At 40.8% G+C, this 123,865-nt stretch overlaps 2 protein-coding genes and 1 long non-coding RNA gene across 7 annotated transcripts; 1 reads left to right on the forward strand and 2 right to left on the reverse strand.

Annotated features, from left to right (window-relative positions):
- Positions 1-7,377: 7,377 nt before the first annotated feature.
- On the reverse strand, positions 7,378-44,957 carry SLC30A10 (solute carrier family 30 member 10). 4 transcript variants are annotated; one of them, XM_042257085.2, is made up of 4 exons: positions 43,670-44,957; positions 24,024-24,101; positions 15,576-15,815; positions 7,378-13,181 (listed from the first exon to the last, which is right to left on the reverse strand). In XM_042257085.2, exons 1-4 carry the CDS (start codon positions 44,118-44,120, stop codon positions 12,682-12,684), a joined length of 1,269 nt encoding a protein of 422 aa, XP_042113019.1. In that variant the 5' UTR covers positions 44,121-44,957; the 3' UTR covers positions 7,378-12,681. The 4 variants fall into 4 exon arrangements, with proteins under 4 accessions (XP_042113019.1, XP_014954649.2, XP_060252305.1 ...); XM_015099163.4 differs by lacking the exon at positions 43,670-44,957 and adding an exon at positions 24,731-25,482; XM_060396322.1 differs by lacking the exon at positions 43,670-44,957 and adding an exon at positions 24,731-24,890 and having other exon boundaries at positions 24,024-24,139.
- A 10,448-nt stretch (positions 44,958-55,405) lies between these two features.
- Positions 55,406-120,009, reverse strand: EPRS1 (glutamyl-prolyl-tRNA synthetase 1). 2 transcript variants are annotated; one of them, XM_042257086.1, is made up of 33 exons: positions 119,844-120,009; positions 115,788-115,872; positions 112,510-112,609; positions 111,504-111,660; positions 110,031-110,170; positions 108,688-108,782; positions 104,937-105,063; positions 103,990-104,182; positions 102,371-102,542; positions 100,476-100,709; positions 99,514-99,598; positions 99,037-99,096; positions 98,715-98,735; positions 94,261-94,371; positions 90,831-90,967; positions 89,618-89,825; positions 89,060-89,172; positions 87,597-87,714; positions 86,228-86,584; positions 78,041-78,274; positions 73,385-73,647; positions 71,035-71,086; positions 70,350-70,559; positions 69,843-69,915; positions 68,523-68,602; positions 68,189-68,290; positions 66,989-67,144; positions 66,293-66,490; positions 65,660-65,833; positions 61,866-62,026; positions 59,173-59,251; positions 55,867-55,931; positions 55,406-55,769 (listed from the first exon to the last, which is right to left on the reverse strand). In XM_042257086.1, exons 1-33 carry the CDS (start codon positions 119,887-119,889, stop codon positions 55,619-55,621), a joined length of 4,557 nt encoding a protein of 1,518 aa, XP_042113020.1. In that variant the 5' UTR covers positions 119,890-120,009; the 3' UTR covers positions 55,406-55,618. The 2 variants fall into 2 exon arrangements, with proteins under 2 accessions (XP_042113020.1, XP_004013652.2); XM_004013603.5 differs by lacking the exon at positions 98,715-98,735.
- Positions 120,010-120,062: 53 nt separating this feature from the next.
- LOC105610782 (uncharacterized) lies at positions 120,063-120,939 on the forward strand. Its single transcript, XR_001043884.3, has 2 exons — positions 120,063-120,426; positions 120,700-120,939. It is a non-coding gene; the product is annotated as an uncharacterized LOC105610782 (long non-coding RNA).
- The last annotated feature ends 2,926 nt before the right edge of the window (positions 120,940-123,865 follow it).

Below are 123,865 nucleotides of genomic sequence, written 5' to 3' on the forward strand. Positions count from 1 at the left end.
CAACTTTTTTAATGAATAACAAGCAGGTTAAAGGAAAAAAAATAGTTTGGAATGGCTATTTTATTAGGCATGCTTTCCTCTTAAATTTGGGATTATTTCAAACACTTTATACATATTTTCACTATTTTGTTTTATGGCAATTTAGTAATTTAAACAATAACTCTAAGAAAGACAAAAAGACCATATAAAGGGAGATGAGGAAGCAGAAGACACAAAGATATCAAGAACCCCCAAATAACATGGAAGCAACCTAAATGTCTCTCAACGGAGGAATGGATAAAGTGGATGTGGTTTATAAACACAATGGAGTATTACTCAGCCATGAGAAAAAAATGAAACAAGGCCATTGGCAGCAACATTGATAGACCTAGAGGTTGTCATATTGAGTGAAGTGGCTAGATAGGGACCAGTATCATGTAATATCACTTATATGTGGAGTCTAAAAAAAATAATACAAATGAACTTACAAAACAGAAATAGAGTCATAGATGTAGAAAACAAATGTACAGTTACCAGGGGATGAGAGAGGAGGAGTAAATTGGGAGACTGGGATTGACATGTACACACTAGGCTTCTCTGGTGGCTCAGCTGGTAAAGAACTCGCCTGCCAATGCAGGAGACGCAAGAGACATAGATTCAATCCTTGGCCCAGGGAGATTCCTTGGAGGAAAAAACGGCAACCTGCTCCAGTATTCTTGCCTGAGAATTTTCACGGACAGAGGAGCCAGGCGGGTTACAGTCCATGGGGATGCAAAGAGTCAGACACGACTGAGCACAGACACACACACACATATACACAAAATAGATAACTAATAAGGACCTGCTGTACTGCACAAGGAACTCTACTCAATACTCTGTAATAACCTATATGGGAAAAGAATCTAAAAGAGAGAGGATATATGTCTACGTATAACTGATTCACTTTGCTGTACGGCAGAAACTAATACAACACTGTAAATCAACTATGGGACAATAAATTTTAAAAAAAAGAACCCCCAAATAACAAAGGACACTATCTTAGGGTGTGAGCATTGAGGCTCAAAACATCTGTTTCAAACTTGATGGCCTCAAACACGTGGGTGTGAAAGTGCAAGTTCAGGACACTGTAAGGAGGAGATAGGAGGCCAACACCATTGACTCTTAGAAACCACAGATATCTCACCCAGCCCATTCTTTGCCTTGAAGCACTGAGCACTGAAGTAACTTGTAAACTGTATATCAGAACCTCACTTGAATGCTGGTGTCAAAGGATAAAGAAAATATCTGCTTGATGGGGTGAAAGGTGAACCACACTTCATCATTCACATCCTTTCATTCATTCACGGATTGAGGATTGACAGAGAGATACCTGGGTATTTTGATAATAGTCTGGCCGCTCACAAGCCACGGGACCGCCCATGCTAGGACACACACGTGAGCCAGACTCTCTGTAGGCCCGATTATTTGATACCCTGGGCTTGTTAACTGTGGGAGTGATGGTGGCAGTGACATGAGAGTATTTCCTAAGAGTAAACACGCAGGAAGAAATACCCTTAAGCATCATGCAAGTCTCCTAATCACGATTTTTAAAGAATCTTTTTTACAGTAGGTCCCTGTTGATTAACTATTTTAAATATAACAGTGTGTACATGTCAATCCCAACCTCCCAATTTATCCCTTCCCCTCACCATTTGCCAGTAGTAATCAGATGTTCATTCCTAAGTCTGAGAGTCTGTTTTTTGCAAATAAGTTCATTTGTATCATTTTTTTAGACTGCATATAAGCAATATCATATGATATTTGTCTTTGGTTTACTTCACTTATTATGATAATCTCACATTGCCACATTCACATTGCCACAAATAGCATTATCTCATTCTTTTCAATGAGTGTGTAATATTCCAATGTGTGTGTGTGTGTGTGTATATATATATACATATATATACAACATCTTCTTTATCCATTTTTCTGTTGATGGACATTTAGGTTGCTTCCATATCCTGGCTATTGTAAATAGTGCTGAAATGAGCATTAATGTATCCTTTTGAACCATGTTTTCTCTGGATATATGCCCAAGAGTGGAATTGCTGGATCATATGGTAGCTCTATTTTTAGTTTTCTGAGAAACCTCTGTACTATTCTCCTTAGTGGCTGTACCAGTTTACATTCCCACCAACAGTGTAGGAGGATTTTTTAATAGTCCCATGATGCAAGTAAATAAAATGGTTCAAAAGGAAAAAGTGCATTTGACTCATATCCTAAAATGAGGAGGTCATGGAGGCAGACATATACATAGAGGGGCTCAATAAAAACAACTAACATTTTAAAATGTTAGCCCAGTTCTTTGCTGGGCTTCCCAGGTGGCGCAGGTGGTAAAGTATTCACCCCACAACACAATTCACCAGGGTTCGATCCCTGGGTTGGGAAGGAAATGGCAACCCACTCCAGTATTCTTGCCTGGAGAATCCCACAGACAGAGCCTGGCAGGCTACAGTCCATGGGATCACAAAGGGATCACTTTTTGCCAGCAACACTCAGGATCTCATTTAAGTTTCACAACTCCCATAGGAGTAGGTATCACAACTCACATCAAAAAGTATGGAGGATACTGATGCTCCAAGAGGTGAAGTAACTTGCCCAGGGTCATACAGCATCTCAGGGACCTGCTAACAAGGACTTAGAGGCTCTTAACCTGCTTCATTAAAATGCACCAACAAATATACCAAGTGCTGAAAACACAAAAGAGAGACAAGCAGATCCCCTGACCTCTAGAACTGACACAACTCAGCCCTGGTGTTGCTAGGACTGGCCGGGCCCTCACAGCTAAGAGGGAGTGTCCTGCTGAACATCATCTCTCAGGATAGCAGCACCAGACAAGAGGCCGCCTGCACTCCTGTCTGGGTGCGTGCTCAGATGCTGTCGTGTCTGACTCTTTGCAACCCCATGGACTGTAGCCCACCAGGCTCCTCTGTCCATGGAATTCTCCAGGCAAGAACACTGGAGTGGATTGCCATTCCCTGCTCCAGGAGATCTTTCAGACCCTGGATCAAACCTGAGTCTCCTGCATTGGCAGGCGGATTCTTTGCATTCTTGTTGAAGCTCGGCTAAAAACAAGAACACTCTGCTAGCCATAGAAATACCATTCTTCCCCCTGCCCAGGATTATGAGTGGCTGCTGTTCTTTACCAATGAAACCTGAAGCCTGACTTCATTCCTCCCATTTAACAGACAGAATATATTGACACCCAGTGATAGAATGATCCCCCTTGCTGGCAGCAAAGCCCCAATTCCTTGAATCCTTCCCCAGATCACCTAACAACCGAGGTGCTGGAACAAATCCTTGTGAACACTCTTGCTAAGAAGCCTCATGGTTTCCATGGTGGAAGTTCTCCCTGCACTGAGCATTAAAACCCATTTGTTTTATAATTTATCCCCAGGTGTGTCTATGGCTGAAAGGCAGTGACAGACCTGGAGTGGGAGTCCTCATTGCCTTTGAGTGGAACCTGGACTCAGGACCCTCCATAGTGTTCCTGCTGAAGATGCTGCCTTGTCTGGGAGGTGAGGTCCTGTGGAATTGGGCCCCGGTATTCCACTGAAGCCCTTCAGCACTGGGTCAGTTTCGCTTTCTTAGGAATAACGTGCCTTGGGATTTTTCAGTCATATAATCAAGTCTATATGGTTCTCTGGTGAAATAGTGGAATCTGGCCTCTGCCCTCAAGACATTTAAAATCTAACTGGGTGCAGACACCCAAGGTCAGTCTACACTATACATTTTGACATTTCCACTATGAACAGTGAGTTAAAATAGAGCTAAATCTTGAAACCTTACTTATTAAAGTTGGTAGTTTAAAGAAGGCCTAGCATTCCTAAGAGCATTTACAGATCCGGGCCCTGTGCCAGGCACTCCACAGGGACCACCATCTCCTTTAATCCTCCCAGCAATCTCATGAGGCAGGAATTATGACTTTCTCCACTTTGACAGTGCATGCGTGTGCACGTTCAGTCATGTCCGACTCTTTGCAACCGCATGGACTGTAGACTGCCAGGCTTCTCTTTCCGTGGGATTTCCCAGGTAAGAATACTGGAGTAGGTTGCCATGCTGCCCTCCTCCTGGGGATCTTCCTGAGCCAGGAATCAAACCTGAGTCTCCTGCATCTCCTGCTTTGGCAGTCAGATTCTTTACCAATGCACCACCTGGGAAGCCCCAAAGAGAAGGGGGCGACTGAGGATGAGATGGTTAGAGAGCATCATTGACTCAATGGACATGAATTTGAGCAAACTTTGGAAGATAGTGGAGGACAGAGGAGCCTGTCTTGCTGCAGTCCATCGGGTCACAAAGAGTCGGATATGACAGCAACTGAACAGCAATAACCGCTTTTACAGATGGTAAAAATGAGGCTCAGGGCACTTTTTAAACTCACAGACAATGTGCTTTCTGAGGTTAAACACCTGGTGGAAAAGGGTTTGGTAGCAGGCAGACCTCAGAGTCAGAATGCTCAAACTCCAAGATATACTTCATAGTATACATCAATTTCTATAATAAAACCTCTCTGTAAAGCCCTTTTCTATAACCTAGATTGGGTCAGGCCATAGGCCAGATCATGTTTCCACAGTTAGGGCTCTGTAGTGCAAGTTTTGAAGATAGAAAGCAAAAGCTATAAAGCAAAGCTTCGTGCATCACTCCTTCTAAAAGCATCATATTTGTTTTTTCTGAATACCTTTGACCACCAGATTGCAGTCATGCACTCATAGCCCAGCATGGGTCCCAGTTTTCTGAGGCAGATAGGAGACCTGGTTATTATCATCATGGCTGCAAGCCCCTATCACCACTGGCCACTCTGAGAATTTACTCCTCCCTCCCTTGAGAAAACACAGGCAAAAACTACCCAGCCCTGTGGTTATAAATCCCATGAAAAGTGACACTTGCACCCCCAAGCCTAAAAGAATGGGTATAATGTGCCAGATATTTCGGCTCTAAATTGGAGCTTATTTTTATGGCCTCTGTGACCATGCGGCTCAAGTATGAGACAAAGGAAAGGCCATCACCTTGTGTCACCAAAAAAAATAAAAATAAAAATAAACAAGTGAGATTATGGCTGTACTTCCTCTACACAGGATATATTCATCTCTGAGTGTGCTCCTGAATCAGGACACTAGAAATGGAAAGGTGGCCGTCTGTCATCCACAGAGAATCACCCTTTGAGGTAAAGTGATACAGTAACATAGCAAAGGGAGGCATCGGAAGAGAGAGAAAGCAAGGAGATAGCTTGGCAAGCCTAATTCAAAATTCAAAAAGAGTGAAAATGTCTTTTTAGGATAAACAGAGCAGGCTATTGTGTGATATTCACTCCTCAACTCATACAGACCTTCACTTACTAGTCCACGAGGAACCACCCCTCACCCTCTCTCATGCTCTAACTTCCTTAGTTTATCTTGGTGCTCTTCTGGTCTGCTGAAGAAGATAAAGCCTGCCAGGGGCCCAGGGGATAGAGGGGCTTCAGTGACAAGCTGAGGAGCTGGTCTGCCTCCTGTGCAGATAGAAGGCGAGAGGGTCAGTTCAGGGTGCCAGGAGGCTGGTCAAGCAAGCGCCTTTTCCAACAGCACAGGTGTGAAGGAATAAAGTCACACCCAAGAAACAGGACAGGAATACAAAAGGAGGGGCTGTGGCAAGTCCTTTGAAGGGAAAATAAACTAAATGTATAGACTGGTCAGACACAGGATGAAAGGGAAGGCAGCGTCAAATGCACCAGCAAGGTTCCAGCTGGTTTAGGGGAAGGAGCCTGGGGCGGGGGCAGGGATTGTGGGCAGAATGCTCCCACTGAAACCAACAGAAGAGCTGACTGCAGAACTGGGATAAACTCGTGGATAAAGAAGATGTGGTGAACTACTAGTCAGTCATGAAAAAGAATGAGATAATGCCATTTGCAGCAACATGGAGGCAACTAGAGATTATTTCACTAAGTGAAGTACGTCAGACAGAGACAAATATCACATGATATCACTTATATCTGGAACCTCAGATATGACACAGTTGAACCTATCTATGACACAGAAGCAGATTCACAAACATAGAGGTTGCCAGGGGGAGGGGCTTAGGGGAGGGATGGAGTGGGAGGTTGGGGTCAGCAGATGCTAACTATCATATATAGAATGGATAAACAAGGCCCTACTGTCTAGCACAGGGAACTATATTTAGTATTCCATGATAAACCATAATGGAAAAGAATATTTTGAAAAAGAGTGTATATGGATGTATAAGTGAATCACTCTGCTGTACTGCAGAAATTAACACAACATTGTAAATCAACTGTACTTCATTAAAGAAAACAGAACCGAAACAAACTCCCAGTGAATGCGAAGTGTCTGCAGATTCCCGGAGAACGTGCCCAGGGAGTCCTTAGCAACAGCTCCCATGGCCTAAGATCCTGGGAGGGGTAAGAGACAGAGGGAGAGGCGGGGTCCTCTTTTAAATGGAGTGGTCAGAGGGACTTCCCTGGTGGTCCAGTAGTTAAGAATCCACATTCCAATGCAAGGGGGCACAGGTTGGATCCCTGGCTGGGGAACTAAGATCCCACATGCTATGCTGCCAAAACATTAATTTAAAAAAAAAAATCTTTAATGAAGTAGTCAGAGATTCTATGGCCTGAGCCCTGGAGTACTAAGTACTCTCACTTGTTGCTGAAGGAAGCTGATGGTCATGTAATGTTCTATAAGCCTCTCCTTTTGCAAATGTTGCCCAGGGCTTAGCATATGCACATTTGAGTACTAGAACCCCTTCAGCACAAGATCCCCCCACCCCACAGACATCCAGGCTATAAGGCAGCTCTCTTTAAAAGCCAGCACAGTCGGACTGCCTTTTCTGGCTTTACATATAGACTATAACCTCCTTAGAAGCAAGAAGAACTTGCACATGGTTTATAATAAGTATATGCTGATTAATCAGTTGATTGATTGATAACAAAAAGGAAATTGAAAGAAGTGGAAGACTGCTCCCCTTATTCAACAGTCATATAATTGCCAGTCAATTCACTGGAGGGATTTTCAGATCAATAAAGGTCTATCCCCAGAAAGCCTAACCTCTCACCATTCCCTAAATCACAGGAGCTCCCCTCCAACACGAACCCATTGGGTGACCAGGGTCAAACACTAAAAAACTGGATCAGTCCAGGTTACCAAAGTAAGGTAGCTGGGTCAATTGGTGACATTTCTGCCAAGAGTGGAGGATAGCAGATGGGTGTGAAGAAGAGAACAGAGAAATGGAGAAAAAGAATTAGTCCCAAATTATTGAAATCAATCCACCAAGCTACTGTGTGGGAAATGGACTTGGGTAAGTGACAAAGACAAAATGATTCAGATACTTTGAGCTGTCTAATTTTCACAAACATATCTCAGTCCTGTGTTTATTTTAAAACCTTTTTATTGACAGCACCATTGAACATCTTTCACTTTTAAAGGTATGCACCTGTGCATACATCCCTGGGGGACTTCACATGCAATTAGCAATTAGTTATTGAAACTTTATATCTTAGAGTTTTAATAATTCCCCCAAATGTGACAATTATACTTCAGCAAAATCGCCTGTGAGGACAGAAGGAAGGCTTCAAGCAACAAAACTCCACAATACTGTAACATAATTTCAGACCTCTAGGAAGGAGTCATTCTCCCCTGAAAATCAACGTTCTTTCCGGATTATTCCCATCAGAATTCAGAGCAGGTTCAGTGTCTTGGCTTTGTACCAAAAGGAGACCACTGATCCATCTAGCAATATGCAAGAAAGTTCCATGTAAACAAAAAAAGTCCAGAAAGAAATACCTGAAAAATTCCATTAAAAAATGGCACATCTTCATTAGCTAAATTCCAGATTCTTAAGAACATCCAGACGACAGTGAAGACTAGAGGCTGATGCAAGTTTCATTTGAGCAGCCAGTTTCCAGATTCAACAACTTCATTTCTATTTATTCCTGTGGCTAATCACATGCAAATACACTCAGAAGCACAAATGGGTGACAATTTATCAAGTGAGCAGGGCTATACAATAGGCATGCTTACTCCGTCTTAAATAAAAACCCAAACTAGGTCATGTTTCATCATTGCTTTTAAACCAGTCTTTTTTCACAATCTTTAAATTGCAAGAGTGTGAAGATACATTAAATCTGGGATAATTTAAGTCAGGAGGTGTATTTTGTCCTCTTGGGAAAAAAAATGGATATGATTTGGCAAAGGAGTAAATGAGTCATGAACAACAAAACAAATTTTTTTAAAGCCTGAATTTGTCATTAGCCCTAAGATGAGCTGTTTGTCAGGGACCAGTAACAAAAAATCAGGTTTAAAATCAGTGGAAAATTAAGCACGTTAACTCCAAGAGTCAATCATGCTGATGTGCCCGTCTCATCAAATTGAAGATAGTCAAAAGTTGAAGAGATCATCACAGAATAGTGAAAGCCTTTTATTCACTGTTATATGGTCTGAACTGTATAATCAGATTGGTAAAGGCTTTATTTCTTCCAAGTTGTATTTTTCTTTAAATATCCAAATTCGTATGTAAAGATGACTATATTTTTACAGTTTGGTCTCATCTTTAAAAATTATTTTTTTAAAGAGTAAATTCTGCAGAGTGATTATAAAAGGATTGTTGGACCCTGGAAGGTCTTTCATCCACCATATCCCTCAAGAACGCTTAGGTTAAGTCAAAGACTCAGAACTAGGGGCTATTCTGCTTCCTGGGGGACCTATGACAATGTCTGGGAACACTGTTGGTTGTCACAACTCGGGGTGGGGGGATGGGGGGAGTTACTGACATCTAGTGGGTAGAGGTCAAGGGATGCTGCTAAAAATCCTACAAGGCACCAGACAGCCCCACATAACACAGAGTTATCCAGTTCAGAAGGTCAAGACTGGCACAGCTTAATAGGGACTTCCCTGGGAGGTCCAGTGGTTAAGACTCTGCATTCCCAGTGCATGGAGCATGGTTGGATCCCTGGTCTGAAAACTAAGATCCAGCATTAAAAAAAAAAAAAAAAAAAAACTCTTACTACCTCAAAAGGCAGCTGCCTTATTATAATCCAAATCTACCTCAGTGATCTCTTTGACATTCAAAGTACCCCTTCCAACTGAACTTTTCAGTTCCTGACTTACCTCCACTAGAGACTGGCCACTCAGTGGCCAAAAAGAGAAGAAAAAAAGAAACACAAAAAGTACCTATGTATGGAGAACATTCTAAATTCTTCCTCAACATCTCCTTATTTTATTGAACAAAAAATTAAAGGGATAATATTTTTTTCCTGTCAACAATGGAGCCTGATAGCCCAATGACGATTCATAGTGGCCAAATACAAGGAAAAAATCAACCTCTATTTTCAAAAACAGAGTTGAAATTTGGGAAATAAAAGCAGACATGGTATTTCCTACAACTGGTGCTAAAATAATGTGGAAAGGACTCTCCATAGAAATAGGAGGCAATGGTTAAGTGTTGCCTCGTGTACCCAGGTTAGTGGGCCTGATGGCTGGTTCTAATCTGACACCCAAAGGATTCCTTAGATGCTTAAAAAGTTATTTTCAGTTCCTAGGGACAAAGAGGGAATTTTTCTGGAACTAACCTAAACCCACAGCAATGCTAAACTGGGTAGCAGGATTTTTCTAATCTCAGAAAAAAAACAGTGTTGTTTAAATCCACTGTTCATCGGGCACCACGGCCAATATGCAAAGGAAAAAAGAAAACTCTTGCATTGTCTTGGGAAAATTTAAATGTAGGCTAAAAGGGAGAGTAAAACCCAGGTAAAAATACCATAGAGCAAGCATCAGATGCCTGAGGTGGCAAATGCTAACACTTAACCCAATACAAAAATATTGCACTTAATTAGCTTGATTGGACATTATTAAACACACCAAGCCAAACTATATTCCATAACTTGGTATGTTCATAAGCGTCCATCAAGATAATTTCCTGAGGTTAGATTTAATTATGTTGGAATTAAGAGCCTTTTCCTTTGCAGACAAATACTTTAGAGATTAATTAAAGAAAATTATTTGGATGTAAACGAATATGCATTCCTTTATCCAGCTGCACAAAAAACTATAAAATGATATTTTCCTCTTTTTCATGAAAGCAGAATGATACGGAATCAAATTAGACCTTCACATCTGGAACTGAAAGACAGATTTCTTCTTTGACTCCAATCAATGTATTTCGACCAAAATTTACACAAGAGAATTTGATCTACGTATTACTGTGGTGAGTTTCACAGACAGAGAATTCCTCGTTTTGTGTGAGGACATGCCATACTTTTAACATTAAAAATAAAAATGTCTTATATTTACTCTCATTTTCGCTATTAAGTCTATACACGCTATAGTATATACTGTGTGCATGTGTACGGGCTGTGTCACTTCAATCGTGTCCAACTCATTGCAACCCTATAAACTGTAGCCTGCCAGGCTACTCTGTATAATACCATAAAGTATATATGCTTAATAAACTTCTATGGATAAAAACATATTTAGGCATTTTTATATTTATGTAATTCATGACCAATTTAAACTCAGATAGTGAATTTAACAGGAATAAAAAACTTCCTGTTCTACTGACCACAGTTGCTTCTTTACTTCAGCTTTAGAATTTAAAACTAAGACACAGCTTTTTAATGGTGTTTGGGCTGAAAAATGTGGGGGCCTTTTCTGGTCCCAACCCATAACTTCTTACGAGAACTGTGCAGATTCCAGACCATACAGGCTCAATGCTTACAGTCTAAAGGATGATCTTTCTCAGTCAATTTTGCAACTCATCAAAGATTCTAGTTCTCTAGTAAGACACCTCCCATTTGCTTATACCTATTTTGAGACTGTTCTGGTTAAGACATTGCTGCCTAAACAATTTGTTAAACACGTGACAGATGTTTCTCCAGTACTAATATAGGTTCATTTTAGAAGCAAATCAGATTGTAATAAATGTATTTGAAGCTTGGTAATATGGCTCAGAGAAAGAAAGATGTAACCTCCTTAAAACACATTAAAGGCAGCAATTTAATAAATGCTTGTTTCTCCATTGGACATACATTTCTTAATAAAATTATTAGTTGAAAACTATAATAAATATCTTAAATATACCTAATTAAAGGAAGGTCAGTCTAGCTTATTTGGGGGGCAAGAATGCATACTCAGTGTCATATATTCTTCTATCCCGAGAAAGCTCATTTTCTCCTGGTAAATGCTACATAGATCAATGTGATCATATAAAAGAAAACACAAAGGAAATTTGGGTAAATAAGCAAATCATTAACAAGCAATAAATGATATCAGTCCCAGCTGGACTGACTCCAAAAGACAGTATTTAAGTACTGTGTCGTACTTAAAGTAGAGATAGTCCCATACTTCCAAGTGAAAAACACAAGCATCTTATATACTTAAACATTTGAAGCAACCTATAGTTGTAGTTTACTTTCTTGGGCTCCAAAATCACTGCAGATGGTGGATGAAATTAAAAGACACTTGATCCTTGGAAGAAAAGCTATGACACACCTAGACAGCATATTAAAAGACAGACCTTACTTTGCTGACAAAGGTCTGTCTAGTCAAAGCTATGTTTTTTCCAGTAGTCATGTATGGATGTGAGAGTTGGACCATGAAGAAAGCTGAGTGCCGAAGAACTGATGCTTTTGAACTGTGGTGTTGGAGAAGACTCTTGAGAATCCCTTGGACTGCAAGGAGATCAAACCAGTCAATCCTAAAAGAAATCAGTCCTGAATATTCATCGGAAGGACTGATGTGAAGCTGAAGCTCCAATACTTTGGCCACTTGATGTGAAGAACTGATTCATTGGAAAAGACCCTGATGTTAGGGAAAGACTGAAAGCAGGAAGAATAGGGGACGACAGAGGATGAGATGGTTGGATGGCATCACCAACTCGATGGACTTGAGTTTGAGCAGGCTCCGGGAGTTGGTGATGGATAGGGAGGCCTAGCGTGCTGTAGTCCATAGAGTCGCAAAGAGTCAGACACAACTGAGAGACTGAACTAAATTGAACTGAATAGTTGTAGCTCACAGCAGAAGGTCTTTTTTTCACCACTTCCTGAAATGAAAAAATCATCAAAATGCATTTTCTTCCTGCCTTTCCACATCCTCAGTAAACTCAACATCCTCTAATGTTCTGAGAATATTTTCTACCTTACCAGGTATTCATCTTACATTCATTAAAAAATGAGTCAAAGAAAAAAAAAAACTTCTGCTATGATAGGATTACCTAACTTTTCTCTTTTATGGTCACCCAGTGGAATGGAAAAGAATATAGCTGTTATGGTTCTTGAGTTTTTTTGACGTACTTGGCTATGAGCTCACCTGAGAGTCAGCTAGAAGTTCTAGTCAATTTAAAACAAAAAGCTACTTTGAATCCTGCGTCCACTATCGCTGAGTCCCAGCTTTCAACGTCCCTGATGTGTGCACTAGCGCCTTTGCTTCAGAAAATAAATGTTCAACCAAAACTGTTGAAGAGCAGCATGAAACACCCAGGATAATGTAAAGAAGTTCTCAGTCACAGAACAATTAACAGACCAGTTCAATTATCATCCCAAACTACCAGCCGCTTACGGAACACAGAGCGTGCTCACTTTGAGTCTGGTCAGTGCCTACAGCCCACAAAGTTCTTCCCACAAGCCAAGCGAGTGGTTCCAAAGTGCCTCGTCTATATAGTCTTACTGATGTGGGCACCAGATTAAAACTGTGTGCTGTTGACATAACGTGAGTCCTCCTGAGGCTTGCCAAGAGCTTGTCCATGGTCACTCAGGCAACCTTCCAAAGATACGTCAACAGCCACTTCGGTGGTCTGTCGTCTACCGAGGCCATCACTCTGGGACATGTCCAGAGGGGGACAGCCATTGTGCTCCGCACAGCCATTGACGTGGGCCAGTGGCAGGGCCCCAGGGGGACAGCACAGCTGCTTGGCACAGCTCTTGGCGATGCAAGGCGAGCTGCAAAGCAACTGCAAGTCCTTCTGCCCCAGGGGCCCCTTCAGGTCTGCCTTCTCAAACTGGATGGTCACATTGTGAATTCCGGCGTTGTGGAAGATTTCTCGAACTTTCCTGTTGGCATCCTGATCTCCCCCATCCTGCTGATACTTGATGTGCAGAGTGGCAATGATCTTCCCACTTATAAGCTCCCAGATGTGGACTTCATGGACACTGCTAATTCCGGGCACAGCAGAGAGCTTACTCACTAGAATAAGGAAGAGAAAACAATAGCCAAGGTGAGGGCTGTAATTGGAACATGGAACCACCGTGGGACAGGTAGGGTCCCTTTACGCCTTCTCACCAGAATGATGTCATTATTAAGAATAAAGAAAGGAAAACAGCTGTACCTATATGAGCACATTTTCCCATAATCTTCTTCTTCCTCTCTAAGTTCCTCTAACATACAGGGTAAGCCCATAAAAGGCAACTGAAGAAAATAAGATTCACAACAAGCCTCCCAAAATACGCAGGTTGTTGAGTGTACAAGGCATTAAGTGTTCTGATGGACTGGCATGGGAATATAAAATAGGATGTCTTTTTTAAAGGAGATTTGGCAATATAGATCAAAAACTTTTAGCAGTAATTCTAATACTAGGAATTTAACTGAAAGGAAACAACCAAATATTTACATATGAGAATGGTTTGGGCAATACTTTTAGTGTTAATGAAAAAAAATGGAAACGGCAAGGAAATAGTTAGTCAATTATATGACAGACGGTGACATAGCTGTGAAAAAGCAAACTGCATATTTAAGGCTATGAGGAAAGGTATATAAGGTATTTTTAGATGAAAAAGCCAATAGCTGGACTGTATATGTGGCATGATCTTTTCCCCTTTTTTTAGTGAAACCGTGTATATACACATACAAAAATTTTCAGCCAGATAAAGTCTTGTTTCAGTGAATGACTGACACAAAAATATTGAGTGTTAATTTCCGGGTGGTAGGATTATGAGAGATTTCTATTTCCTTATTTAGGCTCTTCTGTAGTGTTGACACTTTCTAGCATTTAGAAACATGGTATTGAACAGTGACTCCAAGCAGCCTAGAGCCAGCTGGTCTGAATTCAAGTTTAGTCACTGACTGCCTGCAGGAGCTGCATGACCTTACTCAGTCCCTCTGCGCCTCAGTTTCCTTACCTGGAAATTAAGATAATCACGGTACCTCATAGGATTATTTTAAAATTACAATGAGTTAATATAAGCAAAGCATCTGGACAATATTACCTAGCACGTAATCAGTGCCATTCAAGTGTTGCTATTGTTATTACAGTCTAATTTTAATATTAATATCTGCTTTATATATATATATATATATATATATACACATATATACGTGTATGTGTGTGAAAGTCACTCAGTCATGTCCAACTCTTTGCGACCCCATAGACTACACGGTGCATGGAATTCTGCAGGCCAGAATACTGGAGTGGATAGCCTTTCCCTTCTCCAGGGATATATACATATACATATATATATAACTCTGTTAAAAGGCAATAAAAAAATATATATCACAAATTGCCATTGAGTTGGCCAAAAGTTCATTCAGGTTTTTCCAAGATGTTATGGAAGAACCCCAGAGAACTTTTTGGTCAACCCAATATGTGTTTAATTTGCTTTCTCCACGAGGAAACAAGCGCCTGGAAAGAGCCTCCTTCACCTCAGTCCTCCCCAGCCTGCAACACTGCACGAAGATTAGGCACGCAGAACAGTCACACTGTAAAGCATGCCTCTGGAGGGAAAGCCTAGCCATGGCAACACAGTGTATTAAGATCCATCAAATCTAATTTCAGCTAGTTGTCATGAAATAAGGTCTTCCAGTTTTCAGCCACATAGTGGGCCTGGGCTTTATTTCATGTTCACTGTCTCACCGATGAAGTGATGATAGAAAAATAGCAAAGATTCATGGGAAAAAAAAAAGTGTTTTCCTATAAAAAACATTCTTTCCATTTAGAAACACTAGAACTAAAGCTGTACATTCAGTTTCTCACCAACATCTGGAAAGCTCCCATTTAGACATTCTAGAAGGTCTCAAAAAACATTCTCAGATGCACATAAGCTGAAGTGAGAGCTTGACCTTCTGTTTGAACAAAGCAAAGAAACAGATTTCACTACTGAATGAGTGGATTGAAACATGGCCCATTTTCCTGTGTTTTAAGACACACAGTGACCTGCATGCCCACAAAAATCAATTAACTAGAAAGCAGGATCTAGAATATGAAGGAATGACTCATATTTTCAGAATAGGGGGAATAAAAATCAAGTCCTGAGCAGAGTGGCCTTATCTGAGTTAGAATAAATCCCTGACACGAAGGTCAATAAATAGCCTAGGAATATTAATAGGGACTGCATAAGAAACACATTCTCAAAAACTCGCGGTAAAGTTAGAGAATGCTGGGCTAAAAAGGACCTCTGGTTCTTGGAGCTGCGAGTCATCTTAGTAGCTGTAGTCATCTACGAAACATAGAAGGATGTTTCAACTGCTTGGTGATTTAAAATGTTTCAAGAGACATAAATCAAACACTGCTCTGAAATGATGCGGCGCTTTGGCCTGAAGAACATTCAGTGGGCAGCGGTTTGAGATCAGAATGGCATGACTTACTCAGCTCTTCCATGTTGACGCCTTTGGGGACCATCTGCAGCAGAATGGCGGCAGTCTCCTTGATGAGCGGGAAGGCAGATGATAAAATGATGATGACCATGATGACCGTCAGGCTGGGGTCAATGTAGCACTGCCAGTTACACGGGTCCTCGCGTTTCAGGGGAAGCACATAGAATATGATGGCTGTGATCACCACCACCACTGACCCCAGGGCATCCCCCATCACATGCAAAAGTACCCCTGCAGGGGAGAAAGAAAGACCAATCAAGCCCAGATCCACGTGTGGGAGCCGCGTGACACTCAGTGACTTGGCTTCCCAGCTCTGTGAATACTTGTTGCTACTTTTTTTCTGTTCTGTTAGAACAGCAGGTTGGATTAGAAAGCAAAAACAACGACCATTGCATCACAGAAAAACAAAAGCCCAGACCACCATCCCATGACCCAGAGAACCCGGAATAGCCTAGGAAGATTGTGAGCTGCAAACACCTGCGGGAAGACGGACTGGGCTAAAGTGCCACATTCCCTTCCCTAAATGCCTTTGCCTACTTTTCGCTTCCACCCTGTGGTCACTTAAACTGCATTTGGTTTAAGAGATCCTCCGGAATGTCCCCACTAAAGAACTCTTTGTCTCAATAAAATAACATTTAAATTCTACAGATAATAACAAAAATTGGGGTTGCCTTTACTTAAGGGAACCACTTTGAAAAGCTTTAATTATGATATAGGAAACATGTCATCCCAGCAAAGAAGATCTAAATGTTCAATCATTTGTTGGACATAGACTAAATAAACTGTGCTTAGTCATTCAGTCAGTCCTATCTGACTCTTTGAGATCCCATGGACTATAGCCTGCCAGGCACCTCTGTCCATGGGGATTCTCCAGGCAAGAATACCAGAGTAGGTTGCCATACTCTCCTCCAGAGGATCTTCCCAACCCAGGGATCGAGCCCAGGTCTCCCATATTGCAGGTGGATTCTTTACTGTCTGAGCCACCAGGGAAGTCCAGACTAAATTGGGATTTAGTGAATTAGGTGAAGATTTGTCAGAAGGATTATACAGTATAAACATAATGTTTTTGGGGTTTGGTTTTGTTTTGTTTTTTACTTTGTGTACATCAGACTCTCTCTCTTCAAAGTATGGTTGGCAGCTTCAGCATCACCTAGAAGCTCATGAGACATACAGAATCTCAGGCCCCACTTCCAATCTTTTGAGTCCAATTCTGCATTTTAATAAGATCCCCAGGTGATTCAAATGATGATAAAAATTTTCAAAGCACTTCTCTAAAAGAAAGCATACAAACTAAGAAAGATCTGCTCTGTCTCTCCAGGTATCCCAGATTCACTCAATAGAATTAATAATGATCTAAAATACTAACAAACTCACTCATGGCTGCGCCTGAATCGTTCCACTTAGAAGAGGCTAACTTCTTCTTGGCAGCTTCTGAGTAGCATCATGGTGTCAAATGGCATTTTGAAAACATACCAAATGTAAATTGTGGCAACTTCCCCCCACCAAAGAAGCACAAGAATAAAAAGGAATCCCCACATCTCCTTCAGGCTGTTTACTAATGGCAATAGGATCCTGATTCAATAAATACATTGAAAAGTCCGATTTTTAAAGTCTGTGCCCACTCTGTCCACCCCACCCCCACAGGAGTGTCTTACTTCCCAGTCCTTGTCCTCAGCCACCAAGAAAAACTCAAAATGTTCCCAAGAACTGGTCTCAAGAAGAAACCGAAGATCAAAGCTTTAACCTTCCCCAGGGCAATACAAAACACTACCATAAAAATATGAAGACCAATTATTGCCTTTATGCACTCAACACCATTTTTACTGCCTGAGAGTGTCATTCTCTTTTTCACTCATTTAGACTATAAGTAACATAAGGGTGAGGGTTGTACCCTAAATTTCCTTTATTTATGTTTTAGCACTGGAGGTATACCATCTAGACACTTAAAAAGTATTTTCTGGTTGATTAGTCAGAACTCTCACAATACAAAGTAACTTCTGCCTCTTAGTAAGAATAACTAATGACAGCCAAGATATGTGCACCAGACATTGTTGTATGCTGCATGTATGGAAATTCATGCATTAAGTGCTTTTGAGGACTCTCTGAAGTGGTTAGTCTCTCCGTTTTACAAATGAGGAAACTGAAGCACAGAGTAGCTAAGTGACTTATCCAAGATCACACAGCTAAAACGTGTTTGAATGGGGATATAAATCTGCATAGTCTGACTAGAGAACCATTACATACCCTGCCCCATCTAAGTCCCAAATTCAAGTTTCAGGTTCTTCTGAGAAGTCCCACTACTGGCTCCTAAGAAAAAAATGTTCAAACTTATTTTTCACATAATCCACAGTAAGAACCCTATTTTGCATCCTAGCCCAGGCATAAATGTACAGTGAAACAAATATTTCTGGAAAAAACAAAAACCTGTCCTTACACAGGATTCATTACTATTTTTCTATTTCGTTCAATTCTAGTTCATTTTCTAAATGATGATCATACTCTACTAAATTGATTTTATTACCCAAACTATCGTGACCCTCTGAAAAACTGCTTACAGCATCACATCACTAAATTCCTGAGACTGGCCACTGCAGTGTGTTTTCTGGCCTCCCATGGAAAAATGGTCTTTATCTTCTGGGTAGCACAGTCCACTGGCAGGATTCTGAGATAAGTAGGTCAGTAACTTCTAGAGGGAAGACTATTCCCTGTGATGGGAAATCTCAGGAAAGGCTTCTCAAGAGACGGGCAAGCCTCCAAAGAGGAGGCAGACTTCAAAAGGCAATGATGTCCCAGGCAGGGAAACTCAGCCGGAATGTGTTCCAAGCACAGAACTGGAACGAGGCTGCAGACGAAGACTTGTGAGGCAACGTGAGAGACAGACCTGATGGTCTCTCTCTGTGACTCACGGACCTTGTGAACATCAACCTCTTACAGCAGCAAGATTCTCACTGGTGAACTGAGGAGGGTAATAACGTCAGCCTCACTTCCCAAAGCAGCTAGCTCTGAAGAGGCCGTGAAACAACATCTGGAAACCCACTGAGAAGTAATCACACTGAACTGATGGGGAGGCTACTTGTTAAGGGAATCCTCCACGCTGTTCCGACCAGCATGTATTTCTCACAATAGCACAGCGATGTCCACACTGCTATCATCTCCCTTACATAGATAAGGAAACTGAAACTCAAAGAGGATACTTTGCTTGCCCAAGGTCACCCAGCTAGTGAAAGGCAGAGACAGAACTCAAACCAGACCTCCCTGCCTAAGCACCTTCCTCACCCGCTCTACAAGTGACCTGGGCCCTGAAACCTGGGACCCTTTGTTGCAGTGCTTGCAGCTGGACAAAGGCCTCCTCCAGCAACAGAATACAAAGAAACGATAAGGGACTGAACATAGCTGGGTGTATGAGCAGCTGGGACATATTATGAACAGTAAGGATTCCCTGGTGGCTCAGACGGTAAAGCATCTGCCTGCAATGCAGGAGACGGGGGTTCGATCCCCGGGTTGGGAAGATCCCCTGGAGAAGGAAATGGCAACCCACTCCAGTACTGTTGCCTAGAAAATTCCATGGATGGAGGACCCTGGTGGGCTACAGTCTATGGGGTGGCAAAGAGTCGGACACAACTGAGCAACATCACTTATTCAAGATACAAAAAGACCAAAAAGCCCAACTTCCACTTCTGAAGAGCCTGGAGCAAAAGCAGGAGACTGAGGATGCTCTCCACGCACACATCACTACCAAAGGGGTGGGCGAACCACCTCAGTAAGCCAACTCTCCAACCCAATCCCTGGCCTGGCCCCCACCTTCAGCCCATATAGGGAAACAGCTGAACTGTTACTTGTTCTCACTCACCCCCACCCCCCAAAATGCAGGAGAGGTGGGTTCGATTCCTGGGTCCAGAGGATCCCCTGGAGGAGGAAATGGCAACCCACTCCAGTATTGTTGCCTGGAAAATTCCATGGACAGAGGGGCCTGGCAGACTATAGCTGTGGGGTCGCAAGAGTCGGACATGACTGAGCAGGTAAACAACAGCAGATTATCAGAGTGCCTGCAGTTTGCTGAGCACCCTTCACTTTCTTGTCTGGCCTCTAATCAATTTTTATTGATTAAGAAGGCCAAGAACCCCAGTCGGTAACAGCGGGGAAGTAGAGGAGACTGTTAAAGGGTAAGGGTGAGGCAGTAAATGAGTGAACAGAAGGCCAGAAACGTCTAGAAAGGAGCATTGGCACGAGAACAGCAAGTCCTTGAATGTCTGCAGTGTTAGGGCCTCATTCCTGATGCAATAAAGGTTTCAGGGCAGATTCTGCTGAGACCTCATCTGTGATTCGGAAAGGTAGATCAGGCAGTAAGTACTGTCTGAGAGGCAAAGATTGCCACCTGGTAGATGACCCAGTCACCTGATTAGTCACGGTGCTCACAGGTAGTTTTGCAAAACCAGGACCCTTAGCCCTCGCTTGCTGTCTTTAGAGAAAAACAAAACTAAAACACTGGCATATAGCCTGGAAACTTGATATAAGTTAATGTGTGTCCCAGCATGTATCAGTGGTACTGAATTTATTGAATAACTGGAAACATAGTACCTTAGCACTGGGCATTAGCAAGTGGCTGAGGAAAGATGGGAGATCTTTCTTAATGGGAAAAAAAAAAAAACCTCAAGAATTAAAAAGAAACACTTCCTCAAGAGGGAGGGGATATATGTATACGTAACAGCTGTTTCACCTTGTACAGCAGAAGTCAACACAACATTGTAAAGCAATTATACTCCAATTAAAAAGAAAATAAAAGAAATACTTCATCCCAGGAGATTTCTTTTCAAAAGAGGCCAAGATTGTTATTCATCCATTTATATTTATACTGAAATAAAAAGGGTTAATTGTCTTTCTGATACTCTGTTGCAGTTTTTCTTAATGGATCATGTTTGAGCCTAATAAATAAAATCAACCAGAACAAAGGGCACTTGTTTCTCTGATGAAAAGTTTAAAGAAATGTGCTTTTGCTGTGCTTTGCAGCAGAAGATGGGATATGTTTTTTAGAAGGCATTTTTTATTCCATTGAAATAAGAAAATCAAGAAATGGCTTTTGCCATAGTATTCTTAGAAATCAAAACCAGAAAGTTACCTAAATGTCCATTAACCAAGAATGGATACCTACAGGGTGGAATACTCACACAACGGAACATTGTAATGAAAATGAATGCTCTAGGACAACATTCAACAATATGGATGAATCTCCTCAATGTAATGTTGAGTAGAAGAAGCTGGGCAAAAACTGTACCGACTGTAAGATTCCATTCATATAAAGTACAAATGCAAGTACAATGAATCCATGCTGTTACAAGTCAGAATAGTGGTGACCTGGGAGGGTGCCTAGTGACTAGACAGGAGCATGCGGGGCGGGGAGGGGGGGGGGGGGCGTGCCCTGGGGTGATGGTATCTTCTGTTTCTTGATCTGGGTATTGTACATGGAAGTGTTCAGTTCACTAAAATCCACTGATTGCATATTTATGATATGTGTACTTCTGAGTATGTATATTATACTTGAGTAAAATTTTTATGTTAAAAAAAAAGAAATGGTTTTTGTTCACAAGACTTCCCATCAGCTGTTTGTTCTTGAGTGTCTGGGAAGGACTGTCTTGCTTTCTAAAGCAGTGACTAAAATGTCAGAAATGTAATCATTCAGTGGACTGTGGACACTGGAGAAGCCAGCCACCCTGGTGGAGTCCAGAGGCAGTGCGAGATGACAGAAAGAGCCAGAAACAGAAGCCCAGGATCCCAGCCCTGCCTCCACTGTTAGCCGGGGTGACTTGGGAAGTCACCAGAATCTCTGGTCCCTTTTGCTCATCTGTAAAGTGAAGGCCCTGGAGTCTAAGTTCCCCAAGGCCTTTCCAGCTATAACACGCTGTGGTCTTTCCCTGAATGAGGACACAGGATTCAAGGTAAGGCCAGCTTGTCCCTCGGCCTGAAATACAAACAGGCTCCTGTTAACCACAACCAGGCACTGAGCTCACCTGTCCCTGAAGCAGCTTAGGTTGGAGCCCAGCAATTCCACTCACCACCTGAAGCACAATAGAATCCCACTCTTCAGGTTGTTCTGAATGCTAAGTGACCCATTCATGAATGGTGCCTAAGAGCAAGTGTGCCCTCCATAAAAATGTTAGCTCCCAGATAGCTCAGACCTCCCAAATGTCTGACCCCTTACACAACAACCCCATGAAATGGGTACTACTGCTATCCTCATTTTAAAGATGATGGATTGGGAGGCTGAGACAGGTTCAAAAGTTGCCTGAGGTCACCTGGTTCTTAAGCAGCAGAGCCCAGACCCAAACCCAGGCAGCTTGAGCCCAATCCCAATCTTTTTGCCTCTGAGTTCTTTACCTCTATGGGAGCTACCGGTGCATTTTGTCAGCCCCTGTGGACCACAGGGCTCAGGTAGGTATGGCAAGGCACTTCACCACTGATGTTTTTCTACCCAGGAGTTCCAATAGCTGTGGAGTGAAAATTAGCAGGATCATCCAATTTTCCCTTACATATGTTTCCCAAACAAGGTCACAATATCTACTGGGACCTACTCTTCATTCTTTGCTACTTTCCACCTACCTGTTCTCTTTCTCAGAAAAATAAGATGAGGATGAATAACCAACAAGCTCACATACGTGGCATCTTTAAAAAGTTAAAAAACAAGCTCACAGATACAGAGAACAGTTTGGTGGTTGACAGAGGTGGTGGCAGGGAGCGGGGGTGGGGGGCACAAAATGGGTAGATGGAGTTAAAAGGTACAAGCTTATTATAAGATAAATAAGTCCTAGAGATGCAATGTACATCATGGTGATTATAATTCATAATAATGTATCCCATATTTGAAAGTTGCTAACAGAGTATATCTTAAAATTTCTCATCAAGAGAAAATTAAAACTTACTATGTATGATGATGGACATTAACCATGCACTGCAATTAATCTGTTAATATTTATACTATGGTGATCACTTCACATATTATACAAAGATCAAATCATTATATTATATATCTGAAACTAATGTTATATGCCAACTAATCTCAATTAAAAAAGAATAAAAACAGAATGTGCTTTGAAAAGGTAAAGTGCTATGATGGTGAACTCCATTTTTAAAATTCACTAAATTATATATATATATTTATCAAACCTTTAAAAAAGGATAAATTAAAGGATTATGAGTTTTCATCATAGATTCTCTTTCCAAAAAGAGTCACCACCACACTTTTTAGAAATTCCCCTATTGCAGTTAACTTTTTAAAAAACTAATTCATTCAGAAATGTTTAGGAGCTCATGTGTTGCTGTTGTTCTTTTCTGCTTTTCTCTCTGGATTCATTCTGGATATCACTTTATAAAACAGATGTGAAAAAAAAAAAAAACAGATGTGAGATTCTCAGAACTGAAGGTATCTTTTGTATACTTGTTTTTCTTTGTAATATTTACCTCTAAGCCCCACTTCCAGCTTCCTCAAACCAACTAAAGATAAAGGGCTGCATAATCTTTGTTCTGGCTTTCCTGGTAACTCACTATAAGGAAACCGCCTGCAAAACAGGAGACTCGGGTTTGATCCCTGGGTTGGGAAGATCTTCTGGAGAAAGGAATGGCAACCCACTCCAGTGTTCTTGCCTGGAGAATCCTATGGACAGAGGAGCCTGGTGGGCTATAATCCATGGAGTTGCCAAGAGTCAACACAATTGATCGACTAACACTTTTGTTTTCACTCTTTGTTGAAATTATCCGTCAGTTTGGGGATTGACCCTTCTTGAATCTCTCTGAAGAAAAACCTGTGCTCAAGAAGTTGGAGAGGGGAGATGTAGTATACCATGTTAGTGTCCGGTGAGAAAACTTTTGAAATCTCAGTGCTGACCTTCACCCTGGGTCTGTGACCTTGAGCTCATGGTAGGAGAGATGCTAGTGATGTGCCTTCCTTCTCTCTCCTGGAACCCTCACTTTGGACATGGAGGTGGAGATTCAAGTGAACCAACAGACAGACCCATCAGGAGCATATTTCTGGCCAAAATAAGTGAAGCAATGAGGGTCACTGAGCAAGTTCACTTGGGGCATGACCTTGGATAGATCCCACCCACTCTCTTCCAACCTTTATCAAAATGATACTCAATTCAAACAGGCTGCGCTTTATGTTCACAATATCTATGGGTGGGCAAAATGGAGCAGTAGCAAGCTAGAGATCTGGGGGGCCCTGGAGCAGCAGCATGAGCATGGGTCTAAGTAGAGCAAGGATAAATCATTAGCAACTCTGTCTCCCGAGAATCGATGCCACCATTAGGCAAGAGACTAAGGTCATAGTCTCTACATGTAGCCCGCCAACTTTCTAACACACCTATGAAAAGGCAAACAGAAATGAAGAGTTCAGCGCAGTCCATATGTAACACTTAAAAGGATTTCAACTTAAACCCAAGTCAACCCTACCTCTGATATTCAGGGCTTCAGACTTTTTCTCCTTTTTCATCGTCTCTTCTGGCTCATTCTGGGTGTTCAGGGAATCACCTGCATTCAAAGAAGAAACCTCGTGTTGTGTATAAGTTCTACAAGCAAAAAGAACCAATGGACTCAAAATACAGTTTTGTTATTTTCAGATCCTACTACCTTCCCAGATTCCCGCCTCTCCAAACACGCAGCCCAGGGGAGCAATTTTGGCCTTGAAATTAGCCTTGTGACTGGCCGCTGGACTTCATTCACACTCCCATGCGAGTTAAAGATAAAAAAAAAAAAAAAAAGAGGCATGGGAACCCACCCTCATCCCCCCCAAACCTTTAACTCGCAAGGGGACTGAAGGATGGCAAAGGGGGAGGAAGGCAAACAGGGTGCAGATAGCGTACAATGGAGGGGGAGGGGTGCTATCTGTTGCCCAATAATAATAGCTGATCTCCAAGGAAATCAATACTCCTATATAAGGAGACTCCTATGCAAGAGGGAGGGGGAAAGAGGGGCCCAAGGACCCAGGAGGAAAAAGAGAAATTGTAGGAATATGTTCAGTCAGCGGCAGAGACCTAAAGCCGGCCTGCAGGGGAAACCGATCACTTTTAAGCAGGCAGGTATAAAAGAGGGCGAGGAGGAAGGGACCGCGCGGGAGGAGGGAAGGGCAACGCGGGCCAGAGGATGCAACCGAAAGGCACCTGCTACGTTTGAGAACACGGTGGCCCCCTTCTCATCCTTCCTGTCCACCGAGGCCGCGCGGAGGGTCACGGCAGAGTCGCGGCCGGTAACGGGCAGGGCGCCGGCGTGCCAGCCACACTCGGCGCTTTGGGGATCCCCGAAAGCGCCGCGGGTGCCCACCCCTGCCGCGGGCTGCGGATGCTGCTGCTGCTGCTGCTGCTGTCGGCGGCGGCGGCCACAGCAGGCGAACCAGGCGGCGCAGTCCTGGAAGATGAGCAGCCCCACCACGTTGACCGCCAGCCCCAGGGCGCCCACGATGAGCACCAGCTCGGGGTCATCAATGCGCTCGGGCCGGGCCAAGCGCAGCACGGCCTCCACGAAGATGGTGAAGCAAAGCGCGGTGAGGAAGACGGCGTTGCTGAGCGCGCCCACCACCTCGGCGCGGGCGTAGCCGTAGGTGGCGCCCAGCCCCCCGCGGGGGCGCCGGGCGATGTAGCCCGCGCTCAGCCCCACGCACAGCGAGATCAGGTCCGAGAGCATGTTGAAGGAGTCGGACAGAAGCGCGATGGAGTTGCCCAGGTAGCCCGACACCAGCTCCGCCACGAAGAAGGCGACGGTGAGCACGAGCATGAAGAGCAGGCGGCACGTCTTGCCGGAGTAGCGGCCCATCCCGGCCCGGCCGGACGCCCCGCGCCGCCGCCGCCGCCGCCACAGGTGGGGCGCGACGGCCTGGACTCCGCGGTGCCCCGGTCCCCGCCTCCCGGGCCGCCCTGCCAGCCGGCGCCCGGGGCTTCTTATAAGGCGGAGGCGGAGGCCGGCGGCCCCAGTCCCCGCACGGCCAGAGTCTAAAGGAGGGGCCAGGCGGGACCTTCCGCCGCCTCCCCGGCCCCCGCCCCTCCCGCGCGGCTCGGCCTCACTTGGCACGTGGCCACCGGCCAGTGTCTGTGCTCCTAAGAACGGAAGTGGGCAGAGAGGGGAGCTGCCCGAAAGAGAGGGCGTGCCTGCATGGCACTCGTTACAGACACCCCCTAAGCAGCTGCGGGGTTCACCCGACGACCCGCTTCTGAAGTCCCTCGGATCACCCGGGCCATGACGGTTGACTCAGGGATAAGGACCTTGACTGCTGCGGGGTGTGTGCTCAGTGGTGGACGTGAGCACCTTCGCGTACGTGCCCAGACACAGATTCATTCCCCACTAACCTGGGAGCACCGACCTGTCCCCCACTGCCCTTCCAGTGCTTCCTGCCTTGCACTGCTAAAGTCTGCGCTGACTCGGAGCTCCCACTCCACTGCCACCGTAGTAGAGCTATTTTATTCCTCTCTTCTTGTTCACAGCCTTCTTAAAGGGCATGCTGTCGCTTCTGTCACCCCTTCATGGCCCAGCATCTTCCCTGTCACCCTTGAGGATCTTGGCTCACAAGGCGGCCTTCCAGAGAAGAGCCGCAGGCAGCCCTGGGGGAGAGCACAGATTGGACTTCTGTGCATCCTGTCCTCCCACCCAGAGCTCAGCAAGGCAGTTTCTTTGCAGTAGGTGCAGGTCCCTGGACCACCAAAGAAGCCAAGGTCGGCCCCCTCTGTACTTGTCCCGTTCTTCGTTGGAGAGAGTATCTCCTCACCCCAGGGGGTCCCTCCCAACATGACCTGATGTTTAAGAGTTCAGTGACTGACCTACATGAAGACTTATTCCAAATAGAGCCTTTCTGTTGACAACAGGCTGTAGTCCAAGTGAACAAGCCCAGAAGAGGGCTGTCTTCTGGACTCCAGGAGAAACCAGGGATAGGTGTCCTGGAAAAAGGGTGTTTGCTCCTGGTCGGTTCAGGGAGTGGGGTAAGGGGAACCCTTGTAGGTTTCCTTTATTGGTTTGTTTCAGTGTTATACCTTTGTCTCATTCTGAAAAAGATCTGAGGGTGAAGTCTGATGATCGCTCTTCTCCCTCCCCCATTCCCCAACTCCTGAACTTTAACCATTGATAAACACACACACACACACACACACACGTACGTCTGGTTTTGGCTTGCTGCTGCTGCTGCTAAGTTACTTGGAAATGAATAAAAATGTCTCACTCCACAAAAGCCACAGAATCCATTCACGGAACATTCTAATCCTAGTTCCATCCATTGCCTTAGCCTTGTAAATCATGATCCTGTCTGTTAATGGGCTCAGACGGTAAAGCATCTGTCTATGATGCGGGAGACCCAGGTTCGATCCCTGGGTTGGGAAGATCCCTTGGAGAAGGAATGGCAATCCACTCCAGTACTATTGCCTGGAAAATCCCATGGACAGAGAAACCTGGTAGGCTATAGTCCATGGGGTCGCAAAGAGTCAGACACGACTGAACGACTTCACGTTCACGAGGGGCCTTAAAAAGCATGCAAAAACCTCCTGAATCTGAGCATTCCACCTAATATCAGGTGAGCCTTGAAATTCTAAATTTGGGGAGACTATTATGCATTCCTTTCCCACCTCCAGGAAAATATCACTACATTGAGAACTGATGAAATTGTTCTTTCAAAGTTTTCTCTAAAAATTAATATTAAAATGATCAAGAACTTAAAAGCAGTAAGGAGATACAGGCCAATGAAAGTTCTGAAGCTGAGTAGCCTCACACAAGTTCTTTAATTGTCCGGGTCAGTTTTAACTACTGTAAAGAGGGAATAATAACAGTGTATTCTCATCAGGTTATGAGGATTGAATGGGTTAATAGGTATAAAGTGACTATAACAGTGATATTGTAACAAATTATAACAGCAAGCAGTCAATAAATGTTAGCTGCTGATTTTTTAAAAAAAAAAAAAAGCAGACAGAGAGAGAAAGAAGGTACGGAGTGAGGAAGAAGAAACTGGACAAGAGGAGTGAAGAGTGAAGTGATCCAGAGGGCCACACTCAGCTCAGTTTAGTTTGGTTGCTCAGTCCTCTCTGACTCTTTGTGACCCGATGGATTGCAGTACACCAGGCTTCCCTGTCCATCACCAATTCCCAGAGCTTGCTCAAACGCATGTCCATCAAGTTGCTGATGCCATCCAACCATCTTATCCTATGCTGTCCCCTTTTCCTCCTGCCTTCAATCTTGCCAGCATCAGGGTCTTTTCCAATGAGTCAGTTCTTCACATCAGGTGGCCAAAGTATTGGCATTTCAGCTTCACCGTCAGTCCTTCCAATGAATGCTCAGGACTGATTTCCTTTAAGATTGACTGGTTTGATCTCCCTGCTGTCCAAGGGACTCTCAAGAGTCTTGTCCAACCCCACAGTTTAAAAGCATCAATTCTTCGGCGCTCAGCTTTCTTTACAGTCCAACTCTCACATCCATACATGACTACTGGAAAAATCATAGCTTTGACTAGACGGACCTTTCTCAGCCAAGTAATGTCTCTGCTTTTTAATATGCTGTCTGGGTGTGTCATAGCTTTTCTTCCAAGCAAGCAAGTTTTTCTTCTGTCTTTTCATTTCATGGCTGCAGTCACCATTTGCAGTGATTTTGGAGCCCCCAAAAATAGTCTGTCACTGTTTCCATTGTATCCCCATATTTGCCATGAAGTGATGGAACCTGATACCATGATCTTAGTTTTTTGAATGTTGACTTTTAAGCCAACTTTTTCACTCTCCTCTTTCACTTTCATCAAGAGGCTTTTAAGTTCTTCTTTGCTTTCTGCCATAAGGATCATGTCATTTGCACATCTGAGGTTATTGATATTTCTCCCAACAATCTTGATTCCAGCTTGTGTTTCATCCAGGCCAGCATTTTCCATGATTTACTCTGCATATAAGTTAAATAAGCAGGGTGACAATATACAGCCTTGATGTACTGCTTTCCCAATTTGGAACCAGCCTGTTGTTCCATGTCTGGTTCTAACTGCTGCTTCTTGACCTGCATACAGATTTCTCAGGAGGCAGGTAAGGTGGTCTGGTATTCCCATCTCTTTAAGAACTTTCCACAGTTTGTTGTGATCCACATAGTCAAAGGCTTTGGCATAGTCAATAAAGCAGAAATAGATGTTTTTCTGGAACTCTCTTGCTTTTTAAACGATCCAGTGGATGTCGGCAATTTGATCTCTTGTTCCTCTGCCTTTCCTAAATCTAGCTTGAACATCTGGAAGTTCACGGTTCACGTACAATTCCTGGCTTGGAGAATTTTGAGCATATTCTCATATGAGAATGTGAGCCTATGAGAATTGAGAGTATACTGGCATAGGTATTAGTAACACAGCACATGTAACAGAATCACTAACTGAGGCATACTCTAATTTGAGAAGAGTGATGCCCAAGTAGTGCAGACTGTGAGCCCCCTGAGACATGTAATCTATGAGAGCAAGTCAAGGAGTCAACACAAAAGAAAGAGGCCTTTTGGAGATAACTTGACAGCACTAACACAGACCCTGCTGACTGCACTTCTCTGCCATTCACAACTACAAGAAAAGCGTTAGAGCAGCAGGACTATCTCACTTGTGCCTGCTGCCCAGCCATTCCCCTAACCAAAGGAAGATAAGAAGAATTATGTCATTGCCCCAGAGGGCAATCAATGGAACCTGAAAGCCAGCGACTAAGTAAGCATAGGCGGGAGCTGTAGTGCCCTGCCCAGGGCCTAGTTCCTGACTTGAAGAAAGGCTAAAGGCTAAGGGTACCAACCAAAAGCACTTAGGAAAATGTTTTGACTAAATAACCATAACTACATTATATATGTATGTATTTGTATATATACACATATAGTTGTATGTACACATATATAGTTGTGTTGTTGTTTAGTCGCTAACTAAACAACTCCTTGCAACCCCATGGACTGCAGCACTCCAGGCTTCCCTGTCCTTCACTAACTCCTGGAGTTTGCTCAAACTCACTTCCATTGAGTCAGTGACGCTATTCAACCATTTCATAGTTGTGTGCATGTATACATATATAAGAGGCTTCCCAAGTGAAGCTAGTGGTAAAGAACCTGCCTGCCAATGCAGGAGATGCCAGAGATGTAGGTTCACTCCCTGGATCAGGAAGGTCCCCTGGGAGGGCACCAATTCACTCCAGTATTCTTGCCTGGAGAATTCCATGGACAGAGGAGCTTGGATGCCAGAGATGTAGGTTCACTCCCTGGATCAGGAAGGTCCCCTGGGAGGGCACCAATTCACTCCAGTATTCTTGCCTGGAGAATTCCATGGACAGAGGAGCTTGGCGGGCTACAGTCCATGGGTCACATACAGTCAGACATGACTGAAGCGACTTAGCATGCCTGCACGCACGCATACATATATATAGTTGGTGTCTGGGTATATATACAAAAACATCTATATGTATGTAGGTTATATATAATCTAAGTTAATCGCCAAAAATTTAGACTGTATCTTACAGTTATTATAAATTATGAGGTTTCAGTAGTTTTGTTCATTGAGTTCTGATTCTCTGCCGGACCCTGTGCTGAGCACTTTATAGTCATTATCTCACTTCATCTTTGGAGAAGGAAATGGCAACCCACTCCGGTACTCTTGCCTGGAAAATCCCATGGATGATGGAGAAGCCTGTAGGCTACAGTCTATGGAGTCGCAAAGTGTCGGACACGACTGCGCGACTTCACTTTCACTTTTTCACCTCATCGTCATAAGAGCCCCATATAATAAGTACAGGCAGACTTCAGAGATACTGCAGATTTGGTTCCAGCCCATCTCAATAAAGTGAATATCACATAAAGCGAATCACAGGAGCTTCGGGTTTCCCAGTGCATTTGAAAGTTATGTTTAAACTGTACTGTAGTCTGTAAAGTTTGCAATAGCATTATGTCTAAAAAAAAGTACATACTTTGATTAAAAATACTTATTGCTAAAAAATTATAATCATCACCTGAGCCTTTACTGAGTCATGGTAGTAACGTAAAGATCATTAATCACAGATCACGAAAACAAATACAATAGTTACGAAAAAACTTGAAACACCTTGAGACTTTCCATAATGTAACACAAAGACAAAAAGTGAGCAAATGCCCTTGGAAAAATGGCCCCAATAGACTTCCTTCAATGCAGGATTGCCACAAACCTTTGATTTGTAAAATACACAGTATCTGTCTTCCAAGCGCAGTTAATCGAAGAACAATAAAATAAGCAATATTTTATGCAAATACATGTCTGCATTTACTTTGTAAGTCAGGAACCTAAAGCTCTAAAGATTTTAAGATTTTAGTAACATCTTATGGTAAAACACAATAATTTGTTAGCCAATCCAATAAAGTGCCTAAGATCGCACAATCTGTAAATGATAGAATAGAAATACTGTCTAGGCATCAAACTCTTCAGTGTACTTTGCCCCTACATTATACTAATTTCATTATTCTTAACATTTCTTTTGTTCTAAACAAATGAAAGAACTTTTTTTTTAAGTTCATCATCTACTGGTACAGAACTCGATGTGCTACACACAATTCATAAAGTCTGATTATGACACCCTAAATTCGTCTACATTGGTGCTTATCTCAGAAACTAAAAAGACTAATTTTTTAGAAATTGAAAAGCAGCTGTTGTTGTTCTCATTTTTCAGTTCTCTTTGACAAGAGAAGATGCTTCCTTCAGAGAAAAGAGCAGACATCTTGTCCAAGGCACCAAATTCTTACTCAAAAGAAGAGGTGGCTCTTTTTCTGCACTGCCCCTGTCTTCAGACTGCAAATACATCATCAAAGGATGGCCCTTTCTCATCATCAGCCCAGCTCCAAACATGCTGAGCACATTACAAACATGATGACTTTTCAGAAGGAAATTGCTTCTCCAGGTAGCTGAGGAATCTTATGTACAAATCAGTTCTTCATTGATAAATTTATATAATATGTATATTTGTAACACTTCATATCTCAAAGGTATTTTTTGTACCCAAAAGTATGTATTTCTCTTTCGTGAAGATTTTTAGAATACATTAAAACTTAAAAGATGCTTTAATTGAGGTGACTTTTTTTAAATAATAAAGGCATGAGACAAAAAAAGATAAAAATTAGGTAGTGGTCCACAGGACTTTGGGCTGTTAATAGAGAGAAACTGTCAACATTTGCATTATAGCCCATGAGAAGGAGGCAGCTCTGATATGAACTTAGAGCTGTGCCATTAGCCTGTCGTGCAGAAGGAAATGGCAACCCACTCCAGTATTCTTGCCTGGAGAATGGACAGAGGTGTCTGGTGGGCTACAGTCCATGGGTTGTAGTTGGAAACGACTACACAATTGGACACGCAAAAAGTTGGACATGACTCAGCGACTTAACACACACAAACACACACTGGCTCAAGAGTGAGCTAGGCAAGGATTTTGACCTTGCAAATCAAAGCTGCTTATCACCTATGACTGTTATTATAGATACAGGGATATTCTAATGGGCCTCCACAACCATTAGTTTTTAAGACTGTTTTTACTTATGCTTCAGTCTTATTGTGGAAAGAAAGTGGGAGAGAGAGTAGTTTGCTCTCAGAAACCACAGGGAAATTGCACCAGAGGAAGAGAGCTTTTTTCAGGCTAGAAAAATGCAAAGAAGAGGAGATGCATATCTATCTAAATATACTTAGAGGGGATTAGATTAGATCAGACTGGGAACTGGGAACCAAAGATATCTTTCAGAGACAGGAAGGCAAGACACCAGATGGCTGATTGGCATCGAGGAATGCACCTCACCAGCCCCAGAGGGAACCAGAGGCAGGGAGCTATTCAAAGTCATCCTTAGAATGGACTTATGGTTGCCAAGGCTGAGGAGTGGGATAGATTGGAAGTTTGGGTTAGCAGACACAAACTATTACATATGAGAAGGATAAACGACAAGGTCTTACTGGGTAGCAAAGGGAAATATATCTGATATCCTGTGACAAGCCATCATGGAAAAGAATATGAAAAAAGAATGTATGTATATGTATAACTAATCACTTTGCTGTGCGGTAGAAATTAACACAATATTGTAAATCAATTGTACTTCAATAAAATAAAATTTTTTTAAATTAAAAAATAGAAGTCTAGTTAAAAAAAAAAAGTCATCCTCTTAAAGCTGCTGTACCATCTGAAATAAAAGCAACTGGGAAATCCAGGAGTTATCCTATGTCCGTCCCATTGTCATGTGCTGGGGATGTGGAGGGCAAGCCCTTTCTTTGTTTCTTTAGTTCGTAGATCTTCAGATGGAGGAGAGGATACCTAAAAAGCACCTGAGGAGCCTCACTTGCCCTCACCTTGAGTAAGAGCCTGAACATGAAGTGGTTGTTCCATGGGATAAGACGGTAAGGCTCTGGGGAGCAGTGAGTGATTTTGCGTATAGAACTGATATGAACTGTAGTTGGAGGGCAGACTCTACAGAGCATTTTTTCCAAAGATGGCCACAACATTGTCTCCCATTCAACATGTTTCCTCATAGGCAGACCTTGACGCTCCTTCCATTCAGAAACAGGTCTGAGGGCTTGACACTCCTTCCATCTTCTCACTTGCTTGTATCTCATACCATCTGAGTTTGGGCCAGAAAAGGCAGTGAGGTGTCTACCTCGTTTGATAGGACACTCATGTTTGAAACCTGAGCCACCACAGACGATGTCTTGAGGCAATGCTCTGTGAGGAAACCAAGCCACACAGCGAGGGCTTCTGTCGGTGGTCCAGGAAGCAGTCGCTTCAGCCCAAGAGCCAGACATAGGGTGATGCAGTCTCCGTCCATCACCTTGCTACCCCTCAGCCTTAGCGTCTTCCCAGCTGAGGCCTCAGACAAGCTGTTCCCACTGTGTCTTCTCCCAGGACCTGCCCAGAGAATCCTGAGTATAGTATCATCGGATGACTGTTGTTTTACACCACTATTTGTGATGGTTTGTTACACAGTTAAGTAGAACAAGGAACCACCATATAAAGATTGGCTATACAAAATTTCTGGACATGAGTCTGAGTGAACTCCGGGAGTTGGTGATGGACAGGGAGGCCTGGCGTGCTGCGATTCATGGGGTCGCAAAGAGTCGGACACGACTGAGCAACTGAACTGAACTGAACTGAACTGAAACAAAATTTCTATATACTCTGGAGCTATTTGAAAGGAGAAAGGAGGAAGTTAGCATAGAATATTTAAGGTATTATTGGGCCTCCCTGGTGGCTCAGATGGTCCAGAATCTGCCTACAGTGCAGGAGACCCAGGTTCGATCCCTGGTTTGGGAAGATCCCTGAGAGAAGGGAATGGCTCCCGACTCCAGTATTCCTGCCTGGAGAACTCCGTGGCCAGAGGAGCCTGACGGGCTACACTCCATGGGGTCTATTATTAGACATGATTCAAAGCAAAACAGTTATTATGGATGTGGGGGCTTGCCCTCGTCCTGCAGGACTGGTCGGGGACAGACAGACAACTAGGACACGTAGGACAGGAGAAAGGAGGATGAGACCCACTGAAAAGGGGATCTAGGCAAGAACACAATAGTGCGAGGCCACGCCCAACTTAGACTTTGGGCTCACTTGGAAAATGCTTTTCCAGTGAGATGATCCAACTCAGAGAGGTGAGAGTTGAAGAGATTTGTTTGGAAAACAGCTGCTTTTGGCAGGCCCCTGAACACTGACTTCATTTCTCTCACTGTGATAAGGGGAAAAAAAACTACGTTAGAAAAATAAATGCCTGACCCAGAAAACAAGGACCAAATAAAAGGGGGAAAGTCCAGCAAAAACAGCAGCCTTATGTGGAGTAGAGAAAGAAAAGGAGCAACTTTAAGAATTTGATTAAACCATGAAACCATGAACAATTCAACTGAGCCTTCTGAGAGAAGAGCAGGAAGAGAGGCAGGAAAACCCTGGAGGCCCCTGCCATACTTCAGAACAGAAGACAGATCAGTCAAGGGCTATGGGAGGATGGACAGTCGCTGGAGGGTCAGAAAACAGGAGCAGGGGCAACAGGAAGAGCTTCCAACATCCAGACAGCTTCAGCTAAGAAATCTATGGAGACCCTCAGGCTGAAGCCAACATGGGATCAAGGGAGAAGCTTCCTTAGGAAGCAAGAGTCACAGGCCTCAGCAGCTCTGGAGACAGAGATGGTGGCAGCAACCCCTGAGACACAGGACTGAGAGCGCAGACAGGGCAGAAATAGGAGCTCGAGATGGAAACGGAATCCAGGGGGTTGCTTGGTTCCATTCCCCATTCCTTCCTTCCCCCTCTTTCTCCTTCCCTCTCTTTTTTTCTCTCTCTCTCACACACAACCTGGAGCCTCAGAAGTCTTTAAAGCCTACTCTACAAGTAGGCAGGAATATTTGAAACACTGCTTCCTAGAAAAGGATGCAATGTGTTTTTCAGATACAAAAATCTTGGTAGCATAATTAACCTCCTGTTGTGAGGTCTGCTGGCAGAGCCAAGTCCGCTGGCACATGCTGACCCACCTCTGAGAGAAGCAGAAACCAAGAAGACTCCAGCTGGCAGTCACCCTTTCTCCTGACACTGTTGGGTCTTTGCTCTGATCCTTGTAAGTGGTAATGAGGGCCTGGCTTATACTAAGTGCTGAGTTCTGGGAACTGAAATTTACCTATATTAAGTGCTCTAGCTCTGGGTTAATACTATGTGCTTCTGTCAAGCTTTCTGAACTCTTTAAAAAGTGTGGCAGGACATTATTGACTTTGAGGTCAAACAATGAAGTGAAAGCCAAATCCAGAAAGGTGAGTTGAAGCCAGAACCTGACTTAAGGATGTCTGCCCACCAAAGACAAAGGATCTCACCTTGGATTTTAACAGCCATGTGACCGGGTATGATGTAAGAGACAAAACTGAGATCCAGGCACCGTGAGATCAGAGATCCCCTCATAAAGCTCAATCCTCTGGTAAAAGGTTGAATCAAAACAAAACAATGAAGTAAACACACAAAAACTCACTGCCTTAAAGGAGACAGCATGAAAACTTGCATGTTTCACCCTTGGTTTTGGGTAGAGAGAAAAACATCCCCTGTGGAAAGTTGGAACTATCCTGTGGCCTTCATGTGGGAATACAGTCTAAATTCTCACTATAATTATCATCCTCAAGCAAAGCTCACCAGTTTCTAATGGCTTCAGGAACCCAAAGAAAAGAAAAGAAAAGTAAATCTTCTGTGGGAAAATGTATTTGCAATCTTCCTCAAAAAATTCCCTCAAAGACAGTTCCATTGATCATGAGTTCACAATAAAACATCATGAAACTCACAAAACATGAAGAAGCAAACCGTTTCGAGAGAGGCAGCAAAAATAATGAACAGCAGAATTGAGCATTCAAAAGTTGCAGGTTTTAAGAATATAAGATACAGAAAATAAACTGAGCATATTTAATATATGGGAATAAGGGAAGGTACGAAAAGTAAAAATAAAGATCAAGGCACTGTAAATGAAAAATAGATTACTTGAGATTAAAAGCTCAATAGAAGGCACCCCTATTCCTCCTAGCCAGAGAGTTATCTTGACGCCATCATTTGACATCACTCTGTAGTCTCTAATGAGCAATTCTTAAGATTTGTGGGGCCTCGGTTTTCATTTAACTAATATACTTACTGAACTAATATACTTACTGTTCTAATCCATTTTAGTCATTGAGGAGATGGGTTTCAAAATTTCCAAACACTGGACTCAAGGATTATACCCAAAGGAAAAAGTGGTTATTGTAGGAGGTGCAGGCCTTGAAAATACCAACATCAGTACTCTCCTGATAACTGTCTAGCCCATCCAGGGAAGCCCCCAGTGAAGGGCACGTAAAGTTGGGGAGTACTGGGGGGAGATGACTCCTCTGGTCTATGTTTCCTTGAGGAGACCGCCATATTGGCTCTGACGGACGCCTTCATCCCCTCTCCATGGGAGAAGTCACTCCTAGGGTAAGAAGCTCTCTTTTTATTGGTGGGTTTAGTGAAAGTCACTCAGTCGTGTCCAATTCTTTGCGACCCCATGAACTATACAGTCCATGGAATACTCCAGGTCAGAATACTGGAGACGGTAGCCTTTCCCTTCTCCAGGGGATCTTCCCAACCCAGGGATCGAACCCAGGTCTCCCACACTGCAGGTGGATTCTTTACCAGCTGAGCCACCAGGGAAGCATTGGTGGGTTTAGTGGAAGGAACAGAAGCCTGGCTCAGCCTCTCCCAGGTTTTATCCTTTGAACAATCTGCCCCTCAGAGTGTCCATCCTCTCTGCTCCTGGGCCCACCTCTATGCCTCCCATTGTTGAGCTGGGCCCTGAAGAAAATGATGGGTTTACTGCTGAGATAAGTATTAGGAAGCTATTGGGACATCAAAGGTCTACCTTCCAATTCAGCCTTTATCAAAAAGAGAGCTACAATTTTTATTGCCATCTGACTATCTTTGCTCCCTTAGCTCTCAGTTAGTTCTAGGCTCACGACTGGGCATTATTTATTGGTCCCATAAAATCCCAACAATGTCATCAATCAACTGGTCAGGAGCTGTAGAGCTGGTTGCCAGCTCCCCTCTTTTCTCTCCTGTAAAATCTCAAGGTGGTTTCTTCAGGTTAAGAATTAGACAGAAAACAGGTGGTCTGTCCAGATAGTTCCTTCTTCAACCTGATTTCTTGGCTGCTCTTCTATCCAAGGAGTCAACCACTAGTTCTCATTGGCCTGAGTCAAGGACTATCATTTTTTTTCTATTGTCTTTTGGGCTGATACATTTTTAGAGTTGTCACAGCAGACAAAGAACAAGAGCCCAGATATACTTCATCAAAAGTTACTTCATTCAAAATTCTCTGGAGATAACTTCTCAGATGTAGACAATAAATACCAGGACACAGACTGTGGAAGACATTCTTCTAAGAAAAAGGAGTCTCTAGATACCATTGCCTCGGAAACAAATGATGATAAGACCAGTGTTTGTCATAATCATCAGAGGCAGCTATACACAATGTGATTTATATAAATCACAGTGACTATTGTCTCCACAAAAGAGCAAGAAGAAGGTAAAAGGTAATAAATATATTCTTTATATCCTGCAAGCATCTGACCAAAAGAAAAAAAATAAATAATAAGCTTACATTCACTCCACTTTGTTGGAAAAGTAAACCTCTCAGTAAGGAAAATGGGACCATCTAGACAGAACTGCAGGAAAATGGTTAAAAGGCAAATCATCCTGAGTTGTATATATATATATATATATAGAGAGAGAGAGAGAGAGAGATACATATATTCATGTAGATGGGCTTCCCAGGTGGCGCTAGTGATAAAGAACCTGCCTGCCAATGCAGGAGATGTAAGAGATGCTGGTTCAATCCCTGGGTTGGGAATATTCCCTGGAGAAAGGCATGGCAACCCACTCCAGTATTCTTGCCTGGAGAATCCCGTGGACAAAGGAGCCTAGTGAGCTAGAGTCCATGGGGTTTCAAAGAGTCAGACACAGCTGAGCACACAGCACGTGGCATGGCCAGAAACAGCGATGGATCTGTATGGATCATAAGTGTGGATAACAGCAATCCATTGTGGGTGAAGGCCCAGGATGAGTCTGGCTGCCAGTCTATGGATGGGGAGCAGGCAAGGACTTGTCCACTGAGGGACTAACTAATACGACCTTTATTCTTGTCTCTTCAGCCCTTGGACAATCACTATCAACCACCGCCACCAAGTGCCATGTTGAGGAATTTACACACAGAATATATTTTCTTCCCAAAGTCCTGACGAGATAGATGATTACCCACTTTACAGATGAAGAAACTGAGGTTTAGTGAATTGCAGTAACTTTCTGGAGGTCATTCAGCTACTGGAATTAGGATTCTACCTATGGAGTATTGATTTATACTTTTGTTTTGGCACCTAGTCCTAACCAATGGACCACCAGGGCATGCCCTGATTTGCACTTTTTGACATGCCTTTTGTGATTATTTCCAAATAACTTTTCACTGTTCGTTTTTTTTTTTCTTTCTTTCTTTGGTCAAGCAGAGTAGGTTTGTAATCAGAGCCCTAGATTTAGCCTTGTAATTCTCTGTCCCCGACCACTCACTCGCTGCAAGGCTGTGGTCCTGACTCTCAGCTTTTGTTTCCTTATCTGAAAAAAACAAATACCAAGTATTCCTTCTTGCTAATTATTTTACAAAACATATAATTCTCCAAAGGTATGTGATACACGGCTGGGGTTATTCTCCCACACTTTCACAGCGCCTGACGACTCACAGATGTCAAGAAAGACTTTGGTTTTCATTAAGATTTACCTCAGGAGTCAGTCAGAGTGGCCTCTGCATATTGAAAGAACATGGCTGAGAACAAGGACCAGGTCTCTATCTCCTGCTTTTTTTTTTTTCTTCAGTTGAATTTGATTTCGCGAACGTGAAACAGCACATAGTTTTCAGTCTTCCTTTAATCTTTCTTACTCATCCCCTGTAACTGACCCAGAACCCCGTCCCTGGGCAGCAAGAGAGGTGAGAGGCTAAGCAAGCTGGCTTGCGTGTACAGAGAGAGACCTAAGGTCTCTGTGAAGCGCTAGGGGAGATGCTGTGATCTGCGACAGGTGTGTGTACACTGAGTGCTCATTGTTCAAAAAGCCTGGAAAACAATTATGTCAGATATAGACAAACGGCAAAGTTAAAGCTTCTGTGAATCAAGCATCACGGTTCCTAAAATCACTTAATAATTATTGTTCATTCCAATCCTGCCTCCAAAGTAGAAAGAGAACCCAGGGAACCAATACCTGGAAAATCTTCTTTCCCTTTCCAGGCTGAAAAGCCACCTTCCCTTGTGCAGTTTCTGATCTCTGACTTATTCTGTGATACTTGCTGCTGGGAGGGAGGCAGCCAGTTCCTCCCTGCCCCTCCTAAACCCTCAGAGCCCTGCCTACTTTGCTTGTCTCTGGATAAAACGAACCCTTAAAGGAAAACAAACCCTATTTGCTTTCAGTGTCTACAGGACTGTCTGTGTGAAATGTTCCCATTAGGCTGTAGCCCTCAGACTTAATGAGAAGCTTGGGAAAGCAGCCAATCAGCCACCTGTTAAAAGCCTCCCTGGCAACGAACTTTGCTGATTACTAGGTTGTCACTGCCCCTAGCAGGTTGGTTGGGGAAATATAAGGCCAGAAAGGTGATGAGAGAGAGTGGCAAAGAGAGGAAGAGAGAGAGAAAGAACACAGTTTAGAAATCAAAACAAAATTTAAGTAAATAAGTTCACAGGGAAGGCATTTAGTTAAAAAATATTTAATAATAAATACATATTTCAGACCTAAATGTGCCATTCATAAATAGTGTAAATGGCAAGCCTATCCTAGATAGAGCTGCACAAAATTACTTTTGGTTTAAAATAAAAGCCAGTGTAAAGCAAGTGTTAGCCATTCAGTCGTGCCCAGCTCTTCGCAACCCCATGGACTGTAGCCCGCCAGGCTCCTCTGTCCATGGAATTCTCTAGGCAAGAATACTGGACTGGGTAGACCTTCCCTTCTCCAGGGGATTGTCCCAACCCAGGGATCTAACCCTCATCTCCTGTACTGTAGGCAGATTCTTTACCCTCTGAGGCACCAATGTAAGGCAAAGTATTGTTCAAACACAAGTCAAGGAAAAGAGAGTTCTGTCTGTTAAATTTTAAAGAAAACTCAAACATGAAAAATAATCGAAAAAAATGCACTCATAAAAGATAAGGTGAAAGTCAAGGAAAATCTAATAAAGTAAACAAGGAGCAGGAAAACCTGCAAACAAAGCAAATTTCATTCTGATCTCTGAGTTATCTCTGATCTCTAAGTCTAGAGAAAGAAGGTAGTGGGTGCCCTGTATTTCGTAGGATCTGAACTAACTTGTTTTCACTCCTCTTCCCTTTCTTCAAACACATTTAGAACTCTCTTCCTCCTAATAATCTCACTAATATAGCCATCCAAATTTGAACCTTAAACCTGTTTGTTTGTTTTTTTTCTTTTGTGCTTGCAATTTTTCCTTTTTTCATTTTCCTTTTTCTTTAGCTAAAAATATCTGTTCCACCATCATTTTTTCCTGTTGGGGATGGACTCCCACTGACCAGATACTGGTATAAGGCTTCCACAATCCCAGTCTCAGCTTAGTCTTCCGGACATTCTTTACTCCCAGGTGACTTTTAAAATTTCTGACTCCCTCTGTCCAGTTCTTCAATGTATCTTACTCCATGAATCCCAGAGAGGTTTTCAAGTCTTAACAGTACATACATTCTGTTTTGTTCACATTTAGAATAGATTAGTGGTCTTCTTTTTACCTTTCTATGATCTCAGACATAAAATATAACTGGTATCAATTCCTACACCAGACAGATAAAACAAGTAAAAGATCCACAGAACTGGAAGAGACTAAAGGCTTGCTAAGTACAAAATTATCTTTGGTCACACATTCCACCAAATAAAAAGTGATGGATTATTTGATTCTGATCACTCAACCAGGAGATACAATCGTTCTTTAGTTTATAGGACTTTAAAACCCTTCAAGTTAAAATTTAGTATATAGAAAATCTTATTCCTAAATTTGGGTTGAATCTTTTGAAATCAACAATCATTTTTCCTTCATATTTTATACCAGGAGGTCCTGGTATATACCAATATGTATGGATTAATCACATTTTTTCTTAGACTAGGGGACAATTGGGTTAATGTCAGTTTATGAGATTTATCTAAGCCAAATATTGACTCTTTAAGTTTATTTAGCTAATTTGAAAGATATTAAAATATATGTTTTAGGGAAAGTGATAAATATGTAACTCAAAACGTAAATGCTAAGACACTAAGTAGCTATCCTAAAATCACTAGGAGGATTTAAACACTCTAAAATCTCTAACAGAAGAATTCAGCAATACCAAAAGCTACCAAAGTAATAGTTCTAACATAGAACATGGACCTTAAAGCATTACTACATGTGTGCATAGTACCCAAAATAATAATTTAAATATAGAATATGAATTTGAAAGCATCATCTATATGTATGTATAGTACCTATCATTATAATTATTTAAAGAAGACTACCATACAGCATCGAATATTTCAAAAGGAGATAGATACTCTAGAATTAAGACAGTAGAAATCCATATGGTCAGGGTAAAATATTTGTCTTTAAGCCTCTTCTTATCTGAATATGAACATAAGCATTAGAAATCACCACTTCCCAAACAAGAGCTGAACTAAGATCTACCTGATAATAATTCAGCTTATAAAAATAGAACAATAGTTATCTACCAATTTTCATGTTGGTCAAGGAGTCAAACTCTTTGCCTACATTGCTTTTACTGCTGCTGCTGCTGCTGCTAAGTCGCTTCAGTCGTGTGCAACTCTGTGTGACCCCATAGACAGCAGCCCACCAGGCTTCCCCGTCCCTGGGATTCTCCAGGCAAGAACACTAGAGTGGGTTGCCATTTCCTTCTCCAATGCATGAAAGTGAAAAGTGAAAGTGAAGTCACTCAGTCATGACCGACTCTTCGCGACCCCATGGACTGTAGCCTACCAGGCTCCTCTGTCCATATATGCAGGTAAATATCATATGTCAAAGCAAAGAAAAAATTAGAATTAAAAGCACAAGGTAAGTTTAGCAATTCCAATACTAACCACTGATTTGATCAGCTTCCTTGCCTTATACTTAGCAATAAATATTGTTTTCTAATATCAAATATGTGAATTTTATGATCTTGAACCTCCAGTACATGATGACTGACATAAACAAGGCATATGATCTCAAGTTAACTATTATATTTTACAAAAGACGAGGCCCTAACTAGATTCATTAACTCTAGTTTCTTGTCTCTTCCCTTTTATACTTAACACATACTATAGGTGTTTTCAAGATGCATCTTCTACTAATAGGAAAATCTGGGCAGAGGTAGAATATAGGACTGCTCCCAGCTGGGAAAATTTACAATGGCAGGAAAGACAGGAGGAATACAATAAAAATGCAAAGTCTTACTCTGAGGTCCCCTACTGAGTTACAGGACCCTCTGACTAGTGAGAGAAAACTTTTCAGCACCAAATAAGAAAAATCTTGAAATTTCTTAAAATCCAGATAAGCAATTAGAATTCAATGATCCTGGATGATCACATAATTCAGACTTGCACTTGATTTCTTTAAAAGAACAATAACTAGTCTATACCTAGAACCTATTAAGTGCTAAACACTTAGAATCCCATTGAGTCCTTATTCCCTCCAGATTACAGGTGGGCCCACAGCCAGGGGAAGTAATTTGCCCGCTGCCCTGTAGAAGAACCCTGATTTGGACCTGGTCTGTTCATGCTATAGGACTTCTTAAAAGGCCCTGAAAATTGCTCTTCTGCAAAAAGCTTTTAACATATATTTTAAAAATTTATTTTGTGGCACTAAAGAAACATGGTTCCATCTAATAACTTATCTTTTGGATTCCACATTTTTCAATGTATTGTTCTCTTCTGAGATTTAATTTGATCTTTTGACAGATAATCCAATGAGTTTGGTACCCATTCCTAAGTTCCTCCTAAAGATTTACATGTAAATAGCTTTCCTTTTCCTCAAACAAGACAGATGCCTATAATAAATAGATACAAATATTTCAGTTTAGAAATAGAGCTAAGTTGACTAGATCATCTTTATTTTTTCTTTCTGCATTTTACATCACATTCCTTGAATATATTCTTAACAGACCATCCACATAACCAATGGTTTTTGAGCCTTTGTTCCAAGTGAGCTGGTTTATGGAGCCTAGTAGTTTTTGAAGACTTGGGAGGGGGCGGGAAGAAAATTAAAATACTATTTTAAAATTCAAACACAGCCGTGTCACATCTGGATAGACAAAAGGGAGTCACTAAGTAAAGGAGACAGCTTTGCGTGGCACATCCACATTCTGGCGGAGGACTCGCTCTATGGCCACGGTTTATCACTCTACCTGTCTGCACATTTTGCATCCCGTCACTAAAAAAGACCCCTACGTGGTCGGCTGCCATCCAGCTCATAAGGAACTTTGGACTGGAAGTGACGCTTTGGAGAAAGACCTTAGAGTTCGGGGAACGAAAGACTGATGGAATGAATGGAACCTCACTCCACAACACCCCCAGGGGCCCCCAAGATAGCACCTGGCAGGACTCTGACCAAACTACAACATCTGAGGAGGCGTTTACCTGTTTCCGCGTCTTCCTGGGGCCCTGGCGCCGCACAGTAACAGCAGTCCAAGAAGATGGCATAGTTGAGAATATTGAAGAGTAGCCCGATGACTCCCGCACTGAGAACCAGCAGCGGCCTCTCTGTCTTCTGCGGATCAATATACCTTTTGACAGCTTCCACCAGGATGCTGAACATCAGAGCCACAGCGAAAACGGAATTGCCAAATGCGCCCACAACGTCTGCCCGGAGAAAGCCAAATGTGCTCTTCCGGTGCTGCTGTATACTGCTGGCCCTGACGCCAAAAAGACCAACGACCATGGAGACTAAGTGGGACAGGACCGCAAAAGCATCGGAGGTCAGCGAGAGGGAGTTGCCTATGTGGGAGATCACTAGCTCCATCACGAAAAGGAGCATGCTCACAATGCACATGAGGACTAAACGGAAACTTCTCCCTGAGTATCGCCCCATGGCGCTCTGCTGTCCCTCTCTTCCCGGGAAGGCTGAGCTCTTAGGGGAGCAGAGGTAGAGATCACAGCTCCTGGAGAGCTCTCCCCTACAGCCTTTCAGCGCCTGTCATATTTGAAAATCACTTTTTACAGGCTGCTATAAAGCCATAAAACGGTTTAAAGGGCAATTAAGCAAGAGATGTCACGTGAGCGGGGACTTATGGAAATAGAAGACACCGACTTCCAGATATGAACTGGAGGGGCTTCTTTTGCTCCTTTGTGTGTATCATTACCAAAGTCAAGAGCCTCTGTGTCTGAATTATGCACAAACTCGTGGCCTTTCTAGATTCCACACTCTGTGTTTGCAACAATCACTGTGGCATTTTACATAAACAATCATATCTTGTCAACCTGGTGTGTGAGTGGCTTTTAATTCTGTATACTGCATGGAACAGGGAATATTCTAGGGGTCAGTAATCCAGAGATTAGAGCTACAGTAAGTGAAAGCCAAAAAAACACCTAGGGTGATTTTTTTCTTTTGCCTTGTGCACTCATCTGGAATAAACAAGCACCCCACTTCCAAACCCTTTCCATAAATAAGACAAGAAAAACATTCTTCATCTTTAGGAAAGATATAATACCTTTAAAGGAGCTAAAGACATAATCCCAGTCAGTTTTAGGAAGAAAGTCAAATGATAATGTCTTGATTTAACTGATGAGGTAAGAAGACATTTTTGCTTTTAATCTTATCTTCTGTCATATATAAGCCTTAAAGGTTTACCAGTTCCCAAATATCTAAAAAATGGTAGCTGCTATTGTTCTGAGTAGACTGCCTACAGTCAGTCCTTTAAGGAAATACAGATTGAAATGACTATACCCGATCCTAACTGAATTTGAAGTCCCACTGTGATAGCTAGTTTTATGCGTCAATTAGACTGGGTTTGCAGGTGCCCAGACATTTGGTCAGACATTATTGTGAGTGTTTCCATGAAGGTGTTTTTGGGTGGGACTAACAGCTGAATCAGTAGACTAAGTGAAACCGATTGTCATCCTTAATGAGGGTGGGCCTCATCCAATCAGTTGAAGGCCTGAACAGAACAAATTGGCTGACTCTCCTGCAAGCAAGGGAAGATTCCTCCAACTGACTGCCTTCAAACTGGAACATTGGCTTTTTTCCAGCTTTCAGGCTCAGACTGAAAGTTTGGCTCTTCCTGGGTCTAGAGCCTGCGGGCCTTTAGACTAAAACTACACCATAGGATCTCCTGGATCTCTGCTTGCTGTGTTGACATTGGGACTTTCTCAGCCTTCATAATGGCAGGAACCAATTCCTTTTAATAAGTCTCTATTTATATGCATATCCTACTGGTTCTATTTATCTGAAGAACTTAAGATCAATACACTGATTTTGACTAAAACATGACTACTTAGATGTAGCCCTAATAATTTCCTCATAAATCATTGCCAATTCAGTTGCTATTCTAACAGTGAGACTTCTAGACAACCAGACTGTGATAATTACTGCAGTCAAGGTGACATTAAGGTTTTTGGCCCGAAAGAATGATGCTGCAAAGTGAGATGAAGGTAAAACACAGATGACAGCTCTAGGAATAGCGTGGGAGCAAGAGGTGGAAATGCTGTCATTTGGTGTATTTATTAGACATCCAAGGTGAAACGCTAAACAGAGAGTTGAATAAGGGAGTCTGGAGTTCAGAGCAGATGGGGACAGGCTGGGAATACGTGAATCTGAGAGTTGACAATACACGGATTTAGAAGTCAAAAGATGCCCAGAGATAACCAAGGAAATGAGAGCAAATACAAACTGAAGATACCAGTAGATAAGAGAGAAGGACCAGAAAGATTAAAGGGAAGCCAGGACAGCACAGTGTTCAGGACTACTGTACTCAGGAAAGAATGTGTATCAAAGAGGAGAGAACTAGCTGGGTCAAATGCTGAGAGGGCAGGAAGCACTGAGGACTGGAAATGATAACTGTATTTAACCTTATAGAGGCCTCTGGTGACCTTAGCTAGAGGGCAAACTGAAGTGAAACAGTGACAGATTTTATTTTCCTGGGCTCCAAAATCGCTGCAGATGGTGACTGCAGCCATGGAATTAAAAGATGCTCCTTGAAAGAAAAGCTATGCCAAACCTAGACAGTGCATTAAAATGCAGAGACATCACTTTGCCAACAAAACTCTGTCTAGTCAAAGCCATGGTTTTTCCAGTAGTCATGTACGGATATGAGAGTTGGACCATAAAGAAGGCTGAACACCAAAGAAATGATGCTTTTGAACTGTGGTGCTGGAGAAGACTCTTGAGACTCCCTTGGACTATAAGATCAAACCAGTCAATCCTAATGGAAATCAACCCAGAATTAGAAGGACTGATGCTGAAGCTGAAGCTCCAATACTTTGGCCACCTGATACAAAAAGCAGGCTCATTGGAAAAGACCCTGATGTTGGGAAAGATTGAAAAGAAGAGGGGCAGCAGAGGCTGAGATGGTTAGGCAGCATCATTGAACTCAATGCACATGAATCTGAGCGATGAAGAAGGATAGGGGAACCTGGCACGCTGCAGTCCATGGGGTCGCAAAGAGGTGGACACGACTTGGTGACTGAACGACAACGTGAACTGAGTTCAAGAGAACAGAGAGAAGAAATTGGAGATGGCAAGTACAGATAATCCTTTCAAGGAGTCTTACTGCAAAGCAAAAGGAATATGGAGACAAGAAAGGGTATTTTTAGGTTGGGGAAGGTAACAGCACATTTTTAAGCTGATGGAAAGATCCAGTAGAGAAAGAAGATGTGATGATACACGGAGAGAGCTGCTGAAGTGCCACCATCAAGGCGGCCAGAGCTGAGGAGTTTGAGTGCACATGTGGAGGAGATGCCCTCTGCTATGAGAAGAATGTTCATCTGCCTAAATAGACATTTCTCCAAAGACATACAGTTGGCCAACAGGCACATGACAAGATGCTCAATATTGCTAATGATTACATAAATGCAAATCAAAACTACAATGAGATACCACCTCATACTAGTTTAGAATGGCCATCATTTTAAAATCTACAAACAATAAATGCTAAAGCGGGTGTGACTATTGGTGGGAATATAAACTGCTGCAACCACTATGGAACAGAGTGTGGAGGTTCCTCAAAAAGCTAAAAATAGAATTGCCATATGATCAAGCAACCCCATTCCTAGGCATATATCTGGACAAAACTGTAATTCAAAAAGATACATACACCCCCATGTTCACAGCAGCATTATTTACTATAGCCAAGACACAGACACATCCTAAATGCCCACTGACACATGAGTGGATAAGGAAGATGTGGTATATATTATATATACCATTGAATATTAGCCATAAAAAGGATGAAATGCCATTTGTACCAACATAGATGGATATAGAGATTATCATATTAAGTGAAGTAAATCAGAAAGAGAAAACCAGATACCATGTATCACTTATATGTAAATATAAGAAAATGATACAAATGAACTTATTTACAAAACAGAAACAGACTCATAGACACAGAGAACAGACATTACTTTGCCGACTAAGGTCCATCTAGTCAAGGCTATGGTTTTTCCTGTGGTCATGTATGGATGTGAGAATTGGACTGTGAAGAAGGCTGAGCACCGAAGAATTGATGCTTTCGGACTGTGGTGTTGGAGAAGACTCTTGAGAGTCCCTTGGACTGCAAGGAGATCCAACCAGTCCATTCTGAAGGAGATCAACCCTGGGATTTCTTTGGAAGGACTGATGCTAAAGCTGAAGCTCCAGGACTTTGGCCACCTCATGTGAAGAGTTGACTCATTGGAAAAGACTCTGATGTTGGGAGGGATTGGGGGCAGGAGGAGAAGGGGACGACAGAGGATGAGATGGCTGGATGGCATCATGGACTCGATGGACGTGAGTCTGAGTGAACTCCGGGAGATGGTGATGGACAGGGAGGCCTGGCGTGCTGCAATTCATGGGGTCGCAAAGAGTCGGACACAACTGAGTGACTGAACTGAACTGAACTGAACTGAAGGGGGAGAGAGAGTAGGGGAAGGAAGGATTGGGAGTTTGGGATTAGCAGATGTAAACACATATGCTGCTGCTGCTAAGTCGCTTCAGTCGTGTCCAACTCTGTGTGACCCCGTAGACAGCAGCCCACCAGGCTCCTCTGTCCCTGGGATTCTCCAGGCAAGAATACTGGAGTGGGTTGCCATTTCCTTCTCCAATGCATGAAAGTGAAAAGTGAAAGTAAAGTCACTCAGTCGTGCCCGACTCTTAGCGACCCCAGGGACTGCAGCCTACCAGGATTGTCCGTCCATGGGATTTTCCAGGCAAGAGTACTGGAGTGGGGTGCCATTGCCTTCTAAAAACAAAGTCCTACTGGATAGAACGGTATGGGCTACCCTGGTAACTCAGTTGGTAAAGAATCCGCCTGCAGTGCAGGAGACCCTGGTTCAGTTCCTGGGTTGGGAAGATCCCCTGGAGAAGGGATAGGCTACCCACTCCAGTATTCTTGGGCTTCCTTGGTGGCTCACAGTAAAGAATCTGCCCGCCATGTGGGAGACCTAGGTTTGATCCCTGGGTTGGGAAGATCCCCTGGAGGAGGGTATGACAACCCACTCCAGTATCCCTGCCATGGAGAATCCCCATTGACTGAGGAGCCTGGCAGGCTACAGTCCATGGGGTCACAAAGAGTCAGCCATAACTGAGTGACTAAGCACAGCGCTGTAGAGCACAGGGAACTATATTCCATATCCTGTGATCAACCATAATGGAAAAGAATATGAAGAAATACATATAACTGTCACTTTGCTATTAACATATAGCAGAAATTAATGCAACGTGTGTGTGTTAGCCACTCAGTCATGTCCAACTTTTGGTGATCCTGCAAGGCTCCTCTGTCCATAGAACTCTCCAGGAAGAATACTGAAGTGGGTTGCCATTTCATTCTCCAACATATTATAAATCAACTATATTTCAATAAAACAAGTGATAAAATAAATTTTTTAGAAAGACAATAGTTCATCTGAAATAGCAGAGAAGGTGGGAATGTGGACACTTGAGTGGGGAAGATATGGTGGGGTTCTTGCGGGTCTCTTCGTATTGTCTCTATCGTCTTAGTGAAACAGACATCAGCATGATGAACCAAAAGGCAGAAAGGGGAAGTGCCAAAAATCCGAAGGGAGAAAAGCTCTGAAATAATTATTCAGAAGAGTGAGAAAATGAATGATGGAAGGAAACATAGTACAATTACGTATTTGTGTGCATGCAAGGGCATGCTCAGGTGCATCCAACTCTTTGCGACCCAAGGGACTATAGCTCGCCAGGCTCCTCTGTCCATGAAAATTTCCAGGCAAGAATACTGGAGTGCATTGCCATTTCCTGCTCCAGGGGATCTTCTGACCCAGGAATCGAAACTGCCTCTCCCCTGTCTCCTGAATTGGCAGGTGGATTCCTTACCACTGTGCCACCTGAGAAGCCAATTACATATTTAGTACACATAAAGTAATGTCAGTGTTAACATTGTCACCAGTCTGTTGAACCCCAAGCTCCTCACTCATTCAACAGGTGTTTCTTAATCACAAAGTTTAGTTTTGGTGACCCTATTACGTGAGATTTTGTTGTTGTTGTTGTTCAGTTGCTAAGTCGTGCCCAACTCTTTGCAACCCCGTAGGCTGCAGCACGCCAGATTTCCCGGTCCTTCACTATATCCTGGAGTTTGCTCAAACCCATGTCCATTGAGTCGGTGATGCCATCTAACCATCTCATTCTCTGTCATCCTCTCCTCCTGCCCTCAATCTCTCCCAGCATCAGGGTCTTTTCCAATGAGTTGGCTCTTCACATCAGGTGGCCAAAGTATTAGAGCTTCAGCTTCAGCATCAGTCCTTCCAATGAATATTCAGGGTTGATTTCCTTTACGATTGACTGGTTTGATCTCCTTGCTGACCAAAGGATCTCAAAGAGTCTTCTTCAGCACCACAATTCGAAAGCATCCATTCTTTGGTGCTCAGCCTTCTTTGTGGTCCAACTCTCCTATCTGTACATGACTACTGGAAAAACCATAGCTTTAGCTATACAGACCTTTGTCAGCAAAGTGATGTCTCTGCATTTTAATACACTGTCTAGGTTTGTCATGGCTTCTCTTTCAAGGAGCATCTTTTAATTCCATGGCTGTAGTCACCACCTGCAGCGATTTTGGAGCCCAAGCAAATAAAATCTGTCACTGTTTCCACTTGTTCCCCATCTATTTCCCATGAAGTGATGGGACCAGATGCCATGATCTCAGGTTTTTGAATGTTGAGTTTTAAGTCGGTTTTCTCAGTCTCTTTTTTCACCCTCATTAAGAGGCTGTTCAGTTCCTCTTTACTTTCTGCCAATAGAGCTGTATCATCTGAGACTTATTTAACAGACTCTTTTTATATCATTTCAGTACGATTGATGTTCCAAGCTCTTCAATTTTTCAACCACTGGTTTCACATCACCTCCTGAGCCCCAGACATGTGTTTGTGCCTGTTGTTCTAAGCCTGATGGTTTGGCAGAATGCGATGGGTCGCATTCTCCAGCTGCTGTCATCTCAAGGGCAGGGTTGTTCTCAGGGTTACTATTGGCAGGGACCCCCTCTTGATGATCAGTGTCACCGTCACTGGGCAGTGGCCTCCCACGCTCAGTCCCTCTCCTTGTCCTCTTGATGGCCTGATTTTCCATCTAAGCTAGAACTGTTTTGAGGAGAGGAAGCCAAGAAGAGGAAAAAAAAAAAAAAAAAACATGTTTAACTCTCTACTGCTCTAACACTTTGTACATTGCAGGCACTCAATTCATTAAAGAAATAAATGACAAGCACTTTGCAGATGCAGTAAAAGTGACAAAGGGCCAAAGACACGTTTGAAAATAACAGGGCGGGGGCAGCTGCCTCCACAGATCCCTGATGCTCCCGGCAGCCGCTGAGCACCACAGTTATGTTTCAGTTGTTTAGTGGCTACGTCGAGTCTGACTCTTTGGCAACCCCATGGACTACAGACCTCCAGGCTCCTCTGTCCACAGAATTTCCCAGGCAAGAATACTGGACTGAGTTGCCATTTCCTTCTTCAGGGGATCTTCCCGACACAGGGATCAAACCCACATCTCCTGCATTGACAACCAGATTCTTTACCACTGAGCCACCAGAGAAGCCCTTCAGTGTGGGGAAACGAAGATTTTTCCTTTTATTTTCAGGGCAACAACGGAGAAACAGACACAGAGAAGAGACTTATGGACATGGGGAGAGGGGAGAAGGGTGAGATGTATGGAAAGAGTAACATGGAAACTTATATTACCATATGTAAAACAGATAGCCAACGGGAATTTGCTGTATGGTTCAGGAAACCCAAATAGGGGCTCTGTTATCAACCTAGAGGGGTTGCATGGGGAGAGAGATGGGAGGGAGGTTCAAAAGGGAGGGGATATGTGTATACCTATGGCTGACTCATGTTGAGGTTTGACAGAAAACAGCAAAATTCTCTAAAGCAATTATCTTTCAATAAAAAATAAATGTTTTTGCTTTCCGCACACTAAAAGACAATGACTGCAACTTAAATACAAAAGAACTCGACAGTTAAATCCACAGCTTTATACTTTTATCTCACTCATGTATCAGTGAAAAATCACCAACTATCAAAAAAAAAAAAACAGGAAAAGTTATATAGTTATTTAACAGATGACTAATATTTGTAATGAAAACCAGATATAAGTAGGGTGGTATATCCAGGCTCTCAAATCATAATGCCTCTTTGCTTGTCTTATGGAATGTTCCACTGCTGCTGACCTCGCCACTAGCAGCCAAATGAGTTGCTGTTATTGTCCAATTTTCATGAAGGCTTCATGGGATTTACTGACATAATTAGGAACTATTCTAAACACACCATCATGGATGGACTAGAGTTTCCTAATACAGGATCTACACCAGAAATCGCAGCGAGCAGTGCCTGCAGTAAACACACCTTGACCTCTTTGCTTTCTCTTTGAAAACCACGAATATGAGGCACACAGTCGCTTTCCTGTCAGTCATGTATCTAGCTAGTGACTGCAGTCTGCAAGTAGAAAATAGTGATCGTTTCTAAAAGGATATTGTTTGCAGTCAGGTTGACATACCTTCTTGAAAAGCACCACTGTGCTTAAGATATTTGGAAGAGTTTTGATATTTTAGCTGAACCTCAATTTAAGAAAACAGCCAACTTATCACACATAGATTTGGGGTTAAGGATTCCTTTCCTAACATAACTGCTTTCTGGAGAGTTCCTTTAAGTCGTGAGCATTTCTTTAAAACAGCAAAGGTCGAGCTTTTCTGTGACTGGTTTTGCGGATCTGAAGCTTCAAACAATAAATAGCATGGGATCTGTCTGTCTTGTGTCAGAGATGGCCACTGCCTCCAAAACAGCCAGGGGCCACAGAACAAAATGTGGTTACAGTCTTTCATCTACTTTTCAGGCTTTTGTCAGGGACTGGCAAAAACGTAACAATCACTTTGTCCTTCAAAGCAAGGGTCCCCAACCTCCCAGATTTAATGCTTGATGATTGGAGGTGGAGCTGATGTAATAACAAAAAGTGCACAATAAATATAATGCATTTGAATCATCCTGAAACCATCCCCCTTTCCCCGGTCCATGGAAGAAATTGTCTTCCACCAGTCCCTGGTGCCAAAAAGGTTGAGGACTGCTGCTTTAAAGAATTTATTAACTTGCAGACAAAAAACAAACTCCTAGGCACCAAGGTAATTACTGTTAACTAGAGCTATATATCCCAGGAGCAACTTCCAAGTGACCTTGCATCACTGTCTGTAACTAACACTACCTATTATTATGTGCTCAGTGTTCTGAGTACTTTATGAGGTAGAGTAACTATGATATATATATATATATACATATATATATATATATAAAACTTCTCTCCTTCAGCTGAAGGAATCGAAAGTTTACACAGCTACTAAGAGTAGAAAAGCAAGATAAAACATCCTGAGCTGCCATATATCAATAATAATCCTGAGTACAAAAGTATGGCTCAGACACCTATCTCATTAAGCTAGGCATCTGAAAGCATGTTCTATATAATCTGCTTTCCTATGATAATTTACCACTTAAGGATAGTTTTGCTGTGTTCTTATGCACAGCAGGTACTTTGAAAGGCTTTGCATATGTTTTTCCTTCTGCCAGATTCCTCTTCTGTTTATTAAAATTCTACTCACCCTCCAAAGCACAGCTCAAATTTCAAGTCCTTTTTTGGAAACTTTTCCCTTTATATTTATTATCACCAAGTGGGATAACATATTAAATGGAGCAGGGCTCTGAAATAAGGAGATAAACCAAGTAGACAAGAAATGGGGAATGAAAGGCATTGCAGGCAAAGGGCCCAAAGTGAGAAATAGCGTGTGGTTTATAGGGAATCCCAAATGGTTAGGCTGCAAAGGACTCTACTAGATTGGTTGAAAAGGAGACTACATAGGTAGGCTGAACTGAAAGAGACTACATTATCCTGTTAGCGATGGTGAGCTACGAAAGGACTTTAAGGGGAAAAAAATGTCTCAACATACTGTACTTTAGGAAAAAAGAAAAAAACACCAGTGGGAATGTGGAATCGTCTGGCCTGGAGATGAAACTGGAGGCAGCAGAGTGATCAGTGTAAGAGGTAACAGGTGAAAAGGTGACCTTGATCTGTGAAACGAGGGACCCAAGAGACATCAGAGGTAACAGGAATAGGTTTCACAGCCAACTAAGTGTGGCTGAATGGGTGCTGGAGAAGCCAGCCAGGAGGACTCTCGGGGTTCTAGTTTAAATGACGAGGTCCATTTTCATAATGCTGATCTTTCGGGCAGGAAATACTGTATGTAGGAGGAACAGGTCTGGAAGTAGAGTGAAATGAGGTTTTTGAGACAGGTTGATCTGACATGTTGATCCAACACTCAAGAAAGCCCAACATGCAGTTGGGATGGAGGGCTAAAGCTCAGTCTGGGAGAGAAAGCTGTTGGGAGACATCATCCTATTAATGCTACTTGAAACCACAGGATGAGATGAGGCTGATTAAGGAATAGGAGAGTAACCAGGGACTTCCCTGGCAAGCCAGTGGTTAAGACTCCGCCTTCCAAAGCAGGGGATACAGGACAGATCCCTGGTAGGGGAGCGAAGATCCCACATGCCTCTCAGCCAAAATACCAAAACAAAAAAAAAGAAACAATATTTTAACAAGTTCAGTAAAGACTAAAAATAGTCCACTTTAAAAAAAAAATTCTTAAAAGAGGGCCAAGTATGGACACAGCACACCGATGTCTTAACAAGCAGGCCAAGGAAAGGAAGCCAGTGGAAGACACATGACTAAGAAAAAGATGGACTGTCCTGGTGGCACAGTGGATAGGAATCCGCCTGCCCGTGCGGGGGACACAGATGGGCTCTACCCCTGGTCCAGGAAGGTCGCATGTGCTGCAGGGCAACTAAGCCAGTGCACCCCAACTTCCGAGCCAGTGCTCTACAGCCCACGAGACACAATTGCTGAGCCTGCGTGCGGCAGCTACTGCAACCTGCGCACCATGGAGCCACACACCACAACTCCTAAAGCCCACGCTCCACAACAGGAATAGCCCCCGCCACGAGGAGCCTGAGCAATGCAACAAAGAACAGCCTCCGCTCACTGCAACGAGAGAAAGCCAGAGTGCAGCGACGAAGACCCAGCACAACCAGAGAGTAAGAAAATACATTTTAGAAGAAAAGAAAGAGAGAAGAGCCAAAAGCAAGAGGGCAAATCGTGAGAGTGATTTTAGTGGGGGGGCGGTGGGAAGAGCAATGTTTTCTAGCAGCATAGCTAAAGCAGTGAGATGTGGTAAGACAAGGACTAAGCAGTCAGCTTCGGGCAGAAGTGGCAGTGTGACCTCTGTGAGAACAGAAGTGTGGAGGGCGGGGAGAGGGGTGGGCAGGGGCAGAAGCAGGGTGAGTGAGTAAAAGCACAGAGTTGGAAGTAGAGGTGGGGAGGGCTTATCACTCTAGTAAATCATGAGTGGTGTTTTAAAGACCCCCACAGTAACCAGGAAGAACAAGAGGGACAGAGACATTCAAGAGAAATCTCTTTGGGGACATCTGTGGTTGTATTTTACTTTTTAAACAGAAAGATTAAGGGCAATTTTAAATTCCAAGGAGTTACCAAAAGGAAGCACTCCAACACGAAGAAATGGGAAATTGGTGGTGCAAGGTCTGAAACAAGAGGGCTACATGGAGCGGAACGGTTAGAATAACTGTGGCACAGAATTAAGGTATTTCAGAAACAAATGAATACATGAAACAGTATTAGCTCATGATATTTATTATCGGGGCTGGTTACAGAAAAGTCTTTTTTCCACTGTTGATTTAGGCATAAGAATAGGTATTTGTCTCATGTGACTTCCTTTTAGAACTTCTATTTTTTAAAAAAATCATAAAACTGTCTCTATCTGGGAAGATAAGTATCAATTCTTTTTTTAAAAAGTGAGGAGGGGTGGAGCTGGGGTTTTGTTCTCTGCCTCAGTAACTACGACCGAACAAGGTGTAGTACTTGGCAGGGTTCTTTCCACACACACACTTGGCTCCTGGCGGCAGCTCGCAGAGTGGCTTGAAGGGAATGCACAGGCTTTTAGCTCCCATCGACGGAGCACCGGGCTCAAGATCTTGATCCCTGAATTGAAAAGAAATAAAAAATCCATTTGTTTATGCCATGCATTTGTATTCTTCAATACCTCATAGGTTTTATCTGTTAAACATAATTATCTTACCTGGCAGTAGTCTTTTTGATCCAATCTTCACAGTCAATTTCCCCACAGAATGGAATCTGAGCAATCTAATAAGAAAAAAATGTTCAGCATTTACAACTCCTTCTATTCTATACAAGGAACACTTGAGTTTTGCATTAAACCTGCAAGCAAGGAGGACAGGCTTCCCAGCCCTTTTCAGGCCACGACACCTTGCAAACCTGCTAGAACTTTGCTCAGAGATGCCCAAGATAGGAAAGAAATGTTTTCCACTATCCCAAACCCACACTTCATGTAACATCTGCACATAACAAAGACATCTTTGTAATACACTTAAATGACCAAATAAACTGGCTGCAACACAGTGCTGAAGAGAAGGAACAAAAAGTGAATTTCAAATCATCCTCATTTCAAATCTGCACTGCCGCCTGCTCTACCTGGCTCCATGGTTATCAGGAGGATGGAGAAGACAAACAGTAAACTGATTTTCAGTGAAAGAAAGTGTGAGTTGCTCAGTCCTGTCCAACTCTTTGTGACCCCATGGACTGTAGCCCACCAGGCTCCTCTGTCTGTGGGATTCTCCAGGCAAGAATACTGGAGTGGGTCGCCATTTTCTCCAGGGGATCTTCCTGACCCAGGGATGGAAGCCAGGTCTTCTGCATTCCAGGCAGATTCTTTACTGTCTGAGCCACCACGGAAGTTCATATAATTAAATATATTTTATATACAAACAATATAAAGTTAATTATTGGATATATAAATTTATAATGTAAAATCTAAATGTAGAAACTCTGCAATGAAAACAGAAGAAAAACCAAACCTACAGACATAAGAGCTGAACTAACAAAGTTAATTCCCTGTATTGAAACTTACTAAATCATTAGCATTTACACAAACAAAAAGAATGAAAAAACTGAACATTCTTGAAAGTATTATTTAAAATTTATTCTAAAAAACAGAATGGGGGGAAATCCTTAATCAGTCTCTAATTATGCAATGATATAAATACTAACCCAATTACAAAAATTGTAATAATAAATTTAAATTTAATTTCTTAGAAATTTTATTTTTGTTAATGTACAACACAAAGCTATATTTTTTATAATATTAACAAATTTTACAGTAGTCTTTATTTCTTTGCACTAAGGAAAAAAAAATCACTAAGACTTGAAAAGGTATTTCTAAAAAACATTTTTTTAATTTAAAATGGTTAAGTATGTAAACAAATTCAACCAAAGTTGTTATTAGATGTATTTGGACTCATAAATGATAATTTTGTGAAGAACAAAAACCAAAAGATTCAATTCTTTTTAGCCTCAAAGCTTTTTATAAGATCTGAAATTTATGCACATAATTCATTAATGTGAAAGGAGAATACACATTTTTAGGTGATTTACTCAGCCATAGAAAGGTTTTTACCTTTTTATCTCATGACAAAATCTTTCGCAATATATAGTTTCTTGAACTCTTCAACAGAAATGTTACTGATGAGAAATAGTAATGTAGTAATAGAAATAATGATCAACAGATTAATGATATATTTATGTCAACAGTAACAAGTATATGTTACATATAAATGACATCTATTTTTCATTCAATTAAGACCACCTCCTTGGAAAAATTTACTAAAATCAAGTCCTATAAATCAGATATATTAAAAAAATTTTTTTCATTTATACCAACAAGGAAGGGTAGAAAATCAAACTCTCACTTACATTCAAGTTCCAAAGAGCCCTTCCTCCTCCCCTCCCAGTAAATCCAATGTTATTTACCACAGCTTCAAAGCTTGCTTGACAGTCAGTCAACATAGCTAAGCTGACCAACAAGAGGTGAGATGGGAGCTGAAACTGACTACTGAATACAAGAAACAACAGTCGTTTTGGTCTCTATGTGATCTTTGGACACACAACCAAAATACTGTATTCTGGCTCAGGACAGATGTTGAAATCTCTCCAACAGCTTATCTAATATTAGAATATGATTCCACTAATATCTGCTGAGATTCATTTCTTTGAAAGCAATGGATTAACTGATAAGTTACTCTATTGATTTATTAACTCTTATGCAATGTCTTTAATAGACTTTACTGTAAGAATGACTACCATATTTCTATAATAAAGGAAATCATAAAATTCAATACTTTATGGAACAAAAAAATTAGAAAAAGTAAATAAGTCACAGTGGAAGAAAAAACATACACAGTGTCCATTCTCAGGCAAAAAGGCTAGAAGAAACAGAAATATGAAATATGTAGTTTGAAGTCAAGTGGCAGATGATGGAAATCAGACAGGCGGAAGATTACCAAGGCAACCAAGAATAATAGAAGGCTAAATACTATACAATTATAGATCAGAAGGGGATTTTGATACTATTTTGTACTTATTTTTCATTGACAGACATATTAAGAGGTGAATGATCATCAACTAAAATCAACTAAAATCAACCAACTAACCAACTAAAATCTTGTCTTACACCCTAAGGATGAATGTTTTAAAAAGATACAGAGAAAAAGTACATTAGGCTGAATCAGAAGAGAGACCCAAATTCTAATAATAGGCCTGCTGTTGTATGGCTTGGGGTAATTCATTTAGACTCTGGCCCGTGGCTTTCTCATTTATAATCTGGGGACACAGAACAGGCTGTATAAGTAAACATGTATACCAGAATACTAAAGTTCATAAGTGATTCATTCCAGTAATTAATAATTTTACAAACTGAAACCTCTTCTTTATGAAAATTAAGTTTTCGCTGGGAACATCTGCATATACGGAGCACACAAAACTGATAAAATCTTAAACAGCCATTAGGAAAACCGTGCAGTTTTATGGAATCCAGTAGTACCCACTCATTCTCAAAAACAAGCTTAGAAATGAGTAATATTTTTCACTTATTATTCAGAAAGATCAATCAATTAAGATCTGGGTAAGTATATACACTGAGAGATCAGAAACAGGCATTCCTTATTTTAGGAATTTTCCCATTATGTTTCTAAAACTAAAACAATGTTTACTTTAGGAACTTAAGCTGAGAACACAAAATGAAATTTTTCAATAATGAAAATATTAGGGGTTATACAGAATGAAACTCATTCAATGAGCCTAATGAACACAAGAGAAAGCTTTTATAAAATCAGTTCACAGTGTTATCCAAAAATGACAGAGTATTTTATTGCTGCAGGAAAGTCAATGGAAAACAGAGGCTGAATAATATATAAACCTTTTACATGACAGGCTTTGAAAAAGGGATTAACATGATATATAAATTCAATGAGTCTTAAAATACCACTCACTGAAATATGTTCATATTAAAAAATTTTCAGAATTCTCTTACCTTCCCAGAATCGAGCTCCTTCTGGAAGTCCTCCATTGTATTAGCCACAACCATATGAGTCTTAAGGTCTTCAGAAGCCCTATCAAGTAATTAGAAAACATGTTTTTTCTTACTAATAAACTAAAGCACACGTTAGGTCAGTTGTGTCCCACTCTCTGCAACCCCATGGATGGTAGCCCGCCAGGCTCCTCTGACCATGGGAAGAATACTGGAGTGGGTTGCCATTTCCTCCTCCAGGGGATCTTCCCGACCCAGGGATCAAACCTGCATCTCCTGCGTCTCCTGCACTGTCAGGCAGATCCTTTACCACTGAGCCACAGGCTACCCAGAATTAGAAGTGAATACATATCTTTTCTTACTAATATGACAAAGTTTTTTTTAATGGCATAATTTAATGAAAGAGTAACAACTTGGAATTGAGAAGAATTCAACATGAACTTCAATTTGTCTCCAGCAGTGACATTCAGTGAACTTCATCACTAGTTATTAGTTAGCTCATCATTCCATTATTGGAAATGTTAAAAAATTTGCCAAGCACACGCAGGTAACAATTATTTTTGTCATAGTCATTAAATATCTGCTGATCAATATTCTAACTCCTGGCTTTACCACTTATTACCTACCAGAGTCTAGGTTATTATTTAAACTTCTCTGGTCTTAGTTTTCCCTTCTATAAAATTGGAAAAATACTCATCTAACCACCAGATCAAATTGTTGTGAGAATCAAACACAAAGGCATGAAAATGTTTTAAAAAGGAAAAAACCCACATAAATATACATTATTCAAGCTATCTTCACATACTCTGTAAGTCTTCTGTAAGAACCTCAGGTTCCAGAAATGAAATAAGTATTATTCTCTTCCACACTGACAGTCACACATCACACAGGAGCACTCACGGGTGGGACCAGTGAAGAGAAGGCATATGTTTCCTTTCTGAACCTCAGGGCTAGACTGTGGGAACCCTGACCATGACTATTCGCTGTCCACCAAACCTGTTTCCCTTTCTTCTGACTTTTTTGCAGTGAGGTGGGTGGGCCCAAGTGGCTAAGTTACAGCCAATGAGATACAGAAAGGAATATGCCACTTCCAGGGCTGAAGCCTTAAGGAGGGGAAAAAATGTACTATTAATGTAAGCAACTTACATTAATAAATTTACTGAATTAAAATGTCAATACACAGATGTAAAGAACAGAGTTTTGGACTCTGGGAGAAGGTGAGGGTGGGATGACTTGAGAGAACAGCATTGAAACATGTATATTATCATACGTGAAACAGATCGCCAGTCCAGGTTTGATGCATGAGACAGGGTGGCTCAGGGCTGGTGCACTGGGATGACCCTGAGGGATGGCATGGGGAGGGAGATGGGAGGGGGGTTCAGGATGGGGGACACATGTATATCCGTGGCAGATTCATGTCAATGTATGGCAAACCCACCACAATATTATAAAGTAATTAGCCTCCTATTAAAAATTTCTTTTTAAATGTCCATTAAAAAAAGTCCTGTTTTTTTTAGCCATTAAAGCAGTGTTTTTTCCAACCAGGGGTGTACATCTGGATCACACAGAGCATTTTAACAATACAGATGACCAGACTCTATCTTAAAACTAATCAATCAGAGTCTCCAAGTGTAAGGCCCAGGTATTTTTCTGTCCCCAAAGCTCCTAGGAGACTCTGAAGAGAGTCTCTGGAGAAGGATCACTGCACTGAGAGCACTATTCAGGCGACAGCAACGAGGACAGGCAGCTTTCTAATCTTGCGTCTCGGACAGTATCTCCTGCTTGGAGTTCAGATGAACTTCACATGGATTATGCATTTGTTGGCCAAATAAATCCATGAAAGTCATCCTCAAGAGACCTATTATCATTCGCCTTTTCAGGCAAACCAGCCAACAAAAGCAAGTTCACTTGCCTACCATCACATAAAAGCACCAAAGCCAAGGATAAAATTGATTCACTCCTTATGTGCAAGATTTACTGAAGATGAACATGAATGAGACACAGGTATTAGAGGATAAACGAGGAAGGTGCAGGCAAGGGCCCCCACCCCAAACTGAGCCTCTATCCCCAGTGGCCACAGGTCTTCCTCTCTGCTTCAGGTGGACAGGAAAGAAAATAAGGTGCCACCCATAGGCCACCCATCTTCTAGTGCCTCTGCCTTGAGATCTGTGATTCTAAAAGTCCCCTCTCCAGAGGTCAGGGCAGCCTCAAGCGTTCCCATCACCCAACCCCCTTCAGGAGGTTCTTAGCCTTGGTGACATATTATCACCACCAGAGGGCGTTTACTACTTAAGGTGCCAGGCCCTCTAGGCCAGTTAAATTAACCTCTTGGGGAGGGTCCCAGGCACAGGTAGTTTGAAAAGCTCCCCAGGTGCTGCTAATGTGTACCCAACAAGTGAGAATCAGTGCTTCTGCCCCTCAAATCTGATGTATCGTAAAAGCCTGGATCTAAAATGAACCCAAATCAGTCGAAGGGACAAATAGTCCATCACTCCAAACCCAATAGGGAGCAGAAAGCATATAGAAAATAACCACAATACAAGTCAAAAAACCAAACAGAAAGGCCAATTAAGAACCATGGGAGTTCGGAGGGAAAGATGACTTCCCGTGGGGGCAATCACGGATTCCTTGGTAGAGATCTCAAAGGCTGAGCACAATGAGAAGACGGGAGACACAAGCAACTCTAAGGAACTGACCGGGTAAAGAGGTTAACATGGATGTCTTCCAAAATAGCACGAAGCTTCGTCTCAGCCTCATTTTCAGCAATTGTCAGCTTTTCCCCAGTGTCTCGTCTGACAGCTACAAACTGGCAGTTCTTCATATCACGTGGCCCGACTTCAAGTCTAATCGGGACTCCCTAGAAAGCAAAAAAGCAGTGAAAAATGGCACATGCCCATCTCCAACTGAATAAACAGACTGATGTCATGGCTTTACCTGCTATAAATCACAAGCATCCGAAACACAAAGACAGATGCAAACCATTTTAAAGAGAAGGGAATGTTCCTGATACACTTCAGAAACGTACGCCAATGAGAAGGCATAAACCTAAGGAAAGAAGGTACTGCCCGAGTGGCTCTGAGCTGGGAAAGAGTTTAATGGGGAAACATGAGGGCAGCTGTCCAGCTTGCTGTTCCTAACTTCTCTCACATAACAGCACACATGGAAAATCACACTTGCACGGCACACGGGGGTAAACAGAGTGGGCTCCTTGGCACATTCTGGGCCCCTTCATGGCACATCCTGGGCCCCTTCATGGCACATGGTGTGCTTTGGTGAGAAGGCCCTGGCTCTGGCTGCTCCCTTGAGCATCAGAATTACTGAAGGACTTGTCAAAGCACACACTGCTGGGCTCCGCCATCTGAGTTTCTGATCACCGTAGGGCCAGTGACGCGGCCCGAGAATTTGTAATCCTATCAAGTTCCAAGATGGTAAAGAATCCATCTGCAGTACAGGAGACGTGGGTTCTATCCCTGGGTTGGGAAGATCCCCTGGAGAAGGGAACTGGCTACCCACTCCAGTATTCTTGCCTGGAGAATCCCATGGACAGAGGAGCCTGGCGGGCTACAGTCCCTGGGAGCACAAAGAGTTGGACACGCCTGAGTGCCTTCTCCCTTCCCTTTCACCAAGTTCTCCCGTGATGCTGAGCTGCTGGTCCTGAGACTGCACTCTGAGAACCACTCCCCAGGAGCCCAGGGTTCTTACAAAGGAGCTTAAGGAGCATATGCAAGTTTAAGCCTTGTGGATGTTCCATCCTTGTGAATCCACATAATGAGTTTTCTCTGAGTGGATTAAGGCTTAAGAGAGAACCTACTTTAAGGGGCTAGAAACTTCCTGACAAATAAAACTTTAACACGTTTTTCTTTTTTGAGTGAATGATCCTCTATAACTGTTTTGAATTTAAATTAGGAGCCTGTCTACACAGTTCAGCTGATCAGTCGTCCCCCAAACCGAAGCCAAAGAAAAAAATGTAAATGTTACTCTAGAAAAAAAAAGATTTACCCCCTAGAGAAGACTTACTTTATAAAATAACAACACTCTGGAACAAAACACTGTATACTTTCACATTATTTTATTGTTTCCCTTTACTCATCCAATGTATATATGCATTCATGGACCACATCCTTGTCTAACTCAGTGATACTAGGCCATGCCGTGTGGGGCCACCCAAGATGGACGGGTCATGGTGAAGAGGTCTGACAGAATGCGGTCCACTGGAGAAGGGAATGGCAAACCACTTCAGTATTCTTGCCTTGAGAACCCCATGAACAGTTGGCTTAAAGCTCAACATTCAGAAAGTGAAGATCATGGCATCCGGTGCCATCACTTCATGGCAAATAGATGGGGAAACAGTGGAAACAGTGAGAGACTTTATTTTTTGGGGTTCCAAAATCACTGCAGGTGGTGACTGCAGCCATGAAATTAAAAGACATTTACTCCTTGGAAGGAAGATTATGACCAAGCTAGACAGCATATTACAAAGCAGAGACATTACTTTGCTGACAAAGGTCCATCTAATTAAGGCTATGGTTTTTCCAGTGGTCATGTATGGATGTGAGAGTTGGACTATAAAGAAAGCTGAGTGCTGAAGAATTGATGCTTTTGAACTGTGGTGTTGGAGAATACTCTTGAGAGTCCCTTGGACTGCAAGGAGATCCAACCAGTCCATCCTAAAGGAGATCAGTCCTGGGTGTTCATTGGAGGGTCTGATGTTGAAGCTGAAACTCCAATACTTTGGCCACCTGATGCGAAGAGCTGACTCATTTGAAAAGACCCTGATGCTGGGAAAGATTGAGGGCAGGAGGAGAAAGGGATGACAGAGGATGAGATGGTTGGATGGCATCACCAACTCAATGGACATGAGTTTGGGTGGACTCAGGGAGTTGATGTTGGACAGGGAGGTTTGGCCTGCTGCAGCTCATGGGGTCTCAAGAGTCGGACACGACTGAGAGACTGAACTGATACATGCATTAAGAAATAGTGTTAAGTGCAGTGAGATTTAAAAAGATGAATAAGAAAGAGATCCTGTCCTCAAAGCTTCATGTTTTGCAGGGTAATTAAGGCATGCATGCTGCTAAGTCACTTCAGTTGTGTCCAACTGTGTGCGACCCCATAGACGGCAGCCCACCAGGCTCCCCTGTCCCTGGGATTCTCCAGGCAAGAACACTGGAGTGGGCCGCCATTTCCTTCTCCAATGTATGAAAGTGAAAAGTGAAAGTGAAGTCGCTCAGTCGTTTCCGACTCTTGGTGACCCCATGGACTGCAGCCTACCAGGCTCCTCCGTCCATGGGATTTTCCAGGCAAGAAATAAAAATCAGTGCAGAAAATCAGAAAATCAAAAGTGGGAGACTACCCTCAGCAGGAAGAGAGAAGAAAAGTTACTGGAGAAGGCAAAAGTTAATGAGTAATCATCAAAACAGAAGAACGTTCTATAAAATAACTGACCCATATCTACAAAAATGTAAATGCCACGGATGACAATGAAAGGCTGAGGAACTACTCCTGATTAAAAGAAACTAAAGAGACATGACAAGAAAAATGCACTAAGACTACATCCTCTCCTGGGCAAGGGAGAGCGGGGACAGATCAGAGGAAGCCAAAGGAGAGGCCCACAAGCGTGGATGACTATTTTTTACCTTTCAGTCCAGTTAGTAGCAAGAGAGAAGTTTCTTTTTGGTACCTTGGGCAAGTACAAATGGGTTTAAACAAGGTATTACTGAAATCACACACTTGCTATTTCCAAGTAAGTAAAAAAGACTGCAATTAAAGGGAAATTTACACAACTTTAAAGTCTTTATTGAAGGCAGGAGAGTAGGTAAAGGAAAAAATATATCACAAAAGGAAAGCAGCATCAATATAACTACTATCCTTCAGCAGAGATTTATCTGAGGGGCCATTTAAAACAAATAAAGAGATAGAGATGAGCAACTTTGGGAACCCAACATGCATTAATACTGAATAATCCCAGTATGGCTAAGATTGCTTAGCTTGAACCTGCAACCTCACTACCTCTTCCTATCCACTGCCTGTAATATGAGTTTATAAATTCTTGACTCCTAACTGCTAGTTCTAATAAGATTTGCTGTTTCATCATTAAGAAAAAGTTAAATCCCAGAAGTCTGAAAAATGGAATAAAGAATGCAGATCACCTATTAATGACTGTGCAACAAAAGTTAAATCAAAAACTTTAAACCAAAATTTAGACTAGACTTGAACATACAAAGAATGAACAAACCACTGTGAAACTGTAGTGTGAAATTACTGCCTGACTAGCTGCACCAATGACAGCTATTAATAGCTCATGTCCATGCACCCTGATTCTGGTAGTCTTACTACTGAAATAACTTATTTTATGAATTCTTGATATAAACGTTTTAGTAACAACCATAGGGGGCTTGTTAACCATAAACAAGGTCTTCAAGTTCATTTTTATTCAAACAACAAACTGCCAAATTGGGAGAGTGGGAGTAAAACATGCAAGGGAAGCCTTTACCTTGAGTTCCCAGTGATTGAATTTCCAACCTGGTGAGTAATTATCTCGCAAATCAACTCGAACTCGAATATTGACACTGAGTAACCGCCTTCTATAATCATTGCATTTTGCAAGTAGAGCATCCCTGTCTTCTTCAGAAAGTGCATTTGTGATGCCACAGGGAATAACCACCACCTAGAATCCAGCATGATATCACAAATTTATACAAAGCAGCATCATACAAAAATAATGAAGCCACAATCACTACCTAGTACTCACAAATCAAAACCTCCTGGTGACTATAAATCTTCACAGAAATCAACTTCTGTGGTCTACACAGAACATCTAGCAATGAGCTGCATATTATTTGTCCATGTTGAATGCATTTTTGTTTCTCATTTAACTTATTATAAATCATTTCAAAAAATAATTTCTAGAAGTTTTATAAAGCAGGTAGAAAATTTTAAAGGGCAGAAAACAGTGACATGAATAATACACAGTTACACACACTGAAATCTAGACTGTATTCTGTGTTGTTTCCATATTAGCAAAACCTACCTGAATGACATTCAGAAAAGCACACTTTTCAATTTTCTTCACTAAATGTGGCTTGAATTTTATAAAAGAGATGACGAGCAGGAACACTTTCCCTACCTGAACACAGGCTACACGGGGCGGCAGCACTAAGCCCACGTTGTCCCCGTGAACCATGGTCATCACACCGATAGTTCGAGTCGTCAGGCCCCAGGAGTTCTGATAGGCCAACTGCTTCTCTCCTGCTGTCTTTGGATCTTCAAAAACGATTTCAAACATTTTCGAGAAATTCTGTCCTAAATGATGTGATGTTGCTCCCTAGAATAGAGAAACACGTCTTTTAACAACCTATTTTGCCTTTGAAAATAACAACTGTTAAGACCACACACCTTAGCATGGCACTAGATCTGCTTTATCTTCCCTGATTTTTTATGTTAAATGAGTTTTTAAAACATAACTGATACAAAAGAGTTAAGATTAGTAAAAAAAAAAATTCTATCAGAATTTATACAGAAGACAACTATTATACCTCTTCTGCTGTGAGCAGACCCTTTCATAGGAGTAACTTTAATTACAAAGGTTTAAAAAAATATATCCATGATCTGGTAATTCAGGATACAAGCTTGACTTACCTGACATCGGAGATTTGGAGGGAATGGAACAGATTGGCCTGAAATTATAATACGACCTAGAAACATGTGATACATTGATTTTTTTTTAAAAAGAGTCTACTTCTCTGATGGCAGAAGAAACTTATCAGATTGGCTCATGGCTATGCTTTCAGTCACCTAGGAATCCTTTGTGGCAGTCTGATACCTGGATAGCTCTTCCACTGGCAGATATAAATGCTTCCACTGTAGTGGTGTAATCTCCTCCCGCAAATTTCTCCTTTTCAGTCTTTCTTCCCTTTACAACAGGAATTGCCAGGAGTTCTTCATATACCTGAGCGTATAAGTCAAGTATCTGCAAAACCTGTAACACATTAAATGTAAAAGTGTTCAAATTTATGCTATATTTATTGGTTATAGATCTATAATAACTATACTATTTAAAACTAACTGTGGTGGGGAAAGCACTTCAAACAACAAAAATCTTTTTTCTTGGAAAGGTTAAAGCAGCCAGCGTGAATTCATTAAGAGAGACAAAGCAGAACTCAAAGAAATGGAGCATTTTTCTAAATTAATTTTTACTGGAGTATAATTGCTTTTCAATGTTGCATTAGCTTCTACTGTACAGCAGAGAGAATTAGCTGTATTATTCCCTCTTCTTCCTTCCCATTTAGATCACCGCAGAGCACTGAATAAGGTCCCCTGAGATATACAGTAGGTTCTCATTAGTTATGTTTTAGAATAATTTATAATGTACATAAATTTAGAATATAAGAGAAAAATGAATGCTTATGAAAGATACACAGTAACCTGGGTGAAGACATCCTGAAGAATAATTAATTTCACCCATGATATTATAATTTCTTCTATACATTGAAGTCCAAAACTATTTTCATCTGAAAATTTGAAGCAGTACATTTTCTAATAAAATTTCAGTAAGCAGTTCCTTAAGTTCATGCTCAGACAGTAAAGAATCTGCCTGCAATGCAGAAGATCCAGGTTCAGTCCCCGGATCAGGAAGATTCCTCTGGAGAAGGGAATGGCAACCCACTCCAATATTCTTGCCACGAGAATACCATGGACAGAGGAGCCTGGTGAGCTACAGTCCATGGGGTCGCATAGAGTCAGACGTGACTGAGCAACGAACATTAACACATTTGAATTAACCTGTTTTTAACTTTAAGAGGTGATAGGTAAATTTTAAGGAACAAAACAATTTATACCAGAAAGCTGTCTTATAATGTCACTTCGAAATCAGACCAAATTTCAACTTACTTATTTACTGAATGATTACTACTATGTAGACAGCACTGCATTACTCACAGCTGGGGGCGGGCGGGGGGGGGGGGGAATGCATTGTCTGGACAAAGAATCAGAACAGAATTGATACGGAACACAACTGTTATACCTCTTCTGCTGCCTCTTCAAATGTAGCAAAGGCACTGTGCCCTTCCTGCCAGAGGAATTCACGAGTACGTAAGAAAGGCTGAGGGTGCTTGAACTCCCAACGCTGGAAGAGGCAAGAACACAGTTTGATCGTTAGAGCTTTTCAATTTTTAGTGACAACTTTATGTGGTAAGCAATCAGAAATCCTAATTGTGATCCAAAATATCAATATTTCAAAAATGCTTTCATATTCCCAATCCTTTGACTATAAAAGCAAGAAAAAAAAATGTGTGTTTTTTTTTTTTTTTAATGGCTAAGAGGAAGAATCAAGAATTGTAAGATGGGAGTGCACCTACCACCACGTTGCACCACTGGTTGAGCTTTATGGGCAGGTCTCTGTGGGACTGCACCCACTTCGCATATGCAGGATACATTACTGAAAAGACACAGGGAAGCATGGGCAGTTAGTCATTCCCCTTGAAGGCTGGTACCATTAAACCAGCAACATAATAGGAACAAAAGCGCTGTATCTGTGCCAGTGAGTGAACGGTACTGTAGTTCATAAAATGGATTAGTCAAGGAAAAACCCGACCGTATTTTATGTTCTTCACAATGAGATTTACATTTGACAACTTCTCAGTGTTTTGTTTATAAAGACACTAAGTGAACATCTTACAGTATATACTATGTTCTATATTAAGTTCTTGGCATTCATTACACTGTTCAATCCTCACATTCAACCCACAAAATAAATATCACCTCAATGAAAATGTGGAAGCTGAGCTTAGAGAAGTTAAATAACCTGCTAAATGCAGCAGCTCTCAAACTTTACATTAAATCTATCTGCTGCGTCTACCCAGAGTCTGAAAGCTCTTGCCATGAACTGATAATTTAAGTGAAGACACTTGTCTTATCATAGCCTATTCAGGATTATCTACAATTAGTAAATAAAAAGAAAACTTTGCCAATCTGCCATGTGAAAAAAAAAAGTTGGTGTCAATTTTAATAATGCATCATTATTAAGAGTATCACTGAAAGTATCAAATAAAGAGCAAACATCTCTAGCTCTAAAGATGGATAACCACTTTCAAAGACACTGACAAGCCCAAAGGCTAGAACTTTCCAAGCGATATTGCCACTTATGTGTAGTTTTAGGAAAACCATTTATCCCGTCAGAGAGCTTTTTTCTTTAAGCTGCAAAAAGGAGATAACAGTAGCTGTCTCTACTTTCCTAACTATACATTTGTGAGAATAACACAAGGTGTAAATGAAATCACTTTTTAACCTATAAAAACTCAATATAAATGTTAACATGAAAATGATTAATTTCAAGTCAATATGGCATAAAACACTAGTGTTTGCAATTTTATAACTAATTCCAAGAATAAAAGTCTGTGGGAAGTTCTGAAAAATTATAGCATGAAATTAAAAATGATGCGTTTGTTTTTTTTGTTTTTAAGAAAAACTATCTGGATGATAAAGAGCTCCACAAAGCATACTATCAGAAAACAAAATTCTATGCCACTCAAATCTGCACTCATCTTTATTAACATTCATTAAACTTTGTATCATCAATAGAAACTATAAATATCACAAAATAAAAGGTGAAACTCAACTCTGGAAGCTGTCTCTAATGTTCAGTGAGCTTTTCTCCTGTGTTCAAGGCCCATCCTCACCTGTTTCACTGGTAGGACGAATGGCAATTGGTTCTGCCAACTCTGTTTTGCCAGATCTTGTCACCCAAGCAACCTAGCAACATAAAATCATTTTTCATACATTTTTTAAACAGCACTTTAGAGAAAGAACACAGATGTAGGCAAATTTCTATTTCAAGCTTTGCTATATCAATTAAGCAAGTTAAAATAACCACTACTGTTCACTGTGAGAAAAGGTATTTACTGTCTTTATAATTTTTTATATTTTATAATAGAAAATAATAATATTTTACAATTTAAAAATTATAATTTTTACTGTATTTGTAATTTTTACTGAAAGGTAAAAGCCGGTTAATTAATTAATGTAACAAAAAGAATCATGATTTACACTGATGAAAGAAATATAATTCTTTTAAATTGCTTTACGTTTCTCTAAGTTGACTGCTGTAACCTGTCTTTTAAATTACTATTCAAGTGTGAATTGAAAATACACTTCTGACTTTATAAGAGAAAAGTGCAAAAATTTACCTCAGGAGCAAAGTCAGCAATATGAGTCTTCTCTTTCTCTAATGCACCTTGAGACACAAACATGGGGAAATAGCAGTTTTCAACACCGAGTTTCTTGATCTCAGCATCAAAAAAGTCCTTGATGGATTCCCAAATGGAATATGCCCAGGGACGAAGGATATAGCAGCCACTTACATCATGGTATTCAATCATTTCTGACTTTGTGATGACCTTTTTAAAAGAAAAATACATTCTATGAAGCCTAAATTGAACCAAAATCACAGTGCAAGTGCCAAGAGTATGAGAGTCAAGCTTCAAGTCTGGAGGCTTTCCCTGCTGGTGAATCCTCTTTATATGCATCTAAGATGGATCTTTCTAGATCCTTCTAAGAAACAAGAGTGCTCTAAATTCGTTAGACTTGAATCCTAATCTTGCTTCTGCTGTTTTACTGTTTTGTTACTTTGGACTAATACTTTCACCTTACCAAAAAAAAAACAAAACAAAAATAAAATAATGACTATCTCATAGATCCACTTCTCGGTTCAATACTTTCTGTGAGCATGCTTTGAAAACTGACACGTTACATGACTATACCATGGATTACTAAGGGCATTATACATTACTACTCTGTATCTGGATTTCAGAATCTAAATGTAAGCAGCCTGTGAGAAATTTAAAAGAAGAAACCAACTGAGCCCATACTCACTTGAGAATACCAATCTGCAAGACTGTCTTCTTTTCTGGCCTCAAGACCCAACCTGTAGATATAAAAATAAAATATAAATCTCTCCATCCAGCAATTGCTTTGAGGCTGAACAGAAATAAACCCCGAAACTTCAAAATGGCTTGTTTTTCTTCAGTATGAGTTATTTCTATGTTTGTATCTCTTCTGTATTCATCCCTATATTTTTATCCTAGAAAATAGTCATTTCTTAAAGGGTAGTGTGATACTGTCCACAAAAATTAGGAAAGCTAACCCTAACAAAAAGCTATGATTTTAACGCAGACATTCCTTTACAAAGTTCTTTATAAGTTACCTCATTAGTGAAGTCACTCAGGCGTGTCCAACTCTTTGCGACGCCATTTTTCAGGCAAGAGTACTGGAGTGGATTGCCATTTCCTTCTCCAGGGCATCTTTCTGACCCAGAGATCGAACCAGGGTCTCCTGCATTGCAGGCAGACGCTTTACCATCTGAGCCACCAGGGAATCCCAGTTATTTTACAAGTTCTTTATAAATTACTATTTATTTGTAGTAAAGACAGAATTTATTCTCACTAAAAAATAAAAGGAAGTTTTTGCCAATCTCAATCCAGATAAATTAGAGTAACATCAGTGTCTCACTGTAAGTAACCTGTAAATAGTAAAAAACAATGGCTATATATATATATATACATATGTCAATACACAAATGTGTATATGTGTGTGTGTATATATATCCTTACATGTTCTTTAAGTTTTTAATTTCAATCAATAAAAGTCACAGAGATAGATACCTCCAAAATAAATTAGGTCTACAATACAAAACTATTCTAGGCAATAATCTTTTTTTTGAAACACTGACAATTATTCAGCAAACTGCAGTCTTAAAATTCACACAGAAAGTCTACCCAGTAGTTATGTCTTATAAAAGGTCCATCTTTTTAGAATTTATTGGCTTACTAGCTTAAAAGCTGAATGTATTTACATTTGAATTCTCCATTTTTCACTTTGACACATCTCAGCAAAATGTCTACATGAAGTCTGGCCCTTTCACAAGCAGTCAGAAGGTAAAAGGTAAAATGTTCTGTTCTCGTCTCTCAGTTCAGTTCAGTTCAGTCGCGTCCAACTCTTTGCGACCCCATGCATCGCAGCACGCCAGGCCTCCCTGTCCATCATTAACTCCCGGAGTTCACTCAAACTCATGTCCATCGAGTCAGTGATGCCATCCAGCCATCTCATCCTCTGTCGTCCCTTTTCCTCCTGCCCCCAATCCCTCCCCGCATCAGAGTTCTCGCCTCTACTATTCTATAATTCTGATCACCTAGTCGATGTGCAAGAAAAGGCACAGTTGTATTCTCTTGTTTAAGGAGAGACGAGAGACAGGATGCCATGAGAGATGAGAGGCAGGATTTGAAATTCAGCCAAAAAATCTTAACACCAAAGTATCTCTAAGTAGTAGCTGCTAATATCAGCTTAGCTCAGGTTTAGCTTCGAGAGAATCTCACATAGAGTTCACTCTAATTTTGGGATGGGGATAATGGAGGAATCTTATTGTTCACATGGATTGGAAATATCGAAACACTGTTTATTCCACAGTGGGTGTCATCTCTAAACCAGGTTTGTTTCATATTTAACCAACCATTTTAAAAACCTATTTCAAATGAAGTTCTCATTTAGTCCTCACAAAAGATTTTCATTTGAAAAATCTGCTAAAGTAAAAAACAATATGTATAGTTAGGTTAACAATTGTGTTAAAGGGAGGAAAAAGAGAAAAAAATAACATTTTTGCTGTTCAGTTGCTACATTGTAGATAGGCAACTCTGCAATTCCATAGATCACAGTATACTGGGCTTCCCTGTCCTCCACTGTTTCCCGGAGCTTGCTCAAACTCATATTCATTCAGTTAGTGACGTTACCCAACCATCTCATCTGTCGCCCCCTTCTCCTTTTGCCTTCAATCTTTCCCAGCATCCGGGTCTTCTCCCAAAATACATACATATACATGTAATTGTTTTTACTTGTGTAATCGAATGAAAATCTCTTGATGGATAGAGAAGAAACTAGTAACACTGGTGACCAGTTCATTATGGTGGTTGGAGGAACTGGGAAAATGGGAAACAAGCATAGGACTGAGATTTCACTGAGCTTTTTATATTCTAAGATTCTTGAACCAAGCAAATGAATGTGTTACCATTTAAATATACAGAAAATGAACAGAAGCTATCTGCTGATATTATACATTTAGCATTCTCCAATTTAATGTGATAGTCAAACTAACCAAAAAGAAGGTTTTTTCAATAAAGTTGAATTCATCTAAAACTTTGCTTCACTTCAACTGAAGCTTCCGGTTTATTACCTGGTCTGCTTCTTAGGCCCTTGTCCTTCCCCTGCTCCATTTGGTGACAGCCCACTTCCTTGGTTTTTAGAGAAGTCTTTCTTTTGGGTGTCATTTTGCTTCTGAGGCTTATTCTGCTTTTCAGATTTATTCTCCTTTTCTTTCTTTTTCTTATCTTTCTCCTCAGCCCCAGTGGCAGAGACAGGCTTATAGTCTACTCCTGTCAGAGACCTGTACTGTGCTTTCAGCTGAAGGAGGTCTTGTACGGCTGTATCTACTTGATCCTTTAACAGAGAGGAAAAAGAGAAGAGAGCGTTTAATTCCAATCGCTATCTAAGCACCGACGCCCGATGTTTCACAAGCACATCTGAAAACACAAAGGCAGAGGGGTAAGGGCTAGCGGTGGAGGATGTTAAATACACTAACTGCTGAAATGAATAAGAGAACATGGTAAGTAGGAAGAGAACTTGAAAAGTCACTAAAAAATGGTACTATAATGGCTCTGTTTAAAGAATAGTCGCTAGCCAAACGCAGCTACTTAAAGTAAATAAAACTTAAAATTCAATTCCTCAGTCACAATAGCCCCATTTCAACTGCTCAACAGTTCCAGAGGCTAGTGACTACGGTACTGGACAGAACTGTTAGAGCACATTTCTATCATCTCAGAAAGTTCTACTGGAAAGCACAAGATATAACATGTATTCTGCATTTTAACATGAGTCTGTAAAGGACAGAAGTTGAACATTTCACAATTATAAAAATGACAATAATCAAGCTTCTATATTACTGGTTAAACTTCAAAACCTGTAACGACTGTTTTCCACTCCTGTGAATTTGTACCAAAAATCCTACTCCTATAGTATAACAGGACAAGTGCAAACTACGCCAAAAGTTCAAAGTAAAAGCTGCCATTTGAGACTGACAGAGCTTTAGGAGGATGAGTCACGCAAAGAGTATGCATCAAGCGTCTCCACTGTGCCAGGCACTGATAGATACAGGTCTCTATTCTTACAGCCAAGAAAGACAATAATTAAAATATAGTGTGTTTAACCTGTGGATGTGACGGGTGATGAAAGTCAAGTCCAATACTGCATTGGAACCTGGAATATTAGGTCCATAAATCAAGGCAAAATGGAAGTGGTAAAACAGGAGATGACAAGATGACATTTTAGGAATCAGTGAACTAAAATGGACTGGAATGGGTGAATTTAACTCACATTACAGTTGTATCTACTACTGTGGGCAAGAATCCTTTAGAAGACATGGAGTAGCCATCATGATCAACAAAAGAGTCCAAAAAATGCAGTACTTGGAAGAAATCTCGAAAACGACAGAAGGCAAACCAATCAGTATCAAAGAAATCCAAGTCTATGCCCCAACTAGTACTGCTAAAGTAGCTGAGGTTGAACAGTTCTACGAAGACCTACAAGACCTTCTAGAACTAACATCCCCAAAAGATGTCCTCTTCATTATAGGGGACTGGAATGCAAAAGTAGGAAGTCAAGAGCTACCTGGAGTAACAGGCAAATTTGGCCTTAGAACAAAATGAAGCAGGTCAACGGCTAACAGAGTTTTGCCAAGAGAACGCGCTGGTCATAGCAAACACCCTCTTCCAACAACACAAGAGAAGAATCTACACATGGACATCACCAGATGGTCAATACTGAAATCAGATTGATTCTATTCTTTGCAGCCAAAGATGAAGAGACTCTATACAGTCAGCAAAAGCAAGTCCAGGAGCTGACTGTGGCTCAGATCACGAACTCTTTATAGCCAAACTCAGACTTAAATTGACGAAAGTAGGAAAAACCACTAGACCATTCAGGAACGACCTAAAATAAATCCCTTACGAATATACAGTGGAAGTGACAAATACATTCAAGGGATTAGATCTGAAAGAGTGCCTGAAGGCTATGGACGGAGGTTCGCAACACTGTACAGGAGGCAGTGATCAAGACCATTCACAAGAAAAAGAAATGCAAAAAGGCAAAACAGTTGTAGGACAGGGCCTTACAAGTAGCTGAGAAAAGAAGAGAAGCTAAAGGCAAAGGAGAAAAGGAAAGATATACCCATTTGAACGCCGAGTTCCAAAGAATAGCAAGGAGATAAGAAAGGCTTTCCTCAACGCAAAGAAAAAGAGGAAAACAACAGAATGGGAAAGACTAGAGATTTCTTCAAAAAATCAGAGATACCAAGGGAACATTTCATCCAAAGATGAGCACAATAAAGGACAAAAATGGTATGGACCTAGCAGAAGCAGAAGATATTAAGTAGAGGTGGCAAGAATACACAGAAGAACTATACAAAAAAGATCTTCATAACCCAGATAACCACGAGGGTGTGATCACTCACCTAGAGCCAGACATCTTGGAATGCGAAGTCAAGTGGACCTTAGGAAGCATCATTTTGAACAAAGCTAATGGAGGTGATGGAATTCCAGTTGAGCTATTTCAAATCCTAAAAGATGATGCTATGAAAGTGTTGAACTCAATACGCCAGCAAATCTGGAAAACTGAGCAGTGGCCACAGGACTGGAAAAGGCCAGTTTTCATTCCAATCCCAAAGAAAGGCAATGCCAAAGAAGGCTCAAACTACCACACAACTGCACTCATCTCAGACGCTAGCAATGTAATGCTCAAAATTCTCCAAGCCAGGCTTCAACAGTACATGAACCATGAACTTCCAGATGTTCAAGCTGGATTTCAAAAAGGCAGAGGAACCAGAGATCAAATTGCCAACATCCACTGGATCATCAAAAAAGCAAGACAGTTCCAGAAAAACATCTACTTTTGTTTTATTGACTATGACAAAGCCTTTGACTGTGTAGATCAAAACAAACTATGGAAAATTCTTAAAGAGATGGGAATACCAAACCACCTGACCTGCCTCCTGAGAAACCTGTACGCAGGTCAAGATCCAACAGTTAGAAATGGACATGGAACAACAGACTGGTTCCAAATCGGGAAAGGAGTACATCAAGGCTGTATTTGTCAGCCTGCTTATTTAACTTATATGCAGAGTACATCATGAGAAACGCTGGACTGGAAGAAGCACAAGCTGGAATCAAGACTGCCAGGAGAAATAGCAATAACCTCAGATATGCAGATGACACCACCCTTATGGCAGAAAGCGAAGAACTAAAGAGGCTCTTGATGAAAGTAAAAGAGGAGAGTGAAAAAGTTGACTTAAAGCTCAACATTTAGAAAATGAAGATCATGGCACCTGGTCCCATCACTTCATGGCAAATAGATGGGGAAACAGTGGAAACAGTGAGAGAGTTTATTTTTTCGGGCTCCAAAATCACTGTAGATGGTGACTACAGCCATGAAATTAAAAGACGTTTGCTCCTTGGAAGAAAAGCTATGACATTCACAAGAATGTGAATGGTAGAGGATAACTAGGTTTGATGGGCAGAAAGCGTTCCAGACAAAGAAAGTAGCCTGTAATGTACAACCTAGACAGCACATTAAAAGGAAGAGACATAATTTTGTCAATAAAGGTCCCTAGTCGAGGCTGTGGTTTTTCCAGTAGTCGTGTATGGATGTGACAGTTGGAGTACAAAGAAAGCTGAGCGCCAAAGAACTGATGCTTTTGAACTGGGGTGTTGGAGAAGACTCTTGAGAGTCCCTTGGACTGCAAGGAGATCCAACCAGTCCATTCTGAAGGAGATCAGTGTTGGGTGTTCACTGGAAGGACTGATGCTGAGGCTGAAACTCCAATACTTTGGCCACCTGATGTGAAGAGCTGACTCATTTGAAAAGACCATGATGCTGTGTAAGATTGAAGGCGGGAGGAGAAGGGGACGACAGAGGATGAGATGGTTGGATGGCATCCCCGACTCAATGGACATGAGTTTGGGTAAACTCCAGGAGTTGGTGATGGACAGGGAGGCCTGGCGGGCTGCAATTCATGGGGTCTTAAAGAGTCAGACACCTCTGAGCAACTGAACTGAACCTAGACAGCATATTAAAAAGCAGAGACAGTTACCAACCAACAAAGGTCCGTCTAGTCAAAGATACGGTTTTTCCAGTAGTCACTGTATGGATGTGAGAGTTGGATTATAAAGCAAGCTGACTGCCGAAGAATTGATGCTTTTTAACTATGGTGTTGGAAAAGACTCTTGAGAGTCCCTTGGAATGCAAGGAGATCAAACCAGTCTATCCTAAAGGAAATCAGTCCTGAATACTCACTGGAAGGACAGATGCTGAAGCTGAAATTTCAATCTTTTGGCTACCTGATGCAAAGAACCAACTCACTGGAAAAGAACCTGATGCTAGGGAAGACTGAAGGTGGAAAAAGAAGGGGACGACAGAGGATGAGATGGTTGGATGGCATCACCGATGCAATGTACATAAGTTTGAGTAGGCTCTGAGAGTTAGTGATAGACAGGGAAGCCTGGCGTGCTGTAGTAAGTAGGGTCGCAAAGAGTCGGACACAGTTGAGTGACTGAACTTAAGTGTTATGTCAGAGAACAGCAGAGTCCATGAGCATGTCCAGTCAACTCTAGTTGGTGGGAAAAGGATCAACAAACGATTCCCTAAAAGGCAAGATAAAAGAGTTGAGAACTGACATTAAGAGTAGAGGATAACTAGGTTTGATGGGCAGAAAGTGTTCCAGACAAAGAAAGTAGCCTGTAATGTACAAAACAAAAACACACAAATGTAATACCACACCAACCTTAGAAGCTTTTTCAGCTTTAAGTTTTCGAACTACTTCTCCTTGAGAAGCTACTCTGTCAAAAAGTAGTTTGGCTTCTGGTGTTTCTGGACCACTAGGCTCAGAGCTTCTGGGTGGACTTGAATCTGAACTTTGAGATGATGGGGGCTGACCAGGAACGTACTCCTTCCCAGTTTTTTCTTTATACTGAGCTTTTAGGGACAGTAAGCATTCTACAGCTTCATTTACTTTAGCCTGTGAGAAAAGGGGAAAAAAAGACAAATATTTAATGCTTTCTGAAATTTCTGAAAATTTCAATTAGTATTAAAAATCATTAATTACTGCCAAAATATCCCTGTAAATAATCATCATGAAGAAATTCAAGCACAAAGGAGTCAAATAATCAGCCTAAAGTAACACATCAAACTAGAGAAAAGTTAAAAATATAAGTATCATAAATCTATATACAAATCATAAAAATAAGCATAAATGTCATACACATATAATAGTGTAACTTTTAACTTCATATATGTAAACAGACAAAGTGGAAAACATCCAAGCAAATAGTCAGTTTCCAAGTCTTAGAACTGTAATAGTCTCAGAATTTGCAAAATCATAATTTGCCTGTACAAATTTTTATTTTCTTCAGCCCATTTAACAGACACAAAATATACCATTAGAAAAAACCAGTATGAGCTCACCTAAAGAATAACTACATCACTCTTAAAAATTTACAATGAAATGAGAGTGTATGATGAGGTTTTAGATATTCACTTCATATATATATCAGCCTCTGATACCTCCACTTAATTATGGTGAAGAAGAATGAAACACTCAGCCAAAAGGAAGATTCTTGTGACTTCAGCAGAGGACATCAACACAGGCCAAGCTGGATACTTCACCTGAATAGAGACACCATCTAACCACAGACTACACTACATACATACTTATACTGTATACTCTACCGCTGGAAAGCCAAAGCATCGATCCCATCAGAGAAAAAGTGCCTCCCAGATAGCTTAGGCAAGTTTTACTGCTACATTTTAACAATGCTCCAAATAGCTAAGAAGACCCAAGAGAAACAGAAAGAATGTTAAGATGGGGTCAAAGGGAAGCAGGAAGAATCCATATATCTTCAAAGAATTGCATCAACAAAATAGCAAATGACATTTCCTTGTCCAGCAATTTATGATACAATTCTCCTGCCTGTCAGAGTGCCACAGCAGGTATCACAGAGGAGGATAAAAGGAGAAACTGCAAAGAGCTGGTTGTCTGATTTGTATTTCTGACCTATCTCTTGCTTATACCGTCTTTAGAGCTGCAAGTGTTTTCAAAGCAAAATCTATCTGTCTAAGAAAAGAGACAGAGAGTTAATCAGACATATAAGAATTGAGAAAAAAAGAATCTTCCATCAGCTAAATGAAAGAACATAGAAAAAAGAGTTAAGGGACTTCCCCTGCAGCCATTTCTACAAAGACACCTATCTGAAAGAAGTTCCATTTTACACCACAAGCAGTTATTGACTACAGTTCAAAGTCAGATGGCACACACTTCACAAAGGAAAAAACCCTTGTGTGGCAAAGGAGAAAATTAGTATGGGAAAACCACTTCATTACTGAATGAAATATTCTAAAAGACCAAAATTATATATACTTCTCCAATTGGGAAATGGAACATTCTAGATATCTAAATAATCTGCTGCTGCTGCTAAGTCGCTTCAGTCGTGTCTGACTCTGTGCAACCCCACAGATGGCAGCCCACCAGGCTCCCCCGTCCCTGGGGTTCTCCAGGCAAGAACGCTGGAGTGGGTTGCCATTTCCTTCTCCATCTAAATAATCTACTCAGATTATTTTTCAAAACAGGGTGAAATCATACTACTTGCTATGCAGTCTTTTCTGATGATTTAGAAGGTAACCAAAGATTCTTGAGAGAAAGGGAATTAGATGCATAAAACATAAGTCACCATCATTTTATGGCCTATTTACTCTGTACCAGATATGATGCTAAGTGCTTTTTATGGACCATCTTAGTTAATTCTCTAAACAATCCTTATCCATTTTATAAAAAAAATAAATAAATAAAAGTTTAGAAAGATTAGGGACTATACCCAAAGTTACACAGTAAGTGGCAGAGTGAGAATTTTAATCTAGGGTTTATTCTAGACACAGGGATCCCCAAACTCCAGAATCTAATGCCTGATAATTTGAGGTGGAACTGATGTAATAATAATAAAGAGCACAATAAACGTAATGTGCTTGAATCATCTTGAAACCACCCCCCCACCCCCTAGTCCATGGAAAAATTGTCTTCCATGAAACCAGTCCCTGGTACTAAAAAGGTTGGGGACTGCTGTTCTAGAGTTTTGATCTTAATCACTATAGTATGCATTACATTACAGAAAATATGAGACAGTGATCTAAATTTAAACGGTAATTTTAATCCTGCTAAAAAGCAAGAGAGTTCCTGAAAAACATCTATTTCTGCTTTATTGACTAGGCCAAAGCCTTTGACTGTGTGGATCACAATAAACTGGGGAAAATTCTGAGAGAGATGGGAATACCAGACCACCTGACCTGCCTCTTGAGAAACCTATATGCAGGTCAGGAAGCAATAGTTAGAACTGGACATGGAACAACAGACTGGTTCCAAGTAGGAAAAGGAGTATGTCAAGGCTGTATATTGTCACCCTGCTTATTGAACTTACATGCAGAGTACATCATGAGAAACGCTGGGGTGGAAGAAGCACAAGCTGGAATCAAGATTGCTGGGAGAAAGCTCAATAACTTCAGATATGCATATGACACCATCCTAATGGCAGAAAGTGAAGAACTAAAGAGCCTCTTGATGAAAGTAAAAGAGGAGACTGAAAAAGTTGGCTTAAAGCTCAACATTCAGAAAACTAAGATCATGGCATCTGGTCCTATCACTTCATGGCAAATAGACGGAGAAACAGTGGAAACAGTGGCTGACTTTATTTCTTTGGGCTCCAAAATCACTGCAAATGGTGACTGCAGCCCTGAAATTAAAAGAAGCTTGCTCCTTGGAAGAAAAGCTATGACCAACCTAGACAGCATTTTAAACAGCAGAGACATTACTTTGCCAACAAAGGTCCATCTAGTAAAGGCTATGATTTTCCAGTAGTCATGTATGGATGTGAGAGTTGGACTATAAAGCTGAGTGCCGAAGAATCGATGCTTTTGAACTGTGGTGTTGGAGAAGGCTCTTGGGAGTCCCTTGGACTACAAGGAGATCCAACCAGTCCATCCTAAAGGAGATTAGTCTTGGGTGTTCATTGGAAGGACTGATGTTGAAGCTGAAACTCCAATACTTTGGCCACCTGATGTGAAGAGCTAATTCATTTGAAAAGACCCTGATGCTAGGAAAGATTGAGGGCAGGAGGAGAAGGGGATGACAGAGGATGAGATGGTTGGATGGTACCATCGACTCAACAGACATGAGTGTGGCTGGACTCTGGGAGTTGGTGATGGCCAGGGCGGCCTGCCATGCTGTGGTTCATGGGGTCACAAAGAGTCGGACACAACTGAGCAACTGAACTGAACTGAATCCTGCTAATGTGCCACAAAAACTGCTTTTTTAAAAGAGATCTGTGATTATTACTGAATATGTCTCACAGAATGAGAAAAAAATAATTTCTTTTAATATTTTAATTTTCTGTATTAAAAGGCATTTACAAAGCAGAATTGGATGATACTACTCAGTACACGACTATACAACAGCATTAGCACTTGTTAATAGATTTTAAGTCTTTAATAGACAAAGACTGTTCTAAACTTACTTAATGTGCCAACACAGACAAAAAAAGCTTTCAATAAATAATTGCTGATGCAAATAAATGAGAACGAAAACAGCCTACTGAAAAACCTTCAGTAAAGGTTTAAAATGGGAATTTGAGGAAGTAAAAACAACCCTGAGAGTAGGATATTAAAATATGACTGAAAATGGACAAAGTGGATGAGAACACAGTTGGTTGGAACACATGAGACGTATACGAACTATTTTTGCAGCAGCCACTGTGGAAACATTTCCCCATGGGAAAAGGGGGGAACTTTAATAAAAAGTTAACCAATTTTAAAATAGTAAGAACAAAAACAAAAATTAGCAAGAACAGAACCTTTCAAAATGGCCTTAGCACCTCAATGATCAGTGGGAAAAAAAGGTTTAAAAAATACTTTTTAAATACAAGGTACTGAGAATCAAAATGCTACAACTGCAGAAGTGAAAGGTGCCATCACCCCCACCACATAGGCGAGGTTTGACATGACCAGACAATTATGAACTATTTTTAAGAATTTTTTTTACGTGGACCATTTTGTTGGTCTTTATTGAATCTTTTACAATTTGCTTGTTTTTTATGCTCTGTTTTTTGACCCTGAAGCATGTGAGATCTTAGCTCCCTGCCCAGGGATCAAACCCACACACCCTGTACTAGACGGTGAAGTCTTTTAACCACTGGACTGTTGCAGAAGTACTGTGAATTATTATCTGTATTTAATGTAGTAATCATCTGATTTTGCTGCCATTTATTACTCCAATTTAAAAAATCTTGAACTATAGATGTTCTGAAAACTTTTTCAATAAAGGGTATGGGCCAGACAGTAAATATTTTAGGCTCTGCAAGGTTGCTGCAACTATGCAACTCTGGAATTACAACACAAAAACGGCCATAGACAAAATATGTAAACTAGTAAGTGTGGTTGTGTTCCAGTGACATTTCACTCACAAAACACAAGTGTAGGTCAGCTTGGCTAGCCCTGTCCTCAAGTGTCACAAGTGTTCCATAAAAACTTTGATTTACCAGTTCCTGACTCCCAATTCAAAAAATATTGGGTTAGCCAGAAGATTTGTTCAAATTTTTCCATAAGGTATTATTTAATGTTCAAAACATTTCACTCAAATTTCAGACCAGAGAAATCTGTTCAAAACCAAAACTTTATTTTTTGGACCTGTGGCTTTAAAACTTTTACAAGTTAATATGTAAAATCTGAATAGTGACCTTAACTATGAAAGTAACTCAGCAGTCAGAGCTATGAAATCTTGGGCGTATTCGTGAATTTCACCTCACACGCTATCTGCCTGATCCACCACTTTAACACAGAAGCCTCCTGGGCAGGCGGAAGAGCAGAGAGCAGCACAAAGCGGACTGGAAGGGGCACTGAGGGTGAACGTGAAGGTTGTTATTCTTTGCCCGCGTTATGCTAATACTCTGCCTTCATGCCTCAAGGTTCTTACACAGAATCACCAATCTGATCGTGAAACAGAAAAGGGGGGTGGGAGAAACAGAGAAAGAAACTCTCATGGAAACCTGTAACAATAAAACCTCAGCCACAGCCAACCACTTTCCTTACTTGAGTGGTAACATGACGTGGTTGAGAAACTACTTCTGTGGGAAATGGATGATTAAGAGGCTTAGACAAATCATTAATGTAAAACCAGCATAAACTTGCTTAATGAATAGTAACAAACTAGTAAAACCATGACCCCCACCCCTCACAGGTGCTTAGAATGCCTCTAACTGCTGAAACTCCAATACTTTGGCCACCTCATGCGAAGAGTCGACTCACTGGAAGAGACTCTGATGCTGGGAGAGATTGGGGGCAGGAGGAGAAGGGGACGACAGAGGATGAGATGGCTGGATGGCATCACGGACTCGATGGACGTGAGTCTGGGTGAAGTCCGGGAGTTGGTGATGGACAGGGAGGCCTGGCGTGCTGCAATTCATGGGGTCACAAAGAGTCGGACACGACTGAGAGACTGACTGAACTGAACTGAACTGAAGTAAACTGGGAGTAACTTGGAATCTAGGCTTCGCAAACTTCATGAAGTTACTTGTATGTTCACATTTTACTTTTATGTTCACTGCAGGAAGCAGTTTCTCATCGGCTACTAAAACCAACAAATAAAAAAAAGGAGTATTATTTGACAAGGTTGTTGTGAGGATTAAATGCAAAAACAGCATCAGTGCAGAGTGCGCCTTTCCAAATGGAGTCTATACAACATTTCCATTCCTAGTAACTGAGTTGGTTCTCTAGGAAAAAGGGTAATTTACTATTTCAGCATTTAGAGAAAAAAATATAGATATATAAGTAACATTTTGAAACAGATATGGTACACTGTAGGCATTCAATATGCAAACTACAGTGAAGCAAGATGCAGTACCACACTTACCGTTATCAAAAAATATGTAGTCAAAGTACCTCCCCAATTTCCAAAGAAATTTAGGTGATTTTTTGACCCACAGGTTGGCTTTCATAACAGCGCTGTTCAATGGATGTTGTCCATTAACCCAACAAGATGGGAGACATAGTTGGCTGCTACTCTAAGTAGTGAGTTGGCCAAAAAGTTCATTCAGATGGTATGGACCACCTCAAACGAACTTTTAGGCCAACTCAATATACTTGGTGCTGTTGTTACTACCCCACATACAAGCAGCTGACTAAAAATCAGCCCAGGATATCAATGTATTCTACTAAGAATGACGGAGTTTAAAGATCAAAGTCCTTCCCCTCAAATTACATCTAGAAAGGGGACCATGCTTAGTAAATGAGATATACGAAGAGTACAAAATGCTCCTAACCTCACCACAAGACAGGAAATAGCAAGGATTTATATCCCCAACAATACATCTATCAGTCTTCACTCCTTGAAGCAAAGCTGTTTTAGCGCATCACAGCTCTGCAGAGCTTCAACAGGCTAATTAGAGAGAAAAACTTTCTCATACTTCACAGTGAGAGAGACAGGAAAATACCAATAATAACTGCTGGAGCAAAGTCCCAAGATCTCCCCAAAGCATTTTCTCTCCTCACCAGAAGGCAGAGGTCCACAGATGAAAGACTCTTAGGGTACAGAGTCTCCAGTCAGAGGCAGAAAAACTTGTTAATGAGGTGAGGAATTTACAATCACAAGTCACTCAATCATTCTCCAACCCAAGCCCAGGACGCTGATGAGACAACAGATCCCCAGGAGGATTTTAGAACAAATCTCCAGTTACGTAAGTCAGGCCCAGTGGTCCATCACATCTCTCCATGTTCATGCCACAACCCACATTCTATAATTTTTGGTAGCTTATCCAGTTACAGTACTGTTAACTTGATATTTTAGATCTTGTTACTTTCTCAGTATAGACACTACATACCCTGATTATTAAACATGATTTTTCTATCACAGATGCCATTCCTTTTGTCTCTTATTTTGAGCAAGCAATCCTGTTCCAAAATCAGTGCTACCACCCACTTGGCTAAACGTTTTGCCTAAAGATATTATTGAAATGAAATGAAATGTATTGCTGTTATTTAGTCGCTCAGTGGTGTCCAACTCTTTTCCAAGTCCTGACTGTAGCCTGCCAGGCTCCTTTCTTTGTCCATGGGATTTCCCAGGCAAGAATACTGGAATGGGTTGCAATTTTCTTCTCCAGGGGATCTTCCTGACCCAGGGATCGAATTCATGTCTCCTGCATCAGCAAGTGGATTCTTAATTACTAAGCCACCAGGGAAGCCCAATGAAATGTATACTTCAGTCAAAACGTGGTATCACTTGAGGGCTCCCCTACAAAAAAATCTGAAATAGTCACCGACAGACAATTCTTTATTCCCTGCATGCACCCTGAACTTTTGCTTGTGCTATCTTCTATATCCAGTCCTAGGACAGCGGCATCAATATCACCTGGACAACTTTTTACAAATGCACAACCTCTGCACACTCTGGACTTACTGGAGCTGACACTCAAGAGGTGGAGCCCAGCAACCTGTTTCTGATCGAGCTCTCCAATAATTCTGATGTACAATAAAGTTTGAGAACCACAGAGCTGGACTTTCAGTACCTCCTCTGAAAGTCATTCATCTTAAAGGGCTTCTTCTACTTCAGGACTGGTCTCAATATTCTTTCTGTTTCTTCCTTCCCTGCCACTTACAGCCACAGACACTTCTGAGAGCAATTTACATATATCACCCAGGATTATAGCCTGCATACGGTTCTTCCTCAGCCCCTCTCCCCCTCTAGATGGTCAGCTGTGTCTCATCAGTATTTCCAGAGCCTGGCACAAGCATGCATCAGTAAATGTTGACTGTTACATCAAAATACTGAATCAGACAGTCTACAGACAACACGTCTTATGAGAAAATGGGACTGGCCAGATTGCTGGACCTCATGAGGTTACCAACAACATGTCTAAACTCCTTCCAGGATACTGACCTTAGGGGCTTTCTCGGCTTTCAGTTTACGGACCACTTCTCCTTGTGCGGCAACTTCATCATACAGAGATTTACTTTCCACAATATTTGATGATGATTTAGAAGAAACATTCTGTCCTGCTGCAGCGGGAGGATTTCCAGGCTTATATTCCTGGCCAGTTTTCTCCTTATATTCAGCCTTCAAAGCCAAAAGCTGTTTTACAGCTGCATCTATATCTTCCTTTGTGGCTTTCTTGGCTTTTAATTCACGAACCACGTCCCCTTGGGCAGCAACTCTGTTGTAAAGGACCAAGGAATCCTCAGATGTAGCACAAGTACTCAAAGAAGGAGCCGATCTTGTCTTGAGAGGTGTAGATGCCTACAGACGCAGAAAACCAAAAATAAAATTATTAATTTGTGTTAAATATCTTTACACAAAATTTTATCAACTATTTTATAAGATTTTAAGATAAACACAAAATTTTAAAATGCTAATCTCTTTAAAAAGTTTAGGGAAATCCCTGGTGGTCCAGCGGTTAGGACTCTGTGCTTCCACTGCAGGGGACTTGAATTCAATCCCTGATGAGGGTACTTAGATCCTGCAAGCCACGTGATGCAGTCAAAAAACTTTTTTTCTTAAAGTTCAAATGAACAACCTCATTCCTTAAAAAAACAAAAAAAAGTATCCTAATAAAAAGTAACAGGAATAAACAAAGGTAGAGGTACACAGATATTCATGAAGTGCTTTTTACCATAGTAAAAACCTGAAGCTAAATCTTTACCATTAGGAGACTATTTAAAGAAATGAGAAAGTGAAAGTGAAAGTCGTTCAGTCATGTCTGACTCTTTGCAACCCCGTGGACTACACAGTCTGTGGAATTCTCCAGACCAGAATACTGGAGTGGGTAGCCGTAACCTTCTCCAGGGGATCTTCCCAACCCAGGGATTGAACCCAAATCTCCCACCTTGTAGGCGGATTCTTTACCAGCTGAGCCACAAGGGAAGCCCAAGAATATTGGAGTGGGTAGCCCATCCCTTCTCCAGCAGATCTTCCCAACCCAGGAATCAAACCGGGGTCTCCTGCATTGCAGGCAGATTCTTTACCAACTGAGGTATCAAGGAAGCCCAAGAAATTATAACACACCCAACAAATCTGAGAATAAACCACTGCCAGTACCAACATACTAGCAGTGCAACTCTGAATTAGTTATTAACACTTAAGGCTTTTACTTTTTTAAAAGATTGACATTTATAATTTGCATACTTTTCTATATTCATATTATATATATATTAAAGACTTTATTTAAAAGCAAAGAAAAAGAAATAAAGTCTAAATCCTAGGACAGAAAGATCACTGATTAGACATATATCCACAGAAGTCAATTACTTGCCTCATTCTTTGTTGTTTCTACTTTGGTCTTCTCCTTTGACCCAGATGTTGGCATTTCCTTCGTATGCCCATCAGGAATATATATCAGAATGCATGGGGCTTCTATGCAGCTATATGGACTGAAAAGAAAATGAAGGGACAAAAAAGTTTATCTGAACAGCAACTGAATTCCTGCATTAATTCAATGGCACTGTTAATGCTTTTCAAAGTATAAGTAGATAGTCCATTCTGTTACTCACATCAGAGTTTCTTCGGAGTAGTTTTAAAACAAATATATAAATAAAAATTGACAGTGCTAATCATAAACTTTCAATTTATGAACTTTCATGGATATAAACCTGCTAAATACCTGCAGGACAAAGGTATATCTACTTTGGCCACCAGAAATGGCATTAGTGGATATTCATGTCTCACTCTTGATTTAAAGGAAATGCATCCACGTACCACAACTAATCTGCTTATAAGCAGAAGAATTTCTATAAGACATTTATTTTATTAGAATTTCTCAATTCTAAAGGGTACAGTAATTAGCAGAATCCACCACCCCTAAAACTATCCCTGTGCAAAAAAAAAAAAATTCAAATTTTATAGTAAACGCCACAGAGTAAAAATAAGAGAATTTGATAACAAGAGAATCCTATATATCTCTTCAGTATATTTTAATATGGCCTTGCTGCTGCTGCTGCTGCTAAGTTGCTTCAGTCCTGTCCGACTCTGTGCGACCCCATAAATAGCAACCCACCAGGCTACTTTGGCCCTGGGATTCTCCAGGCAAGAACACTGGAGTGGGTTGCCATTTCCTTCTCCAATGCGTGAAAGTGAAGTCGCTCAGTCGTGTCTGACTCTTAGCGACGCCATGGACTGTAGCCTACCAGGCTCCTCTGTCCATGGCATTCTCCAGGCAAGAATACTGGAGTGGGTTGCCATTAATATGGCCCTACCGAGATATAATTCACATACCAAAAAATCCACCCTTTGAAAATATACAATTCAATGGCTACATATGTGCAACCCATCACTACTATCTAATTTTACAACGTTTACATCACCCTAAAAAGAAACAATTTTGCCTTCTGCATTTATCACTTTCCAGTCTCCCACTCCTCTGGGCCCTGTTGCACTATTTATATTTTACAATATACCTAATCAAAATACACAATAAAGAAAAGATAGTTAAGCTATAATTTAATCCAAAGATAACATTGAAATTTTTTCTTTTTACTTGGACCACATGAAGATGTATTATAAGATGGTTTAGTTTTAGAAGTAAAAGTTGTTAATATTATGCTATTTCAATGTTAACACTTGTTACAATAAAGTGAAAAAAAATACAGAGTAACAGATGAAACAGGAACAGAGAATAATGTCAGGTGCATTATTTTCGTGGCACTTCAACTTCTGAAATATTATTTACTCTGAGAACTTAAAGCATTTTCATTTAAATGTCTGGTTACACTGATTTACCTAACGGGTTCATAAGGTTGATCACATATGAAGAAGCCTCTTCTCTGGAGTTGTATAATGTCTCCTTTTTTCAAATCCTTAAGGCAGGGATCCCCCAGCATTAGCTCTTCATGCTGTAAAGATGATATTAGGCCAAAATACATGGTCTTAAAATTATCAGAGCACTGGGCTTTTTCCTGGTGGTACAGTGGATAAGAACCTGCCTGCCAATGCAGCAGACACAAGAGCAATAATTGGTCCAGAAGATTACACACGCCCTGGAGCAACTAAGTCCACGTACCACAACCACTGAGTCTAGAGCCTGGGAGCCGCAACTACTGAAGCTTGTGTGCCCCAGGGCCCGTGCTCCACAACAAGAGAAGCCACCACAATGAGAAGCCCACGTACCGCGACCACAGAGTAGCCCCCACTCACACTCACTGGAACTAGAGAAAAGCCCTCCCAGCAATGAAGACAAAGGAGAGCCAAAAATAAATAAATAAATAAATATATATTTTTAAATTCTAAAGAAAAGTTAACACAGAGGGAGATGAAATAGGGTTTCTTTTAGGAGGCTACCTTACTGTTTTTGTTGACATACTGCTTAAAGTCCTCATCTTTTCCCAGCACGGGCTTCGTGATCAAGTGCTCGTACGTGACACAGATTGCTGGGACAGGAAGCGCGTGTTCCGTCTCTGCAAGCCAAGTGATCTTAGTGGTTTTCTTGTAGTCTTTGTTCTCTAAATTCAATTTTGCGTCAAGAGATACAATTTTGCCTTCTGGATTTCTAAAAATAAGATTGAAAAGTAGTTTCAGAAAACAAACCTGCACTGTTATAAGGGCATTATTTTGTTCTGTGCCTGTAATAAATAAGGAATTTTCTTTGGAAAAATTTCAATCAAACACTTTCTGAGTTTCTGGTAGGTACCAGACATGAACTAGTTAAGAGATGAATAAAGTATAAGCCCTACTATCAAAATAGCAGTATGTGCCAGACCCACATACATCCAATAAAGAACATGAACATGTTTATGAATCTTAAAGTCACCTGAAGTAAGCATTAAAAAAGCCAAAATACTGTTTTCAAAACATTTAGCAATTACTCAAAATATATGTAATGATGGGACAACTGAGATTTCAGAGTCTACTAAATTAATCTTAACATACTATGTCCCACTATAATAACTGGCAAGCTAATTAAATTTAAAGTAGATTTTAGGATAAAGAATGCTATATATACATTCCCAAGGATCTCTCCCATCATGCAACTGTATACTGAGAATTAGATAATAAAAGGGGGGCCCTAAATAGTAGAACTATTTTTTATATCTACATGTAGTCATTTTCAGGCTTTCCTGGCAGCTCAGATGGTAAAGAATCTGCCTGCAATTCAGGAGACCTGGGTTTGATCCCTGGGTTGGTAAGATCCCCTGGAGGAGGGCATGGCAACCCACTCCAGTATTCTTGCTTGGAGAATCCCCATGGACAAAGAACCCTGGTGGGCTACAGTCTACAGAGCTGCAAAGAACTGGACACAACTGAGTGACTAAGCACGGTAGTCATTTCCAACATCACAAGCAAAAGATACCTTAATATTCTAATATTCTATACACATAACTGAAACATACATGGGGGAAAAAATTTAGTGTGTCCAGAATTTGCAGTATCTATGCATGGGGAGATTTAATAGCCAGCATCATGAATCGGTCTGAACTAGGTAATTTTCAATAAATCAATAAACATCACAGACTTCTCTCCCATATTTATTTGAAAACAAACAAAAAGTTCTTACTTGTGTATTTTAGTAATGTTGATGTTGCCCCAGTTTATAAATGTAACCATCTCACCCTCTGACAATGTCTCTGCATCAGCACCTTCGATGAAAACTTTAGAACTATACCACACAGGCTTCAAGCCAACATCAGGATTCTGATTGATAAAAAAAAGAGAGTGTGTTGGTTGCAACATTTAACTATTGAACTCAGTATGCAAATTTATATGTATTCATTTTATTCCTTCACACAAAGAGAAGTCCTCTATATCAATCTGATTCCCAGTTAATTGACCCTGGGAGATGCCTGCACAATAATGTAATCGAGTCAGATGAGGTGGTCTGCCCCAAGATTACTTCCAGTCTAAAACACTCATTCTTTGTTTTTAGGGCTGAAGCTGTACTTTTCTGTGTCCCTCCAACCAGAATCTGCTCGGCTAGACTCAAAATCTCACTGCTTTTGCAGCAAAGGGGAAAATAAAGTCATTTCTCATCAGTGGCTATAGAACATTATAAGAACAGATGTCATCCTAGCAGGAAACAACAGATGTTTCACGTTTTAGAGACAAATTTTAAGGACAGCGGTATACATGTAAGAAAGGAACTTTCTGCCATTTCAGTATATATTATATGAAGAAAAGAGACATGCGGAATAAGAAGAATGCTACATTGGTTAAATTTCAGATTCTTGTTTGAACAAAATCAAAAGAAAAAAGTATAAGAAGATCCTTCGAATAAATCTTAAATAACCAGTATTTAATAACTGTTCATTGAATGAACCAATGCCCTTGAGGAAAATAAGTATGCTGCAACAACTTATGCTATGCTGGGCTCAGAACAGAATACTGACAGGCTAAATATAGAACATTTTGTGAGGAAAATTATAATGAAAATTCCACAGGTCAAACTGGGTGGTACAGTCATCAGTGCTTCCTAATCAATTACTTAAGTGTTACCTATTCTTCATTATTACAGATTCTTTAACTATTAACTAAGCTATCTGACTATAACTATCATTTTAACAAACAAGCACCCTTAAAAGCTTTATTATCACTATTTCAATTTTAACACATTAAGTTAGCTTCACATTTAAGCTAACTGTAGTGGGTGATATCACATATCAGGAACCACCATTCACCTGGTTGAACCAATCAGATAAAAAACAAAGGCAAAGGTAAAGCCAAATTAATCAATCACACACAGAGAGACAGACATTCCCCAAATCTCATTAGGCGTGTCATTAAACAAAGTCTTCAAAATTAAAAGAAGCTAATGTCATACGGAGAAAGGCAATCATAAAGCTACAACTCAGGACATTTATAGCTCTTCATGAAGCATATTCCCTGGAGAAGGAAATGGCAACCCACTCCAGTATTCTCGCCTGGGAAATCCCATGGACAGAGGAGCCTGGCCGGCCACAGTCCCTGAGATCCCAAAGAACTGGACACAACTGAGCAACTAGACAGCAACAATGAAGCATACTATCAGTATGTGAGTTAGTCTATGAGCATAACATAGTTATGAGAGGATTAGTATACAACTGAGTTAGTCTACGGATATAAGCTTCATTATACAACAAGGATATTTACAGACAACTCACAAAACTGGAACCAAAGTATCTATTTTTGCTTCAAGATTATCAACCTAGCAGTCATGACCACGTGAGACAACGACCAGGGCTTAACTAAGAGAAACTGTCTGCTACTTGTATTTAGATTTATAGTCACAATTTAGACAAATAGGTATCATTTTCACTTCACTGATATTTTCAAAATCAGAGCCAATGGCTGTGTGATTGATAGACTGTGGACACAGCTCTGATTCAATACTACTAGGTCAAATGTTTTGGCTTAAAGGCAAAGGCAACAGTGAGCAACCCAGTTAATAAAAAATGTATCTCAGCTTTCACACAGAGATAAGAGCAGGGATTATGTAAGATCTCCAGGAAGAAATAAATTCTTATTATATGCTAATGTGCTATTTCTACAAAATAAAAAATAGGCACCAACTGAGTGTAACAGTTCTGCATGATGTGCTGCTGCTGCTGCTAAGTCGCTTCAGTGGACAGTATTAATAATACTACGAGAATAAACTTCCTCAGTAAGAAATCCACAAAATTATTTACTTTTCACTTAGGGTCAAATTCTTAAATAGCCCATACAGTCCAACATCAAGAAAACAAAAACGCCAATTTAAAAATGGACAGAAGCAGCAAACAGATGTTGTGCCAAAGAGAAAATGCAAATGGCCAACAGGTATATGAAAAGATGCTCAATATCACTAATCATCAGGGAAATACAAATTAAAACCGCAATGAGATATCACCTTACACCTTTGAGAATGCCCATCATCAAAAAGAGAACACAAATAGCAACTGTTGGCGAGTATGTGGGAAAAAGAGACCCCTGCACACTGCTGAGGGGAATGTAAGTCGGTACAGCCACTGTGGAAAACAGTATGGAGGGTTCTCAAAAAACTAAGCGTAGAACTGCCATGTGATGCAGCAATTCCACTCCTGGGCATATCCAAAGAACCCAAACACAAACTCAAAAAGATACGTGAACTCCAATGTGCACAGCAGCATTACTTACAACTGCAGAGATATGGAAGCAACCTAAATGCCCATCAACAGATGAATGGATAAGAAAATGTGGTGTGTACATGTACACGCACACACACACAGGAATACTATACGGTCATAAAAAAGAAAAGATTTTGTCATCTGCAGCAACACGGAAGGACATGAGGGGCATGACGCTAAGCAAAGTCAGTCAGATAAAAACACAGTAAAATAAAGGGATATACTGTGCGATATCACTTCTACGGGGAATCTAAAAAACAAAACAAACTAGTGAATATAACAACAACAACAAAAAAAGCAGACTCACAGACATAGACAGCAAACCAGTGGTTACCAGTGGAGAACAGGTCGGGGACAGGACAATCCAGGGGTGAGGGAGTGAAAGATACAAACTAACAGGTGTAGGAGAAGCTCAAGGATGTACAACATGGGGAATACAGCCACTATGTAGTAACTGTAAACAAAAAAGTGTTAGTCACTCAGTCGTGTCTGACTCTTTGCGACCCTATGGACTATAGCCCACCAGGCTCCTCTGTCCATGGGGATTCTCTAGGCAAGAATACTGGAGTGGGTAGCCATTCCCTTCTCCAGGGGATCATCCCAACCCAAAGATCGAACTCAGGTCTCCTGCACTGCAGGCAGATTTCTTTTACCATCTGAGACACCAGGGAAGCCCATAAACAGAAAGCAATCTTTAAAAATTGTATAAAAAATTTAAAAAAACTTAAAAATTAGTGTGACATCCTGACAAATGATGCTGGATAGAAATTATCCCCAAGTCATGCTACTGCCACCCCAGCACATTTTCCCTGTGATTATCCTGCTCCTTTTTTAACAGACAGGACATCACTGGTAAGACTGCAGGGAGACCTTCGGGTGTTTGGCGACTTCCTTCATCTCCTCCTGGGCCTCGGGGACGTTCACCGGGACCACCTCTTTCTTCAGTAATGCAACGTATCGTGGAGCCACTGGGTCAATAACCTGCAACAAAGGCATCCTTGTGTGAAAACAAGTCACACATTTTTTTAAAACTTCATCAATAAAATAAGTAATAGCACAGAACTACTAACTGGTATTCTTTGTTACTGCATTTACTAATTTTTGGTTTACCTGCCAACTGTTATCTAATGTTTAAGCTGTCAAGTAGGGAAAAAAAAATAATCATAAGCAAAGACTACCTGAAGGATTTAGAGTTCCTCTCCAAGAAAAGCTACCAACAAGTGAAAAGAAACCAATAGATAAAGCATAATATGAGAAGAGATATTTTGAAAATAATTTTTTAACTCTGGTATTTGAAAGCAAAATTATTCTGTGGGGTGATACAGCAATCCTACAGGTAAATGTGATACTCCATTTTGTACTGTTAGGGAAGACTGTTGTGAAGGAATAGAGATATTTTCTATCAGCAGTGTTAGGCGACATCCCACCACCAGAAGCAAATAGCATTAGGTCACTATAATAAGGCAATTATATAGATTAAAAGTAAACTGATATTTCTCCTGGTCTGCATGCTATATATATACACATACACACATATATAGGGACCACTGTGTTCCCAGTACCTAGCAAGGGCCTGGAACATACATGAAATGGATACGTATTTACAGGTGAAATGAATGAATGGTGGTAACCATTACATTCTAGCTTCCTCTACCACCAAAACAGAAGCAGCATCCCTTTCTGGATCTGATATATTTTTCTCACTTCTCTATTCAATTTAAAATTATCCATGATGACCAATCACAACAGCAGTATTTAGATAAAGCATTTGCAAGAAAAATGTAGACAGAAGCACATGACAAGTCAAACAGATAAGTAAAGTAATAAAAATCACTTTCTTCCCATTAGAAGGATGCAGGAAATAGTGGTATGGCTAATTAAACCTGGTTCTGTTTGTTTGGGTTTATATTGGGGTTTTTGTTGTTGCTATTGTTTGGCTGGTATTATGCTGTTGTTGATTGCTTTGACAGCATTTTTCTGCTTCCCTGTAAAACTCTGATGTACTCAGAGAAGAAACCACGTGCAGAGGGTCAGAAAGAAAAGTTTGAAAAGCCATCTAACTTCACCTTGATTGCTACTCCTTACCTGCTTATATTAACATTTCATGCCAGTACTAAATCAGCGTCAGCCTCCTTCTAAACTTACTGTTTCATCCTGTCCTTCCCTGAGGTTTTAAAGTCATCCTTGTTGGTTAAGAGGTTCCTTCCCTCAGCGTCTACTTGGTTAGAATGATCACAGATTTAATTTGTGACTACTCAGTTTAGTTATTTATGCCAGTAAGATTCAGTTTCTCCTCTTAAAGATGTTAAACCTAGCTGACCCAACCTGAGAAACTTACTTCAGTTCAGTTCCCTCAGCTGACAAAGAGAGCAGAAGACAGCTTCTCACACTTGACTAACAACGCCCACTTAGGGCACTGGCCAGCACAGCTTTTTTAAAATTTTATTTATTTAGTCACTGGCTGTGCCAGGTCTTCGTTGCTGCACGGGCTTTTTCTCTAGTTGCAGCGAGCGGGGGCTGCTCTCTAGCTGCGGTGCATGGGCTTCCCACTGTAGCGGCTTCTCTTCTTGCTGGGCACGGGCTCTGGGGCGTGCAGGCTTCAGTGGTTGATCTCAGCCTCTAGAGCAGGGCCTCAATAGTTGTGGCGCAGGAGCTTGGCTGCTCCACATGTGTGGGATCTTCCCAGACCAGGGATCAAACCCGTGTCTCCTGCATTGGCAGGCGGATTCTTTACCACTGAGCAACCAAGAAAGCCTGCTGGCAGAGATTTTTAGGCTACTTAACCCTGAAGGACTATGATTCTAATTATTTGAAGTCTAGAAATCTATTTTTAAACAAGCATTCCACAGGATGGTTAGGATCAGACAAGTTTGAGATGTCTTGACTAGAAGATTTTAAAGTCTTGGGAGTTCCCTGGCAGTCCAGTGGTTATGTTGGACTCTATGCTCCCAATGCAGGGCAGACAGGTTCTATCCCTGGGTGGGAGACTAAGATCCTGTATGTCACACAGCATGGCCAAAAATAAAAAAATTTTGAGTTTTTTTCAGTCTGAAATTGTACACAATTCTCAAAATCTCTGGATCAGTGGTTTCAAATTACTCCAAAGAGTCCAGAGTCTCTTCCTCTGAAGTTGAAGCTTCTGCACTAAGACCAGGGTATTAAGAAAAGGTGTGATATTAGGTATCAAGGCCCGAGTCTTCCCCTGGTCAGCTCCAAAACCCCGGCAGTCAGGCCTTCACACTTCTGGCAGCTTAAAGAAGTTCTTCTGGAAAAACTGCCTAGTCCAAGAGATAAGATAGAAAGTTACTGAATGGAGGCTTTTCAACTAATTGGCCCCACCAGACTACCTTACAGAGGGGTACAGCTGACAAGCCTAGTCTTCTCTCAGGGCTTCTCTCGGTCAATGTGTTAAAGATGAGCAGATAACCAAGGCTCACCAGCCAGGTATCTGAGAAATCCCTTTATTATCAAAGAAAAACCAAAATAAACAACCTGGAGGAAAGAGATGTTACATGAGAAACAAATGCCATTTGATAATATTACAACCATGAAATAGGAACAGGAAGTTATTCTGAAAATTCAGAGCACAAGAGAAATCTTGGAAACAAGAGAGCATGAATGAAAACCTCAACAGAAGCTGATAAGACAGGGCTGAGTACATCTACCAGAAAGGACAGCCAAAAGATGAGATGGAAAATAAGAGAAAAAAGAAACTAGAGAAATAGTCCAAGAGGCCCAACATGTGCTCAAGAAACATTTCAGAGAGAAGACAGACAAAACAGTAGAGAAAAAAAAAAAAAAACAGACTTCAAGAAACTTTCCCAGAACTGAAGGAATGAGTTTTCAGTCTGGAAGCCACATGTTCTTCCAATGCACAGGAGTGAAAACAGACCCAGCCCAGGCGCATCCCTGTGAAATTTCAAAGCGAAGAAGCTGCTCCTGTACACCGTCTCAACAATCCTCATCCCACGCTCCCCTTCACAGGGAGGTACAGAGGATACAGTACAGCAAAGCAAAAAGGCAAGAAGAAGAAAAGGAAGACCCATGAACCAGGTGACCCAGCTCAGAACAGACGCACAGGGAATTTCCGGGATGAGGAGGAAGGACGACCTGTGAAGACGGCGGGGCTTCAGAAGTTAGCGGTTCTCTCATCTGGATCAGATGTGTGCAGCCCCGAAGGCCCTGGCAGAGAAGTCTCCAGAGTGAGAAGATACCTGAGGCGTGTGAACATGCTGGTAGAAAACTTAGACAGCGTGTGCAGAGTCCAAGACAGAATGAGAAATGAAATAAATGAGGGAAACAAAATGAAACAATTAGCCACAAGAAAGCCAACAAGTTATGAGAAAAAGCAGACCACCTAAATTCTCATCTTCCATTGTGATGATGCCTAAAACAAACAAACAAACAAAAATCAAGAAGTAGCAACACACACGTCATTTAGAGATCCGGGCAATTAATACCCGAAAAAACTGTCTGAAAGAGCTGAATGTGATTTATCTAAGGAAAGAAAATGGAAGGAAAGATAGGGGAATATGGTGTTCATGTAACAGACCCTGCAGAATTACTGGCCTGTAGTGAAATGTATTTCTCATATTTGAACCCAAGTGTACATGGGTTATTAATGTAACAAATACCAATGTTAACTTTGCCTGTTAATTTTGCGTGCATTTATTAGTAACTGCAGCAACAGAGAGAACCAATTAATAATTCCCTTATGTATACAAAAACTGACTAAACACAAAAGACTAAATAAAATAAATTCAAGACACATGCGAGACAAGCATCTATTTTTTGAAGCAAGGCATCAGCACAATCAAGCAGCAATACAAATTAAAAAGAAAAAAAGAGAATTTACAGAACACAATCACAGAAACCATAGTTTAAAACATGGCACTTTAATGATTTGCCTTATTATAGTGTCTAAGCATCTGCTTCCAATTAACAAGGTAAATATGCAGTATTCCTCATTTGACTTTTATTCAAGACAGTTTTTTTCTTAAAGCTAGATTCAATAATACACAGGAATTATAATTAACGAACCTCTGATATAATTCAACGAAACATGTAACTTTAAAACTATGTCCTCTAAGTACACAAGGGAATAGGTGAATGGAGTTAGCCAAGTCTTCCCTTTGCCACTAAGAAAACTAGAGGACATGTTATTTTAATCTAGGAATAATGCATTTTCAGTGGGTTTGTATAAGCAAGTCCCTTATATAAATGTGATTGTGCTTCAAAGCTGTATAACATCTCAAGTTATAACATGTAATATGCTAAAAGCTATGTGCTAAATAAGTAAGCCAAATAAAAGCATTAAGTAATACCTTCTTACAGAGAGCTCGCAGCTTGAAAGCAGAAAAATGAAATGCAAAGTGTTCAAAAAAGATTCAAGGAAAAAGCTATTACCATTCCTTAATACTCCAAGTTTGTTTGTTTTGATCATTGTTACTTGTTTGGTATAGTTTATCAGCTTAATGCACGTTACATGTTTAAAAAGTAAAAACATTCCATTTTCCTGAAAATCTGCAAAATTACACTATTCTTCACAAAGTTTTCACTACTATGAGCACACTAATGAATTCTACGTATATTCTATTACTTAGCAGTTAGACAAGAGAAAAGAGGACCAAGAGTCAAAACATGTACCTTTTTGTTAAATGCCCAAATTTTGTCCCATTCCATGTTCACAACTGAACGTGAAGAACCCTAGAAAAACAATTTAAAAAATGGCTTCAAGGGAAAGAAGTATTAACTAGAATATTTTATGTTAAGCAAGCTAGAAAATAAACCCAATCAATAATCACAAGTTTACTTCCACTGGAATATAAAACTTAAGTGTGTACAAACCAATCTGGTTACCCTGAACAGTTAAGCGTCAACAGTCATACACTTCACTGGGTAGAAACACCACAGCTGCCTCTGTCCAACCCTAGCATAGGAGTTTAGGACATTCTCAATTTTCCACTATTATTGGGGTTTATTTTATTTTTTTCAAAAACACTCTGCTCTTGCATTGCAAGGAACAAGCAAGGAGTAGAAAGAACAACAGAAATAAAGACCAAAAGGATATTAAATCCTTTTCAAAGTCCAAACTGAGAAGCTGGAAAAGAAACCGTAACTCACCTGAGCAGCAATAAACTGTTTTAGTCCTTCGACCGTCATCCCTCTTCTCAGCACACCACGAACTGTAGGAAACCGTGGGTCATCCCTGGGAAACAGGCAAGCTTTAAGAACCCAGGAGATGTTTCCAACATGTAGGTACAGAGAGTACAAAATACCTTTCTGAATATTATAGTCAGTTTCTTAAGGATCTGAACTAACAGCCGGTTACAGTAATTAGGCAGAATACTAATTACTAGTCAATTATTACTAAGTAAAATAAATGTACTACTGCAAACAGTAAAAGTACATTTGAAAAAAAGACACAGAGGGGACATCTTCAAATACAGAAAACCCAAGCACTACAACATTCTCATTTGCTTTTCATTTAACAAACATTCAAGGTCTCTATTCTACATATGACCATGAGACACAGATAAGAGACGGTTATTCTGGCATTCATGTCCAAACGCACTTTATAAAGTCTTCTGGGTTGTAAAAAAGATATATGTTGGTTAATTAATATTCTGTAGAGATTTGCAATTTTCAGTTACATTTGCAATAACACCCTTTGTATGGGGCCCAAGGTAAACTTGCCCTTTATCAAATTCTGCTCCAGAGTAATTATCTAAAATTACACATTATTCAATACATACTTAGTATGTGTCACTATTACATGATGCTAACAAAAATACACACATTCTAGTTAATTCAGGTTAAAAAAATATTCTTAGGCTTTTAAGTATGGTGACTCAACTGAACAGATTTCATTCAGAGATTTTCAAACTTTTTCTAGTCCCAAACATGGGCACTCCATGTTTGCAGCATTAAAACAAAAGGGAATACCTGAGAAACTGGATAAAAGAGAAGGACCAGAAACCCAACAGGCATACCCATTTCAACCCCTCCCATTCATCCTCCCCAAACCTCTAAGCAGTTTAAAATTAGTTTTACTTCCTCTCAATTCTAGATAACAGCAAACATACCATCCATCTACTAGTCCTTCATTGACAAACCACGTGAGTTTTCTTTTGGACAGCACTGTGTTGTTGAGATTCAGCCGACTGTATTCCCAAATAAATGGTTTTCTTATGCCCAATGCCTCAATAATCCAGTAGAACTGTTCATCTCTGTCATGGTATTCTGTTGTTCTCAGGGCGTGTGTAACACCTTCAATGCTGTCAACTATGGGGCAGGCAAAATCATATGTCGGATAAACACTAGAAAAAGAGTATTTTTGAAAATCAGTAAAGAATTTTACCCTTTTCATCTTAGACATTATAAGCAACAATACTAAAATATAATTCTTTACGAAATAAGAGTTTCTTAAAACAACAGGTGTTATGAGTCATAATACTCAAAGTACATCAAAATATTTTATCAGATGTTCAGGACAATGAATCAGTTACTCAACATTCAAACAAACAAAAAGGCTAATTTGCAATTTATAAAATAATTGGATATTGCTGCAGTGAATTCTATAATCATATTTCTGTAATAGCCAATGTATACCATGGAAGGAAAGTAATAATTTGAGGAAATTGAGTTTTTCAGTATCTTAAATAAATTCCACACAAGTAAATCTCTAGCTTTAATACCTTCACAATTAAAAATGCATTCAAGAACAGTGTTTTTCCTTCTCTGACAAAGTAAAAGAGAAGAAAATCAGTAGGTAATTCCACTTGAAATGGAACAGTTGTAAAAACAATTTCTGTCTTAAAAAATGTATACAACACACGCATTTTCATTTGAATTTTTTAAGGTATATCACTGCATTATCCCTTCTAATTTTTAAGATACAATTTAATTAAGATGCTACTACACTATGGCTTCAGATTATTTGACACTAAAAATGTACATCCAAATATACTTTTCCAAATGTACTCAGAGTATTTGTTTAGCAAAACAAGGAGTAAATACCCTGTTAAAAATGGACATATAAACACACACACACCCATATATACATGAAGTGTTTGTCTACGTACACATTTGCACCCCCAAGTTTAAAGAAAATCACATTAGGAAACCAGGTAATCATTTACAGTCACCCATCTCTTCAAGAGTTACAATTCAGTATTTGTAAGCAATAGGCAGGAGAAGGCAATGGCACCCCACTCGGGTACTTCTGCCTGGAAAATCCCATGGATGGAGGAGCCTGGTAGGCTGCAGTCCATGGGGTCGTTAACAGTCCGGCACGACTGAATGACTTCACTTTCACTTTTCACTTTCATGCACTGGAGAAGGAAATGGCAACCCACTCCAGTGTCCTTGCCTGGAGAATCCCAGGGATGGGGTCGCACAGAGTCGGACACGACTGAAGCGACTTAGCAGCAGCAGCAGGCTTCTTCAAAGTATAAGAAAATACATTCTGTGCTTATTATATAAATTAATGGCAGGGTGAGGGGCATTTAAAGGAAAAAAAAAAATCTGTTAACCTGAAAACCCACACAGAAAATCAACCGAAAGTAGAAAAAACACATATTTTTTGGTAATGTTCACATTTCTTTAAATTTTCAATTCTATCACATTTACGAATCAACTTACACCTAGCAGAATCAAAGTTTATAACAGGAAAAGAAGTATCTTCATCTAAAAATACACACCATGGTATACCTAATCAGTACATAAAAAGCAACTTTCGGCAAACTCAGGAAACTTTATAGATGGAAACCATCCTAAAATAACCGAGTATAATCTTAATCGACAAGTGAATGACAGCCCAGGAGGCTAGGCTGCCTGCCTTACTGGCCACTTAATCCATGGAAGAACAAAAATCCAGCTCTCTTGACTACTCTGCAGTAACTCCCTACCCCGAGTTTACAGAGAACCTCAAAGCAAAAGCACAGGAAGCTACTGAGCATAACGAAAGCAATACACCTACTTGTATTTATTCCCAGTTCTTGGGTGGGGTTGAATCTTGCAGCGATAAAGTGTCGGGTCCCTCATGCAGCCATTGTTACTACTCATGTCAATTTTTGCTCGCAAACAACAGGACTGACCAAACTGGCTTCCTTTTTTCATTTCTTCCCACATTTGCAGATTCTTCTCCACAGCTATAAAATGAGAGTTATACTACAGTTTACCTAATCAGCACTGCTAATCTGGTTGAAAACAAATTATTTTAACAGTCTTCTAATTTGATACAAAATTTTCACATTCTGACTTTATATTATAAGCACACTCCACTAGTTTAAAAGTACTTAATGGTTCCAGTATCTGATACCAAGTGAAAATGTGTTTGTTTTTTTTTAATAAAGAAGTCCCACAAAACATTTGAATACGCTCTATTTTAGAAGTCAATATATTCCACTAATATAGTAGTGGTGAGGGGTAAGACTGGATGTCTGAGGCCTGAAGGTTTCTCTTATCCAGTTTTTCCACGCTCCCATCCTGACACAACTGGCCAGGCCTCCTCAGATTGAACACTGGGTGTCTGAAGCAGAAGCGTTCTGTTCCTTTGCCACCTCTTGCCCAGAGGACACACTGGTCTGACCCAGCCCAGGGGTTGGTGCTGCAGCCCATGTCCATCTAAAGAACACAATCTGGGCCCAGAGCCTGAGCTAGCGGGCTCCCCAAAAGCACCTTTGGCCATTCCACTGGAAAACAGGCTACTCTTAAAGATTCAGGAAAAAAAAAAAGAGAGATGACAGAAAACAGAGTAACAGAAGTTTATCCCAGGGGGAGAAGATCTCTATATCCCTACTGACTACACAGTCTTATCTATATTAGGACTCATATGCCTCGTATGAGTAAGAAAGAACTGTTCAACGATTCTTCTGTGGAAACTACTGAAGATACAAGGGACACATTACCAACTCTCAAAGAATCAAGTGAGGTCTAAAGTCCAATTGCTAATCATTTTTGAAAATGTAAAGAAACTGTAAAACGGGGAGGTGGGAAAGAAAGACAGACTTCCGTAACAATTTGAATTTACTACTGTATTTCCTAAATGTGACACTCAAGATGTTTTGCAACATAATTACAGAATAAAAATAACCAGACTCAGAAGCTCAGGGATAAGTAATAACCAAGACATACTTTTTTTGTCAAGTGGTATTTCAGACACAGGGTAGCATGAGGCTTACATAGCATCTTCACATGTACAGGCTGACAGGAAGATTTGGGTATGGCTAACATTACCATCAAACATTCTAATTAGAAAGGCTAAATATTTAAATTGAGAGAATCACAGAAAGTTGCAGAAGAAATCATTCACAAGAACTGAACAGCAATGCAAAAGACTACAAAAAAAAAAAAAGACTACAGGTAGCAAGTGAGATGCTGAGACCATACACACTTCACATGCACTTGTGATGCCAGTAAATAACAATGTAAAGATGGCAGAGAAAGGGAAAAGATTTCTAAGAGATGAATTAATGTATGAAACATATTCCCAAATGTGTTTCAAACCAACATCTTTCATTAGAAAAAGAAATTTTCTACTGAAGCGGAATACAAGAAGAATATCAATTAAAATATAGAACACTAAATGCGCCTTACAGTTTTTTCTATGTTTGGATTCTATCCTCTGCTCACGCTCCGCTTTCATCTGCTCGGCAGGAGTATCGTCGACATAAGCCTTCCCCTCCTGAATTAGCTTTTCTGCATATTTCATTATAGTTTCAAAATGATCCGAGGTGTAAGTAAATTGATCTGGTTTGATATGCAACATTGCAACATCCTCCAAAATAACCTGCAGTAAGAATCCAAAATAATCCCCAGTTTATCTTTTGTTATTTTCTTGTGTATTTTCAATCCTTGATACTGCATTTGGACAAATGTAATAATACACCATCAGTCTTACACAGCCTGAAAATGGTTGTGGAAGTTGTATATTAGACCAGAAAAGAAAAAGGAAAAAAAAAAAAAAGAGAGAGAGAGGGAGAGAGAAATTTGTTATACTAGCCTCCAAGTTTTCAGCTGAGAAAGCTGATCTCATGGTGCTTTCCATTTATTCTGAAAAAGCTGATTATTATTGGCTGTGCTGACAATTATTCGTCCTCTCTTTAAATAGAAATACAACAACAACAAAAAATAAATAAATAAAATAAATAAATAGAAATACAGTGCTTCTAAATAGACGATGTAAGAGGCTAGGAAACCATCACATTTTCCAATACCTACTTAGTGTTTGCTTGTTTATAAAATTATATAACAAAAAGGAAATCTGACTCTAGGAACCAATTCATTTAAGAAACTGATACTTGTAAGAAAATGTAGCACTTAAATAAACTTTGTAACAGTTGAAGAGAAAAAAGATAAATTGAAGTTTTTTCATATGGGAACTGAGTAACTCTTGGTTTAAGTCTCAGACAAATATATATTTTTACAGAAGAGCAAAAGAAGTTATGAGAACAAGATTTATTTTCACACCATGAAGGTATCAGGTCACCCTCTAATTTTAATTAACTTTACCGACAAAGGGTCATTAGTACACGTTTAATTACCTTCTCAAAATCTTCCTTTTCTTTTTCGGGATTTGTGTCATCGAATCTCATGATCAGTTTCCCTTTAAAGTTGACCTGGTAGTGCTGGTTCAGGAGAGCAGCTTTTGCGTGCCCGATGTGCAAGTAACTGCAGCAGAAACAGTTACAGGGAGACTTAGTAACAGGCTTCAACGACATTCCTAAACTTCACCTTTTCGAGGAGAGGAGAACTAAACAAAAACCCTTCTAGTTGGTATTCCAGTCTTATGTTAGTAGCTAACAAGAAATACTGTAATAGAAAATCTGACCCTGAGGAAGGAAAAAAAAAAAAAACCTACAACATTTAGTAAATTACTGTAAGACACAACTTCGTATGTAAAAAAAAAATCACAAAGGAGCAAGTTATTTGCAAACATCAAACCTTAAGGCTAATCTCCATGTTCCTTCTTTACTGAGGAACAAAAGGTAATTTAGTTACGGGAAAACTGCTTATGCCACCCGGCAGTATGTCTCTTTAATAAGACCTGATGCGATCGAAAACTGGACACCCGCTCTCCACACAGAAGACAGAGGCCCCTGAGGATGCCACCGTTGCTCTGATAATTAAATAGAAGAGCACATGAAAATTAGGAAGCCTCAGGAAAGCCATTTTACTTTTCTAGGCTTCTGTTTTCTCAGAACCCAAAACAAAAAGACTTTAACTAAATGATCTTAAAGGTTTCATCCAGTACCAACATTCCACAGATCACAATCTATGAAAACACTTTCTACTCTATGGGCAGTTGACCATTACATAGAATAAAATAAATAAGAGGCATGGCTAATAATATCACATATCAACATCCTCCTCTTCAGTGAAGTGGGCAATAGCAACATTCTACACCACTACTGTTGGAAATAGACTTTTCATCAGTAACAGCAGCCACAACTGCACCATTCCAAGTCACCTAATTTCATGCACACCTCTGATCTCAGCTGATGTCAAGAGAGGAGGGAAAAGTACAACCACTTGTATGCCTTTATATCATTTGTAAAATCAATCATTTTTGAAGATACTCATGCAGCATTCTAGATCAATGATTCAATGTTAAAGGGTTTATATGCACAGGTTAACACAGACAAGGACAATGCTTTGCATTCAAAACTCTCTGCATAAAATAAACCACCAAAGTGGCAGCCCAGATAAGACCCTAGAAGAGAAAAAGGACATTAGGGAAAAACTAATGAAATACAACAAAGTATGGAGTTTACGTTAACAATATATCAAAATTGGTTCATTAATTTTGACGAAGGTAATGAAAAATGTTAACATTAGAGAAAATTGAGTACAGGTACAAGGGAACTTTTTTTAAACTATTTCTATAATATTTCTATAAATCTAAAACTATTTCCAAACTTAAAGTTTATTAAAAACAAAACAAAGGAATGTGAGTTCTGAAAATGAAACAGAAATACTTTGTGCAGTTTTCACTGAAAGTGTTACACCCCATAACATGTTATGAAGAGAAAGAAAAAGACTAATAATCAGTAACTACTAACTGACAGTTAATGTGCTTTACATACAATCTTAAAAGAAGTAATGAAATCAAACTATTTACTTAAGGATAGTATTTCTGAATCTGAAATGTGTGCAATTCTAACCTGCAAAAAAGCAAACAGGACTATGAAATATTCATAAGACCACTATCTCGCTCAACAGACAACCTGAGAGGTAAAGAAAATAAGCTCCATGCTGCATTTAGTGAGTACTGATGCTATATTGGGCTTTTCCCACACAGGCATGTAATTTTAGTCATATGGACTCTAGAGTCAGACAGCGTAGGTTTGGATTTAGCAAGCTGCTAAAATGCTGTATGAATCAGTTTCTTACACCATTTGTAAAACTGGAGATAACAACAGTGCCTTCCTCACAGGGCTGACACGATTAAATAAGTTACTACATGTAAAGTGTTTGCTAGGTATCTGCACATAACAGGTGCTATCTATCTGTGTGTTAGATAGGAATACAAATAAAAGGCAAAATTCAAGCCTTCTGGCCTTTCATGAATGACACAGGAAAAAACAAAGATGAAAAACCTAATTGAAGACAATTTGTTTTGCAGTGTAAAGGGATATAATCAAGATTTTGAATGTTTCTAAACCTGAACACTGACTTATATTCCAAACCCCCAAACTGTATTCAGCTGATGTAATTCAGAATAAATGTATTTTATATAGTAAATAATAAAATGCAGAGCTCATGACTCCAAGAAGTGACAGAAAATATTAAAAAACTCAAAAGGTACAAATGTTCAAATAGCATAACTATGGCTAAAAAACTAACTTTTATCACACCACTCAAGTCACCACCCAATAGACAACCATGACCCCTCACACCAAGAACACAAGGGCAGGATATTGGATGGTAGGGACCCAGGACGTTTGAGGGAATTAAACAATGTAAAATAAGGACTATTTATGACTGACTCCACCGGTCAGTCATTTAATGATCCAGTCTGTTCCAGAACCATTATCTGCCTTTCATCTCCTTCTGACTTATCCTTTATTCACCACCTAAATCAGCAAAGGGAAACTGTGGAATTGTAAAACTGGTTTTGCTATTAATGACACGTATGAAATAGTTTGGGAAGAACTACAGTAAGAACAGCTAAAATAGAACCGTTTCGTTATCTGCCACTTCCTTTTGTCTACATACTGCATTTGGCACAGATGGGTAAGAACTAGGTTATAGAATGCAAAATCTCAAATTAAACAAAATGTCGGGGCGGGGGGGAACCCATCTGATTTATAAAACATGGCACAATATTTTCTCAGTGGCTAAGTTTCTGAGGCTAACTGCTTTGACTGTGTGTGTGTGCTTAGTCACTCGGTTGTGTCTGACTGTTTGCAACCCTTTGGACTGTAGCCTACCAGGCTCCTCTGTCCATAGGGTTTTCCAGGCAAGAATGCTGGAGTGGGTTGTCATTTCCTTCTCCAGGGGATCTTCCTGATCCAGGAATCGAACCCGAGTTTCCTGTTTCTCCTGCACTGCAGGCAGATTCTTCACCAGCTGAGCCATTGGAGATTCCCAAGTGCTTTAATAAAAGGCCTTTTATTATATTAGCATCACTGGCCCTGTTCTTTCACAAAGCTTGTCCAGCATGGTTCACAGAGGCTGACACACGTGCAAAGGCAGACATCCTTCAGCCTTAGGGGGTGCTGGGCAAGGACCCAGGCAGACCCACACCAGTGGCTCCAGCCAGAACAGCCTTTGCCCTAACCAGCTAGTCATATATTATTATTTTCCATGACTGCCAAGAGTGAAAAGGGTTTTGCCTACTAATAGTAGAAAGAAATGAGTAAGACTGGCTTTTCAGGATTCCACCTGCTTTATTTGGGAAAAAAATAACTTAAATTTACCATAACTTCTGATAACTGAAAGGAATGCTGAGAGTACAAATACAAACCCTTATTAAAGGACATCCCCCAAAATCTCAAAATGTAAATAAAACTTCCCTATTAATGGATATTTTTCTACTTACAATTAAAATTCTGCCTGGAATGAAATTAAAATGCTATCTCTCCTACTGATTTAATAAGCTAAAACTACAAATTTTTAGAAATTAAGTATCAATAATTTAACAACCATTAAGATATTTAGAATTTTAACTCCTGAAATTAAAAATCTTACTAGTTTTCTTCTACATATTAACCTATTGATTTATAAAATATTTGGTAATTGTCTTAAAGCTTTTCTACTAAATGAATCCAATTGTAAGTTATATTTGCTTACCCACTAGCCTCTGGAGGAAATCTGACTGTAACCTTCCCCATCTCAGCACCTGGAAGCTCAACAAATTTCCCAACATCTTGCTTTTTCTCAGGAACCTGAAAAGCAAAACAATAAAAACAGTTACATGGTTAAATGTTTAAGAATAAATTTACTGAATATCAGTACCTACTATGCACCAAGTATGGTTATGAGGAAAAATTGACTAGATTATTGTCCCCACACTTGAAGACTCAAAATCAGCTGAAGTCAACGAACAGCATTTAAAGTCATCAGGAAAATGCTTAAAAGGAGGCACGAACCAAGGTGGACCTCAAAAAATAAGTGGAAGTGTATCAGATGGAGAGTGTACAAGGGAAGTCATTCTAAGGGAAGGAGTAACAGAACAGGTAAGACTCAAAGGGAGGGAGAGCTGTGCAATGTTAGGAACGCATGTCGGGTGGGCAGGCAAGACACTAGAGAGTCGACTAAGTCCAAACCTGAAGGTCCTTATAATGCTGACTTTTATGTTTCAGGCAATGGGGAATCGTCAGAGGTACAGAACTACTTATCTGTATTTTCTAAAACGATACCTGGGACAGTGCAAAGGCTCAACCAGAAAAAAAGAGACTAAAGAAAAAAGTTCAGTGATGAGCCTACGGTCTTAAAACACGCAGAGGGTAATGAGGTGTCAATAAAAATCGACAGCTGGAGACAGAAAAATCAATCTCTAGATAGGAGAAGTAATAACAGAGCTTGTTGACTAATTAGAGGTGGACAGTGGTGAAAGCAGAATGAGGATTTTTAGCAGAACAACTGAGATGACTCTAGCGTCTTTATACAAGCAAGCAGTAGTTTTCAAATTTTACAGCATCAGAAAACCTTGAAAAATTAACTTGACTACACACGCGTAGTATGTAAAATAGATCAAACCGGAGCAACTGTAGCTGGAGAAGAGGACCTTTTTCTACTGTTCTCTATGTTACATCTTCCTACAGAATAAACAAAAAGGCTCTACAGAAGCTCAGGACTCAATGGTCACAATGGTTCAAAAATCAGAGAACAGAAGATATGGGAGGAAGAAAAGATGGTAGAGCTATAAAATAGTGAGATTTTAGTAACATGGACTTTGGATTTCCAAAGGAACACACACTGGATGATCACAATCTTCTAGAAATATAATTATGAAATTAAAGCTTAATATAGTCAAACAGGTGAAGACAAGGCAAGATTCAACAGCAGATTCTTCCAAGAAGATCCTTTTTAATTGATGGGGGTGGGGAAACTATGAACATAATTTTCTTCTCAGATTTAGGATCTCAGGCAGATAAGATGTCAGCATTAAAAAAATGTTTTTTAAGGCTTACCACTTTTGCTTTGGTTGCTGAAACATTCCACTTGGTACCTACTGACTGGAAGGCCTGCTGGGCTTCAAGAAAGCCAAACCACCGTTTTACATGAACTGGAGCTTTGTTCTGTCCCAACTGTTCCTGCCACGCAGCATTTCCTATTAGCAAACGTAAGTTTAAAAGCACTCAATATATCAGAAAAATCAAAAGGAAAGTTCTAGTCATGGTTAATTTAAGTAAATGAGATGGTTTAAAGCTATGCTTCTATAATGAAATTTTAAAAATCTGGGTATACATGGCAATGATTTCTAATACTTGGCATATTTTAAGAATTCACAAAAATTAATTAAAATTTTTTTTTTCATTTTAATTCACTAAGGTGAATCCTAAATCCTGCCTTCACCACTGCCACACACACACACACACACACACACACACTAGGCCAATGTTACATTCCATAATTAAGAAAAGCTTAGAGTGTATCAACTACAGGAAAAAAAAAAAAAATCAACATCAAGAAGTAGCTCTTTTCTTCAGATGTAGTATCAAAAATGGTACTGAAGGAGTTTATGCAACTCTTTAGCATCACACAGCTGCCTCCATAAGATACTATCTTCCGTTTATGAATATTAATTCAAAAATCAAAGTAGATAAAAATGTCATAAACCTATAGATGAAAAGTTGTAACTAGAAAAGTCCTTCATTTTAAGTTGCTTGTTATTATAACAGTTTAATTTAGAGAAAAGTTTAAGCCACCAAAAAAGTACAGAGAAGGAGTTACCCAGCAGTCTGCACATTCACTGCCAAGAGCACAGGTTCAATATCCCTGGTTTGGGAACTGAGATCCCACAAGTCACAGGGCACAGTCAAAAAAAAACGAGAATATTAAACAAAAAAAATCCTCATATAACCCAAATTTGAAAAGTAAAAGTGAAGTCGCTCAGTCGTGTCTGACTCTTTAAAGAATGATAAAACATTCTAGCATATTTGCTGCATCTGCAGTTTTTCTTTTTTTCTTTTAAATAAACCAGGAAAATTCAAGCCCTCTTTCTATCTCTCAATCAATCCCATATTCTGATCTGTTGAAAACTACTCATAGAGGATGGAAAAAGTGATCTCTCAGAGAGACAATTCCAGCTCACCCCCCTCACCCACATTCTGAGCAATCAGAGGCAAAGCAACTGGAGTCAAGCAATGGCTGGGGCAGGAGAGATGCTGACCTAAACGATGAGGAACAAGGACAGTTCCAAAGGCAAGAGAGGGGCTGCAGGCAGCAAGATAGTGCCAACCTCCACAGACAGCAGGGGATGGGGAATTCTTGCAACTGGCTAGGAAGAAAGCAGCCAGGGAGGTCACTCCTTCATCAGAAAATCCTAAGTGACTACCACCAGGTAGACAAGATAGATGTTCACATACACAGAAATATGTGTACTCCTGACCCAGCAAAATATTAAATAATTTAAACAGAAATTCTTCAAGAATTACTGATACCTTTTAGGGTGGCCCAAACACATAAATCTGCTAAGCTCAAGGAGTTTCCAACTAAGTATGTTCTCAGAGACAGACAATGATTGAGCTCGTTGACTGCAGAAGTAAACAAATCACAAGAAGACAATTTCGTGGCACTGAACTCCAACCAGTGATCAATCTGTGAAAAGAAATGCATCCCAGGGTTTAGACTTAAACAAATAAGCAAACAAACAACTTCAGTGAGAAACGTGCCTATCTTATCTCAATCAAAGAATTTACCATTACGTGGATTTGACTGTGATTGTCTGCAGGCATCTAAACTGGCACTTAAACACATATTGTGCTATCTTCCTATGTTTTCTCTTTTTCCCCTGAGGAGTGTGAAGAGGCACTTCAGGGAAGAAAAAGGAAAATGAGAACTGGAAGCAGGAAGGAATAACAAGCCTGACCAAACTCAACAAATGGTACCCAGCCAAACATACTTATCCACTTGCAGAATTTTAAAGTAAATACTTGGAAACTATTCTTTGTATTTTGAATTTTATAAGATCTACGAAAGTTAGAGCTGAATGCAAACAGGAAAAAAAAAAAGACATCTCATGTGCCATACTGAAAGATAATCTGCTATTGCTATAGTTAACTAAATAAGCTGTATACTTAAAAAGGAAAATGTGTATGACCCTGGGCCCGTGTAACTTTTCAAGGCCTGCTCCCCCATTTGTAAAGTAAGAAAGCTATGTAAGATAACCTATGCAGTCACATCCAGCTATGAAATTCTAGGACTCCAGGAAGAGGAAGACAGAACTAAGTGACCCAAAAGGACAGCTAGTACGGGTGTGAAAGTAGAAACTTAGGAGCAAAGACTTTCTTTCTGAAAATAAAGTCAGATGAGAAGTCCTAACTTGGTCTATGATTAATACGCTGTTACTATCCAATACCCTTAAACAGAGTAATAGTCCAAAAAATCGGAAGCCTAAACCAAACCAAACCAAACCAAAACACACCCAAGGAAATGTTCCTTCCTTACCTCAGTATGTTCCAACAAGTTAGAGCCATAGAGCCCTGCTGTAGTTGCAATTCTAGCCAAGTAGCGAAGTATGGAGTTTATGTCCGTGAACACCACATTTCTGGAATATAAGCATGAGATAAAATATCACTGTGGCTCTAACAAATCAGTAAGTCATGAGACATGTGAAAAATGTAAAAACAGAAATCTTATATATAGCAAGTATTTTCTACTATAATGAAAAAAATAGATTTAGTTGGTTCTAAATTCTATCAAACACTAATTTGTTTCGAGATGTTCAGCTAAATAAAATAATTCACTTCAGTGAATTCACTATCTATATGGTGTTTTGTTGGTTTTTTTTCATTAATCATTTATTCTACTTTTGGTTACACTGGGTCTTTGTTGCTGTGAGTGGACTTTCTCTAGCTGCGGTGAGCAGGGACTCCTCTTCGTTGTGGTGCAGTCTTCTCAATGAGGTGGCTTCTCTTGTAGAGCACAGGTTCCAGGCATGCAGGCTTCAGCAGTTGTCACATTCAGGCTCAGTACTTGTGGCGCACGGGCTTAGCTGCTCCTCAGCATGTGGAATCTTCCCAGACCAGAGACTGAACCCCAGTCTCCTGCGTCTGCAGGCAGATTCTCGTCCATTGCACCACCAGGGAAGTCCTCTATATGATGTTTGATCCTTCTCACTATTAGTTTCTACATGTCTATTCAGTGGTGAAAATATAAAAATACAATTGGGATATCAAGAATAAAGTGATTTAAAATAAATAAAGGCAATGAAGCCAAGGATATGCTGTCATAAAGAAGCTAGTTGATCAAACCTCACCAAAACTGTCGCGTAAAACGTTTAAAAAGACACAGACACAAACTCATCAGGAAAAAGAGATGAGGTAGGAGAGACAACAGCAATAAATTTTCAGAAGCTAGAAAGCAGATGGAGTTACCAGGCCTGAAAAAACTGAATCTTAACTGGACAATGGACAAAGCTGAAAACCAATCCAATCTAAACTTCAGGATCCTCAAAAGACTTACAAATCAATAAAACCAGGGACTAAAGGAGGCTTGGTTAAAAGTCTACTTAAAACTTACCCAGAAATACAGATACCTCTAACCCCTATTCTTTACAGCTTGGCTACTCCTCTTACCCAGTCCTGGCAAAAACTGGAGCTTTATTCTCTAAAGACGAAAAGAGACGGTCTCTCAATCTGGGGGCAATGTGGCATGATGGCAAGCTGGGTGACAGAGCTAACAAGAGAATAAACGTACACTGGATGCTGAGATTCTCAGCCTTCTTCCCACCCTCAGCTTCCAAAATATGCTGGCCCCAGCCCATCCTCACCTTCCAAACAGGACACTGGAAGTCTTCTCTGCACAATCTGATCTACCCAGGAGGAAAAGAACCAAGGATACTAACACCAGAAGTTCCTTCAAATGAAAAGTTGTTCAGATTACCCAGAGTGAAGCTCACAAATGACAAGCCCACCTTGGAGTTCAGAACTTTGGAGTCTAAAACTCCCAGTCAAAATCTTAGAAAACCATCAAGAGTTACCAAACATTTAAAGAAAGCCTGTAACTCAAAAGATAGTGATCAAAATAAACACACACATGTAAAGCGAACAAATCAAGGAAAAGAAAAGTTTAAAAGTGAATACATAAATTTCCTCTGAGCAATGAAAAAACATGATTATGTTTGTAATCATAAAATAAGAACAGGATGCTTTACCTAGATAGTAAGTAACAGAACTCTCAGATACGAAAAATACAACAGTAAAAAGGAAAACTCAATAGAAAAATGAGATAATAAAGTTGAAGACCTCTCCAGAAAGTGAAAAAAAATGGGGGGAAAAAAATGGAAAATGAAGGTGATCCTTGAAGAAAGTAAGACTAATCCAAACATACACATAAAGAACAGAAAATAGAAAGTTATCAAAGAAAAAATTTTCTAATCCCCAAAAGAGGATTTCTAAGTTTCCATATTAGAGGGAGCAGGCAAGCACCCAGTAGAACAGATGAAGAATGGACTCACACTAAAGCATATTATCATGAAATTTCTGAATACTGGATCCTAACAGAAGATGCCCACAAGCTTCCTCAAGTCCCACAGAAAACATAGGGATCAGAAAGGTTTCAGAAGAGAACAAGGCAAACAACCATTCCACGGAAAAGTAAAAATTGTACACGAGAAGCAATCATGGTATATAGCTCAGCAGTGGCTCCAACTTACAGGATCCTCCCAGTATAAACACTACGAAGTGATCTAATCAACGTTCTGATGCAACTACAATGGGAGGAAGGAGGTCAGGGGGAGAAGGAGGGTGTGTCTGAGTGGATGTTTTCTGTATGCTGCCTTTTCTCCAATACAAGTCTTTCTGTCAGTTCATTACAGACCACTTAAACCATTTCCATATCTGTACCCTGCTTGAGAATACCCTTGAAGCCTGCTTTCAACCTGGTTCAAGTGCCACGATCTGGCAAAGATTCCTTAAAAGAATCTGAAACCTGGTTGTATCTATGTCTCAGTTTTCCTAAACAAGAGAATTATTTCCCTTCCGTTTCAATTCTTTTCAGTGAGTTCCAAAAGAAAGAGGTAAATCCAAGGGCATGCCATCTTCCACATACCTGAGATGCAAATAATCCATCTTAATCAAGAATATACAATATAAAAAAAAAGAATATACAGTATACCTTCATTATAGAAAATTTTGAAAACACAGAGAAGTAAAAAGGAAAAGACACCCCACAACTCTAAAACTCAGAAATACTATTAAAGGTGTTGCATACTTTTCAGTTTTTTTCTTTGGCGATATATACTTTCACATTTATTTCTTGCTTTTTTATTAACATTAGACTATGAACATATCCACATTAGAAATTCTTTGTAAGTCTTTTTTCACAGATGTCTAATACTCTATGCTGTGGACTTATCAAATTTATTTCCCCTTATTAATTTTATTAAACTTCTAATTCTCCACCAGAATTACAAAAGAATTAAAACACATGTACATATACCTTTCTGTACATTTCCAGTTTCTTTTAGACAGATTATACATGTGATCAGATACTTTGCCGACAAATATAAGTCTCTGGATATTAATTTTTTTTACATTTACTTAATTGGAGAATAATTGCTTTACAATGCTGTGCTGGTTGGATATAATTCTTCTTGAATAAGAAAGAAAAGTATGTTCCTTTTTAGGGGTAGTCTACCAGTCAGCAAGTAAAACAAGCATGCAACATTTAACTCTAAACATTTAAAAAATGCTGCTGAGTACCCAAAGCAAAGATACACTTACTCAGATACATGAAGAATATTCTCTTTCCCTTCTTCAACAGAAATGCTGACGTTGTCTTTCACATGTTCCACTGCCAACAAAGCTCCTAAAAATAATGAGATGAAAAGACTTCTTTATAAACAGTGCAGTATTTAAAACCTGAATCATAAAGCAATAAGGATGAGTCAACAAAACAATGTTAAGTACTGTGAGGAGTAAATTTTTTCCCCAGTAGTCTGCAGATGCAAAGTATGGCCTTCTGGTCTTAAAGAAGTAACAAACCAGAAACCATTCCCTGGCATAATCCAACCGCTTTTGAAAATGCTCAGTGTCCAGCTAGGGACACGGAAATGAACCTTTCCCTCCCTCAGGAGAAAAGAATAAATTAGAATAGTACTTTGTATAAAAGCTATCCTTGAAAGCATTAGAGGTTACTATATGGCAGGGACTGTGCTATGTGCCTTACCTTCATTAACACTTTTAATCTTTGGAGTAACCTTAAGAGGTAGGCACCTTTACCTCTGTTTTATAGACAAAGAAACTGAGGTGTGGAGGGGTTAAACAACTAGCTCAAAGCCCTTGAGTAAATATGTAGCTGTCAGGCTTTGAATGCAGGTCTAATGCAGGCCAGAACTCAAATTTAAGAAGTGTCATCTGTCTCTCAGCATATCATAAAGTTTACTAAATATTCATTAATCCTTTGTCCTTAATTTATCAAAGACAGACAACTGGCACCCAGATACTGGTTTCTAAATACCACGGTCCACTGGGGACAGGGCTGTGCTAGAGAAGGTATAAAACAAACTTGGAAAATTTCACTGTGCTGGAAACCAAGAAGTACTCAAAGAATGGTAAGAGATATGCCAAAAGGACCCACTGGCCAGCTCAGAGGGGCTCCCACTGGCAAACAGGGCCAATTTAACCACTAAAGTAAAAAATCTAAGTTTTAGAGTATCCATAGCAAAGAATCCTACACAGCAGAATTTTTTAATGATCTATTACAAGCAACAAGATAGATGAATCTCAAAAAATTATCCTATGCACAAAATAATTTGACATGACCCAACGTATATGAACTCTGGAGAAGGGAATTACACCCCACTCCAGTATTCTTGCCTGGAGAATCCCATGGACAGAGGCACCTGGCAGGCTATAGTCCACGGGGTCGCAAAGAGTCAGAGACAACTGAGCGACCAGCACACACACAAAGTATATGAAGTTCTATGAGGATATTTTCTGAAGTGAGGGAAATATTTCACTTCATAACTGTGGTGGTTACACATTATACATATCTGTCAATCAATTTATAACTTAAAACTGGTGAACTTTAGGCAATTCACCAAAAAAAAAAAAAAAAGAACTCAATAAAACTAATTTTGAAAATAAAAACGCTCAATTGAAAATGATGCAAAGCTAGCCAATTGTACAAAGTTAATTTTGAGACAGCCAGGGGAAACTGAAAAAGAACTGAATGTTACATAATAAAAAGAAATTATTTTAAAAAAAAGAAATTGATAATGTGAAGAAAAGTGAAAATGAAAAATGATATGGAGTATAACCTATTGAGTATATTTTCCTATATATTTTTTTTTAATGAGAAAAAGATCTCACACACACACAAAAATTTCCAAGTAATACATGAAGAAGTAGCAGAATGGAAGATCACCATCTGGCGTCATCTTACTAATAATCAAGTTGGGGAGGAAGCACTAGTGGATGCTGAAACCAGTGGGTGAAGGTTTGATGTGGAGTAGAATGTTTACCTGGTCCCAGAGCATCTCCCCACAAAAAGCTTGTTTGCACAAGGGAAAACTCTATAGTGAGGAAAGCTGTCAGAAACCACCTTAAGTACTCAAGATTAGATCACATCATTAATGGGAAAAAACTCAGGCACTAATCAATGGGTTGCAGTGAAGAACAACGAATCATTTCTGTGCTACTTCTGCCAAAGACGCGGAGCCTCAGTCTAGTCATGAGAAGCCTCGAGAAACAACCTTGACATTCTTCAAGTAAGTATAATCTCCATGGAGGTCAAACCCATGAAAGCAAGACTAGAAAACCATTCCAGGTTGAAAGAAACTGGGCAGACGTGACAAGCAGGCACACAGCATGACCCTAGATTCTGATCCTTGAGCTACAGAGGTAACACAGGAACAATCAGTGTAGGAATCTGAATGGATCTGCGCATTAGATGAGAGAATTGTATCGAGTATTTCCTGATTTTTATGGCCTTGTGAGGTCACAATGAGCTTTCTTACTTGAGAGAGATGCACTTTGGTGTATTCTGGGGTGTCGAAGCAGTATTATCTGCAGTATGTTCTTCAAAGGCATTAGAGAAAAAAAGGTTCCCTGTTCTAGTCTTGTACTTTTTTAAGTCTAAAATTATATTAGCATTAAAAAAAAAAGATGGTAAATGCATATAAAATAGAGAAATTCTCACAATGCAACGTTTTTCTAAATGTTTCATCTAATGTTACTGATTAAAGACAAAATGTACTCGAATTAAACAACTAGAACAATAAAATCAAAAACAAAAAAGATGAAGAAAAGCAAATAGAACTATATATCCTATAATTGGTCTATAATTCATAAGGACAACAAAAATTTTCAAGACCCTCCTTCCAGAATACTGAAGATATGGTTCTCAAATTCATAATTTACTAAGGAAACAGGTCTATCATCTTCATGGTGCTTTTCTAAGTGACATGAGTTAAAACTAGCTATTTATTAAAAATCTACAGTGTGTCAGGAACCTGACCTACAGTTTTCATTGATTTTGGCCATCAACAGTAAGTAGAAGACATTATTCCTTGTTTCTTAAACAAGGAAGCTGTGAAGATGCCAAACAAGGAACTTGCCAAGGTTCCACAACTAGCAAATGGCAGGCAGGATGGACCCAGATCTCCAGGAACCAAATGTCTTTGCTCTTAACCATGAGGTCACACTGTCTAGCGCTTTTCAACTGCAGAATCAAACCCATTTCTTTTATTAGAGTTTATTGATTTTTGTGTAAGGCTAGCCCATAATTACTGGAACCAATATGCTAAAACACCATTTAAAAAATAATTTTAAACAACATTCAATTGTGCTTTTTGTTCCAAAAGGCTCAAAACACCCTGTAACGAGAATGTACTATACTTAGTACATCAGTACTAAGTGCATCAGCCCGATGTGGCCGACTATATCTGGGCCTTTCAAATATTAGAAAAGTACTTGCGTGTCTATATTAAGAAATGCATTAACAATAAAAGCTCAATAAACTGATCAAATTATTCTGTGTAATTTCTCAAAGCAATTTTAAAAAATAGCTGAAAGTCTAAGCTATCTACCCACAGTAACCCTAGCCACGTTAAATAAGCAATTCCAAATCGAATTTAAGATGTATCAGGAAGATGGCAAGTCCCACCCTTGCTCTGACATTTACTACATCCATCGGGTGTGTAGTAAAGCAACCCCATCAGGCTGCAGTGTACTTGGGTGTTCCAGCAATTACCCTGCCACCTTTAATTACTATAAGCGCAACCACGGTTAAAATTTTAAATGCTTCTATGATCATCTTCCTCGTTTCCTTTGAACCCAGTGAAACGTGAAGAAAACTTGAGTTAATGGAACTAACAAGCTTTTCTGAGAACGAAGGAAGGGAGGTAAATAAAGATAAGTGGAGTTGGAGGAAAGCGCTAAAAGAGAGGGAACGAAGTACTAGGATTTTAAGTTTTAAAAATGTTATGTCTACGTCCTGCTCTTGGTATCCAGGGGACATTATTGCTAAAAGGGAGAGAAGAGTAAGCTAGGAGTCATCTTTCTGGGGGAGAAGGTCCGAAGCTGAGCCCCATGTCGCCTTGCTCACGCCGCGCCCACCTCCACGCCCAGAAAGGTCTTCAGGAGCAAATCCACCCACCAGGGACCGAGGGCGAGGGGTGCAGAGCCCACCGCGTGTACATTTCCGGGGAGACAGGCAGGCCTAACCTCCCAGACCAGGACCGCCACTGCGCCAAGCCCGGGCGCGGCGACCTTCCCCGCCCCGCTCCCTCCCCCGGCTGATGCAACCCACACAGGTCTGCGGCCGCGGCCCCTTACCTAGCGGAGGGTCTCCCGAATTCACAGTCAGACAGAGCGTCGCCATCTGCACCGGTCCGCCGGTCTACCTGTCAGCGCGCCTGCCCGGCCACCTGAAACACAACCGACTGCCCAAAGCAAGAAGCTGCAACGTGGTGTGCGCCGACTTGACGCTGCCGCAACCCTCGCCCCTCCCCCGCGCCGCGGCCGGCGTCTTGCCGCACAGCGCAGTGCGTCATCACCGCGCGCCCCTCCCTCCAGCGGTAGGCCCTGGAGGTCTCCTAGGGTCAGGAGGGCCAACGTGGCCAACGGGCTCCAAGCCGGTGACCGAGGAGAGACACTGAAGCGGAAGACGTTTTACGACACTTCGTAAAGTGAAAGTGAAGTCGCTCTGTCGTGTCTGACTCGTTGCTACCCTGTGGACTGTAGACCGCCAGGCTCCCCCGGTCCATGGGATTTTCCAGGCAAGAATACTGGAGCGGATTGCCATTTTCTTCTCCAGGGGATCTTCCTGACCTAGGGATCGAACTCAGGCCTCCCGCATTGCGGACAGACTCTCTACCATCTGAGTCACCAGGGAATCCCAAAGTGAGAAAAGTAAATGGTGAGATGGTTTCTGCAGTGTGATGGGTGGTCACCAGAAGCCAGAATTGAAACAAACGGGCTCGTATAGTTGAAGCAGGAGGTAGCTGCGCCCCCTCGGTGCCCCACCCCCAGACACTCTCAAGATATCAATAGCAGAATGATTGAGAGAGGAGGTTGGGCCCTAATCAGATAAAAGCCTAGAAACCACGTATTTATCATGCTCAAAATCGGGGAGACCTTCCCCTGTAGCCCCTTGGAGGTTAGAAGGGGAGTGATGTCACGCTACCCGTAGGCCTCTTCACTGGAATCCATCTTGGCTGAGAGATGCACTTGCACACGTGGGAGGATTCTAAGTTAAACCGAACACAGGCTCAGCACCAGACAAATGGAAATGATTAGCCCAAGAAACCCGGAAGAAATGCTCCACAAGAATGCTTCAAACTACCAAGCGGGTGCAACTCTCTGAGTCCACCCGTGTATCCACTCGAACTGTATGCTTTTCCTGCTAATAAACGTGCTCTTTGTTTCCTTACTTTCTGTCTTCATGGGAATTCATTTCTGCAGAGCTGAAGGGCCAGGGCCTTGTCACTGACCATTGGTCTAGTGGCTAAGATTCAGTACTCTCACCGCGGAGACCCGATCTCAATCTCTGGCGGGGAAAGGAAGCCCCACTTCAAGCCGTGGCAGGTCAAAGCCACCCAAGATCACATTTGGTGCTGAAACCCAGGAATTCAAGGTAAACCTTGGGCTTCACCCAGCTGTGGCTTGAGGCCACTGACTTTCGCTCCTGCTTTCTTTTTCTCACTCTCCGTTTCACTTTCAAGACCCACAGGGCATAATTTTTGTCTACTCAACATTGAGGATGGCAGAGGGGTCCCCCAAGCCGTGCAGATTCAAATAACACTTGGGTGACAGTTGACTCTGTCCTTTGGGACATGGTGGAAATGTGATTTCCAAACGTGCAGGAGCTCAAGGGGTCTTTCTCACCCACTCTCCCTCTGTCCTTGTCCAGTATGGAACCTTCCACTAGGCTTTTCCTTCCCACCTTACTTGCACAACAGGGTCTCTTTCTCACTTCATCTCTTGGCAACCTTTTAGGGAAGGATTTCCTGGATATTATTCCTAAACTGCGTCCCCGCCACTGCCAAACCCAATGCTGCCTGTGAAACCAAGTCATCAGCTGAAGCCCAGTTCTTTTACACCTGCCAGGACGAAAGGGCAAAGGATTTTGGGTTTTTCTGCTGTCTAGTGTCTCACCTCACTCAATGCCCAGAAATTTACTGTGAGAATTTCTCTGCCTCCCGGCCCTTGAGCCTTCAACCCTGTGCCATCTTCCATAGTGCCCGACTCCAGTTTCTTCAAGGGTTCTATTTTGCAACTGATGGACCCCCTTCACTCCAGGCCTTGGCAGCATACACACTGCTACAGACAGCTTATCAGGCTGGCCGCTACCCAGAAGCCAGAATTATAAATTTTGTAGATGCTCAGTCACGAGGAACACACCCCAGCGTAAGAAGACTTATCATAGGACATAAACTGTACAGACGAGGGATCCCTCCTAAGGAAAGTGCTAGCAGCCAGTCAGCAGTGGTTCAAATGTCCTCCCCTGGCCACCTGGGGAAGACACCTTCTAAAGGTACTCAGGGAAACCAGAGGTGTTCAGAAGCCTATAGGACGGTAGAGGTTTGGAAACTCCATCAGGTTAGGAAGGAATTTGGGGGGCACCCTGAATCCCTTCAGGTCAAAGTCTCCTAGCAAATGTTTCTGGAACAACAGATTCCATTTCCTGGAGCTTTCTCGGTTGCAGGTTAACAGAAAGTCTAGGAAAAGGAAAACTTAAGTTCTACTGTTACAGTGCCTGGCCTTCATATAAGTTGGGGAATGGAAAAAAACAACCTGAAGGCGGGTCTCTATAATGCCATTCTGCAATTGCAAATTTATTGCCACTGGATGGGAAAGTGGACTGAGGGTCCCTCTAGTCAGGCTTTCATGGTCCATTACCAAAATTCCACCCTATGTGGCTCTTGTAATTCAAAACCTGGGGAACCAGGAAAAAAAACAACAACATCATTTTAGATGATCCCCTTCAAAGCTCTCCCATCTCTGAGGGGGATACCTGGAGCTCCCCCTGCTCCTGACAGTATCCCTCCTTTTCCAGATCCATCTGACCGAACCCAAACTCTACCTCCCCATGTCCCTTCATCCCCTCAGTTACCCCAGGAAGGAGAGACTAGTCCCTCTGTCCTCTCGCCAGTGGAGCTTCCTATCACCCAGGATCAGGGAAGTTGCACCCTCTTAGGGAAGTAGCAAATGGTGAAGGGACATTCAGAGTACCCTTTTATAACCAACTTAGACCAAAGCAAACAAATGATTTTCTGAAGACCCAAGTAGGATTTCATGAAGAGTCATGCTCTAATTCTGGTTATGACTTAACTTGGTAGGATGTCCAAGGAGTCCTGTCAGGTTGGCCAAAATGTCCATTGGGGTTTTTCCATAAGATGTTATGGAAAAACCTGAGTGAACATTTTGGCCAACCTAATGCTTACTGTACTTCTGAGAAAAAACAGAATCTGGACAGCAGCCCAGAGGCTTGCTGAGTAACTTGCCGGAGACCAACCTGAATACGCTCTGGGTGGAGATGCAGTCCCAAACATAATTCCTCAGAATTATACTTCTTGGACAGGGACAGAAGCCAGGAAGCTCATGATCTAACATGTATTAAAAGAGATGATAAAGTGTATCAAAATGTCATTTAACTGTGAGAAGGTTAAAGGAGTGACCCAGGAAAAAAAAGAAAATCCAGCTCCCTCTATCACAGGCAGCTTGTGGAGGCTTTTAGGAAGTTGATCCCTCTACTTCCAAAGGTCAGTCCCTGCTGGGACAACACTTTTTATCAGCCAGCCCTCCCCTGATACTATTAATATGTGGAAACTTCAAAAGTTAGAATTTGACCCACAGACTTCCATGCCTCAACCCCTGGATGTGGCCCTTGGAGTATTTAATAATCAAGACCAAGCTTCAGAGGGAAAGCTGAAGAAAAGACACTCCAGGGCTCATGCACAACTGATAACCATTGCTGTCGGCCACGTCTTGCGACCTCAGGACAACCCAAGGGGTCCAAAAAAGTCCAACTGTCCGTCTGGAGGTAAGACCAACAAGGAGGAATGCTACAAATGCAAGTCAACTGGCCACTGGGCCCGAGATTGCCAGAAAGAACCCCGCTTCCCTCCCCCAGGCCATGTCTAGCCTACAAACAAGCAGGTCATTGGAAGAGGGACTGCCCTCAGTCCCAAAGGGGGAGAGGGACTCCCACTCCTGAAGTGGCCATGCTGGATGACTAAGGTGGTCCAGAGATTGTAGCTTCTGATGGTTCCCCCTAACAAGAGGTCTATCTCCATCAAGGCGCCCCGGGTAGTCCTTGACATGGCAGGTAAGAAAATCAGTTTCTTAGTTGACAT

The sequence above is a fragment of the Ovis aries genome, chromosome 12, assembly GCF_016772045.2.
Source record: "Ovis aries strain OAR_USU_Benz2616 breed Rambouillet chromosome 12, ARS-UI_Ramb_v3.0, whole genome shotgun sequence".
Classification (NCBI taxonomy): Eukaryota; Metazoa; Chordata; class Mammalia; order Artiodactyla; family Bovidae; genus Ovis; species Ovis aries.

Excerpts from the sequence above, each read along its gene's own strand:
- SLC30A10 (XM_015099163.4), bottom strand. The coding sequence starts at position 25,379 with ATGGGCCGCTACTCCGGCAAGACGTGCCGCCTGCTCTTCATGCTCGTG. Across the intron at positions 24,102-24,730 it reads CGTGTTCTCAAACGTAGCAG|GTGATTCCCTGAACACCCAG; the intron begins GTGCCTTTCGGT and ends CTTTGAATGCAG. Across the intron at positions 15,816-24,023 it reads TGAAGCCCTGAATATCAGAG|GGGTACTTTTGCATGTGATG; the intron begins GTAGGGTTGACT and ends TCTCCCCTGCAG.
- EPRS1 (XM_042257086.1), bottom strand. The coding sequence starts at position 119,889 with ATGGCGACGCTCTGTCTGACTGTGAATTCGGGAGACCCTCCGCTAG. Across the intron at positions 100,710-102,370 it reads AGAACTGGGAATAAATACAA|TGTTTATCCGACATATGATT; the intron begins GTAGGTGTATTG and ends CTCTTTTTCTAG. Across the intron at positions 67,145-68,188 it reads TTGAAGAGGCAGCAGAAGAG|GTTTTGCAGATACTTGACTT; the intron begins GTATAACAGTTG and ends AATGTGTTACAG.